The 122,179-nt window shown below is 42.3% G+C and overlaps 3 protein-coding genes across 7 annotated transcripts; all 3 read right to left on the bottom strand.

The window, feature by feature from the left end:
* Positions 1 to 22,450: 22,450 nt before the first annotated feature.
* Positions 22,451 to 39,107, bottom strand: uckl1b (uridine-cytidine kinase 1-like 1b). Of its 3 annotated transcripts, none has more exons than XM_080496724.1 (15): positions 39,027 to 39,107; positions 33,622 to 33,815; positions 32,712 to 32,818; positions 31,369 to 31,539; positions 30,414 to 30,485; positions 29,895 to 30,084; positions 29,624 to 29,685; positions 26,570 to 26,589; positions 25,889 to 25,987; positions 25,673 to 25,766; positions 25,072 to 25,134; positions 24,790 to 24,912; positions 24,202 to 24,309; positions 23,932 to 24,088; positions 22,451 to 23,671 (listed from the first exon to the last, which is right to left on the bottom strand). In XM_080496724.1, exons 1-15 carry the CDS (start codon positions 39,083 to 39,085, stop codon positions 23,592 to 23,594), a joined length of 1,599 nt encoding a protein of 532 aa, XP_080352850.1. In that variant the 5' UTR covers positions 39,086 to 39,107; the 3' UTR covers positions 22,451 to 23,591. The 3 variants fall into 3 exon arrangements, with proteins under 3 accessions (XP_080352850.1, XP_080352849.1, XP_080352848.1); XM_080496723.1 differs by lacking the exons at positions 26,570 to 26,589; positions 39,027 to 39,107 and adding exons at positions 27,601 to 27,617; positions 36,208 to 36,530; XM_080496722.1 differs by lacking the exon at positions 39,027 to 39,107 and adding an exon at positions 36,208 to 36,530.
* A 1,848-nt stretch (positions 39,108 to 40,955) lies between these two features.
* znf512b (zinc finger protein 512B) lies at positions 40,956 to 68,420 on the bottom strand. 3 transcript variants are annotated; one of them, XM_080496719.1, is made up of 16 exons: positions 67,902 to 68,420; positions 65,167 to 65,301; positions 53,576 to 53,655; positions 52,860 to 53,035; positions 52,514 to 52,776; positions 52,361 to 52,432; positions 51,584 to 51,718; positions 51,236 to 51,363; positions 50,086 to 50,178; positions 47,096 to 47,194; positions 46,191 to 46,451; positions 45,775 to 46,113; positions 45,567 to 45,668; positions 45,216 to 45,278; positions 44,885 to 44,983; positions 40,956 to 44,665 (listed from the first exon to the last, which is right to left on the bottom strand). In XM_080496719.1, exons 2-16 carry the CDS (start codon positions 65,297 to 65,299, stop codon positions 44,339 to 44,341), a joined length of 2,370 nt encoding a protein of 789 aa, XP_080352845.1. In that variant the 5' UTR covers positions 65,300 to 65,301; positions 67,902 to 68,420; the 3' UTR covers positions 40,956 to 44,338. The 3 variants fall into 3 exon arrangements, with proteins under 3 accessions (XP_080352845.1, XP_080352846.1, XP_080352847.1); XM_080496720.1 differs by having other exon boundaries at positions 46,191 to 46,349; XM_080496721.1 differs by lacking the exons at positions 65,167 to 65,301; positions 67,902 to 68,420 and adding an exon at positions 58,037 to 58,104.
* Positions 68,421 to 72,902: 4,482 nt separating this feature from the next.
* LOC308130384 (sterile alpha motif domain-containing protein 10-like) lies at positions 72,903 to 120,472 on the bottom strand. The gene is made up of 5 exons (XM_080496725.1): positions 120,442 to 120,472; positions 100,072 to 100,256; positions 88,003 to 88,171; positions 81,049 to 81,189; positions 72,903 to 73,720 (listed from the first exon to the last, which is right to left on the bottom strand). Exons 1-5 carry the CDS (start codon positions 120,452 to 120,454, stop codon positions 73,698 to 73,700), a joined length of 531 nt encoding a protein of 176 aa, XP_080352851.1. The 5' UTR covers positions 120,455 to 120,472; the 3' UTR covers positions 72,903 to 73,697.
* Between the last annotated feature and the right edge of the window lie 1,707 nt (positions 120,473 to 122,179).

Here is a 122,179-nt window from a genome sequence, read left to right as displayed (position 1 = left end):
ACACACACACACGCACACACACACACACACACACACACACACACACACACACACACACACACGCCCACGCACGCACGCGAGGCAAAGACGCTCCCAGCCTCAAATAGAAAACACTTGACACCACTCTTTTTCAACTCTCAGATGATGATCAGCTGTACCCAAACAATTACAGCCCACCCCCACCCCCCCAAAAAAAAAAAACCCCAACAAAAAACACCCGAGATCTCCATCTGCAAACACCCCCCCCCCCCCCATCAGTCTTGTCTGGTACTCTAGGGTTGGGTGTTGACGCAGCAGAAATTTCCAGCTGGAGAAATCCCCCTTTCGGAGGTTAATCGAGGGGAGAAGGCGGAGGGTTTAAGCCCTTGTCTTCGGGCTCTGAGCGCGTTCATTTTGAATCCCCTCCAGACGGCTGCACGCCACGGAGCATCACTCCTTATTTTCTCGTGGCACGATATGTGTGCATGACAATCCCCGCTCCTTCCCTCCCTCCCTTCCTCCAGCCGCCAGTGTGGCGATGGGCTGTCACGCTTTTGGGGGAAAAACTTTGCAAATTTCACCGGAATCCGCTGGTTACGTCAAAACTCGATCACTCGATGGTGTGGAAGCCCAACGGGGGGGGGGGGGGGGGGGGGGGGTTAAACAAAAAAAAAAGATGAATGTGTCTGCAACACCTGAGCACACTGAGGGATGTATTTCTCAAAGTGTTGCTCACAGAAGACGAGATTCATTCAAAAAAAATTTAGAATTACGCAAAGTGCGCGCTTAACATACCCGTTTAAAGTACGTTATTACTCAAATTGCATCAATTCTCTCAATCAAAATGAAATGAATCAAATTCAAGCAGTTTGGATACATTTTAAAACAGATGTTCAGACACATCATAAAGTAAGGTCCCCCCCACCTCCATTTCTTTTCTTCTGCTTGTGTTTCACGACCCGCAACATGACGCGTAAATGTGCGTTATCCCGTCAAGGAGTGACAGCTTCTCCAAATATCAACAAGCGCAATAGACAGCTGGCTGTCACGTATGGAGCAGGTAGGCGTACTTTCAGACTGTCGCCTGCTCACTCGCTCGGGTACGTTGCTGTCAAAATACACTCATGCCGCGGATAACATGATGCCAATGGACTGGGGATATATATATATATATTTTTTTTTTTATTATTTAAAAGACAGACAGGCCTTCATATATGAGCTTCTTCTTCTTTTTTCTTTTACCTCCCCCGATGGCCAACTCAAACAGTGCCACGATTGCGAAGAGTTGCATTGTGTCATGTCTCCAACCTGTGCACCCACCAACTATCAGCCGGAGACGCGACGTCTCCGAGACGCAGAAAACTAATTGTTGACACGAGGGGGGGGGGAGAAAAATTAAAAAGCGGTGGAAATTCCGCCTGTGTTCACCGCCTCCTGGCTGAAATCTCGAACCTGTTAGCAGGCGAGCGAGGGCTGATCGCCGGCAGAAGGGGGGGCTACCAGCCATATGAGGAAGTCAGACATACCTGTTACCCCATGGGGTCTGGGGTGGACGCGGTGTCGCTCCCTCGGAGTCCGATCTGCTGTGACAGTCTGGGAGAAGAAAGAAGGGGATGTCCAAAGCACTGGATACTGTCCTTCCTCTCCCCTGTGTGCTCTCTGTAAGTGTTATTCCCCGATTTCTCCAACTCCCCGCTCTTCTTCCTCCACAGCCCCTTTTTCTTTTCTCTCTTTACCCTCCCCTGCTTTTCCGTGTCTTGGTATCAGGAGCCTCCCCCTCCTCTGTGCATGTCTATCTCTCTCTCTCGCTCTCTCTCTCTCTCTATCTCATTCTCCCCCTACACACTCTCTCCATGTCCCCGTATCTCCTCTCTCTGTCTCTCTCTGTCTCTCTCTCTCTCTCTCTCTCTGGGCAGAGTCAGGAAATGAGACAACGTGATCGCACGCACCGCGCGTAAAAACTGTATTTGATCCAAGATGGGTACCACTCTTCTCAAAACATGACAATAATAATAATAATAATAATAATAATAATAATAATAATAATAATAATAATAATAATAATAATAATACATTTCTCCAGTTCTTGGGGGTGGGGGGGGGGGGTCTCAGGGATTTCTGGGGGTTTCTTTCTTGTGCGTCCGTTGCCATAGGGCTCATTAATGACCGGGGGATTACTGTAACTTACCCCCTCTTGTGGCAACAACAAGAACTCACCGGGTCGAAATGAAAAGAAGCACTTTTACACAGTTTGACACTGCATGTCTGGAAAACACCTACAACAGCCTTGTGATGTGTGAACACACAGGCCAAATATGTGGGGTAATTCCACTTTCAATCTCTCCACTTTTTGCCCTGATGGATTTTTTTTTTTTTTTTAACAGTTCAAAAAAATCCGCAGCTTCAAGTGATGGGGAAATTATGTATGAGACAAAAAGAAGATGTGCGAAGTTGTCCTGTGATACGAAAACAGCAATAACGAGGGATAGCTCAAAGGATTCAATGCACGACACTGTAAATAAAATATTAGTCACATGTCGCTTTGCTTTTCAGCTCATTTCAATATAATTCTGAATATTTACCTTCATAAATGTGACGTACCTCCAAAACTTTCAACATAGGTTCAAACCATACTGGGTAACTAACTCCACTTGTCTGTATTTCACGCAAAACCAAAACTCTCCACAAACCAGTGGTGGAGTTGGTGAAGTACAGGTGAACATGCGCACTGGAGACTTCCGGCCACATGTTTTGTGTTTTGGTTTTGTTTTTTTTCCAAAATATCATCATCCCGAGTTCATCACAATTCTTTTTAACCATTTGCATAACTTTAAAACAGATGTTCAGCATAACTTCATGAAGTCAACTTCTCTCGCTGAAAAGAGGGTCAGCTCAAAGTTCCACTCTAAAAAGTTGAATTAGAAAATATTAACAAAAATACCAGCTCGTCCTATGGCAGGTAAGAGCCCTTCATTTAAAATGTGCATGTACATATTTAATTATTATCAGAGAAGCGCAAAGTATCATCGGAAAAGTTAAATCCGAGAAGCCCTAAAAACTTTATTGAACTTTCATGATATTGCATTCAGGATTACTGTATTTCTATTGGCTGTCTGGGTCTGGATTTTACGTATCTCATGCTAGTATGTTGCCTCAACTCCCCCTATTGCCCCGATGTGCTCCTCGGTGGTAGGTTGTGTTGTGCGGTTCCTTCAAGCAGGAGCGCCTTCAAACTCCTGCTTTCAGTGGACAATTTATTGATGTAGGTCTCTTGGTTGGCATTATTATTAATGGTTTTTTCTACGGGATCAAGAGTCTCCATACTCAAGTAAAGAAGTTGTTGAATCCAGCTGTCAATAGATCAAGAAATGTTTACACTTTGTAAGCAGTGAACAAAGTCACACTAATTCCTGAAGCTCCAGTTTTTTTTACGATAGAACTATTTCGATCTAGTGTTGGCAAAAACGAGGACGCTCCCCCTTTTTGTTTTGCTGTTGTGAGATTTAATCGAGAGTGTTTTGTTTGTTTGTGTGTGACACAGCCATTGCACACAGTAAAATCTGTGTGAATGTCTGTAGTAATGAGGAACTGTGGACAGACCTTTTTTCTTATAGGAAATAAGAATAAATGAGCTGTGACCAGGAATCGTAGGTTTGAGGAAGTGGGGAAAATTTATGGGGAAGAGTGCTAGTGGCACAGAAAATCTGAAGTGTGTGTGTGTGTGTGTGTGTGTGTGTGTGTGTGTGTGTGCGTGCGTGCGTGCGTGCGTGCGTGCGTGCGTGTGTGTGTGTGTGTGTGTGTGTGTGTGTGTGTGTGTCATGACACAGCAGGGGGTATAGTCGTGCCTCCATCAGTCTGGATAGTTGGCTGCCGAGGGCCGGATAACGGAGAATGTCAGGCCATGTGGATTAAGGCTGTAGGTCTGTAATGCCCAGGCACAGATCTCTCTCTCTCTCTCTCTCTCTCTCTCTCTCTCTCTCTCTCTCTCTCTCTCTCTCTCTCTCTCCCTCTCGCTCACACACACACACTCACTCTCTTTCCGAGTAGGGTCTGCAAACACAATCCCTGCCTGAAACAAGCTGCTTTACTCAAAGCTGTGTTCCCTCATGCCAGCGTGGCCTTCCAATCCGCCTGACACGACAAGCATGACCCTGGAGTCCCCTTATGCCACCTCCTCAACCCCTCTCCCCCCCAGTTTTTTTTCCCAATTCTCTCCTCCTCTGTCTGCTCAGAGATGGTTTTAGGCGTCATTAGGCCACTTACACATGTATTCACTCCCAGGAACACTCATCATGGCAATCCACTCAGAAGAGACCGAGCAGTGGGGTGAGGGAAGGGAGGATTTTTGTATTACAGTGGTTTCGGTTCCTGTCTATGTGGCACTTATGTTCACAAAGAGTCCTTGAAACACAAGGCGATGGATGTGTTGTACACTGTGTGTGCGTGTGTGTGTGTGTGTGTGTGTTGGTGTGGTTTGAGGAGGAGGGGGGGGGGGGGGGTCAGTGTTACGGGCTGAATTGCTGCTTATCCAAAAGGATAGTCACTCCTCTACTGTATCCAGCTGCTTTCTATCACCTGTTTGACTCTTAAATAATGAAAGTTAGCAAGCTGACCCCACTCTTAGTTTGCCACTGAGAGGCCAGAGACAAGGTGGTACTTAGAATCACAGAGAGGAGCTTGTGCACGCATCTTCCCTGGGGGCATAAAGTGAGACCAAGCCCCTTTCGTGGCGACTTGCATGAGAACTACAACAACAACAAAAAAGGATGGTGAACATATCGCACTTTAGGAAAACTTTTTTTTGAAGTCGGGCATTAATTTGCTCCCCCTGCTGTGGAATGCAGCAGTGTAATTGGTCACATTGAATTAAACAGCAAAAAAAAAAAAAAAAAAAATCTACAACTGTCATAAAAATAGCACAAGGCGCTTTCAAAGCCCCATCCACTACCCTTCACTATCAATTTACCAAGGGGAACAGCTGTGTGCTGCTTGTGCCATCCTAGCCCTGCTTGTATAGAAGGCAGAGCCTGCGGCTGAAAGAACACTATCTCTACCAGGTGCAGGCAGGGGATGGGGGAAGGCTTTACAAAGGAATATTTGGCACAAGGTGTGTGACAACAATATGTGTGAAGGTGCAGCTTAGTGATACTCAAATCAGTATTGGGAAACGACAAGGCTTTTATAAAGAGTCCTCCCTCGGAGAGAAAGGGCAAATTAAAAGTATGGGAACCAATTCTATTGATGGTAGGAAGAAAGAGAGGAAGAGGGGCAAAAGGAAAGGAAGGATGGAAATGCTGAAGGAGGAAGAGAATCCAAAGAATGACAAGATTTCTCAAAGAAAGTGTGAATGAATGAATTACAATATAGAATGACACCGGCAAAAGCAGAATGAATCGAGGTTATTGGATTTAAAGGATGTATAATCATCTGGAGGATACAGAGAATGTGTTTGTGCTTGCTGCCCACACATTTTGTTCCTGTGTGAAGGCGATGTGCGAGAGGGGGGGGGGGGGGGGCACTGGAGCTGTTCACACCACTGCCTGTCCTTGTGTCACCCATAGGACTCCCTGTCCTCCCTGCAGCCGCAGGCCTTCAAATCTATTGTATGGAGATGATAAAAAGATTCCTCTGGACGGGGATGCAGTTATGTCCCCATCACACCTCAAGTCATGGAATTTTTTGATAAGAATTACTCCTGGCTGTACGCACTCTGTCTGTTGACATGTGTGGACAAAACAAATTTGTTTTCCCAGTTCAGGTCAGGAATGATTTCACTCCAAAATGAGAAAAAAAAGAAAACTCTTATTCAGGAGTTTCTGGCCCATTTCTGTGGTTTCAGCCCCGGGCTACCATGTTCTGACCCTGCTAGGCACTTTACTTCAGGGGAATTCAGATCTTTCCTGTTTATCATATTCTAGTTCTCTGTGTTATGAATCCCACATTAAACTGCCCTCTCTCCCTCCGCATCTTGCTATCTTCGTCTTCCTCCGTCTGCATGTCTACCCTCTTGATCCCTTCCTCCACTAGTCTACCCCCTCCAAATCTCATTTACTCCATTGGAAGTCATAGGAGAAAAAAAAACACACACACACACACACATAGAGAGGAGTACAAAACGACCTTCTCTTCCCCGAAGCAAGAACATCTTCTTATTGTGGAGGTCACCGTCTCAGTTCAGCCCCACGCTCTGAACACTACTCTGCTTGTTTTAATGATGCACAGAGCGGAGGGAGAGGGAGGGAAAGAAAGACAGAGATAGGGAAAGTAACATAGTATGAAAGAGAGAGAGAGAGAGAGAAGGGGAGAGTGGATTGAGATGGGAGGACTGGGCTATTTTTTTCTTCCGTCTCTGCTCACCCCCACCCTCTCTCCTACCTTCCCTCCCCCTCTTCTGCGCAGAAAGTGCACCTCTCTTTCCACATCCATCTTGAAAGGTTCTTCTAAGCTGTCTAACCTCTCAGCAATATTATATATTATTGCTTGCCTCAACCCACACTGAAACCTGGGTTGCTATGCTACAATAATATGACCTCTCATCTTTTCTCCTCCACCACATTTCCTTTCTCATTGCTTCCTCTGGTTTTAGCAGGGAGGCAGGGGAAGGGGTTAACTGCATCCCCCGTTCAGCTTCTCCCCATTAGGACTCTCTGTCTCTTTAATGACCTTCTTGAGCTCGGTGCTGCTGTTTGATTTGACCCTGCTGACCATGTGGGGGTCGTGACCCCATTCCGCACCACAACAAATTATCTTTGACCCTCTTGCAAAAGCTAGGCTCTGATTTGTCCCATCTAACTATTAGATTATGTACAGTATGCATGCTCACGTGCGTGTGTGCGTGTGCAAATATCTATCTATCTATCTATCTATCTATCTATCTATCTATCTATCTATCTATCTATCTATCTATCTATCTATCTATCTATCTATCTATCTATCTATCTATCTATCTATCTATCTATCTATCTATCTATCTATCTATTCATCCTAATGTGAGGTAGATTTGAATGTGTTGCTGTTTAATTTCGGCTATGCACAGTAGTGATGTAAACTGACTGCATAATGAAGGCAAAAGTGCACAATTATCCTTTCAAAAGCCAAGAAACAAAAGTGTTGGTAGGAAGTTTGCCATTTTCTCATACAATAAAAATACACAAAATTGTACGGGAAAAACATTTATTTAATTACTTTTTTTGTGTGTGTTATCAGCCTTCCATCATTGGCTGAATTCTTTCAGGAAAAATTGAGAATGATGGAGAAATGTAGTCATCGATGGATATGGACTGATATGAACTGAAGGTTCTGAAATTCTCAACCCAAATCATAATGCAGAGCCAAATTTTTCTGTTACATCATCCATCTCCAATCCCTTCCTCCTCCTCGTTCTCTCCCTCTGCCATCCTCTTCTTTCTCTCTTATCTCTGCTGGCCCCGTCTCTTGGGGGTCGTTCGTTTTTGTCATAATCACCTTGGAGATTGGGGACCGGTGCCCATGGCAGAGCTGAGCTGAGCGGAGGAGAAGAGGAAAGAGGATGAGCGAGAGAGAGAGCAACAGAGTGAGAGAGAGAAAGGGGTGGGGTGGGGGGGCCATGTTAAGATGAGCAGTGGAGGGCGGTCTTGCGGGGGGGATGACGGCTTGTCTGGCTCAGCCCCGGCTAATGTGAGGGGACAGCCTTGGCTTTGCCTTAACCACACTCGCGCCGTTCATGCCAGGCAGAGCAGGAAGGAGAGAATAGACGGATGAAACGCTTTCCTTTTCAGCGCTGCCTTCTCCCGCCCGCACTGACTGCATTCGGAGGCGCGTGGGGCCCCAATGTCACACCCTGTAGGTGTTTAAGCTGCTTACTTACACCAACAAGAGAAAGAGATGAGGCAATAGAAGACAGCGAGACAGAAAGGGAGAATACGCTACAGAAAGGATGAGAGCGGGAGAATGGGGAAGAGTTAGAAGAGGATGGGGGCGGAGGTCACGGTTGTAGGAGGTTGTAATGTGTGAGTATCCCAGTTTGACTGTCTTCACACCAAGGAAAGGTTTATGTGGGAGATATTCATCAAGAATCAGGCCGATAAAGTGTCTATCTGTCCAAGTGTGATCATTAGATAACGTGAAGAGGCAAAGTCCTCCAAATGATGATATGATAAATGTTTTTCTCCAGACCCACCCTGTTGACTCTGCTTTACGCTCTTAGTAAAAGCAGAGGTTTACTGGAAGTGCGTGGGATGCACCAGTCAGGAGATGGTTTCATCAGGAGCAGGAGACAGGGGTCGCGCTGTGCTCTGCAAGTTTAAAAAAAAATCCTATCTTGCTGTCAGGCGTGTGTGTGTTCAGACCTGTGTTCGTCTCACTGAGGTGTGAGGGGGTGATAATGACATGTGTTGGAGGGGGGGGGGGGGGCGTTAGTAGCATGGGGGCAGGGTGTGATGGGCACTAAAAAAAGCTTTTGTTGGAATCATTTAGGGTTACTGCGTACGCGTGCACATGCACAGGCAAGAGGTGGGTCAAAGGGCGACGGCTGGACAAAGAAGACCCACGCTAGCGAACGTGTGCGACATTGAGCTCTTGTTCTCGCTCTGTGAGTGGCTCTCGCTGTTTTAACTTGTATTTCTGTCCTCTCAGCAGTCTTCCTGTTGATGCACGCTGGTTAGGTTCTCAGACACTCCTTCCTCAGGTCACTGGCTCTGTTTGTCCAAGCCCTCCTTTGCTTCAACTCTTTCCCCCTCCCTCCCTCGCGTCCAACTCCTCTCTGCCTCTCCTCCTCGCCTGACCAGTTCCTCTAATTTGGTTTCTAATTTTTTTTTGTACCTCATCTTCCCTCCCTTCAGCTATGTGGGGGTAAAGTACAGCCCCTCCTCTACACTGTGTTTGTATTACTTCTCTGAATGTGTGAGCATGTGAGTTGTGTGTTTGTGTGTGTGTGTGTGTGTGTGTGTGTGTGTGTGTGTGTGTGTGTGTGTGTGTGTGTGTGTGTGTGTGTGTGTGTGTGTGTGTGTGTGTGTGTGTGTGTGTGTGTGTGTGTGTGTAAATCCCCAAAAGTACCCAAGGTTTTTAACAGTACAGTCCTTCAAAATGATGATTTAACACCGATGGCCTTTGGGAAAACAAGCCTCACATCAGACTCACAGTTACCATGCTGGAAGAAACATGTGCTTTCATGTCATGATGGCAAAACACACACACACACACACACACACACACACACACACACACACACACACACACACACACACACACACACACACACACACACACACACACACACACATGCAAGGTGATGAAAAGGGCCAATCAGACCAAACAAATGTATAAAATACAAGCTGCCAGTCAGGCTACATATGTATGTATTGTCTCATACCTCTCAGATGCCCCCAAGCATCAACTTGTGTACAGCTATGTGTGTGTGTGTGTGTGTGTGTGTGTGTGTGTGTGTGTGTGTGTGTGTGTGTGTGTGTGTGTGTGTGTGTGTGTGTGTGTGTGTGTGTGTGTGTGTGTGTGTGTGCATGGCTTTGTGTGTGTGTGCATGTGTGTGTGTGCACATTGGACAGGGAAATTGAGCACAGCGTGGTGGTAGAGCTTACAGTAAATGGAGACATTTAGGAAAGCAGCAGATAGACAGACACAAACACACAGATCAAAGAGGTTTGAGCATTACAGTACACTGGGGAACAAAAGGAATAGAGGGGGAGAGAGCGAGGGAGTCAGAGAAAGAAAGAGGACGCGAGTGAAGGTGAATAGAAACCTCAATCAATATGCCATCCAAGAACAGCTTGAGCCAGTGAAGGAGCAGAGACAGTGAGAGAGGGAGCGAGACGAAGCGAGAAAAAAGTGGGTCAAATAATGAGACTGAGGGGTGAGTCTCGGTGCGCAGGCCAGAGGGATGGAGGGAGGCAGTGAAACGATGGACGGATTCGTGATGGAACAAGAGTGGGGTCAGTAGAGAGAGGAAAAAACATGAATGAGGGAGTTGCAAGCTCCTGACCTGAGATGACCCCTTTGGCCCAGAGGACCTGAGGAGCTCGGGGCATGGGAGTGGATTGTAAGGGAAGAGGGGGGGGGGGGGGGGGGTTCTTGTGGGAGGTTTGGAAAGGGAGGGGTTGATATTGATGTGGTCAAAAAAAGTGGGGGAAGGGAGATGATTTGCTGGGGAGGGTGAGTAAGGAGGAGGAAGGGGAGGAATGCAGGTCGGGGTCAGTCGATCAACCAAAGACAGTATTAGAAGGCCACAACATTGGCGATACGGTATTTATACCTTCATCTAGTCTCCTCCAGCATCAGTTTGTCCCCAAAACTCACTCGAATGTTGGATTTCATTCACATCATCAATTCATTGATCGCATTCGACCGATCACCTGATCGAGTGGTGAGTTTCAGACCTCTCCTGTCGTCGCCGAGCAAACAGCATGAAAATCATTCGAATTTCTAACGAATTTGTCGTGTGAATCGATTATTTCAGAAGTAGTTGCGGGGTGGAAAAAGTGACGTCATGTGCGGTGAAGGTGTGACAGAGACAGTGTTACCTATCCACTGGTTTCCATGGGAACTGTTGCCCACCCTCCGAGGTTTGTTTCAGAAGAAAAATATGTTGGAGTCCAAATAGATGCCAACTTGTGTGAAACTCATGAGTTCATCACAAGGTTAATCATTGGTGGTTTGTGAAATCTGTTTGAGTGAATGTGACATACCAGAAATAGTAACGAGTTATGGAGTCTGTTGTAAACAAGAAGCCATCGAGTAGCTAAACACTTAGTTATTATTTTTCTGTTATAATCTATTTAGCTAATATATTTGCTCTATAGAAACCTGATTGAGTACCTTGTACATTTTTCTAATGTAGGTAAATCAAGTTTGAGAGTTTTTTGAGAATGAGTGTGATCACAAAACTTTCTCTACTTTTGGGGGGGAGTCCATTTACACGACACGGGTGGTTGGATTCACTGCATCTGCAACTTTTTTATACTGGCTCCCAACGTGGAGTATTCTTTCAAGTCAGCCACGATAGTCAATCAGAATCCTTGAAAAAAAACAAGAAAACAAACTGTGACATAAATCTCCACCTTCCCTCCTTTAGATGCAAACAGTTTTTCTAACTCTCCACTGTGGCCAGAGTTTTCAGGAATAATCATTTGTGGCGACTCGTAGGTTTATCGCGTATTTGTTCTCTGCACAAATGTATGTGTGGTTTCATTACAAAAACAAACAACAGCACCCTCCCGTGGCCCGGCATACTAACTAAACTGTTGTCAGTGTGTCTGCTGCTGGAGCGTAAATGCTATACTTTAAAAAAAAAAAAAAAAAAAAATGGATTAAGTGTTGGCACATGAAACGTTGTGGAAATGGAGCCTTAGAAAACCAAGGAACCTCCAGTAAGCAGCACTCTCAGAACCAAGTGTTCTGTTGGGCTAAAATGGGACAAACAGCCCTTTAAGACATGATGGAGCCTGGTTGTTGAGAGCTTTATTGGTTAAAAGAAGGATTTTAAATTGGATTCTAGATTTAACGGGTAGCCAACGAAGAGTGTAATATTAGAGTGATGTGATCTCTCCTGCTGGTTCCTGTCAGTACTCTTACTGTAGCATTTTGAATCAATTGAAGACTTTTTAAACAGTTATACAGACACCCTGTTAATAGGAAATTACAATAGTCTAGTCGAGAAGTGTGTGGATTAATTTCTCAGCATGACTCTGAGTCAACATGTTTCTGATTGTACAGACATTACACAGGAGGAAAAAGACAGTCCTGTAGACTTGTTTAACGTGGAAGTGGAAGGATAAGTCCTGGTCCAAAATAATTACCAGGTTTCCCACAATGGTACTGAAGGTCGAAGTAATACCATTCAGCGTTACTTTATGTTTAGATCATTTGTCTTAATAATGGCGACATATTTGTGCTAATGTAGTCTGGCTGTGTCATTAACTGACTGATTTACTCATTACGTTCAGCTGAAGTTACATGGTTCGGGAATTACGCTCTAAAATCTCAGAGTTAGAGGTTGTTAAGGTTGATGAACTGATTTAATAACACAGCAGCCAAACATCTGAGACACATTATGAACAGGTGAAATGTTCCTCCATACACGTGCGTAATTATTAAAGGCTGACAACATATGTCTTTTGTAGGGTGATGACACTTAACAGTCAATCTTTCACGTTTTCAGCCGAAATTAGCTCGAGATTACTTGTCTAGTAAACAGGTGTTGAGAGTAATAATGATCGGGCGTTTCTTCAGTGGAAAGAAGAGCTTTGGATAATGCTTAAAGAGAGGATAAAGAGAGACAGCAGTTAAAACTAAAGTAATCACTGATAGTAGCACGTTACTAATGTGTTGCTGTCAAAAGTAAAACAAAGATAACACTGTGTGATATTTGTACTTTAGTTCAACAAATTAACACTACATTAACACTGAAATTCAACATAATAGTTTTGAATCTGGAGTCAGAGACATAATCCTGTCATTAATGATTTTTCTCAACAATATATCTTGAAAAGATCTTTCCTGGAGGTGCTCTGGCTTTCTGACACAGTTCCATTCCTGGACGTTGCAGGATAGTTTTAACTGAATGAAGTAATAACCACAAATAGCGTCTTTTCTTCATTCCTCGTATTCTTGTTGCTCGTCATCCTCTTCTTACCCCACAGTGGAACACAGTCGTTGACACACTGGACAGAGTTTTAGTTGTGAGCTTCTGGTAAGATCGCTTTTCACCCACAAATCATCCTTTTCAGACGACAGCCCAAACAGACGAAGAGATATCACCAGGGGTAGTTTATCAGAATATTCACACAACAACCCCTGAAACCACAATAGGCTTTCCGCAATTTACACATATATACTCAAGTCACATGCAGCATTACCTCCAGAGAGCTGTAAAACACCTTGATGTGTAAATGGAGGACTTTCCCTTCCACACCTTATGACACACGTTGGTTTGTGTCGGTCTGCAGACTGCTACACTGTGTTCAAAATAATGCTTTTGAACAGCACAGTTATTTTCACTTCAAATCTTGGTGGAAGTAACAGTCGTTGTGTAGCACAAGTCCCAATTTCAGCTTTAAAACATGGGCAGAAGCGACAAAGAAAAAACCTTGTTAGCACTTTTACCAGTATAATAAAAGTATGTAAAGTTCCAAAACGCCAAATTCTTTGGATTTTAGAAATGGGGTCTTTCTGTGTGTGGATTAATGCGTTAAAAACAAAATCGCCATTTATAAGGCCGACCTGCAGCTTTATCCTGGTGAGGGTCGCAGGGCGCAGAAGCCAATACCTGGCTGTTCATCACAGGGCAAATAAACACACACACGCACACACACGCGCGCACACACACACACACACACACACACACACACACACACACACACACACACACACACACACACACACACACACACACACACACACACACACACACACACACTGACACCTATTAAATTACCAATTATCCTCAAATGCTCGTGGGAGGCAGAGACGTGTGGTTTTTATACACTGGCATGTGCTATAAATGGAATTTCTCTATGATTTCAGTGATTTCAATCATGTTTTTTTGCAATCCAAATCGCCAAATTTCTGTGTTTCTGACGTTAGCGCAGTCAGTACCCCCGTCTCACTGTAGGGGGCAATGCTGAATTTGTACTCAAATCAAGAAGTCCTGAAGAAGCAGCGCACTAAGCTGTTTCGTTAAACATATACATTTTCGACTTATTTGACTGAGTGTGTACCTAACTTTTTGTCTATGTCGACAATTCTGGTCATCATGAGTGTAAATCATATATTTGTAAATCTCACTGAAAACGCCACATGAACGTCACAGCACACCACCGGCAGCAGGAAACCCCACAAAAATGCCACACACAGGAAGAACAGAAATTCCCCGGAACCCCCGGACCCACACCAGGGATATACTAGCGATATACAGTGTGATCCGCTACACCACCGTGCAGCGCCTCCTGCAGATCCTGTGAAGGGTTGTAATCATGTGCAGTTATTTAGAAAGTTCAGCACTTGCTGATAATTTAGTTCACAGTGGAGTTTATTCCACATCACGTTTAGAGCGAGAGCGAGAGATCAGCAGGACATCACGCACTGAAAGACTGCCAATAAAGACAGTTTCACCTCACTTTCGAAATGAAGTTCAAAAGATTTCCACAGGTGTGATAGAGTAATTGTGTTCTATATTTGGGTTTTTGTTTTTCAGCCAGATTATGTCCATACAGAACGTACAAGTAGAGATATTCCTTCACACATCCCCCATATTTGAGCTAAAAAACAACAACATTTTGATCCTCAGGTCCTACACTGCTTCTCTCTGATGGAAAGCAATATCAAATAGAAATCCATGTTTATATTTGATGTTCACTAATCAGCTGGCAGGTTTCATGAAGTGAGGTGCAATGGTGAGTGACAGTTTGCTTGAAAGCAACTTAAAAATTCAAGCAAGTTACATTAATGAAAACACAAGCAAAAAAATGATCAGCCGAAAACCAGAATAACCGAACACTTAACCGCAAGAATGTAGACCGCCGTCATTTACGTGGATGTCAGGTTCAAGACTGGTTTGTAGGTATAATTACAGACACAAATTTAAATGTTGATCATTTGTTTTGTTTCTTTGTCAATGTACATTTTGTGTGTCGATGGTCCGTGTGTGGCTCCAGCAGTGACCTGTAATAAAAATTGTACCTGGCAGTGTTCAGAAGCTCGGTCGTTCTGTCAGTTTACACCTGAGTGCAAGTCTAACGAATGACTTCTGTGTGTAAAGAAAACTTAGATCAGCTGCAGTGGGAATTGCTCGGAAGAACCCCGTGAAGACGTCCGTTCAGAACAAGTCGGGAACAAGTTGAGGCCAGTAATGGAGAGCTGTCCTGTCCTCGGTTCAGAGCATAGTGGGAGACTCTCATGTCAGATCGTTCGACATAATTCTTCACGCGTGAAGAGAAGTTTTAGTTCGTCTTTGACATGCTAACATAATCGACACAGAGACATTTTCAGCACCGGTCTTTTGTTAAGAAAATACCGAGTGAGTGGATGTAGAAGCTTTGAAACTCGCATCTTTTTTTAGAATACACTCACATCTACATTTCACACACTTATTGTGCTTCTGTTAAGTAAAATCAATACATATAGCAGGAGAGTTAGTGTGGAAATGTTTGGCGTAATGACCACAAGCAACACTCCTCCTTCTGTTGCTCTTCACGCACCTCCATCCTTTCTCCTACAACCTCAGTTCTGGCTGTGTCTCCTTCCCTCTCTCTTTCCATCTCTCGTCTCATCCCGAACTCCCTCTTTCTTGCTTTCTCACACACACACACACACACACACACACACACACACACACACACACACACACACACACACACACACACACACACACACACACACACACACACACACACACACACACACACACACACACACACACACACACTCACACACTCTCCCTTTCTTCAGCCTCCTCACAGTCCAGATGGCCTAGCTGCCCCCACACTCACTCCCCCACATACACTCACTCCACGCGCTCCACCCCACTCCTCCTCTCCCCTACGGGAACAGCACTCCCTTTCGAGGAGAAGACCTCACCCCCACCACCACACTCACCAACTCACCCCCCCCCCCACTCACCCAAAAAACAAAACACCACTACCATTGTGCTCTCAATTCACGACGTATACACACACCTCCCCACACACACACACACACACACACACTCGACGCTTCTCTACTGTCCCTCCACAGACCACAGGCGTATACACGCCCACTCACACATACTGACACAGAAGATCTGCTTGAGAATTCTTCTCTCCTGCAGCACAATGACTGATGGGAGAGAAACCAGGAATGCTGGTACTGTAGGTGTGATGTACGGCGACGGTCGAGACGCGGCCAATAATCCGATCAGACCGAAGCTGCATCCCCGTTGTGCCTGTATTACTCTTATCGAATCGTCGAGGGGGGGGAAAAAAACAATAAGTTTAATCTCTCTTAATAACGGTGAGTGTCGGGGAATCAGCTTGCTGGCATCTTCCACTGGTGACTCAGCTGTTGCTAAGCGCACACGGGGTCTTTACATTGTCGCCGAATGAGACGCACGTGGTCGTTCATCTCGTCTCCGTCGCCGCATCACGAGTGCGAAACCCACCTGCGTGCATGGGGGGGGGGGGCTGGAGCAAGGTGGAGGGAGACGGTTGTCAGGGTAGAGAGCAGGAAGCGGCGCACGCGGACGGACGAGGAAAGAAACTATTGTTGCTGTATCTTTGTGTGTTTATTGGCTTGGAGGCATAAAGGAGAGAGTGGGGAGAGTTGGTACAGTATGTATCAGCGGAAAGGCTTTCTTGGCGTGGGGGTGGTGGGGTGGTAGGCCAGAAGAGAAGGAGAAGGAGGAGGAGGAGGAGGAGGGTGTGGTTAACGGTTACTGCGTTCACAGGAAGCCGTGAGGCAGGGAAAGGGGAAGTGAACCTCCCCCACACTGTTTCAAGGCCGCCGCCGCGCTCTCCTCGAGGTTGGAACTAACTGACCTCAGATCACGACTCCCACCACACCTTCAAACCCTCAAACACACACACACGTAAGACACGCATCGACGATGGACGGTCAGCTGACAATGGGCGATCAGAGGCGTCATTGGTTAGATACGCCGACTGCACCTCGGTCGGTTTTCACGCTCAAACAAAACACTCATATTCTTCTTCTCCAGTTTTCAGAATAAAATTGCTCCAACAAGTATTATGCAGATGCCCTTACAAATTGCATGATCTTTACACTACTGTGGAGAGCTTTCCAGAGCGCACCTCGGCTTCTCAGACTGACTTCCCTCCTACACTATGTACACTGTTAAGTCCCATGAAGCCACAGAACAATATGAATATCATTTGGCAGAAACTTGAAAATTGCTTGATTCAGGTAATCTATTCAAAAGATCAGTTTGTTGCTGCTATTAGCTGTTCCGAGATATGTTATAATTATACAGCAGATGAGAGTGGAGCCACTTTTTCAAAAGACTCGCTGTCAGTGTGTTTAAAAAAAAAATCCATCTGCGTTTAGAGAGCAAGTAACTGAAAATGTCATAAATCTAAACTCGACGACTTGGATGTTATGAAAAGGATTTATGTGAAACCAGTTTTATCTTTTTTTATTTTTTTAATGTCTGGAATAAAAAATCTTCAGTTTACAAGAATTTTCCCGTCATTTCACAGAAGGCGAAAACACGCGGACAAATTTAGAGCAACAACAAATTATGCGATCGACTTTTTTTCAGAAATAATTCGGAGTGATGTGCAAACTCTCGTCTCTGTGCGTGACACGAGCTGACCTGGACCTCCTCGCAGACCCTCAGACTGAGCTGTACGCCAGCCAGCTCGGCTCACACTTGGCCACCATGTTCTGGCTTTTCAGTGCGCACACATGTTCACTTCCAGCCAAATGACCACAGGCAACATGGCTCAAACCCTTCAACCCCGCTCTGCTGACTCACACTCACTACAAACGCTGTGGGGCAATGAAGGTTCTAGCTGGGAGTGCAAGCATGGAAACAGAAACACACACACACACACACACACACACACACACACACACACACACACACACACACACACACACACACACACACACACACAGTTTGAGGAACTTCATATCATTCATTTTCTGCACACTAAACATATTCTAACCTGAGGTGGAGCCATTATCTGCTTAACGTTGAATTTAGCAGTAATTACCTCATAACCTAATAAGTTATAATATTCATAGAATTCATCATCTTTTTCATCATATTTCAAAAGGATCCCCACAAACGGAGTCTTCAAAATCAGGTATCCACATTTTAGATAAAAACATGAATGCACACTCACAGAGTCGTATTTCCATCGGTTTAAAGGACTTTACATTCACTTGCATACATGTTGTGCACAACAGATTTACTATAACTTTAATCATAGGTACCAGTTGCCCAATTCTGGCAATAATCTAACTGTTAAACATATAATCGGTTCAAATTACAAGTATTACCATTATGAGGATACTTTCCCATAATGTGTCTGTGATGTCAAAGTCAGATATTCGCAATGTAAGTAAAAGATGGATACACACACTCACACACACGTGCACATATACACAGACGCTTGCTGTTGTATTCACACCAATAAATCCAACAAGGGCTTTAGTTATTCTTCAATTCATTTTTTTATTCAAATGACAATGATAAAAGTGACCTCAGACTGATGACAAAAATAAGCACACTTTCCTTCTTGAGATAAAAGTCATTGTGTAATATAATATAGTGTCAGAGTTCACCGGTGTGACCCCTGTCATCCCGGCTGCACATAATGTTTCCTTGGTGACCGGGTTTAATCTCTCCACAGAGAGCTGGATCCCAATCTGACCTTTAACCCAAATGAAAGAAAGGTCGGTGGGGGTCACACACTCCTCCGGCTCATTTTGTATGCCACCATTTTGCTCTGAAAGGACGTTCGTAAAATTGGTTTACACAAGGCAACACAATGCGAGTGTGAACACATTTGGTTGGGACACAATTGTCCTGATACAATTATCGCAAAGCAGACGAAAGGCAGAGAGAGAAAAACTAAACAAAACAACAACAACAAAAAAACACAAAGACTTGTATCTTTTCTTTTTTGTACCATAATTACTGTTTGAAGTGTTACAATGTATATCCGGTCAGATATAACACCACATTAATCTGTACTCTCATCGAAAATGGCAGTTTGGAAAGATCAGATGTATGAAAGTTTTTCCACTTCAATTTTTGTGAGCTACACATTAGGCTACAGATTAATTACAGTAGCAGATCAAAAGATTATATATATATAAAAAAAAACCAAATATTGCTTTTTCATTTAAGTATTTACGTGCCACTCTACAGAAATTACTTCTGAAGAGCAAAATTACTGAAATGTTTTCCCGCGACTGAAAGCTCACAGTTTCCACAGAAAATTAAATTGAAATAACTCTGATGTATTCAACAGCCCAGAAAACACGAAGCACAAACATGCAGAATCTTTCAGGCGAGAGATTTCTGCAGAATAAAATGTACCTGAAGTGTTAAATCTTCCCACAACCGCACGCGCTACACAGTAGAGCCTCTTCGTTTAGGAAAAACTAAAAGTATAGCTTATAAAAAAAAAAAAAAAGACTCCAAATACACTTTCAAACAGTTGACATGATCTGTGTTTGATATTATTAAGAAACTGTATATTTTGTCGCAGAGACTCTTATCTCCTACAGATAAAAATCACTTTTATGTAAAACGGCTTGATAAGTGTTAAACTCAATTTCTGAACAAACAACCCAAAACTGGAAGAAAAAAAAAGAAGAAGCAAAAAAATGTAACAAAATCACCACATGTTGTGTTATTTCAACTTGGTTGTAAAAATGGCCATAATTTTTACCCTTCGTGCCGATTCCTGCCGCACACTGTACCGGTATGTTTTACTAAAAATAAATTAAATAGAAATATATCATAAACACACACTCAAAACACATTTTGCTGTTTATTCTTTTTTATACATATATGTATGTTATTTGTACATTATGCTGTATACTACATTATTAACCTTGATTCATTCCTGCCACAAATTTCTGAAAATAGAACATAAATGTGCAGTTGCTTCACGAGAGCAACTGTTCCACGTTCAGACTGACAGTGTTTGAATGATTAAAATTCAATACTTATCTGTATACCTGCAAATAAGTAATGAAATAAAGCTAATAATTTAAAAGCAGTTGTCAGATATTATCTTTCAAAGATTTTTCAAGTTTCACGAGCCTGGTTACAGCTATTATTATTCAGGACATTAAAACTTTAATTACTGAATAGGTGATTGGGGCGCTTTAGGTCTGAGATTAAAATCTATATTATTAAAGTAATTTCCACAGTCAGCCTCGAGTTTCCTGGTAAATGTGTGCATTGCTCCCTCTACTGGTCAAACTGCAGGTAGGCTTAGAAGAAACCGTTGACCCTTTTAAAAAGCAAGAGTCGTTCAAATGACCACCACAGGTCAGAAACAGTAAATGTTCAAACTTTGGAAAGATTAGTTGGAAACAGTTAAAGATATTGTGAGACTTGTTTCAGAATACTGTTTGTGTTCCTCCTCCACAAACTCTGCTGGCTTGAGGTAGCGTTTCATGGGCTGACAAACCTGAGATTGAGCCTGAAATCACCATTCTCAGGTTGGACAGTCCGAGAAAGAACCACTCAGGAGTTAAAGCCTCGTCCAGGCCGCTGCTGGAGCCTTGGCATCCACGCCGGAGGGTAAAAGCTCTGGGTTGTAAGTATTAAAGCAACTAGTTAAACGTGGACGGTTGTGCAGCTGCATGCTGGAGCGACTTGGATCATTGTGCATTGTCCATGAACATGCGAACAAGCACTTTCACCACAAGGATATTCAAGAATTTATGCTTCGAATGTAACAAAAAGAACAGCTTGAGGTCCCAACTTTATTTAGTAATACAGTATTTACAAGTAATACGTCAGTAATTCATCCTCCCATCGACTATAAAACCCCAATCTGGTTTAGAAACATAAATCCTCTAAAGTACATTAATGTGGTTTTTCTGTAAACATGACTATTCACACTTAAATGACTTTTTTTTTTTTTTTTTTAAATCCCGTAACCCAGAAAACACCAAATTATCTGCTCAGATTTTATCTGGATGTGCGATTCAGTCCTTAAATAATTATGTTACAATAACGCTGCAAAAATATTTCTATTGTACTGCCACTGCTAATGAATAAATAATAAATGTCAATAGGTGTTTATTTGTAAAGGGGGATCCATCACATGGAACTTCAGCAGTGGTTCGGTTTCATCTCGTGGCAAATTGTGTTGACCGAGGGCATTTAGACATAAACACATCCGACTCGTTTTTTTTGTTGTTTTTCTGTGAGGAAAAGCGAAATATATGAAGATTGACTCCACATCTAGGCTCGTCACCATTGTTCGCTCACTTGCACTGAAACCACTCAGTGGGCAATTAAACTCTCAGCCAACAGAGCTTAATGCACAAACTGCACCTCACACTACAAACATCTAAATCACCACCGGCCCGGCTTTACGGCGGTCCAGTCTGAGAAAATGTTACTCTCGTGATAAACTACACAGATGCTGGCGGAGAGGAGGCTGAGAGGGGGGAAGGGGGAGGGGGGGGGGGCAAAGACAATACTTTACCCTCTTCAACAGACTCATCTAAACCCTCTTCACATGATTCAGAAATACTCACTGGTCTGAATAATTCATCCTCGGCTCTGCATTAAGCTGCTGCTCTGTGCCCGGCCTGCTCACACCATCTCTTCACGTTGGTAATCCAGACACGCTCAAAACACAAACAAACCCAGTTTGCACATTAACTCAACGAAACAACCATTGAACAACAAACAAACAAAAAAAACCAAAAGTTACTCTCCGTGTTTCCTCAATACAAATTGCCATAATGGAGTTAAGTAAAGTTTTGTGAAGGCCGTTTCTGTGCTTACCCACATGGCAGACGTCATGTAGAGACGCAGCAGACGGCGGCCCGGAGGAGGAGCGCAGCGACCTGCAGGGGAAAGCAGGTGACATGAGGGTGAAGCAGAAGCAGCTCGCTGGATTATAACGGCCACTCCTCATCGAGCTGTGTGCGCGTACCAATAGGGATGAAACATACACACACACACACACACACACACACACACACATACACACACACACACACACACACACACACACACACGCACACACACAGCACCTTCCTGTTTGTCAGTGCTGGTGGTAAACTTTCCACTCACGGCTCCATTCAAGGACAGCTGAGATAGTTTCATGCATTTCTTTCTTTTTTTGTCATTAAATGTAAAACTGTGCAACACAGTTGTGTTTTGTTTTTTCTAGATATGTCGGATTTTGTTTCCAGTTTGTTGCAAATATAAGACAGTTTAAGCACATTAACTCAGGACATTCTTTTTCTCTTTTTTTTTTCTTCCTTATTAATCAAACAAGCCAGACAAAATAAAAGCCTTTGAATCTGTGACAGCTGCATATTGATGAGCAGAAGAATGAAGATGTAGATGATATTCTTAGCTCTCACGTGTCTTTTGACTGTCCTTCTCACACCTCCTCCCTCAAGAAAACCAGGCCTGGTGCGTCAATATCAGCCCGAGAGGCCACCGCATTGTAATTGTCCATCAGGCTCATGAAATGCTTGTCAATCACGCTTTACCATGACTGATGTCTTGACAGCTGTCAAGAGTGATAATTATGGAAAGTGATGGAAGATACCAAGGTTACTTTCCATGAGAAGAGGACAACCACAATATCCTTCCTGTTCATGTTCACTGAGAAGCTAATGTGTCTTTGTTTTCAAACGCTTAAAATAAGTAGTTAAAAAAAAAAGAAGTGTTTTATTCAGACGTGCTGACAAGTTAATGACTTTGAGGAACAATTTGGTGGAAGATGCCCAAATAGAAGAGTCGGAAAAAAAAAAGTTTGACGTAACTCAAATGATAATTTAAAATCCATATTGCACTTTTATTAAACATTTAAAAGACATGCAGGTAAGTAAAACCAAATACAATCAACAGTCATTCAAAAAACACAAAGCTTTGTTTTCTCCTTGACACTCACTTTTTTTTCAGAACGGCCAAAAATACTTGCGAAATAAGTCATCAAAAGTGATGACAATTGGTGAATTTTGAGAAGATGAACACGATTAAACCTTACAAGCAGCGTCTCATTCATTTCATTGAAAATACGAGTGCTGTCTTTTATATTTTACCCATTCGGGGTTGAAACACACGCTCGCTCAGTCTCACACACAAACACAGGGAGAACATGAAAACTCATGTTCGGCATTAAATAGGCACACGTTCAAAAGAATCATGTCAAGTACAGCTGAGATAAACACTTGATCTGTGTTTGTTAAATGCAGGTGACCCATTTTCATAGCGACAAAACGATATACGGCTTAGCTGCTGCCTGCTCAGGTCCATCCATAGTAAAAAAAAAAATTAAAAAAAATATGCAAATGAGGAACATTCTGCATAAATATACACTACAAGTACATACTTTAAAGCTGTATAATGTAAAACGGTTTTCAACATCCTTTTCAACTGGTTAGGTCAGCATCCACAGTGAAGGAAAAGCCTGAACCGGAGAGCGAAAAAAAAAGAAAAAAAAAGACATACACCTACACATTTTCCAATTGAATGGTCCTTCAGAAAGCGCTCATGGCGATGGAAGTTGAGCAACTCGAGTTCATGTTCCGATTTTACTTTTTGTGAAAGTTGTGAGGAAGGTATGTGTTAAAAATAACCTTAAAAGCCTGACTTTTTTTTTTTTATCTCTTCTTTTTCTCGTGCAAATTCACATTCATTCGTGTCGTTCCACAGTACACGGCTTAAGGCAAGAGAAATCTCCTCAAAGCATTTCAAACGATTGTCACCTTTTAGGCCCAAAAATAAAACACGTCAATTTCGTAACATAATCTACACATAAAAAATAATTTCAGACGCAGTTTCCACAGGATTAAATAATATTGTTCTGAATGTGCTGTTTCCTGTTGATTCTGCAGGACACTGGTGTTTGGTGACGACCAGACGGACTCTTCATGTCCTCTTATTGTCCCCCCCCCAGTCAATATCTTCATCAGCAGCTGGGCTCATCCATCTCTTCGTCGCTCCAGTCAGGAGGCGCGTCAGTTCCAAAGTATCGATCCCCAAAGTTTCCTCCAGGGAAACAAAACAAAAACACAATCAGTAAAAAGCTTTAATGACGCCTTGAACAGAGACATTATTAACACAGAAATTAACAATGCTAATAATGGGAGGGGGAAAATAAAAAAAAAAGATCAAAACTCGTAAATATAAATATATAAAACTGAAGTTTTTTTTTTAATTAAATTAATTAAATACAGTGGGTGCAGACAGGAACAGATTGTTGCATGTCCGAATGTCACAAACAGACATTTCTCCTTCTCGTCACTCACCTATACCAGGTATGATGTGAAAGAGGTCATTGACCTTCTTGTCCACGGCTGTCGTGATGATTTTGACCTGCGGGAACGCGTAGGCTACAGAGTGGACCCCCATCTCAGCCATGAGCAGAGAAACCATAAGGATTTTGTCCTCCTGAACATCGTGATCCTGAGAAGCCAAAACAACAACGACGACATAAAAACAAGGCGGTGAAAAACAAGACGACACGCGGACGTCGTGTTGGGTTGAAGTGGATGTGCTGGACACACGGGATCACGCACCAGCAGCACTCGTACAGCCATCATGGCAGCAGCTCCCGTGGACACGGTGCAGTCCATCAGAATCACGTGATCCTCGCCGATGTCTTTGGGCAGACGCAGGTAGTGCAGCTGAAAATGTGTAAAGGCAGGATGTGGCTTAGTACTCGGAGGGCAACGTGCGACACGGACGACCTGAAAAGAATTGTGACGCGTCGAGTTTTCCGACTCTTTCGCGGAAACAAAAGCTCGTTTTAGTTTGATCCCGACATCGGTTTTCTTTCCGTGTGTGTTTGACACAGCTTTCCACGTCGGTGAGACGCACCCAGGTCTTTCTGTGTCCTTTTCTAACACACAAATAAATTCATTTTAGCAGAGGATTTTCTCTCAAGTGTAAAAAAAAAGTGTGATAAAGCAAACAAGGCTGGGTGAAACTACACAAACGTCCGAGAACGCTGCGTTAATGCACGTATAACATTATCGTTGTTGTCAAAAGTGAAAAGTTTTCCGCGTTGAGGATGTGAGAGAAAGTGCAGGACAATGCAGTCAAACTGTTCTGCGGCTGAACGCTGTAAGCTCCGCAGCTCATCTGTCATTAATTCAGTTCAGCACCTCCGGTTCTCCCGTGTCCTGGTTGGTCTGGATGAGGATTTTGCCGATGCGGACGTCTTTGCAGACGGCCCTCAGCGCTGGCTCCATGGTCTCCCCGGCTCGCAGGATGGACACGCCTGTGATCTGAAGACAACAAAGACGAGAGTGAAAATCCAACAGAGGTTAATTGCATCAGTTTAGGCGGAGGCAAAATTCCTTTGAATAGTTCTTAATATGAAAAAACAAGCGCGGGCTGGGGGGGGGGGGGGGGGAGATGGCAAGAAGTAAATGGAGTTCACTCACCCTCTTCCCGTGGAAAGCCCTGCCTTCATAATCCTCTCCCTGGGGGGTCTGGACCAGGTGGACCTGAGATAGTATTAAAAATCATAACAGTGTGAGCACAGAGGAAGTACAAACCTCTGTGTGTGTGTGTGTGTGTGTGTGTGTGTGTGTGTGTGTGTGTGTGTGTGTGTGTGTGTGTGTGTGTGTGTGTGTGTGTGTGTGTGTGTGTGTGTGTGTGTGTGTGTGTGTGTGTGTGTGTGTGTGTGTGTGTGTGTGTTTGTGTCATTATTAAGGTATAGGAACTTTCCTTTGTTGTGACTTAATATCTTTCTATTCTCATGTTGGGAGTCGGTACAGTATGTTCACGTCTGGCTGATGGTCTGTTCAGCAAATACAAGCTCTTGTTCTTTTTCCCTTTATCCTTTCACGCTCACCTGCGATTCCAAGGCCGCACGTTGCACTGCATCTCACTCTCATGTCTACCCTCCAGCTGTCTATCTCGTGCTTTCATTGAGCTGCATCCTCTCAAACATCTTAAGGTTCGGGCTACTAAACAAAGGGGATTAAAGCCATCTTTCTGCAGTGCAACAACTTAATGAACCGCGCATCTTAGCATGTCAACCTGTGATGGCAGAAACGAGAGCGCTCGCTCGATCAGCAGACGCATCAGCCTCTTGGAGTAGAAGATGAACTCGTCGCGGCTGGTCTCCTTGTTTCTGCGCGAGGAGGAAAAACAGGACACGGTTGTTCCGGACGGCGGCGGCGTCACGTGCTTCACATAGTCCCTTCATGGGGAAAGACGTCAATGTGTGGCGACCGAGGTTTCTTTAACGCTTACCTGATGATGGTGTGCATGCCCCGGACTTGGGGGGTGCTCTCCAGCACGCTGAGGGTCTGGGGGAGGGGCTGGGCCTGGTGTGCCGAAGCCAGGGCCGCCCTGTAACCACGGCAACAAATAGCAGTGCGGGGGAGGCGCGGGGTGAGGGCCGCAGACACAGGAAAAGATGGACAGATGCATGAATACAATGCATATGAATACAAGTTCTTGTGTTGAGCACACGTGTGCGAGTTGGTACGCAGAATAGAGAAAACAACGCAGACACACGTGGATGTACATGCGGGGGGGGGGGGGGGGGGGGGGGCACAGCTGGTTACGGCAGTGTAACGGCAGTCGCATGACCAGTGCTGAGTATGTCAGTGGAAAACTACAACAGAGACCATGATGATGGAAAACAAATATTTCCCCCCCCCCCTATATTATACAGATTAAATTTTCTGAAATTTTATATAAAATACATGTGCAATGGTTAGTTGCCATAATCAGTCTCCACTTGTAATAAATCACCAAGCTTACACAAATAAATATTAGTTTTCAATCTCGTTAGCTCGAGTCTGCGTTGGGCTCAAAAGCACACGACTCAGTGAAACTGACTACAGTTTCTAAAACATCACTGAGATACACATCAGCCAGATGCAAAAAAAAGAGAGAAAGAAACGAAATCATAGCAAATCTGCTCACATATCCCAGCGAAGTTTCCTCTATTGGGGAGAATTTGTCGACGACAATAACAACAGAGGAGACACAGAAAGACGAAACACAACAGATAAGAGGAGGGAAAATGAGACACAGCATCAGGTGGATGAAGGGATGGAGGAGATATTTACACGGTGAAAGGTGCGACAGCTGAGGACAGCGGTGTTTAAATCTCTTACAAATGTGTCTTGTTTATATGGCGGCACTCAAGATTTGAACGGGAGCGAAAAAAAATAGTTTCGGATCAGATTGCAACGTCTACGTGTTCGACCTGCGTGTGTGCGTGGGCAGTGCACAAGCTCTCGTGCGGCTGTCACTCTTTCACGATGTAGAACAGTCGAAGTTGGTATTTGAGCTCACAGGCGCCAGCACATCCTGTGTCTAAAGTCAGACACCAAGCTCACTTCCTCTCCTCTCTCTCTCTCTCTCTCGGTCGCACACACTGTGGCCGACGCTCAATGGAAAAACTCCGCTCTTTGTAGTCGGGTATTGGAAACTTTCTCTGTGGCTGAGGTATGTGATAGTCAACAATAGCTGCAGAGGAGCTTCCTCTCGCTCGCTTTCTGTTAGAGTCACTCTCCCTCTGAAAGGAGGGTCAGCGACTTGACTCGTTGGTGTATTTTTAGACACAGAAGGCAGGAAGAGTGCGAGCTGTCGTTTCTCTAAAAGGTAGAGCGAGGGAGAAATAAAAAAGAAAAGCCCCAACGTCTTTACGTTCAATACTGGCTGCACCACACTACTTCCAAACTTCTCATCTTTGCTGCAGTTTCAAACGGCACGGCGGCTTTTGGATTTCAGCCTCTATTCAAGGCCCGGCGTGGGCCACAGCGCCGTCTCGACGTCTCGGGACTGATCGCTAACGAGCCGCATTCGGTTTGGAGGTACAAGACTGCCGCCTGGTGACGTGTGGTGGCAGCCAGCACATTGGAGGGAGGCGGGGGTTGGGTTTGGCAGGACTTCCTGTCAGTGAGAAGATGTTGAGGAGAGTGTGACAGACATGATAAAGGCCACTCTACCTGACGCTGAGCTCGCGCTGTGAGCCGTGGAGGGTTTTTTGGGAGGGGGGGGGGGGGGGGGGTGAGGAGAGAGTGGGAGAGCAGTCCATCAGCAGTGTGTGTGTTAACCGTTTCTTTGTGTGTACTGTGGGTGACAACACAAGGCCAGCTACAATCTAACATAAAGTGCAGGAAGTACACTTTTGGTGAGTCGTGATCGGTGAAACTAAAGACGTGTGCAAATAAACAAAATCACCGAGAAATATTTTTCTTGAGAGTTGCTGATTTCAAGCAACGTATCGGCAGGTGGCGGGTGCAACAAAATTATTCAGCTCAAAACTAAACATCACCATGAAGCTGCAGCTCTTCTCTTTGCGTGTAAAATACGACATTTACACTCAAACCCATGGTTCGTTATAAACAAAAACAGACGTCTCCATCTCAAAACTCTCAAGTCCACAAAGCTTTTTTTCCTGTGTGAAAAGCCTTGGCATTAAGTTAAAAAAAAACCTCAATCAATTTATAAAACACTTTATATTTAAATTATAATGTACCGGTACAGCCAGGCCAGCTCACATTGCTTTGAATGGTGTTTAATAACAACAATCACAGCATACAAAGCTCAATGATCTATTCCTGTTGACACATTTTGCTGTTGTTGACTTCTATAAAGCTGCTAATGAACTTTATTAGGCTTTTACTTTAGTCTTTATTGGGACCCTTACTATTTAGGAATCCATAAAAATAATCACTGCAATGCAATCTGTAATTAATCTGGAGAATGACAATAAATTATATTATGCAGTATAGGATTGTAAAATAAAACAATGTCAATACTGGACTGCAATAGAATAGAACATCATAAAATTACATGAAACAAATTCAATGCCAAAGATAGCAAACCCACTTAGCTATCGCGCCAATAAAGATGTCAGTGTGGTTTTACAGCAAGCTGAGAGCCACATTAACTTCAATGCATCATCAGCACAGTGAGAATATCTGCTCATCTCACCATTAAATAAATAAAATAAAAACAAATTCTATATCTCAAATATTTGGGCTACATATGGCTACATACATGTAACCATAAGTGACATTAGACCAGGTTTTAATGTTGCTTCTACACTTGTGTTTATGCATTGTGTTGTAAGTTCAACTGGAATTTTTTTTCAATTGACTAGAATAATAAGATTTTATTAATCTCAGAGGGAAATTCTTTGTAGGCTGAGCTTTTCAATCAGAATGTATGCCAGTGGCGTCCAAACTGTTCTTTTACCCGGCAACATAAATGTGAATTATGACCGTGTGAATTAATAGACAACATTTTATTCAAAGGGTAATAATGAATGTAAACTGGTTGAATGCAGAAAAAAAAACTTCAGCGCACCAGTGTGCATTTGTAAATGTGGCAATAAGAAAAACTGATGTAGGAATCCAAGAACGATGCCAACCGGATATTTATTTTATCTCGACTCCTTATTAAAAACCACATACAAATAAAAACGCCTGCTGACACAGAAGGAAAAAAAAACTGAGGAAATGCAACCCTGGAGTGGTTGTTTGCACAGGAAGCAATAATTGTCTCTAATTTGTACATTAGAGTCAAAATATGCAGTCAATTTTTTTATATATGTACCTAATAAACTAAAGAAAAACATTTTTAATTTCAAACTATTCCCTCCTCTAATAACAAATAAAAAAAATTTGGATTATACTACAACATTTTGAAAATAAACCAATGTCTTAGCTTCCATTTGAACTCACTTAAGCTCTCCAGTAAAAGCTGTGCCATATTGATCCTAACCACTAGAGGGAGTACTCTTGCTTGTAATTACATGCAACAGAAGGAAGGGCCACATGTAACTACACCTTTTGAAACCAATTACACTTCAAGTCCAGAGAAGCTAAAAAATATTTTTTTTCCAATAACGTCAAAGATGGTCAATCTTGTGGCTTTACTCGAAATATAAAATATAATATATAAAATACAAAATACTTTAAAGCGTGTATTTAGATGTCGAGCTGCAAATGCAATCTTTCATACCTCCTCCAGCTGACTGTGAACATGCTGCACAATCAGATCGATGGCCACCATGTTTCCACCCCCTAAAAAAACACAATGACACTCGCTTGGAATCACTGGATTTTGAGAACTGCGGATTTTGTGCAGATTACCAAGAATAAAAGCAATAAAGTGCAATTTAAGACATTTTGATTTAATGCGAGTGCAGTGCTCTGTGATTTACCGTATTGCCGCTGTTATGTCATGAGGATTATATAACACTGAGCATGTAAATATGTTAGTATGCACTCACCACGTGGGACCACAATATCCGCAAGCCGCATGGTGGGCTCGATGTACTGCTCGAAGGCGGGCTTCACGAACTTGTTGTACTGCTTGATGACTCCTTCGATATCGCGGCCCCTCTCTGTGATGTCCCTCCTCAATCGCCGCACCAACCGGATGTCAGAGTCCGTGTCCACGAAGATCTTCATGTCCAGTAGCTGAGGGGGAAAGCAGGAAACAGCTTGACTGAAGACATTCACACAACTGAAGCTCAACCAAACGTGGTTCAATAGCACTGTTTTAGCGTTTTGTTGTTTTGTTTACGGTGTTTGAAATTCCTGTTTCATCAGTCTTGACAAACTTATTAAAAATATTTAGCAGCTGTTCCAACTCTTTTTGATTTTTTTCACTGTCAGACAATCAGGAATAATAACTTCTGATAGAAACAAAGCTGACAAATTGAATCTTAAAAATCTTTTTAATTAATTGGGAAAATGACACATGTCAAAGAAACTTCTTTACAGGGACCAGATGAATTTCAAGCTACCTGCAGGAGTTGTTTGTCAGCGAACGACATGATTCCTTCAAAGATGATGACACTGGCTCCATATACGGTTTTCTGTGGACACAAGAGAAAACAAATATAAGAGTGTCAGTGTAAACAATCAACGGCATTCTGGACACCTGAACTGAAAAGGTTCAAATTAGAGATGCACAGATACCAGCATCAAGTACAACAATATACCCCGATACAACCTGGAGAGTACAACGTGACATCATGTCTAAACAATGTCGCCTTCAGGTACACGAGCGAGCACAAGAACATGTCCGCGGTATAGAGATTCTTTAATATTGATGAGAATTGGCAAAAGTAAGGCGAACAGTGAACAATGATCTGTCAAAATACCAAGAGGAGGCGAAAGCTAGTTTGTACAACACCAGTAACTCAATCACCAGACATTTGGAGCAGCAGAGTTAGCCTGATGTCACGGAGGTGGTTTGTGGCAACACATAACCTTTGCATATTGTTTGTGTATAGATAATATATGAGGCTTTATAGCATTTAATATGTACTCATGTCGGTACTTTGCATCAGCAGCTAACTAAAGATTATACTCATAATAGTCCTTTAAAAAAGTGGTATCGCTTATTTAAATGTCATGAGAGTAGAAAAACCTGAAAAATTAGATTGTATTCTAACTTATTGTGATGCACTTGCATATACTGCCAGTCACAGTGATGAAACACAATCCACCCGAGTCACTGATGAATGAGAGTCTAAATGTAATAAAGACATAGTATAAATAAAAACAAGCGTACAGAACTCAGGGACCATCTGGAGATGTGCCGACTTGCAACGTGACTGAACCTCCAGAGAGGGAGATTAAAAACCCTCTTAGGTAATAAGAGAAACTGAGATTATACACTGCGACTCTGACACGCACTCTCATTAACTCACAAATGCATTAGCAGATGTGTGGATTGTGTGCATTCGTGCTCACCCACTCCTTCTGCCTCCCGTGAGTCGTGAAGTCATACACGGGGATTTTCACGCTCTTGCCCTGTTTGAGCTTGCGCAGGGTGTGTGTCAGCAAATCAAAGTCGAAGGCGTCTGGATGGTCAAAGTTATAGTCGTTGCTGGCGGCCAGGACCTGCTGCTCTGGGGACAGGACCTGCGGATTGGCACATTGGCGTCAACAGAATGTCTTCACAGCAACAGTGTTGTGTTTCAATGCAACTTGATTTCTTGAGCAAAATAATTTGGAAAGCTTCACTTTCTTTGACCTTTGCAATGGACACACGTCGACATTTGCACATAAAACCTGGAAACCAAAAAAAAAAAAAAAACAAGCACCGACACACAATTTAACTGCAATAAAGATCAATGCACCTCCTCGATTACGAGCCTCCGATTCACAGTCGTGCAAAAACACTTAAGCACAGATTACTGTTGAAGAGCAGTCGAAGTGAGGAGCCTAAATTTAGGAGAACATCATGCGCCACTGTGACGTTTGTACCAGGTGGTGTGTGTGTTGGTGTGTGTGCATGCAGGCGTGCGTGCGCCCTTAGGGTGGTCAAGCACTGAAACCCCAGACAAGGTATTTGGCGGTTTATGAACAGCAACCTAAGTTCACCCACTACATGCTGAATGCGCTGAGCCGATGTTGCAGGCGCTCCCGCGAAGGAAAACGAGTTATCTGTGAAAAACCACATGAATTCGAGATGAAGTATGTGTAAATGCCGTGGTAATGCAGAGAGCACACGGGCTCTTGCTGAGGGCGACAGAAGCACCGGTCACTGCTAAATCCCTCCCACTCCTCACTCGCTGAATTGCGGCTGTCAAGATTTTGACGGGATTACGTAACCAAAGAGTGGGTGGTGGGACAGAGGGGCAAGAATTACGGCTTTTGCTTGACTGCTCGCCACCACTGTTCTTCGTCTTTCCCCCAATTCTCTTGTCATTGTGCCTTCATTTTAACACATGTACCTTTAAAAAAATTTTTTTTTTTTTTTTTTTTTTACATTTTATCCAATCCATCTTCTTTCTCTTCAGTCCCCCCCCCCCCCCCCCCCAGTTTCCCTCAGGGTTTCCAAAAGTAATCCTACTTTCTCTTTCGCTCCGTCTCCTGCACTTAGTGTCACTCATTCCTGCCCTTCCTGTGGGTCGCCGGGAGGTGAACAGCCAATGAAAACTCAGATGAAGCAATCATAAAAGGGCCCTGAGACTTACTCCCTTGAAATCAAAAGACATGCGCAGACATTCAGGTAATCAAAAGCTCCACCAAACAGATAAGTGATGGCACACAACATCAGGAAATCCAACATGGTTCACGAACAAACGTACCTTGTAAAAAGAGTCCATGGACAGTAGAACAACCCAGGGTACATCTAAGGCCTCGATGATTTTCCTGGCTACGGTCGTCTTCCCTGAGGCACTGCCACCACACAGACCTGACACAGATAATTCGTTAGTCAAAAAAAAAATGGGTGCGTGCACATTTAATTACAATTTCCAAATATTTTCACTTGGTGTGCAAAACCTTGCCCCATTTTAGCAGGACAGCACACGCATGGACTGCTTTAGGCTACTATCATCAGCCAGAACGAAATGTGTTTTAAAGTGCAGATACACTGACTGTGCCCTGGTGTTTATAGGTTTGTTCTCACATAGAATCATGTTTTTAAGGTTCAAAGCAGATTAAGCTTTCGACTCAGTTCTTATGTGGACAATGGTGCAGGTGAGATTTTTCAATTCTTTGTCTGGGAAACAAACTGCTTATCTGAATCTCAAAGACAAGCACACTCAGTTCTTTACATCTGATTGTATGCTTGATGCAACTGAATTTTTCTCTCGTAACTGAAACGCTTTAATAGTTCCCAGTTGTTTTGCTCAGGCAGATATTATCTTGTCACTGAACAGGCAATAGCTTGTGACCCAATGGGACTTTTGTTACTGCCCACTTTTGGTATGTGAGCAAGCAACTGAAAATTCCTGGAGACAACATTAGCTGACTGTAGGTGAGACTGGGTGGGCGCACGCACACGCACGCACATAGGCACGCACACACACAATCACATTCAGACAAACAGGAAACAGAGTCAGAATCCGGCTCAAACATATATTGTTGAACTGTAGGAGGAATTCAGAGTACATGGAGTAACCCCATGCACACACAGGATCCTTGCACTATATAATAATAGTGGAATAAAAATGTGTGCTGGTTCATTCATTTTGACAAGTGAGACTTTCTTACCGATGACGAAGGCGTCTTTGGACTGTGTTCCATGTTCGTTGTACCACGGCGGACGACCAGCGGTGTAGATGGTTCTCTTGGACGTGCGTAAGAGGGGAGGCTCGGACTTACACTGGCTGGTGGTCCGTTTCCTGGCTGAGAGGCCACTGCTTACCGAAGGGAGGAGCCGGTCCAGTGATCCTTCGCCACCGCCACTGTAAATCAACAAACACATACAAACACTGTTAGGAGCCACAAAAAATTCCTCTTTTTCTGGTCAAACATCGCTGAGGTAATGTGGGACTGCAACTAGTGAAACCACATGTCTTGAAGTTTAGTCACTCGAATTCCAAACAATTACATGTTCTAAGAATGGAAAAGCATTGCTCAGAGATTTGTGTGTGGAAACACAACAAAGAATAATACAACAAATAGTAGCGACAATAAAAACAAATGTGTGACAAGGCAATGAACCACCCTGAAGACATGACAATAAAACAAATGTAATTTGCAGCACAATGTCAAATTGTAGAAACGCTTCTTGTCAGAAGGAATTCGGCATCTCTGCAGTGTGGCTCCACATGCAAAAATCTCAACATCTGTTTGGATGGATACACGTGTAAAACAGTTCACCGAGAGTCAATAACACTGGCCCAGGATTGCAGAGGCTCCCTCTTAGCAGGGGTTAATGTTTTGTTTTGAACTTATTCGACCAGTGAACTTTGCCCACTTCTGCAGCATGTACCTGCCAATACCAGAGTACGTACAGTATGTACCTAGGTCTGTTTCTACGAGTGGAACTAATGGATCAAGACGTCCTTAAACCTAAATCCTGAGGTGTGGTGTCAGTTTCATCTGTGAACATATACTGAAATTACTCATGGGAAAAACTTGTAGAAAGCCACACAGAGCTGGTGGTGTGGCTTATTTGTTGTTAAGATGTTACAGGATGGATGATTTTCCAGGATGAGGCTGATTTAGTTGAACCCCCTGAAAGGTCTTGAAGTTTTTGCCAAAAGTGAAACTCAGAAGCAGCTAAATATTCACTTACGATGAACACAGAAGGTGACCCAAATACAGCCCGTCCACCTAAAGTGGACCTTCTGAAGTTGTGTAATCACTTAGAGCTCCTCATAAACAAATCGCCACCACCTAATTCAAAACAGGTAGCTTGGGAGCAAGACAAAAAGAGAATTTGCGTAAAGGGTTCAAACAAACCCTCATAGTCATTCGCATCTCCTGCAAGAGACGGAACTATACAGAGATATTTATGTAACACCCGGTGCAAATGTTTTGTGTTTCAACATCATTCACTTGCACGTACGGGCTTCTGTAAACGCTTTGCAGCTGATGTGATGGTGCCAGAGCGGTTACTCAATGGTTCGCCCGGGAAACAAGTGTTTAATTTTGTGACAATACAAAGCAAAAGTGAAGAGGAAGGAGCATTGAGATTCAGCTAATGGTTCTGGTTGATTAGGATTCAGAGCAGAGAACAAAGCAGGTCCAAAGAACTGGCCCACCACATTGCTGACAAGCCTTTCTCTTACATAAGCTTGCAGTTTATTAGACTTTCAGAAACACAACAGTCATTACTTCCATATCATTGGTTTCAACGTTGCCTACAATTGACTGTCACAAACAATACCTTCAACAATAGTCCCAACCAACCGATTGCTTTGTGGATTATTTTACAAGCAAAACACTGAGTGATAAGTTCACCAGGTAACAGTTGCTAGAAACACTTACTTCATAATGCGAGACATCCACACTTCACCGAGTGAGGACTGTAAAAAGCCACATGCCATAACTGCTGTGTAGTGGAGTGCCGGTGTTCGAGAGTCCTCTCTGATCTTCTGCTGAACTGTTATCCCAGCCAGCACATCTTTAAACAGGCATAGCTCCCCAGGTGAAGTGTCACAAGGGTCAGAAGTGAAGCAAACAATAGAGAGCAAAGATTGCTCTTATCTACGCACTTAACCTGCACTCAGAAAGAAGCAGGGAGTGGACTGTGGGGGTGGAGAGGAAACATATGGGACACAGTTTACTACGGCCGGGGTCTTATCACTTCAACCCAAACCAGGGTGCCACAAATCATTAGCTTAGTTGACTGTGCTGAATCATGCTCTTGTTCAGGGAATACATTCCTCTTTGCTCATGAAAAGCATACCGACTTCATACCCAGTCCATCATGAGAAGAAACAAGTGACAAGAGGTTACAGTGCACCTGATGGTGGAGACACAGGGACCATTTGAGCCTGGTGGTCAGCAGTGCTTAGGGATAGTATTAAGAAGTAAATAAAGTAACGTCTCAAACTCTCTTTGATCTCACTGGATTGTCTTCAACTGAACGAAAATGATCAGATCCTTTAACTTTGGGTGACAACATTTTGTAAACAAACCGAGATACTAATCAGTGTCAACATTCCAATTCACAGTACACAGTATAGATAATACATAATAAGTTACGCGGTGACAGCTGCAAAACTTCCCAAGCCATGTCAGCAAAAAACATAAATACTCTACACAAACCAGGCTCAAAGAAAAACTTCTTCCAACTATCACAGCTGAGAAAACAAGAAAAGTAAGAATTGAACAAAAAGCACTTACCTGCCATCAGATCTTAGTGTCCAACAGCCAGATATTCTCGCTCCTGAGTACGCTGGGAGGGAGTTCATAGCTGAACAAACTATGTGTGTTTTAAATCTAATCTTAATCTGCTCCCAGGATGTATGTTCAGTATAGGTAGTCACACTCGGCACACTTTGCTTAATATGCAGCTGACAGAACTCTGCTACAACACATCCAGAGAGAAACACACACACTCAAAGAGTTTGGGCAGTACAAAGGGGCACCAGCTGGGATAAGAAACGAAACTTTAAACATCAGTTTAGCTTTCAGTTTCTTCCATCCCCTCAGAGAAGCGAGAGAGAAGGCACTGCAGCTTTGTGAAGGAAGCGCACTCAGCTTTTCCCTCCTCTTTTGCTCGCTCGCTGCTCCTCCCTTCAGTCGTCCAGCCAACAAACGTAAGAGGATAACCTACCCTCCAGATTATGTTCATTAGGTGGTATTAATAGCATCAGGTTAGAGTGAGACCTCTTCACTCCTGGCACACACACATACACACACACATGCCAAGCTTGGGTCATCTGTCTTTGACAGCCAGTGTCGCAATATGTGGCTGGAGGTGAAAGAGGCACCAGAAGAGCGCGGCAGAGACACAAACAACAAACCAGGGGGAAAAAAAACAAAAAAAACAAGTCACACAAGACAGTCAGCCATTATTCTCCTCTGATGTTGATACAGCTGAACGAATTCACAACAGAGCTGCCTCAGGCTGAGGTGGAGGAAAGAGAGAGCAAGAGAGAGAGAAAAAGAAGTAGAAGAAGAACTAAAAGAAGAAGAAGAAGAAGAAGAAGAAGGAAGGGCATTGGGGAGGTGATGTGCTGTTACCCTGCAGGGACTAGTGATGTCTCTGCCTGATCCCAAGTCTGAGGATGTCAGCACCACAGCAAGTGTGTGCGCACGCACACACACACACACACACACACACACACACACACACACACACACACACACACACACACACACACACACACACACACACACACACACACACACACACACACACACACACACACACACACACACACACACACACACACACACACACATTCAAATAGGCACACACACAACCAGCAATGTCCCCTCCCTGACTTCTCTCATAGTGAAGACTGGGGAATAAACATCATGATGAAACCTAACACTACCTCTACTATCAGCTGACAGGCTGAGGAACAGCCCAGGGCAACGCACACTCCCAGCTCCTAAACACACACACACACGCCTCCCAGATCACAACTTGTACAGAAAAACAAATAGATAGTTCAGAGGAGACTAACAACTCAGTGTTTCCGAGTGCGTGAAACACACAACACCCAGAACTGCTGGGCCACACTTTTGAAATCTCTTAGCGGTGCTAATGCATATAATCTAAACCAGTATTTAAAACAAATCCAAATATTTGAAGTTCTCCTTTGTCTTGTCTTCCTTGTTGAAATCTGGGAGGATCAACACATGGGAATTGGTTGTTTTCCTCCGATCTGAAGCTGCGACTGTCTCAGTGTCTTTAAACTGCTGTCAGAAGACAGCTGCACAGTAAGGAAGCCCCATCGAAACAAGAAGCCTGCACTCGGTGCTATGCCAAACATTCGAGCAGCTCTCCACAGCCACAGGGAAGCACAGCAGGGTCTGAACTTTCAGCTTAGAAAAAATAATACTGTGAAAATACAATAAAAACTCTCGATTTCCAGTGAGACCATTTTCAATTGACGCTTTGAAGCTTCAATATTGAGAGAACCTAAATGCACTGGGTGAAAAATGGAGATTGTGTCCTTTTCAGAAGAAAATATGTCAGGGTGACCCAAATGTTCAGTTCTTTTTTTAAAAACTAGGGCAAAATTATGTAAGTGAATACACTATGTATAGAGTGGATCAAATATCTGGAACAAAAGTGCAAATATAAACAGTCCTGCCAAATATTAAACTGTAAATATTGTGGTCACTGCCCTTGACTGAACTGTAGTTTGTGATGCTTTACTGTAAAAAAAATAAGTACAATTCACCTTCTGAAATGATGTGTGTATGTCTAGTTGTCCAAAGAAATTCTGGCGAGCACAAGTGATTAAAAGGTTGTTTCAGTGTTATTCTGTTTCTATTTTCTCAGGATTGTTAGTAAACTGTATAGTAGATGTAAAGGTAATTTTAAATGTCCTGTCTGGAAGAGATAAAACACACTCTACGTGGGTGTAGCACCCCCTTGTGGCGTAAAAGGAATTTAATCTGCTAATCTGATCTGATGGAGAACCTCGACTGGGTCAGTATGACAGCCTGGCACGTGGACTTCAAATCACATTCAGTATTCGTGGTCTAAATGTAATATCAGCCTTTAAAACCTATCTAACTTGAGGACACGTGTCATACATGAGCACCTTATTCAAACTGTACAAAGCTTAATAACGGCTTTATTCCTGTACAGTGTGTTTATTCTGTTTTGTGAAAGCTGCAGGGTTCTTTCTTCTTACACCCATCCCAAGTATGACATACTAAATTAGCTAAAGGCTTTTTAAAACCATTATTTAGTGTTACTTCCCTACCTCAAATGAGAGCTGTGATGCCTCGTGTAAAATATAGATATCTCTTAACAGCTAGCAGGCAGAAATATCATTTATTTATGGGGAAAACTATAATAAATCAACAATTACAGATAATATTCGTGGCTGCCATCGCGGATACGTGTTACTTTGTATAATGGACATGTAGTGCGACAGGACGTGTAAAGATGCTCCACCGAAAACACACGCCACAAATGGCTTTCTTCTTGTATTCAAGAAACGCTAAAATAATATTTCAAGGTCTTGGTGTTCTACCTGGTAGTGACAGAGGAAGTTTTCTCCTCGCTGTCCATCTTTGAGCGTCTTTCTTCCATGCTAGCCGCAGTCGTTGCTACTCTGTTGACAATCAGATGTGACGAGTTCAGCGGACCGCGTAGCATCATGGGAGATGCAGTCGCTCAGCGGCCCGTATTCTGTGTTACATGAGCTCCCTGGAACTACAAGACCAACAATGCACAGGTTTAATTTTTATGATTGACAGATGGGAGCGTGTACGGTATGGGGATAGTTGGCCTTGCCCTAAAGTGGTAATGGCTGAGGTTCAACGGGCCACGTGTTTCATCACTGCAAAGCCACTTTATCTACGTTATTTATATTTGTTACTCAGGAGCATAAACAGCAAATATTTCAGTTTCAACAACAACTGTGAATTGTTTTTGTCTTAGAATGATAAAAACATATAGATTAAAAATGTTAACATAACATGTGGAAAGCTCTCATTTTGTTGTAAAATACAAAATATTCAGATATATAACACTGTACTGTGGTATGTAAGGATGATGCCTGCACAATAGGGAATGATAAAGAGTGACTATATCTCTTTAATCCCATGAAACTTGTTCTGACTGGTTGTCTACACTTTCAGCTATTTCACCTAGACACTTTTTTGGTTTGTGTGGAATAGTAACAGGTGTGAATGTCTATACAAAAAGTGTACATGTGCCCAAAAACTGAAAATGGCGTCCGGCAAAAAATATTTGGATATGTAAAACTGTGCATGGGCACACCTGCACACACATTATGATAAAAAGTTTGGAGTTAATCCAACTAAAAAAAGAGGCAATATCATGTGTTAGTGTTTGGTCAAATGACAATTTTCAAAGTGCTTTTATTTTGAAATCACATATCAGATTTGACTGAGACTATCGATTTATCAATCTGACATGGAATGGGTTTATAATATAGGGAGTTTCCTTTCAATATTAGTCTGAATTCAGAGGAACCCAAATGTGCTATTCTGAGTGCTCTTATTTTGATATGACACATCTTGAGCTGGTCTACTATCAATCTGAAGTTAAATTGGTTTATAGCAACAGATGCATATAATGTAATATAATATAATATAATATAATATAATATAATATAATATAATATAATATAATATAATATAATATAAATTAGAATGAGCCGATGTTTTTAGTTTTATTGTAACATTAGTACAACACTGATTGAAAATGTGTTGTTTTTTTGCTTCTGCATATATAATGCAGTTATACAATATATTTCTTAACTTAACTTGAATTCTGCATCATCCTTGAGTCCAATGAATTCCTTCCAGCTCCAATCCAAAATGTCTTCATCAGAGGAGTGATTAGCTCTCTCGCCTCAGGAGAAAATGTGGCAAGTAGGGCTTTTAGGCCTTTGTGTTTATTTGCATCTTCTCCCTGGGTTTCCTCTCACAGTCCAAAAACATATGCTTGAGGTCAATTATACTCTAAGATTTCCTGTAGGTATGAATGTGAGTGTATAACAGTATTTGTGATGGACCTGATCAGGGTGTGTCTTGCCTTTGCCCACAGCTGGAATCTGCTAAATGGACCCAAGCCTGAGTTTGATTAAGCAGAAGATAGAGAGATGCAAAGATAGTAAGAAAATCAGAAGAAAAGGCAATTATTGATGCTCAATTTTCAATTCAATGTACTAATATTGTCTGAATTGCCAGTACTGATATTTGTGACCTCTGTTTGTATTTCCTATTAACTGCCTATTACATACTGGCATTTACAATCATTGTACTGATTAAAAAAATTCCACCAAAACATCAGTATAGCATTTATATGATGTGAATATATAGGACTTAAATGAGTTGCACATTAATTGGATTTTCAACACATTTTCTTTAACTGTGTCTGTACTGTAAATGATAAAACCATAAAAACTGACAGAAACGACACAGGTTTAGTCAACAAACCTTTATTAATTAGTTTAGGGATACTAATGCACAGGTAATACAACAAGTTTGGGAGAAAAGTTGTAACAGTTCAGACTCAAAGGAGGTGTTGATTCCTCCAATGTTAGGTACTACACAGCTTAATTTCAGGGATGGAAATCTTTTATACATCATTAGTCTCATTTTCTCTGTAACCTATATATCATAAACAGTTATAAGCTACAACATAATGTCTTAAAACTCTCCGTAGTTTCACCATCACAGCTCCGACAGCATAGCCGGATGCCGTCTCCTGTTTTTTGAAGTAGGTAGCATACAAAACGAACCACTGTTGTCCAAATAAAATGGTAGAATTCATAGGCTGTCTAAGGGGGATTCCTAAGGATTAACCGTGATTCAGTAAATTACATTGTTGACAAAGGGAAGACACTTGAGCCTGCCATTTTCCCAGGTACAAAAGTCACACCACACACAATCCAGGTTACTAGAAAGCTCCAACAACACTCCTATTTCAATCCTATTTCATGGTTTAATAAGTGCACTAAATACAGAAACAAACACACATACATATGCCTTGTTGTCCCATATTGAGTAGATAGTAACAGAGGACTCTCTCAATGTGTTTGCCATCATGTACTGAAAAAGCTCAATTTATGTGCCTCAAAATGGGGAAAATAACAGTGTATGCCAACACAAAGGCCTACAATGCTCCTGCCCTCTACAAACTTTTTCAACCATTTTGTTGTTGTTGTTTGGATTCCGTAATATGTATAAAGCATCTTCAAAGCAAACAAATAAAAGAAGGGGAGTGAAAAAAAAAAAGCCATACAATTTTGAGAATACACATCAATATCAAAATATTAGCAAGCCAACAAAATCAGCTAAATATGGTGTATTGCTGTACTCTCTAAACATGTTGCAGTTAGTTCACACTGCGGGATAGATATGTGTTCTCCACATCATAGGAAGACAGATAGTAAAGGGCGTGATAAAATATAAAATACCCACTGTTAAAAGCAGTGCTAAACTATCATATTGCAACACCAAAGCTCGTCAGGTAAACACAGTCAGTGTGACGTTATCAATGAAACGAGTAACAAGCAGCTGATGAACTGATTCTGTGCCGCGGCCTAACACTCAACACAAGTGTTCCCATTTCTGACATCCAGTCATTACAAAGGTGCTAACTGTTTAATTCACACACGCACAGGCATACACGCACACGCACACAAAGTCTGGACAACTCATTTTGAAAAGGTCCTCGGACCAATCAGTGCTCGTCTAAATTATCCTCTCCATTAAATGACCCTGGACTGGAGATAAAGGTTCATCCCACATGCATAATCGTCCTCACCTGAATACGCTCCATCAGTTGATTAGTAACAGAGAATTTCAGACTGAATCTTTGCTGTACATTATAAAAAGTGACTGTCGGGGATCGATGCCAGATTTTAAATCCAATGACTCTTGAAAATGTTCCACTGACATCAGTGGTTGATGTTTTTCTTTTTTTTTTTGGTGCAAAATTCAGAGGACTTGTCAGCAAGGTGGGATGGATCTGTGGACGTTAGTGAGTTGTGTCTGGTTCTTAAGGTAGAGTGGTAAGTAAAGCACCCTAATCATCTCACCTCACAAGTTTATCCAAAGCTATCAGATTGTAATCTAAGTAATTCATACAATAGAATATAAAATAGAACTGTTATGTACTTCAGCCAATATTTTTGTGTGGACCTAATGCAAATATAAAGCAAATCATTAACTTTTCATTTGCTCAAATTGGTATGCTAACTGCGGATTCCAGTTATCTACTTTAAACACGTTACAGTGAAAATAATCTCTGATCTTTTAGATCTTAAAAGCAATTTATTATTTTATATATTTATATATATATATATAGATTTAAAATTTAAATACGAAGCTAATCTCACATTGGGCGCCAGAGCAGCCTTCAGCTTCAAATAGACCAGTTATGGCTTTGAGCGTTGAGTCATAATTACATGGCTATTAACCATGTAAAGACAAATTTAGAGTTTCATCAGAGTAAAACAGTCCCACTCCAGCACCAGACAGCCACTAGGTTAGGTTAGATACTCCTGAAGTGCAAAGATACAAGAGGGGAGCAGGAAGGGTTAAAGTGCAAGGCAATAACTTTGAGCGCCCATGAATTAATTCATAAACATTATTATATCTTCAATCTTCATTTGCAGATTTTTTTTTCTCATGTTAATAAAAGTTTATTATCCTCAACTTCTCTATAAAAGATAGTATTTTTATTCTCTCCTCAGCTTTCATTCAAGCTTTAAGCAGGAGCCAAAAAATGTGGCCGCCGTTATGATGGTGTCACATCATTTGATTGTGCCGCAACGGTGCAACAAGCTTCACGCAGAAATCTTCCTTCAGTCAAATAGTTCACTTTGTCTCATTTTAGAATGCTCCAAATACCCTTTTTGTTAAAAGTCAGGTAAACCATATCACATTACACATAATCCTAACGTATTCCGTACAGTGGGAAATATCCATTAATCACTTCTGGAATAATCTCCTCATCGACTTCAGTGTAAAAGAACTGTGGAAATAAATTTCAAACAATTAATTATGGTTGTCAAAGCAGACACCTTTCACTGTCAGTGACTGATGCAGGAAAAAGATTGAAACATGGTTAACAACTGAGCAACGATTTAGCTTATATGGCATCTGCTTACAGGAAACATGAAACCAAAAAAAGAAAAAAGAAACGTGAAAGCACGAAGGAATTCAGAGATTTAAAACAACATTGCACGACAGCACACACTGTAAAAACCTCCGACTGCTCATGATCCATCTGGACGTGTCAGGCTTGAAAAATGACCGGTGGCATCATTGCTTTGAGTATATAGAGATATAGTTATAGATATTGTTTATGTACACAGTACAGTATATCTGTGGGAAAAAAAACATGTGACAACACTAGTTATCATTAAATGACTTCACCATGCTAATAGAATATCCTTTGTAATACCTCTTAAACACAACACAAACTTCTCAGAGAAAATGACTCTCCATTCTACTACTCCTGTTTAAAAAAAAAAACTATCCATGTGAAGGTCCGGCTCTGATCTCTGATTACTACTGACCCCCCCCCCCCCCCCCCCCCCCCCCTTGTGGTGAGTGGAGAAACTAAACCGTATGCATTCGAGAGGAGACAAAGGTGGAATGAAGAAACAAAACACTACTGGTGTGAGTATTGTTTGTAACAGTATGGATTACCTCTAGTGTTTCCAGACCGAGATTAGGAGACTGTACTAGATGTTTCACTTCGTAATGGTCGATTAGGCTTTCTTCTCAGTGCCAAGTCTCTTGATCGCTTCCGCTTACAGTCAGCATCCTCTCTGGCTCCTGGGTCGGCAAAAAAGCAGAGCTACTCTAACAAAGACAGCCTCTTGGGTTTGCTTCGTGTGGGCTGTGTGTCTGGGCCTGAATCGTCGCTGTCCGTGGGGTCGGGGATCAGGGTGGGGGACTGTGCTGGGCTGGACGGGGTTACTGCGTTTGCCAAGGTTTGACTAGTGGTGAGCGCTTCAGTTTTTGTCAGGAGGGACACGTCCGCAGGGAGGCGCTCTTTCGGTTTGCGGCCTCTTTTCTTTCCGCTGGTGGCTCCGTTCCTCACCTCGGCTTTGGTCCCGATGTTATCCGGCACTTTGCTCTTGCTACTGGAGACCACTTGAGTGGCGGCTGCACGGAACCAGTTCTACAACACGGAGAGGACAAGGGCCTCGTAACTCTAGCCACAAAATAATCACCCGCCTATACAACATTGAAAACTGTCAATATTTTTAGGAAACAAAAAACATAAGAGTATAATAACGCACGGTCTTTCAAAACTTGTTCTATGAATAGAAATAGAACTGAGACTATATCAAAACCAACGCTGCACATAATCAGGATCTTTTTCAAAGTGTGTTCTCACCTGTGAGTGTGTCTTGCTAATATGGTACTTGACACCACTTTCAGAGCTAAACTCCTTCTGACAGATGAGACAGGTGTACTTTCCCAGCTCACCACCGCTCTGTTACACACACACAATCACACACACACACACACACAAAACTTGCGTGAACTTTCAAGGTATTGTTAAGGAATACGTTTTGAAATTTAACTTAATCAGGTAGGAGTAAATGTGCTTTTCACATTTAATGTGAATGTTTAAATCCTGTTTTTAATCAAGAAGATTCAGTAACGTCAATGTTTTCCTTTGTTAATGGTTTTCTCCTTCACAGAAAAAGGCTGTTGGTTTGTACCTGGCTGCAGTTGGCGAGGTGGGCTTTAAGTCCTGACACACTGGAGTAAACAGCTTCACAGTTCTGGGACCAAACAGAAATAAACAGACAGTGAAGAAAGTGAACTCAGGTCAATAGTGGCAGAAAACAAAGCACTGGAATGACCTTGTATTACTTAAATATCACATATCTGCATATACTGACACTCCTATTAGCTATTGCCTCTGAATGAGCCTGTCAGTACTGTTAAAAACCAAAACAATGCGGATGTTACAAGTTATCTTGACAAATGTGCCAGATTCACTCATTTGTTGCCAATTTGTAATCATATACATCCACAAAAATCCTGCTTCATCATGTTGATGTTCTTACTTCGTTTGTGCAGCAGATGAAGCCCTTCTCCTTGACCTGGTTCTTCCAGGCCTCCAGTAGCTCTGGACTGAAGTTGGGGAGGCCGGGACGAGTGTAGTTTAACTAAACAACAAAGAGCATGTTCTATTAGCGCGATTTTATCCCAGTGGAAACAAAGAGAGACCGGGTGTCTGTGTGTGTGCAATACGCCCAATCTGTCTGCTCTCACCCGTTTGCTGTCAGGCACCAAGTCGTCCTTGATCCGGCGCTTGGTGCCCCAGTCTTTGGCCAGCTCATCCTCTGCTATCTCCTGCAGGTGGAACACCGCCACCTGAGCTGACCGCCGCCTCACCCTGCCACTGGGGGTCCTTTCAAAGTCCTCCCCGTGGCTGTTAACCTGTGCCGTCTTTGCTTTGTCTCGCTCCCTCTCGCGAGTTTCCCGGTCATTTCCCCACATTTCTCTGGCCTTCTCCTTCTGCTGGCTGCTCAGTGCTTTCTCCTGCCAGTCCCTCCTCTCAGGCTGGCTTTGCTCCTTCCTGCCTGCTGATAGAGACTCCTCAGAGGCCACCTGCAGGAGCAGTGAGACACCAATATGAGTGGAAACACGAAAACCGCCAATGTAATTGCTCTCTGAGATGATCTTACCCTCTCCTTGCCAGTGTTGTTGTTGGTGTCAGTGATATTGTCCTTGTTGTTGTTTGGGGCGGCTGCTGTGGTGGTGGGGTTGGTGGGGATGTTGAGGGAGTGTTCAGTACGGACATGGTAGTCTCTGCCCGCCTTGGAGCGGTAGTTTTTCCCACAGTGCTGGCACAGAAACAGAGGCTTCTCATCGTCAGACAACTGTCCTCCACAACGCTGCTGGTGATACTGGAAGCCCATCAGACTGGAAAAGTGGGCTGAACACCCCTGTGAGTGTGTGTGTGTGTGTGTGTGTGTGTGTGTGTGTGTGTGTGTGTGTGTGTGTGTGTGTGTGTGTGTGTGTGTGTGTGTGTGTGTGTGTGTGTGTGTGTGTGTGTGTGTGTGTGTGTACACGGAAATGTTTGTGACACCAGTGACAGAAATGAGACAGAATGAAAACGCACATTAAGCAGGAAACTGGGTAAGTGGAACAAGAAGCTGCTTCAATGGAACACTTCTGTCGTATTTGGCTAATTTTTTTTCCGCATAATGTTAAAAAACACAGGAAAAATGGGAAGAGGATGCTCATTTTTCAGTGTGAAGACAAGCAACTGTCGAGAGTCTATTTTTCACAGACACTCTCTCTCTCTCTCTCGCTCTCTCCCTCTCTCTCTCTAGTGTGAGTAATGGGGAGCACGGTGTTGATGTAGTTTTGGGCATCGTGTCAAGAATGAGGCAGAAAGGAAAAATTGGAGAGAGAGCAAGAGAGAGCAAGCAAGAGAGAGAGAGTGAAAGAGAGAGAGAGCGAGAGAGAGAGAGTGTCTGACACCTCAGACAGAGGAGTTGAGACAAATGAAAATGAGGGACACAGAAAGTATAAAATGAGGATGCAAACGAGGAAAGGAGGTGTGGCATAATGAAGAGCTGCATACCTCACTAGGACACTTGATTCGTCCCATCTGTTTGAGCACTCTGCGCAGCCTTTCCCTCTCCTCGTGCTCACTGCCCGCCTGGCCTTCGCTCCCTGAGGGCTGACATGAACAAACACACCATCGCATGAGCGTGCGCCACCACAACACCTCCCACTCCCTCATGACTAAAAAAAAAAAAAAAAAAAAAAAATCAACCTGTAATAGAAATGTGTTTTCCATCTCTGGCGTTCACACTGTGCGAGGATCATTAAATGGTTTCATGGTGAGGCTGCTACTCAAGGCATGTTTATGACAACTGTCAGACTCGTGTTTTCACTCAGTGCTCGCTGGTGCCAAACCCCAGCCAAGACCAGAACAACAGATGGCCGGGCTGCCAGCGAGAAAGAAAGGAGGAGCAGGGGGACAAGAGGGAACGTGGATTTGCTAAGGGGTCCCAGCGGAACAAAACTTCATGTTTTCTCATGTGTTAACACATAGAGATGGCTGGCACACAACCCTTACAGTAGCTTCCTGTGAAGGTAAAAAAAAAAAAAAGCAGAGGAGACGCCACTGGAGTACATCAAGCACTCGCAAAAGTCCGCAGGCGAGAGAACAGACGCCAGCACCGCATCTGATATCCAGTGGAAGGAAAAGAGAGAAAAACCAATGAAACTCTATCATCACGTGTTCTCAATGCCTTGATCACAGTCAAAGCAACAGAACAAGTGCAGGAGAGAGCGTGTGATTCAAGACAGCACCATCACAGCAGAAACATCCAGGCGGACCGCAGTAGGTGACCCATACGTCCGTAACCCACGGTCATGTGACCATAGCCGACTTCACAGTAGCACTGCTTACAGGAGAATGATGTACAATTTGTTTCTGGTGTGGTAAAATCAATTATGTGGCCACAGAAATTATGATAAAACCAGAAAAATTAGCACAGTCTTTTACAAAATTACATGACTGAAACTAAATTAAATCAAAACATGTCAATACCACAAGAACAACAACAAAAAAATGCACATACACACAGAAACCATATCAGCCTTAACACACACAACACATTTTCTTGATAAAGGTTAATGGGGCTACTTTTAAAAAGATTCTCTACAAACACAGACACAAAAGTAGTTTTCGGACCCAGCCTTCAGTGCCTTCGAACATCGTCGCAAACACAAAAAAACAGTATACGCCATCTGCAACAATAATTAAAGGACCTACGGTATACTGTTAAACATATGGAACTGATATAGAAAAGCCAATTTAGTGTAAAATAAAATCAACATCTCTATTTAAACAGGGCTAGAGTGTATGCAAGGTACAATTTGTGTCCTCCTGGTGTCTGAATATTTTTTTTTTCCTGAAAAAACAAACTAACAAAAACAACTCAAACCAATCAAATTATCTAATAAAAAAAACGTGTTTTTATTGGATAATAAACCACACACACTGGAAGTAGTGTGCGGCCAGGGAGCTGTTGGGGGTCAAAGGCCCTTTAAAGTGATGACACTCGTTAACAAGGGGGATTCAAATCTGGCAACCTCCGAACACGCTTCTCCGGCCTCCTGTTCCTTTAAGGCCCACGACTACACATTCACTGCCTTTCACATGTGTCATAATGAGAGCACATGTGCTCATACGAAAACAGAAATGCTACATGCTACGATTTACGAGGATGCCTGTGCGTCTATTAAACTTTCATGATCCCATTTGAAACAGGCGACCTTTAATAATTCAGCTAACTTCATAGCAGTACCATTGGTGTAATGCAGGCGTATCACGATAATATCTTAATGAAGCCCTCTACTGCCAGAGTTAAGACAGCTGCACAAAGAAATGTGAGCACTACAGGAACACCACTTCAAACGTATCATGCTCGACAGCGACCCTACATCAGGCTTCTGGAGAAGTGCTCACTGCTGAGATATCCGAGCACAGAAAGGTGTTTTTAGACTGCATATAGCTATTTATTTTATGTGCGCGGATCCATGGAAACACGTACTCAAAAACAGTTCCTTTCTTATCAGGCCACCAGCAGCAGTCCATGCAGGGTTTCTTTACAAAGGGCCTGATGCACTAAAAGTTCAAATGGTATTGCAGGCACGCACATGTGGAAGTTGATCTACTGTATTAAAACAACACTCAGGATCCCGTCTGACAGATGCGCCGGCTAAAGCGACGGTCACGACCCGCCGTACTTGCAAGTGTGTGCTGCGTTCGGGCTACGGATTCACCCCCGTACGGGAGATTACTATTGCAACAACACATCATCAGTAGGGTAAAACTAACCTGTCTCACGACGGTCTAATCCCAGCTCACGTTCCCTATTAGTGGGTGAACAATCCAAGGCTTGGTGAATTCTGCCTCACAATAATAGGAAGAGCCGACATCGAAGGATCTTCCAGTGTCTTGCAGCCAGTGTTGCCAGATATGGCAGGTCTCCCCCAATTGGGGAGCCAAGTTCTCTTATCTTTTCTTCACTTCATAGGAGTAATGCACAGAAAGCCCTCAGGCATTTGTGCATGCAAAGTGTCACAAGTCAATGCCTGCCCCATTCTGCATCAGCGTCTTTGTGTCTCGTTACTAACATCTGTTTTCAGTGGAGCATAAGGACGTGACAATCACTTCCAGACGGTTTGATATCTAAAACAATTAAACTAGCAGAAAGCGAGGGCATGGTGATTTGCTGGTCATTACGGAGGCCGTCGAGGACCGTCTACTCCCAAACAGGCTTCAACACACTTGACCTTCTCAGTATCATCAACAACAGTCACACTGAATAACTGCAGATGTTACAAATTGTAACTTAGTAAATGTGACAGAGGAACTCAACTTATTGCATTTTTTGACAATTTTACAGCCATGAAATCAAAATAAACCTTCTTGTCAACGCCAAAGGTTTTGAAAACCAAGCTGTGTGGTCGAAGAAACGATCAGTCAGCTTCAAGACACAAAGTCAGAGGAGGCATCGAAGAATGTGTCAGAAGTGCCATGGTGTGCGGGGGTACCTTGCTGCTGTGTTCAGCCATGGTGTGGTAGTTGAGGCCGGCTTTAGACCGGAACTGTTTGTGGCACTGCTGGCACTTCAGGGCATCCTGGAGCTGCGAGGGTCAAATAGCATTTCTCAGTGAAATGAAACTAACAAACATCTCATTCTTGCTAGGCTTTGCTCTTTATTGGCTCCGTCAACATCTCCACATTTCATCTGTAATCTAATAGAATTTATTAACAGTGTGCAATTCTGGTGAAAATAAAATACAAAAAAAAAAAAAGAACACATCAGGACTCTTCAGTAACCCGAAGAAGCCAATTTAGCACGCAGCGTTCTTTGTATTTGACTTTTCTCCTGGCTTCAGTATTGATCTGGTGGCAGGAGTGTGTTGATGGTGTGTGACCCAGTCGTAATGTGGTGATTGTGTCACTGCTTAATGGCGGACTGTCACTTTAATAGAGTCACACAGGCCACTGGGCTAAGAAGCTTTAAAATGATTGGAGGAATACGTCTCTCTGAGGGCTTCAGGAACTGCACCACTCAACCCAGATCTACCAAGGTCAATATCCTGTCCACACATTACCCTTTTGCCCACTTCATTCCCAGTGATCGACTCCCAGTAAACCACTAATCTGAACAAGGAAATTGTGCCCAATGTCGGAAAGTGTGTGCTTTTCGCTCCATTGCAGGTTGACATTTGCTTTCATACCACAAACAATGAAGGAGGATATTACACAGAAAGCATGTGAGATGACTGTACTGATGGTACTTCCACTGCCTTCCAATCAATATCTTTTCTGTGAATGGTTCCCGAGACTCTGCACAGCATGGTTCTCAGGGGGGAGAATCTAATAATGCTGCATTCAAAGTTATAATTCATTCATCCATCCATCCATCTTCGACACACAATTCTCGCTCGATCAGACGTCTCAGGAAGTTACAGGAATCCCCAGTGTAGAAATTACAGCTCTGGGTCAAAAAAAGATTGATTTCGTACTTCAGAAAGTGTCCTTAGTGTTACATGTTCCATCAAGAATAACACAGATCTCAGATTTGTGTCAACATGAACTGCAGCACATTCGCTATTAACTTCACAAGTCCAGAAGTGAAAGCCTGCACTCAGACATCGGTCTGGGAACTGGTTGCCAGCATGTTCAGTCACTCACCTTCTGGCAAATCTCCATGTGTTTCTTCAGACCGTGAATTGTTTTCCTGGTGACGATGGAGCAGGTGGGACAGACCACCTCGCCTCGCTCTGAGATGGTTCGCTGCCACTGAGTGTCAGTAACAACAGCTGAGAGACATGAAGGATGCAGTGTGAGTGAAACATTTCTCTTTCTGCTTTGGTTTCTCAGACTCGTTCCATAATTGTGTTGGAGACACAATGAACTGGGTGCGTGAACATGTGTGGAATTAAAACCTTTGATGAGGTTTTTGGTTTTTTTACGTCTTGGTAAATTTTGTCACTCAGACTCAAACTGTGTTGGATAAATGAGAGTGGAGGAGATGCCCACCAGAGCTTGTTGTGGCCGGCTCTTTCTTGGAAGACTGACTCGACGAAGGTCTTCTCTGATGCTCCTCGTTGAACCCGCTGCCCTCCGTTCTCTTCACACGGCCGGCCTTCAGCTTCTCCTCAACCTTACTCATACCTGCAGGTTACAGAGCAGACAGTCGCTGTGATATTTCTGTCAACGTCTTCTTTTTAATATAGTCGGGATAAAGCGAGACGTCCAAGCAGACAGGAACAGGACAGATGTAGGACAATGCTGAATAAGAACTAGGGTCTAAAAAGGGAAATCTGATACGGGCTGTAAAATAAAAACGGAGGCTGACAATAAAAAAGGAAGCTGTTTTGAGCTTCAGCAGATCAATGACAGTCAGACTGAAATAGAGCAAAATGTGGGCAGAGAGTTCTGCAAACTGCAGATGAATTGTTTGACAAACCATGATAAGTAGTTTACAGTCGTGCGAGTGTTAAATGAGTCACTGAGCAGTGTGTGTGTGTGTGTGTGTGTATGTGTGTGTGCTGGCGTCACTGATTCATTTATCCAGATATGAAACATCTCTCCAGTAGCCACATTAGCACCGTTAAAAGACCAGTCCCATTGATCAGCAGCAGCAGGCAGCATTCACAGTCACTTACATAACCAATCACCACACATTGTGACAAAGTGAGCCAACAGTCTCATGTCAATTTTTTCAACTTGCGTGTACAGTTCCTTCCGACACGTCACAATATTTCTATTGCCAAGAAACCAAGAAAACCTGGTTTAATCTCATTAATGATTTACCTTTTAATCCAAATGTTCCAGATATGGACGGCTGTTCTCCAGTAAATTTCTTGGGCGTTTTCTGTTTTCGTCCTGGATCAAGACAAAGACGGTCAAAAACAGACGTACAATCAGAAAATGAAGCGCGCTTTTAATAATCGACAATAATCTTACTGTGCCGCATTCGCTCCGGGTCTTCATCGGGGAATGAAGGGGGGAGGCTTCCTCCATCACTTTCACTCCCCCCTGCATCAGACGATGTGCTTTGGGACTGAGGCTGGACGTGCTGGTGGATCTGCTGTGAAGGCTGACTGTGGCTGTGCTGTTTCCTCTCACTCTTCTGGTAGGCCAGCTCCCCATTCTGAGAGGGCGTGGACACCTCGTGGGTCTTTTTCACTTTGAAAAACACCGGCGACGGGGGACTGTTCTCCATGGGTCTGACAGGGAAGGCCATTTTGGGAGTCAGTATTAGAATAAAATAAGCACGAATCGGCGTTTAAGAGCGTCAATCCCAGGTCACCTTTTCTTGGTGCTGGACTTGATGGGAGCCTTTTGAAGCTTGAATTGCTCTTCTTTGGGCTCCATGTTCGCTCTGTCTGCGTGGTTCCACCTCTTGTGCTTCTGCAGGCGCACCTTCGTGGCAAACACTGCTTCACAGTACGGACAGCCATGACTCAGCTTCTCAGCTACGGTGGCCTGAATACAGAAATGAGGAGAGGGGATTTACTGTCATCTCTCTCCCCACGCACAATCAGATGACAGTGGGTAGCTTACTAAAAGCCTTCAGTTGACTCGTCACGGGAGTTTGAGTTAAAAAAAAAAAAAGGTGACTACTTATGAATGGTCTATAATGATTATATAATTATAGTGTTATTATACCTGAACACCTTATGTGAAAGGTGTTCTCCAATGCTGAGCCGTGTTTATTTTGAGGCATAAATGTAGAGATAGTCATATAACGGGAACAGCAGAGGCTAGTGACTCACCGCCTGGCAGCGTTGATAGTGGTACTTGACTCCATAGATGCTGGGAAACTCTAACCAGCATCCTGAACATGGACATTTAACCCTGGAGCGGTGCTTAAACTCTTCCTTCCATTGTACTATCATATGGGCCTGCTCAGGGGTGAGGGAGAGAGAGTTGAATATGTGTAAGCTACATGGCTATTCAGTGCTGTGTCGTCTACTTAATGAAGGCCACGTCAAGCACCCACACTTTTAAAAGAGGGAAACTCACAGGGATGCTTCTGAGCTCCTGCATTTCTGCTTTAGGACGGCCTTTCCTCTTGCCCTCTGCCGGTTCATCACACACTGGATCTGGAAGGACAAGAAAAAGATCCGAATCAGAAATGACAAACCCCAAATCTGGAAGTTTTTGTTTGTAAAAAAAGCAAAAAGTGAAGAGTTCTTAGCTTTGATTTGGTACTTTTGAAAACATTTCTGTTTCCACAAGACTAACCACAACCACTTGTTTCTCAACTGTCACTATTATTTTTCTGCTTTCACTCATAACCAGTTACTTTTCTTATGCAAATCCCAACACAGATGCTGTGCCGTGAGCCCCAAAATGAGCAGAATAACTTCTATCAGTGTTACTGTTATTATTATTATTCATATGTAAACATAGTACATTTAATTTTTATGGAAGAGCTGATGCACAAACACACAGACAACAAAGGGTGAATGAATATGACATTATTAGTTGAATATATGCCATTTGCTTGAAGACCTAATGTGATTATGCACTCCCGTCTAATAGTATCCACGGGGATGGATGGATGATGGATGGATGGATGGAAGGATGGATGGACCACACATGGACAGACAAAAACAGTTAATAAACATGCTGATGAAGTTACTACTACTCACAATAAAAATTAGTGATTGAATAGACAATTATATATTTCTAAAAAAAACAATGAGCACAATGAAACGTAATCACATATTACTAATATATTGAATATAAAAATAAAAATAAAAATAAAAATGAAAATAAAAATAAAAATAAAAATAAAAATAAAAATAAAAATAAAAATAAAAATAAAAATAAAAATAAAAATAAAAATAAAAATAAAAATAAAAATAAAAATAAAAATAAAAATAAAATCTGCCACATAAGCAGCAACCACAAGCTTGAACCTGTCGGAGCCAGAAGATGCCGATTACCTAGTTGTAAGGTTTTATCTCCAGTCTTTGTTCATTATGAGTTTATAAATAAGAGCCTATTCAGCTGCTATCTTTTACCAGGGTTGCTACAGCAAGTCAAGGCAATGTGCAGCTTAGATTTTGAAAATGTATTTGTGCCTTTTTACTTTTCTGTGAAAAAGTGCTCCAGGGTAAAAACTGTAGAGACAATTCATTATTGTGGTAACAAGCTGTTTTATAATTTAACTTCTAATTACTGATTGAGCCAACAAGTGTGTAATTCTGGTTTTATAGCTGTTGAATCCTTGTCCTGTAGTGTTTTGACGTCTTCACACTCATCATAAGACTTTCTGTAGACTATAACAAGGTAGCACTGACAAAGGAAAAGAGGCCGAGGTGGCAGACGCGAAGGTGCTGGGACCTGCGGACACGGTTAGGAACAAACACTTCAGAGGGAACTGTTTCAACATAACCGGAAGCCAGAGATGAGTTAGACATGGGCTGAAGAAAGAGTGGATACATTGAGAGAATGTTGCCGATGGAGTTCTGTTTTTATGCAAATACATTTCATACCTCTCACAGGAATGAATAACGCATTAAATTGGCTGCGTACATTTACGTGTGAACAAACACAAAGTAACAGTGAGTCGGTTTAATAGTAACAGTTGTGTGCACGAGTGAGTGTGCGCGTTCGTGTGGGCAAAGGCTGCATGTTGAGCCAAATAGATCAGCTCTGAATCTCTGGTGCCTGTGTGAACCTCTGACACAGCAGACTGCAGACTGACCGCCTCAGCTCTCTCTCTCTCTCTCTCTCTCTCTCTCTCTCTCTGCTTCTCCTCCCTCCATCTTTCATACTGCTGCTTCTCACCAAGTGTCGAGCCTTCGTACTTCCCTTCTCTCTCTGCCCACACCCTTCTCCCAATCTTCCCGTGTGCTCCCACTGCCTCCTCACTGCTCTCTTTTCTGCTACAATTAAAAGCTCTGCTCTATCAGCTCTGCACTCCATCCCCCTGCACGCGTTGCCACTCGAGCGCAGAAGAAGGGAATAGGGAGAGAGCCGAGGAGGAGTGGGTGCATGTGGGGGGGGGGGGGGGGGGGGGGGGGGCAAAGAAAGAAGAGGACAGCCAAGGATGTTTAGGGAGAGAGGAGGATTGCAGAGGCGGACGACTCTGACCAGGCATAATGCTGAATGACAGTGCAGGTAGCTTATATATAGACACAGACACACACACACACACACACACACACACACACAAGTGTGTGTGCCTCCAAACTCCCTGCATTGATCCGGCAGATAAGAGCAGCAGCTGAAGACGTCTACGTCAGATCAGATTTGGAAAATGTCAAAGAAAAACCACCTAAAGTTGCAACGAGCGTCTTTTCTAGGTTGCGGCAGTTGTCTTGCACTGACTTTCTTTTCACTCAGTCACACTGCTGCTTTCTTCTGCTGTAAACTCATTGACACATGGAGGGCGTGCGCACGCACGCACGCACGCACGCACACACACACACACACACAGACTTGTCCAACTTGCAGCAGGTACCAAACTGGCTCAGAGGACTCTGTGTGCCCACCAGGATTAGAAAAATGGTTGGATTAGTTGCCATTAGATAAATGAATTGACTCATACAAAACTGGCAAGCAAATAAAAAACATGTCTCTTTATCAGTGATGTTAATGTGTACAAGAAATTCTGCACAACTAACCTACCATGACCTCCTCTTCTCATTTCACAAGGAAATGAAGAGGTTTTTTTTTATGACACTATATCAGCTTTCAGCTTCTCCCCTCATTTTTCTTCTTTTGGTTTCTCACTCAGACGCACAGACACGAACATAAGCTGACGGATCATATGCAATCTTTCACTTCAGACCCACAATAACAAGGTGGGGGGGGAGGGGGGGGGCAGAACGAGATGGAATAAGAAGTAACGCGGCGTTGCTGGCTGCGTCTGGGAGTAGTTCATGACATGAGGTGTAAACACACACATAAAAGCGCAAACAAGGACACAAAACCATTACCAGTGTGTGTGAGCGTGTGCATGGATATGAGTGTATTAATATTCTCCAGGCGACAGAGCATTTCTCTATTAGCCGTCTGGGTAGCAGCTGGAGAGGTGATGCAGTCGGCGGTGCAGCTCTTGTGCTGAGGAGGAAATTGAGCATGCATTCTAATTCCTGTCTTAGAAAATAAAGGTCTTGTAAAAGAAAGGCATAATTAATGAATTCTGCTCTTGGGAAAGATATGCTCTTGTTGCTATGGGAATAAGATCCACTTGTCTTAGTTACCACTATCAGAGGCCTCTTTACAGCGAGCAGAACAATTAGAACCACATCCAGGAGGCTGCAATTCAAACACGCAACACGACACACAGGACAAGGCAGCACATATGCTGAGGTTACGCTCTCCGTCTTGAGGTTAACCATGCGAACAGAGTGAAACGGTTCAGATCTTTCACTCGTTCTCGCCGGAGGTGACATGGGCAACGCACTGACGTTCCAGCAATCACAGCCATTGTCTTGGTATGAAACAAAGCAGGTCCATTGTGTGAAATGTAAAGCTGGGCTCTCGGGCGCAGGCCAGGGGGATAAAACAGCTGTTCGGCTAATGTCAGAGAGCGACTCGCTCCCAGCTGTCTGCAACTGTTGCTGCACAATGGTTAACAGAGAGGAGAGGAGAGGAGAGGAGAGGAGAGGAGAGGAGAGGAGAGGACAGGAGAGGAGAGGAGAGGAGAGGAGAGGAGAGGAGAGAAGAGAAGAGAAGAGAAGAGAAGAGAAGAGAAGAGAAGAGAAGAGAAGAGAAGAGAAGAGAAGAGAAGAGGAGAGGAGAGGAGAGGAGAGGAGAGGAGAGGAGAGGAGAGGAGAGAAGAGAAGAGAAGAGAAGAGAAGAGAAGAGAAGAGAAGAGAAGAGAAGAGAAGAGTCGGTACCAGGAGTGCTGGCAGCTGTCTAATGATCTCAAATAACCTCTGAGTTCCCCTAGCTACGCCTGCAACTGCTCTCCCCAAGTGCAGGGTTTTCACACACACACACGCACGCACGCACGCACGCACGCACGCACGCACGCACGCACGCACGCACGCACACACACACACACACACACACACACACACACAACAGTCATTTGTTTTCCTTGACGAACGCTCACACTGAGGCCTTTGTCTGAGTCTGCACAGTAGGTCTTAGCCATAGTGTCGTTTGGAAAGACAACACGCAAACACAAACAGCACTTTACACCACAGCACCGCATTATCACTGCTTCCTCAATCTCAACTGACAATAACGGGAGAAACAAAACACCTGAGCTGAGCGCTTGAGCAAACACACGAACGGCCCGCTGTATTTAACGTGTGCGCGTGTGTGTGTGTGTGTGTGTGTGTGTGTGTTCACACCACCCCTGGACGTGAGTGTCCACTTTCCTTCCTTTCTGCATGCTTTCTGTTCATCAGCGCCCAGTCTCCTGCACACATGCTTTCTCTACCCTCATCAGGTTTTCTCATTTTCTCTCTGCCACCAGCTCTCTCACTCTTTCGCACTCTTGATTCTTATACACACCTCCTTTTGAAGACGTCCCCATATTGCCTCCCAGTCGGGCCCGAGTCCAGACAGTAAGAGAAAGCAGTGAGGGGCAGCAGGACCACAGCAAACTACTACCCAGCCACTGAATAACTGAAAGAAAACCACACTCTCACAGTCTCCCTCCCTCCCTCCCTCTCTCTCTCTCTCTCTCTCTCTCTCTCTCTCTAGTTTTCTCTTCTTCTCACTCTCTCTTTCTCCCCTTGTTCTCTCCCCCTTTTAGCTTCACTCTATAAACTAATATCTTACATAAAGTAGAAACACTTGTTGATCGATACATGCTTGACTATATTCCATTTTTTTCTTTATTTGAAGTAAACGTACATAAAAAGTAGTCTGAGGTGGTGATGTTAATAATTATGGATGAAACACAGCCAATCAGAAGTCATCAGCCTCAGGCTGTCAGTGTCAAAGGGAAAATATGAGTTTTATATTTGGTTTCTATTGAGGAAATTTACTCTTTACTTTTATTATTTCCAAAAAGCTAAATTGTTCATCACACGGCAAACATGTAGTTTCAATTAGGATTGTGGAATATAACGATCATGATATCAAGACTGAATGAATGTTTTCATAGCCCGTGGATTCAAAATCCACATGTTGCCATATTTAGCCAATTGGACGGAGACCTGATGCCCTGGACTGTGTGTTGACAACGAATTGTATTTCACGTCATTCTTTGAACATTAAAACAGTAACAACTGGTGGCAACGGGCCAGAAATCAGAAACAGGAAAATCAAGGGGGAACATTTTTTTTAAAACCACGTCAACCTGCTGCTTTTCTTTGAAATGCTGCTGGAGGGAACAGTAGGTGCTTTTCTCTAGGTGCCCAATCCAAAATTCTTTATAACACAGTTAAATTTGGGTTAAAGAAGAAAAAAAATTGCACAACACTTCACATTATTGCATATCAATGGTTCACTAAAATCATGCAGCCCCAGTTTCAATAATGTTTCCTTTCAAGCTATGTTTTGTAGCAGCATACAATGCTGCTGTATAGGTTAATATTAGGATAAAAACTTTAAACCAGATCCAAAAAAGAGAATCATTTACATGATTGATCTGTTTTCTTCTCATTCAAACATGGTACTCATTCATACATTTCACTACTATTGTTTTTTCGTCCATTGTTTTACAGAAACAAAAAGTTGGGAACTCATTAATCTTGTTCTTGATTGATCTGTTATGTTTCATTTTACCTTATGCTACTCCTTATGAACCTAGTCACTGATCCTAAGTGGCGTATTCATCTCCAGTACTACAACAACACAACAAATTACCACGAGAGAAAGCTTTGAATCGCTACACTCTTCTTAGATCATAACTTATATTAGTCTGTCTCTTTCTGTCAAACAGAGTTAGACTGACAAATCTGTGATTAGCACATCTTTAAAAAGAATTGTGTACTTTCCCTGCGGTTTCTCGTCAGTTTACTACCACTACTGTACCGCACGTAAAGCTGCCAAATCAAAGAAAAAACCTCATGTAAGAGGTTCCTGCTACATAATCTGGTGACTCACGGTACCTTGACAGCTTCCACAAACCTGTATTGATTTTACAGCCTTCCACATCAACGGCGCGCTTTATTTTATTGGAAACCTAATGTATTGCCTGATGCCCATTTGGCCTACGGCCAACAATGTGTTCAGTGACGTGCAATCACAACAGCTCTGCATGACTGGCCCCACGTGTGACCCGTGGAGTCCTTGGGGACGATGCTGAGCAAAGAGAATGAATCAGTTTTCAAGGGTGATTCATGAGTCAGCATGTACAGTACAAGCACATGTGAAAACGGCATGTTTTATGCAACATGGTATACAGTATTGTATAGCCAGACAGACAATGCCTCCCACATGGAAAGAACCTATATAAATATATATGTTTTAATATAGGTTTTGATATAGGTTTGGCATATATGTGACATATATAAAATTGGCCGTTTTCCTATATGTTATATACATATATGCACATATATGACCATATATATGGTCATATATGTGCATATATGCAGCATATATATGGTCATATATGTGCATATATGCAGCATATATATGGTCATATATGTGCATATATGCAGCCCATACATTGTCATATATGTGCATATATGCAGCATTTATGTGCATATATGCAGCATATATGTGCATATATGTGCATATATGCAGCATATATATGGTCATATATGTGCATATATGCAGCATTTATGTGCATATATGCAGCATATATATTGTCATATATGTGCATATATGTGCATATATACAGCATATATATTGTCATATATGTGCATATATTCTGCATATAGGTTTCATATATGTGCATATATCCTCATATAGGTTCTTTCCATGTGGGCTGCCCCAGACTGTTTGCACCGCCCTCCTTATGGACAATGACTCACCAACTCAGTCTCTCTCCTCTCCTATTTTCCTCTATTCCTTTTCATCAGCCATCCCCAGGCCTGCCAAATAAAGGTGTGACAAAAATGACTAAGGAGTCCCCTCAAACCGAAATGCAGCATCAGCCTGAGAAAAGCACCACAATTCAATTTCAGCCCAAAACAAACATTTTCCAATCTATAGTTCTTTATTGATTTTATCTTTCGGTATTCCACCAATTTAATATACTGAAAGCATTAACAGGGGGGGGGGGGGGGATGATAGAAAATATAAGAAACACGAGACGTGAGAAGAGTGGCGATGGGTAGCAGGGCTAGCAGATGGGAACAGGGTGAGAGAGGTTGTGGGGATGGAATAGAAAGTGGCAGAAACAGTGAGGTCGAGTCACTGCTTGTGATATTCCTGTATAATGAGAGGAGCTTGGGTGAGATGAGCAGTTTGACCGAGGATAAAATAGAAAGAAATGACAGCTATGTGTCGCAAATTGGACAACAAATGAGTGAGAGAAAGAGTGGGAACGCAGCGGATGAAGAGGAAAAGTGAGAGACTGATGACGCCGAGGCAGATATGAGGGTCAGCAGATGGCGACTGTGGGCTTGTAATGAAGGTCCTGCTGTCAGGGCAGAGGACTGTCATCTGACACACACACACACACACACACACACACACACACACACACACACACACACACACACACGCACGCACGCACACACAGACACACACACACACACACACACACACACAAACAAACATAAACAAACCGGTTTAACTGGCATGTTATCAACGTTATCATTCACACAGGCATAGAGCTCGTCCTTCATTAATCTCTCATCGTACTGATGTTCCTCCTCAAAAGCTCTACAGGTACAATGAATTCACAGCCAGATTTCTCTCATTTCGACTCGGATTGATTCTGGTAAACAATCTGAACAGTTTCAGTCATATCAAATGTGTTTCAATCTTGCACTCTTTGTTTTTGCTCGTATCCTGGTAATGAAAAGTTATTACACTGTGGCATTTCATTAAATTAAATTACATTACAATATTAATTAAATAACCCACCCATTGTTTTGAGGTCTTAAAGGTGCCATATCATGCAAAACTAACTGTATAATGGTTTTCTAACAGTCACAGGTGTCCTGGTAGCCTGTGTACAAAGTGAAGAAAGTCTGTCGTCTCCCTCACTTGCCTGCTCCACTTTTTAGTGAATACGTATGTGCTCCTGCGTATCGGCAATTTTGAGTTCCCTTCATGACACCATGTGGGGAAATTGCCACTCCTTCTGGAACTCGATACTCACTTTGACCTGCTCACATGTAGATAAAAAGTTTAAAAGATTACTGACAAACTGAATAAATTGAATTTTCACACCTTCATTTGGTTCGAGTGGCATTCACAGTCAGTTTTGAGACCGGACCAAATCATGAGCAGATACCAATTACTGCCTTTTTCACTACATCTTGCTCTTGACTTCTTCCTCACTACTCAACGTCTGCAAGATATTTTCCAACTTTTTCTTCTTTTATTTTTCCAGGAGAGACATCTTTCCAGCCCTCATCATTTGCCCGTGGATGTGAAATCACATTAAATCACTTAATTGTAACTATATAGGGTTGCTTACTTCTTATGCACATGTGATTTTACACAGGATTTCCTTGATGAATAAGAACACAGTTTATAAGCACTCCGGGATCTGTGCCTTTATCCTTCGTACGCAACGCCGCAGGCTGCACTGTGTCTGCAAAGTCCTAAGACCGATAATTGCACTGTGTTTATGAGCTAAAACCTGATCTGAAGCATCTTTTCACCACTTCATTAAACTGCCTGCGATGCACTTTGAAGCAGTCACACGCCCTAGCATGTGGATGGATGGATTTTGTAAAAAAAAGAAAAAAAACATATCGACTCTAATTTTCTACTTTTTCTGGAGTGCAGGAAGATTTTTTCATCCACAAACAATCAGTCCAAGACTGAACTTCAGTGCTTCACAGTTTACAGTCTTTTCACATAATCCAAGCAATCATTTTCACAGTTATACAGAATCAATTCTCTTAATGTACTTTACATAGACCTGACATATTCCAGGAAAAAAAACAACAACATTATTGCCAGTACAGGGCTCAATACGTGATTAAAAAAAACAAAGGAGTTATGGAAATTATTCCATTGTGTCAAATATAGACCTTACAGTATTATTGTGTTAATATTTGTGCTCTTCAAATGATTTTTTAACTGCATTTAAGTGAAATGTAAATATTTTCAATACATTATTCTCGATGAGAGGTTACATTATAGCTTTATATTACTTTCTTGTATTTGTAACATCTGTATCTGGCTACAAAAATAATAAAACGTATGTTTTATTACAGACGTCATCAAGCTGAACCAACCGGCTGGCTTATCTTTTGCTGTCACTTGATCTTTTGGTGGAGGAAACTAGTGGGATTCTAATCTCCATGATGGCCCACAAAACCTTTAATTCCAGTGCTATAAGGGAAAATAAAAACTATGGCCGAACAAGATGCCAGAGAAGAAAATCTCAGTGAGAGACAGAGCACAGGAGGTTTCTATTTGGCACAGAGACAACTCAGCCTCAACACGACCCACAAACCCAATTTTAAGGTTCAGCTTCTTCTTTTTTTTTTTGTATAAAACCATGAAAGAAGATTGTAAAAACCAACCGCAGCTACAACAACACTGATTCCTACTTCATACAAAGTTTCCACGCGGCAGTCCAGGCCGTCAATTCACAAGAAATAAGAAATCAAAAGTCACCAAGTCATGAAATCCAAGAATGGGGAGTCTTAAAAATCCCCAAGGAGGAATTTCAGATATCATATTGTTTACTTCCCCAAACTGAGGTTCGTACTCCGTGTTGGATAGAAAGGATGTCTTTCCAATCATCACCAGAAAGCTGCTGAGTAATTCACAACATCTGTTGTATGAAAAGTGTTCCGACAAAGTTTGCTGACTGAACTACAAAGAAAAGTCAGTCAATGAATATGTTTTTGCTTTAAGCTCAGCTACATCTGAGGGAATCCTCCACCACCCAGCTAATTGTGGGATCGATAAGGAACTGTAATTGACTTTTTTCTTTTCTTTCTTTCTTTTTTTTCCCCTCTTTACAATTGAGAATAGAAAAATACTCATTAAAATCAAATGTAATACTACTTCTAAATGTCACAATCAATTCTCCGTAATGTTTCCTCTTAAGTTTGCTGCAGGCAAACAAGGAAATGCTCATAATCACATAAACCTCAACCCCTTGTTAATGGTGTCTTAGGTATATATTGGAGTTAACAGAAGAAAATGTTCATTTTTTTTTTTTAAAGTGTTCCAGGTGTCCTTTAAAGCAGACAGTTGAGAAACACAGATGTACACTATCAGTGACATGAAAAAAAATTACTGACCTGGAGAAGATCGACGTTAATGAGTCAGAACTGTGTGGAAAGAGAAAATGAAACAGCCCAGTGTTCAGTTACCTAAAAAAAAAAAGTCCCCAAAAAACCCAGCACCAATCCATCACCCATGACGGTATTACTTTAACACACAGTGAACTGAAGCTCACGATCACTGCAGATTCTCATTAGTGAAGCAAAGCCAAGTGTTTCTCTCGGTTCTCGTTGTCAGCCTCAGAACGATCAGAGCCCAGTTCTCCGCCGACGTGCCCCCCGATTGATTTATAAACTCCTCCCGTTTATTGAGTAATAAAGTCGAAGAAAAATCTATAAAACTCAAACAGAACAACTGTCTTCAGCCACAATAAATTCTTCAGGAGTAAAACGGAACTCTGCAGCTGGCGGCACGGAGAGAAACGTTGTACAACGTCGCAATGTGATGGAAAATACAGCAGATGTAGATCCTTTAATGAGCTGTGGCATTTTCCTGACACTCTGTTCTGTCTCGGAAAATGAGACTTAACGTCTTAATGTCCACATCATGCATGCATGCTCCCACACGGGCAAACAAATCCAGCCTACGGGGGCCTAAGAGAAAAGCCAAACTGAAGCACCTCGTTTAGTGTCGCTGCGTCTGCGAGTCAGAGGCTATTTTGTAGCAACCAAAACAACTGGGTCATATTAGAAGAGCCCCAGTTTTCCAAGCCTGCCTGAAGCTATTAACAAAGTCATGATGATCTGTTGGTTATTGGATTGAAAAATAATTCCCCAGCCTGGCTCCCTCTTTCCAAAACCTTCCATCTCCATCCAGATGGCTTGGGCTTTCGCTCATGTCAATGCTTGGCAATGGTTGTTTGTTTGGTTTTCTCACTGTAAGGCAGTCTAAGGAAAAACGTTGTAGTTTCCAGGTCCTTCTGCAGCAAGAAGGGGAAGAATTACACTGAGGCTGGCTGGGACCATTGATTCTTAATAAACTTTAATCCATTCAGAAAAGCTGCGTAGGCCCCTTCCAGCTATGGCATGCTAATCAAATTCTTTGATAAACAGCACTGAAGTTCTTAGCAGATAGCTCAGAATAACAAAACTCCAGCCAATGCAAAGCCAGTGGAATAAAACGACAAATGTGCGAAAATACAAAGGCAAACAGTCTTAGTGTGTCATATTGGGTGCAAACAGTCTCAGTTCTTCACATTGCATCACCACATGGTGTTCCTCCTCCAATTAGTTTATGGCGTCAACAGCTGAAGTCAAATGCCATTTTCAGGACGCTTTTTTTTGTTTGTTTGTTGTGTAGCTGTTGTGCAGCTGTGCGTCACTCACTGTGTCTGTTGTTGTTTTCGGGACCTGTCAGGGTTCGGACGAGCTCCTGGGGATGTCCATGCTTCGGGGTTCGACCCCTTGGCAGCCCCGATGAGGACAGCTTGCCAAGCCTGGGGCCACTTGGGTTCTCCATGCCTGCAATGGAAGGTGAGAGGGTATAAAAACACAGGAGCAGCAGATAGCTGAGGGCAATATCGGCTTGCTGCTGTTAATTAGCCAAGTTCTATTGTATGTGGAAACACAAGGAAGTTCTACGGTATCAACAGTCTTCTTCTATCGTCCAGTTTCTTCAGGTTGGCCATTGGTGACGTTGGACTGAAGGTTATCCCAAGTGGAGGCACACACACATCATCAATTGGGGTTAATAGGCTCACAACCTGCCATGTTTTATTTCAAAATCAATACTCTCACTTATACACTAACTTCATGCTCGTCCCATTAGACAAAAGGTGAGTCAAAGACAGACGGAAGAGACAAAGCTAATTTTTTTTTTTTTGTCCTCAGCTTCAACACTGTGAAATCCAAAATTCTTCATCAGATCAAACAATCAACAGAAAATGTGTTGGCGTCTGGATCGATTACATAACGAAATAACAGTCCATCATCAGTGTATGTCAAATTCAGGCTCCATGTGCCGTCCCATGCTGATGTGGAACGAGGGTTTAAACTCGTTCCACATCAACATGGGACGGTCTAATGAATGGAGGCTGACAATCGCTAATTATGCTAAGTGGTACTGATTGCAATCCAACATGCTTTCTCTTAGCACACATTCACGTCACCCTCCTAATGAATTACAAATGCACACAAAGGGTCGCCCAGCGGGGGCCGCTCATTGTCCATTTACAACGCTGAATACTGCAACGATAGCTCATCTGTCACTGGAGTATTGTGCTGACAGTTTATCAGGAAGTCTTCATAAATTTACCTTGAAAAGACACGACTAGCTTGACGCAAGTTGTGTGACATTCTGCGCATGGATTTGTTCCAAGTGAAAAGTCGTCGTTGAGACTTTCAACAAGCACGTGGGAGAGAGATGAAGTAGGAAGAACATGTAAACTCCACACCGGGGGGCAGAGCTTCCACTGAGGCATGGTGGGACAGATATTTGTTTTTTGTTTTTTTTAATCATTTTATTCAATTCTAACTCCAGTGAGCAGTGTCGGAATCTGCCCCCTGGTCCACACAGAAAAACAAGCACACATTCAAACCAGGGCAGTCAGTCGGATCCAGGGGAAGTAAACAGTACAATTATAGCCATGTTACGCGCGTTAAAATTAAAACATCTCACAGGTCTTCATTAATAAACTTCAACTGTCATCACTGTTACACTTTGATCAATAATTTCACAATTAAAAGCTCAAAAGTGTTGGCTTTAATAAAATCCTATACGATGACAGCCATACTGAGAAGAAGGAATATGCAGTCGGTGTTTTGATTGATACAACCTGTTTATTCATCTGTTTACTTACTTGCTTTTTTGTTTGTCTGTTTGTTTTCCAGTTGTGAGTGTGGTAATAAAAGCAAACAAAGCAAAACAAAACAAAAACAAACACAGGATGGAAATAGGTTGACTGAATAAGGGGTAGGATTTAATAAGCTTGTGCTTCTTCCTACTCCTTTTCAGACACGTTTCGTTTTCCACTTCAATGTATCCACTGTACTCATTATTTCGTTTGTGTTCGAAATGAAATGCAACGAACAAACAAACTTTCTGTGGAGTCTTTGCATGTTCACATTTTAGTTTCCTCCCACAATCCAGAAACATTTTTTTTTTTTTTAGGTTAATCTGTGATTGCATGTGGGTGTGAGTGAGTGTCTGGCCTGCGGTGCACCGGGTTGTGATCTGCCTTCACCTGCAGTCACCTGGGATCAGCTCCAGGGTCCATGAGTTATAGAAGATGGATGGATAACATTACCTCACATTATAATCAAGATTCTCAAGATTTAAAGAAAAAGAAAAAATCCCATCAGGCTGCCCACACATTTAATGAGTCACAGATTTAAAATAAACACGTGGAATTACAGAAATAGGGAAAAGCTAAGGTCTCTCTTCAACTCACTGACCTTCTTTTCCCTGATCTGATAACAAGGAAAGCTAAAGCTGGTTTGTTGATGCTGAACTTTGAAGTAAAGTCTGTGTGAGAATAATTGTGGGCTTACGAGCCAAAAGAAAGGAGTATTTGGCAATAAAAGCACAAGGCAAACTGTACTTCCCTCGTCTTTATCTCTCCGCTCGGAACATGAGTGAGTGTGCCGTCAGTAGTCGCTCATGGGAAGAAGAATTAGTTTCTCTAACCAGCAGGGGGAAAAAGCTGATAATGAGTGTAATAACTCAAATTTGCAACTTCAATGTTGATCCATCCATAGATCTCTACTCTTGTATCCAGTTGCGAGGGGTCTGGACTGATTACATCCAGGTCAGGTCTGCACAGAGGGAAACCGTCACAACCAGGGAGAACATGCAAACTCCACACAAAAAGGAAAGTGATAACGACTATATCACTTTAGAAAGACAATCACAAGTAAATGGGGGGGGGGGGGGGTTGAGAGCATGAGAGATGAAGTGTCGAAGTAAAGCAGTAACTTCATGAGCAGACACAACAGATCCTGGTGACACAATCTGTTGACAGACGAACAAAAAAAGCACGTGGCCACGCGCCACGCCGTCCGTCAACTCCGAGGTGAAGACGGGAGAACCCCCCCCAACCCCCCACCCCCATGGCCACACCTACCTGAAGGGTCAGACAGTCACCCCGGGTCACCCACGTGACGGAGGCAGGGTGGGAGGGGGGCGGAGGGTGGCGGGGTCAGGAGACAGGCACCTAAAGTGGGCGTTTTGTATCCGTCTGACGTGGTTACATGACAGTTCACACCTGCTTGTGCGTCAAGGAGCGGTCAGACAAGAGGCTGGCCGGGCTGAGGGGTGGTGTTGATGGTGGTGGTGGTGGTGGGAGCGGGCAGTCAGGGTCCTGAGCCCCCCACCCTGCACACCAGGTGGGTCCGAAAACAAAACAAACGAAAAACAAGAGGCCAGATCACAATCCCGTGTGCACAGGAACAGCAATCCACGACTCTTCCAGCTCCTTCCCAGACTCCATTCGCGGCGTCCCCCTCCTTTTCCTGCATTAATATGTAAACCACGAGGCGCCTCTCCGACCTCCGTCTTCTCAAACGCTCCACAAATAATCACAAAGATCCGGCAAAAGAAACACACACACACCAAAAAAAAAACTGGAAGCTCCCGCACTCCTGGAGGGAAATATTACAATACGGGATGGTTTATATAGGCAGTGAAGCAAAATGGCGACTTTATTACGAAGGAGGAGTAAAAAAAAAAAAAAAAAAAAAATCCTTGCGCTGGCTGGAGCTGAAGGGAGGCACAAAAATATGTTTAGTGCAGTAATGTCGACGGCGCAGAGACAGTTGGTAAGAGTAAGAGAAAGCCAAGCGGAGGAGAGAAAAAAAAGCAGCGGAGACGCCGGAGCGTGTCTGCGTGTCGGCGGCGTCCTCGGTTCCTTACCTCGGGATTATTTCGGGTTTTTATACGGACATTATCTCGGCGGCCGCGTACAGTATTACAGTAATGTGTGTTGGGTCATGCGCGGATCCTCTCCACCTTTGACAGTTGCAACTACAGTCAACTTGCAAACTCTCGCGTTATTATTCCCCCCCCCCCCCCCCCCCCCCCTTATTTCCACAGGAGTAATTGAGGCTGATAAACGGATCGCCGGCGTAACGGAAAAGGGTCAAGGCTTAAATTCCTCATATCGGCCGCCGGAGTTAAGTATTTTTTTTAATCTGAGTCGCGGCTGAACGTCGTCCCGTGCGTCCTGCAGCGCGCGCGCGCACAGCAGCTCCACAGCCAGACAGCAGCAGGGCCCAGCAAACCAAAAAAAAAAAAAAACAACCTCTGGAATCACAAGCACGCCTAAAATCTGCTCAATCGGCATCGTGCACAGTAAAGAAATCCACATCTCGAAGCTCAATATCACACATTTCATGCACACTTTTCCACATGGCTTTCAACCAGGCTTCCCTCGATAATCTCACAAATTTCAAGGTCAATATTCATGCGTTAAGTATTAATCCTATTGGTGTGAATGGAGACACAACAACACAGCGGTCAATACAGTGCTGGATCATTAAACGCTTTAGTGTGCAAGCTGGCTACGGGCTATGTGCACATTCTGGCGTTTCCCCCATTTAACACAGCTAATAATAAATGCTTGACATATGGTGTGAGCTCACATCTTTTCTTTCTATCGCAGCCCACCACATGAATCATTCATGGCGTCATTACCACCTCACTCAGTTTCAGTAAAAACAACAGAGCCCCCCCCCCCCCCCCCCTTTAGTCTTTGATTGGTGCCAGTCATCATGACCTGATATTTCCTATTAGAGGGAATCATCTGAAGCCATGATGTAATTTATGTGCAGAGGCTGCTTCTAAAGCTGTCACTAGAGGGCAGCAGAAGCCCAGTTGTTGACGTGTTTGCGTCCCTTTGTATATTAGTATCAGAAATATTATTGTAAGTGACGTTCTTATTATCATTCTAACATATCCGAGCGAATTTCAACTTCCTATAGTTTCCAAAAGGTTTATTTTGCTGACTCTCACTGTGCTGCTACACTTAAAATCCCCATGTCGCGTATGCATTTTTAATAACGCCATTAGAGTGTTGCACAACAAGATAATACCTTTTTTTTATTGTTGCAACTGAAATGATTTATGACAGTTTCAAACAAATAAATCCAGTCCAGGCTTGTCTGCAATGAGCTTCCACATGGGGGCAGTGGCATTCTGTAACTTTTGCTGCTCAACGCTCCATTCCTCTGAACGTCCCTTTTTTTTTTCTTCTTAAAAATGTGTGTCTGTTTTATTTTTTATCTTTTTAGTACAAACATATGTGGGATTCCCCTGATCTTCCTATCAGATTTGATGGATGCTCAGCTGGTTTGTGACACACTGAGCCTGTGGGGTGTTTCTCCACCAGCTGAGTGACAGCTGCTGTGGTCCTGCTCCGTGTCTCCCACGAATAAAGTAGAATCTAATCTATCTCAGATGGTTGCAGAGGAATAGTTCACACTGGGCCCAATTTGACCCATGATTAATTCCTTGAACCATGGCAGTGATTTATGTTTCTTCCCCTTTGTGTGCTGAGCGAGCAAAAGGCCACTTAATGGTTTTAAAAACTTGCAGGTGGAGTGCCATGTGCACTTAAAGGCTCTTCAACAGTCAGTTCCAGCAGTTGATTGCGTTATTTATCTTTTGACCTTTCTGGAGAAAGCTGAGACAGAGGGAGACTTTTTTTTTTCTCTTCTTCACACTGACGAGCTCCGAGTTGGACACTGACAATTAACAGTTGGGCGCTGGCCAGGAAAATTACACTGTTCAGCTGTTTATGCTTCAGAAGAACTTGAGTGGAACAGCTGTTGAAGGTCTCATCAGCAGCCACTGATGAGAGAAGACGCAGTGTCTCTCATTCAGTCGACGAGCTGTCAGACGACTGAGATCCACCTGATCAAAGTCTTCAGAATATAACGAAAAAAAACAAGCCTGAAAGGAGACTCAGTCTTTTACTGTTTTTTTTTTTTTTTCCCCCTTTCTGAAAATAATAAGGACCGACAGGCTTTCAAAAAGGAATCGCACATTTCAAAATGTCACACAGGGAAAGAGAAGACGCTTAATAGTAAACAGTACCTACCATAATTACCTCCGCCATCAAACCATCTGCTCCACAGATTTCCTCCCTGTCGAGGTTGAGAAGGCCACTGTTCACTGAGTCTGTTTATCATACATGTGCACTGTTATTAACAGGTGAGATGCTTCATGTCTCTCAGTAATTGGATCCCAGTGTGATTCTTTCTTTCTCTGTGTGTGCGCGTGTGTATGTGTGTGCCTGTTGGCAGGCAAAAGTGTTTTGCATTTGCATAGTTAAGCTTTGTGTCTTATGAATCTTGAATAACAGGTCAAAGAGTAAATGTAGACTTGAGACATAATCATGAGTCACAATCTATGTATTAAATGTATTTTTCATGAATTTTTTGCATTTGTTCCCAACCTATAGGGTTCGTGACCTTTTTTAGGGAGGGCGATCTGGCAAAGTGCCTTTTGCTTTTGTGTCTCTACCAGTGTTTAGTTTCTCTGTGATGTTTTGGCAGTTCAGATCCACGGAATTTCTAGATGTTATCTGCATGGGCTTGAAAAAATAAAAAATGTAAAAAATTGTACACTGATCTAATTGATTAAAATGGAAAAAAGTAGAAAGCAAAAAGGAAGCAATCAACAAACAGAAGGGAATACTGTGAAGGAAGAGAATAAAGAGTCCCTCCATGCAACTGATTTTATTCAGGTCACATTTTATCCTCCTGTGCCTTAATTTAGTGAAGTAGAAGGAAGTGTATGAAATGTATTTTGGGATTATCTTGTGCCAGACTTACTTCCAAAATGTATTCTCCTCTTTTTCAGATTTATATAAACCGGCATGTGTGTTGGCTGTCTGTTTAAACTCTATCATTTCCCTTTGGTGTACAATCAGAATGTATGATGGGAACACTGCTCGCCAAAAAGCTTTTTTCTCACAGTCTGGACACTCCCTCCAAAGAGGCCATTATGTTGAGTTGCTATTTTGGTACAGAAGCTGTTTTTCACAAAATAGCTTCTCAAAGATAGCAAAATTCATATACTTCTATTTCCCGTTTTAGAAAGTTTTCATCCTTTTACAAATTTTTTTTAATACAGTTTGATGATAATTGTGTATTTTAGACTTTGATAATCTCAATAAGTAAAAAGCTTCTGAAGCAGCTGATACGGTCAAGAGACGAGAACCAACACTCCATCGTAATTAGTTTATTCAAAAAAACACAACTTTCATCAATGTCCACATCATATGCCTTTGCATCTGTAAAGCAGATAAATATTTTTCCTTCTTGCATTTCAAACAATTCCCCAATCGTCAAAGGAAATAAAAATTGTCAGTATTTACAGCACACCAGGAAATCTAAAAATAATACAGTGGTTTTTTTCCCTTTTAACAGTCAGTAACTCACATTACCAGACCCCGCTTTTCAAAAGACAAATGGAAGAATGTTGGAATGAGAGGTTTTATTTGTTCGAAGGTTTATTTTTTAACACTATTTATTTATTTTTCCTTATTTATGCGACTTAAGCCTCACCCTCTTACAAACTGTCTGCAGTTGCCACAGCGACATCAGAGGTGCTGGTTTCAGTCACAGTGGGGAATCTGCATTTGAGAAGCCGTCACTGTATCTTGATTTCCGAGCGTTTGAACGTACGGTGTCACATCAGGGACAAAAACAGGATGGAATCCAATAGAGGGTTGTCTTTTCTTTTTTGTGCCTGTTTGTCAGATGTGACATACAGTATGCAGCAGTGAACACGGAGTACTGAAGCTACAAATCTGGAAATTGCTACCACCGTTAGATGGCACGATGCTTCTTCCCCTCCGTTAATCATTCAAACAGTCTGTCCCATCTCTGTAGAAAAGATTTCTTAATATTCATCCCAGACATCACCAAGTTCTCCCAAGCTATTAACATTTAGATTATTGCTTGCTCAAGCATAAACAGCCAGTGATGATCACATTTCCTCAGTGAAATCCCCTCCATTAATAAAAGACTAAAGTACTATTACGGTATACACAAGGTAAAGTGTATTTTACTCTACAACTCTCATACAGTAGATGCAATACTTCTAATTTCTCACCGACATAATGTGGATGGATCACAATACAAAAAGCTTTATTGTGGGAATGACATTCAATTTAAAGTATTATTGTCGATTCTCCAAGCCACCAAATTCTGAAACTGAAGTCCTGAGAGGAAAATGCAGAGTGATATGTGGGTGGGCAATTGATTATACTTGCATTCAATACCAAGTCTAATTCTCTTTCAACAGGCTTTGGATTGTGGCTTCAAGCGGACATTAAGATTCACTGGAAATTTGGTTTGCTCGAGTTTCTTTGTTTAACTACAATTGTTGAATGTTGATCTGCGCTTTCACCACCACTTGAAGGAATTAGCCACATGTTTCCAGCTCGGTTCAAAAGTTGAAATCATATAAAACCAGAGTAATTGTGGAATGAACTTAATGGGAAGAACCGCAAATCCTGTTTGTCCAAAGCTTGTGTCAGAAATAGATGCAGGCTTTTGTTGTAGTCCAATTCTAATGAGAAAGCAAAGCAAAAGATTTGTTCTGATGGAGTATAAACCAGTCTTGGGCCTACATCATCAGTAGGATTGTGACTCTTTCATCTTATCGTTATGTTACAGTGGGTGCTCTGGCCTCGAGCGGGGCTTTGTCTCTGCCTCGGTGTCTGGAAACCAGATTGGCTGTGGTAAATGAGAATCCTCCAGACGAGCTGGCATCTCGTCTATAGGCTTGTCCTCTCCCCTTTCACTTGTTGATTCTCCGCCGCATATCTGAAGGCAGCAGCTCTTCCATGGCTCCTAGAGACGTACTGTGGCAGGGGATGAGGGAGAGGATGCCAAGTGGGTCCAGGGATGAGCTAAGAGAAATTTCCAAAGGAGGCTGCAGAGAGAGGAGAAGGAAAAAAAAAAGAGGAGGGGAGGGGCACATAATTACGATTCACGTGGATAGAAAAAGCCGAGGTGAAAGTTCCCACACATTATTCCCTTTTGTAAAAACAGTAAATGGTCAAAAACATTGTGTTGCTTAATGCACCGTGGAGATGTCAGTCATGGGTGCCAAGCCTCTGTTGCCGTGGAAATACAAACATCTCACTCACAAGGTTTTACAAGGCCAAAGTATTGATTCAACAACTTTATCAAAGCCCAAGGGCCATTCAGCTTCAATCAGCGGTCATGTTAAAAAAAAAAAAATAAGGAAACAATCACAATCTGTCATACACTGAGATGCCTGTCAGAAACAACAAATTAGCTTTGGGAAGCGGAGCATCACTATAGAACAAGATTAAATCAATAAGCAAGTATAAAGGGGTCCTCAGGTGTACAATACCCGACTTGTGTCATGAGCAGCAATAACAAATCTGAAGGACATTTTTCTCATGGAGGGGGAAGGCGATGAGCTCCTGAAGATATCAGGCCAAATTCTTTACTTTTACTTACTGTAGTCTCGATTATTTCCCTGGACCCCTGATTTTTTTTTTCTTCTTTTTTTCCAGTGGTGGCTCGGGTCAGTCAGATGGACCCCAGTAATCTTGAAACGGAGTGGGCTTATAAATATGTGTTTTAAGTAACTGTCACACTGACCTTTAATCACAAAGTGTCAAGCCCAGCTTTAACCAGTAATTTAGAACAAATCACAAATAAGCATGAAAAATAATGACACGAGGTAGTGGAAAAGTGCACTGATATAACAATATATAATGGTAATTAAAAAGAGACATTAAAGGACAACTTCTTGAAAATACGGGTCATTAATCAGAATTGATTTCCAAAATGTCTAAGGCTAGACATCACCATCGGTAACAAGCCTTTTTTCTCAATGTCATTATCTCTTTTTCGGAACAACAGATGCGACCAGGTGGTGTTTGTGACACCGGGCCAGCTCGTTCTATCCTGAAACGACTCGAGTGGCGATGGAAAGGCAAACTTCTCGATCACATGCTGTTGGCATTTCAGCTCTAAGCCAACCCCCCCCCACCCCTCCCACCCCACCCCACCCCTCTCCTGGTAGCCCGCGAACGTGCACCACCTGTCCCTGGACACAGACAGATGTAACATGGCACCGGCGTGAACCTGAACTCGGAAAAACAGAGGCATACAGGATGGAAAGCCGCTGATATGACTAGAGGCTCACACAGACAAAGAGGAGAATCGCTTCAGCGATAGAAATTCTTTTAAATGAGTTCCCAGTGGAGCCGAGGTGCTGCAGAGGAGAGGCAGATGGATGGAGGGTGGGGGTGAGTGGGAATCAGGCGAAATTCGGGATGAGTGAAAATGACATGTTCCTGCTTCTTCTCTGTCAGTCACGGTGTGAGTTTTATTCACATTTTAATTCAGAGTTACAGTTCAGCCGGCAGGCACCACATGCGGCTCAGAGTGAAGCTCTGCAAGGACGTCCAACATCGCAGACGTGCTTCAGAGTTTAAAAGGCTACAGAGAGTCTCCCACTGCAACCACAGAGTCGATGACTAAATATTTTTGGAGTGGGAAAATCAGGCGTTTCTTCAAGCTTCTTTTTTTTTTTTTGTGTAAAATATTGACTTTATAGTAATTACCTAAGATATTTCAACACAGCAGATGGCTGCACACAAACACACAGAGCATATGATATGCGAAAGAGAAAGGAGCCACTTTATTGTAAAATTATACCAACAACCAGCAGCAAAAAAGAAGAAGACGGACGGCAGATCCCCGCTGGGCTCTGATCTGAATCCTTCATCCAAAGGTTTCTACATGTTACAAGCCTTGTACGGTTCAGCCTGCCCCATGGAGAGCTGCAGCTCTGCAGCTCACCCTGAAAACCTTTCAGTCTAACTTGAAGAAAACTCCCCCCAAAAAACCCCACATGAAATACTGTAAATGTATGAAAACAAAATCAGAGGCTGACGCATAAATATTACAACGCAAAAAGATTTTACCAACCATGGCAGGGTTTGAAGAACACATAAACAGCAGACTGCAGCTCAGCTGGATGGGTGCATACTGTATATGCATTTGCATTTAACTTTGATGCACTGATTTAAATCTCCCCCTTTCCTACAGCTGAACGGGCCATATCACCGTGCACCGAGCTCGAAAAGTCGACGCTGAAAGTTTTTTTTGTGCTTTGCTTCAGTTGCACTTCATCCTAAAAGTTTGCACGCTTCAAAAATGATTCTCCTGTTAAAGGTCATATGAAGGACAAGAGGCTGAAAAAAGATTGAAGGTGAAATATGACGCAAGCATGTCCATGGTCCTGATGGTGAAAGGACACGGACGACACAGAGAGACGCCGAATGACACTCACAGGTAATCCAGACATACTCTAACAAGAGTATGTTTGGATTGTGGGAGCATGCAGCCTAAGGCAAATCCAGGAGAGGGGAAGAGCCCTGCTTCATTTTGTTTTTTACTTTTATTGACTGAAGTGTTAATCACTATCCTCTTTTCTGCACGCAAAATTAAATAGTAGCTTGTCCAATTTGCAATCGCTTCAATTTTAGAGCAAATGAGTGTAAAACAAATAAGCAGCACAAAGCATCAGATCGATTCAAAGACAAGCTGAGCTCCTGTATACACAATTCTCCCAATCATGTTTCCATTTATGCACACTGTGGTAGAAGTATCACAGTAAATAAGCCAGTGAGAAGAAAAACCTTGCAAAGCACATTCTTAGAAGTGGAAAAAAAAGAAAGAAAAAAAAAAAGAGCATGAAATTCTTCTGTTCACTCTGGAAAAGAAGGTCTTTCCAGGCTTTGAAGAGATCATGCGCTCCTCACAGCCTGAGGACAGGCTCCCGGTACGGAAAACAAAGAAGTCACCACAGTTAACCTCAAAAACATATTCTGACATCTTAGTCTCGCTCTTCCGTGACAGAGGCAGACTTGCAAAAGACAGATTATGAGAGGAAAGTCTTAACTTTACATTGAAACGGTTGCAATGCAAGTCCTGCATTGCAACTCTGTCACTGTCTAATTGAACTCAAGACAACCCCGAGGACATTACAAGAGGTTTTTTTTTTTTTTTTTTTTTTTTTTGTGGTCACACTTCAGTAAGCTCCCTTCCATAGCCATGTCAGAATTAATGGAAGAGTTTTGACAGGCTGAGTAGTCCTGGTGAGCAAGCTGACCTTTATGTGTAAAATTGATGGAGTGCCCTTTAGCATCAGTTTAATTCCGTTTTTCCAATCCTGATGCTGATATCATTCCATTTTCTAATCATAAAGCCAATAAAGCATTAAAAAAAAAAATAAACTTTTTGAAATACATCTTTCCACATTGTTATGGTGGTGGCTTTTCCCTGTGGAGTTTGCATGCAGTTAATTAGGATGCACGTGAGTGTGAGTCTGTGTGAGATGGCGTGTCCCCCTTCTGTTTGGACCCAACCTTTCCTCATAGGCAGCTGGCATCGCCTCCAGACCTCCTGAGACTCTTAAGTTGGATTTAAAAGATGAATGGACAGAGTATATAGACCCCATGACACAGAAAGATATAAATTCGCCTTCGGTCAGACACATATTTTTTTCCGAGAGTCATCATAAATTCTTTGTCTGTAGTTATTATGTAGAGAACAACATTTTCGACAATAAATTGCAACAGAAGTAATGTGATTCTGTGTGGTGTGTGAAATGCTATTACAGTGCTCTGAGCAAGTGAGCCTGCTCCAGACAGATTAACACAGAGTGGAAAAGTAGGGCCCTGTAGCCAGGGAATAAAACTGCTATTCAGCCAGACTTTCTTTCACTCTGTGTGTCCCTTCATTAACCTCTCTACCCATCTCGTTTCTTTATCTCGGATCTGCCAGTTTCGTCTGCTCAACATCTCACCTCCAATCACAGCTCGCTGTACTCCTTTTTATTGCACACAAGTCTTTCTTTGTCCGTATTTAAATCCACCCTCTGGTATTTAGGGAGCTCTTGTCTTTCCTTTAAATTCCACACCGCAACACTCGATTGGATGTCGCTGGTCAGGAGGAGACGGAGGAGAAAGCTTGAGAGAGGAGAGCCTTTTGCAAACCTGCTGTGAAATAATGTGAGAACCACGTGCCACCAGGGCTTATATGAGAGAGAAACTCGCATCAGATTCACCTTATTTGTATTTTCATCAACCCCCCCCCCCCTCCTTAAGGTTATTGTGAGATCAATATTTAATTTTTGGTAAATCCATTGGAGATGAATACGAGCTGACAGATGGTATGACGGCTCCACTAAATCACATCAGAATTGCAAGTGCATTGGGGAGAATTATTCAGGGGGAATGGTAAGTGTGTGCGTGTGTGTGTGTGTGTGTGTGTGTGTGTGTGTGTGTCTGTGATTGTATGTGTGTGTGGAGGGTCGCCTCTATCTGTCCTGCCTCCTTCCATTTGAGCATCACCACGTCTCTCCACACTTATCACCTCCATCAACAGCAGAACCACCAGCATCATATCTTCTTACCCTCATCAGCCTTTCTCTATTTTTTCCCGATGCAGTTGGAAATGTCACAGTCGCGTCGGCAGCTCAGTGAGCCTCCCGTCAATCCAATAAGGCCCACATTTCACTAAAAACCATAACATTTCTCCCTGTTGCTAGAGAGAAAGACACCAAAAAGGATGGAGTGTTCATAATCTGAGCCATGACTGTCTGCGCGACATTTCATGGCAAGTCATGCATTCATTGTTGAGATATTTCATTTTGGGTGTAAAGTGGTGAGCGCAGCAACAAAGTGACAGACTCGGAGCTCTGTGGCTAATGCTCTGAGATATGTGGCGCTTCTGTGGCTGTGATGCTGACAATAAACCAAAAAGTACTCACTTATAGTCTGACACAAGGCCGCTTCTCTGTCACTATCTAATAAAGGCAGAGCAACATAAAATAGCATGACTGTGAACACACTGCATCAGGTGTTTGGTTTTGGGGGAAGAAAGTTGATGCCAGTAGCGGCCTGAAGTTGATCGCAGTGTAAGCTGCAACAGATAATCACAAGTTCATCATTGAGCAACAAACTGTAAAAGTTGCACCAGGACCTTGAACCTTCGTCACCCTCCTCATCGTCACGCTTCCTATTTCACAGAAAACACTGAAGCCTGCCCCATTATCACTTCTCCGAAAGGTGCCCACCTCGTCCTCCACTCATCACCTCCGAATATCCTCCAACCCCGTGAAGCTCAGGTGTTTTATGAGGCCACCAAATTAGCTTGGCCTTATAGCCCCGAGTCAGCGCTTGCTGGACTGGGAAATTACATTTGCATTGCTCAGTTAATAGAAGTGGCCAACAGCAATTTAATTCTTCCTCCTTAGCAGTCACTTGCATTAATGAATTTTCACATTTAATTCACCTTTCTTGATTGGCATAAATTTCATTGAAAGAACCGTTCTCATGATGTAACTGCAAAGTGTGAGCTAAAAGTGACGTATTGATATGATCAAGCAATATGAGAATGACATCAATCATCTGAGCCTTCATTTAAATACGAGTTTAGTCCAGTGCAAAAGAGACGACAGTGAGATGGTTTTGTCAATCGCATAACAAAAGGCCTTTTGGCTTGTTGTTTTTAACCTCGTGTTTAAATTCATAACCATCCAACCCAGAAGGACTTTCATTCGTTAGTTTTTTCTGTAATTAACTTGCAGTCCAGTTTAGTCCGGCACATATTGGCTCATCTTCCTCTGGTACATTTTCTCCTCTAATAATAATTGCATTTGGCATCCTTAATCACTTTTTCCTGATACAGTAAATTACAAAGCCATAATTTCTCAGACTGACATTATTGAGATTTTTTTTTTTTTTTAAATCTTAAGTTTTCATGTTGTGTCGTCAAATGGCTCAAGTTATATTGATTTCTTAAAGGTCATCTAACACTCAGGAGGCCCTTTAAATGTCCTACTATGTGGTTTCACTGATATTAGGAGATAAATCCCTCTTTATCTAGATTGTATTTTCCTGAATCCACACAGTCGACATTACTAAAAAAAAGAATTCAAGCCTAAAACATAGGTCGATTAGATTTTTTAATATTGGTGAAAAGTTGGTGAAAAAGTTCTTTTATGATGTGTTTTTTATGACCGTTTTCATGATGTTTCTCCATTTTATGCCATTTTCTGTAATGTAAAGTGTCTTAAGAAGTGGTGACTTATGACTAAAAAGTGCTAAATATATGTGGAATATGTGGACGTTTAATTGTTTGAATTCAATTATAAGGAAAACTAACTTGTCTGTTGCATTCTACTTTTTAGGTCCATCCGCACAAAGTATGACGATGCACAAAACATCGTATTATTGACAGAATTACGTCTGATGGAAATGTGAGACCGTGAGCTTTGAAAGCAACAAGGACCTCTTCACAGAGCGTGAGTGCTGATTGTAAGAGTCCTCCACTCATAATGACGAGTTTATGGCAAAAAAAAACCCCAACTCAAGTCTGATTTGACAGCTTGTATGTAAAGTAAGACTGCTCTGATTTGATTCATTTATTTATTTATTTTACACACAAACCTCCAAACTGCTTTTTTTTTTTTTCTTTTGCTGGAAAAAAAACCCTCCTAAAGGTACAAGCTTGCTTCTCTGCTGCAGAGCTCCTCTCCTTGGCTCACTGTGCTCAGCCAGGATGCTGCTTCTGCTGAATATAGGTCATGATCTTGAAGATTATGTTGCCCAAAGGAAAAGCTGAGAGAAATAGCAGCAAGGTTGGCTTTGAATACAAAATCCTGAAAACTGGTGGGGGAAAACGCCACAGCTCTTCACAGCATCATGAAATGCGTCTTTTTGAGGATTAAAGACTTTAATAAAGTTGAATTGTTAATGTTGCTTTTTCTGACAGTTCAAAGCAACAATTTCTTCTGAAACTTGTAGGAATTACAAAACCGTTTCAAAACAGTGGGCTTGGAATCGAGTTTTAAACCATTTTCTTGACCCATAACCGTCAGTTCAGCAGGAAGATGCTTACCCAGTCACATCGCCTCGATTCAAGTCAGCAGTGACTGACTGAGCTGGTTTATTGATGGCTGGATAATAAAAGTGTTTACTGAAGCCATCATGCAGAGGCAGTGCAGCAAATCAAAACGTCCCATCAATAAAAAACCCCCGTGCCTCAAAAACTGCTCTTGTATGCTGAACTCCACGTATGTCACAGCATGGTCTCACTCTGCTTTTACCCAATCGATCCAGTCCAAACTCTTCTCTCCGTGCTCCTCGGGGTCCTCCTCGTCTTTCACTGAAATGCACACAAAGGTCTAAAACATAAACAGCTACTTACTTCTACTAAGGAGCTGCAGGTTGCGCACTTCTTCTCTGACCTGGAGCTGGAGGACTTGCTGGAGGACTTCTTGTCTTAGTGTCTCCTGGACGATTCCCATCCTCTCCAGCTTTTCTCCATTCAAACGCAGCAGTGCTCGACCTGTCAGGAGGAGTGAATGGGTGAAGTTTGTTTTTTTTGTTTTTTTTAAACCCCCAAAACTACAAAAATGATCATAATACCAAAACAGTGTGTCATTTAATTCAACTGCTGGGAATTAATTCACGGGTGAACAACCTGATAAGCACAAAAAGCGTGAATGACGGGGCCCCGGGTTCCCGCATGCACCTGAGTACTGAGTAGCTTTACTACTTTTGATGGGAGGCGACAGGTTTCAAACATTCCTGCTGTAGGAGTCACGCCCAACTCCCTCTCAAGCGTTCCTGCCCCGCTGTGCAGACATTGGCTCTCACCTTTAGAAAGCTGTTCATCAATTACTGCAAGCTACCGAGTATGGACACATGTAATTTATTCTCTAGCAGGCCGTTGTTCACATTTGATTTATTCAGTTTTGAACATCTAACTGCCTGCAGTATTATCAGACACAAAGCTAAAATAATTTCATACTTCCCCCATTCTCGTCTGTTTGAGATTTATTCCCTTATCTAGGTTTGGGAGGGTATCACTCACCTAACCCTGCGTTGTAGGCAGATCACAGATTCATTATTTTTGCAGAAATCTGAGAAATAGTCTGACACATCTCAGTACAGTATAAAATGTGTTTGAGTTCAAAACACGATGAGGGTGTTTATGTTTTTGTTTTTTATCCACAAGCTTTAATCATGTAACTACTAGGTTTAATGGATTTATTTTGATTTTATGGCAGAAGATTGTCTTATAATGTGGAATAAATTAGTGCTTCTGCCCGTTTTGGGCGATAACTTAAACTTTCAGTCTGTAGGAATTCTTCAATGTTTTTGACGGTGATGAGAGGTTCATGTCAATGTGCGACATTGAGGAAGTCCTGGTGTCCACTGTAATGACCAGCAGACACACACACGCTGATCAATTTCTCTGCTTTCAGGTACTTTTGAATTTATTCTCCGATATTCCATGTTTTGAGAATTACACATGTGGATAGTATCTGACAGGACTGCAGTGTGCGGTCGAACTTATGCTTTCACTTGTAGATTGACAATCTAATTTACCTAAATGGGTAAGGTGTTTATTTTCCAATTAGCAGTGATGCCCTCCAGTTGGTCGCATTAAAAGTGCTGGCACAGCGAGCATTATTCAGGCTGGTTGTTTTCTGTCTGGTTTTACTACAGTTTTACAGTTACAAACAAAAACACACACACACACACACACACACACACACACACACACACACACACACACACACACACACACACACACACACACACACACACACACACACACACACACACACACACACACACACACACCATTACCCACAGTAAACAGCTTTTACAGCCAAGCTGTACTCAAACAAACAGGGACTGGCATAAAAAAAAAAAAGTGAAGTTGCATGAAGGCGCGCAGGTTTGGTTAGGAGAGCAATGTCCTTCACCAGAGTGGAAAGAAAAGGAATCCATCATACCTGCAGCAGCTCTGCACGACACCCAAATCATAATTAGACTCATTACTCATGCAGCTCCCTCTCCATATCACATTCCACTCATTCCCATTTCTTTGTCCTGAACACCAGCACTTCCTCTGTATCTCTGGATTTTTCCGTATCAGTGTTGTTCTGTACTGGAAAAGTCTTCCAGGTAATGTATGCGTGCCAGTATTGCAGTGTACTTCATCCAAAGACTGAACACTCCCTCTCTTTGTTTCTCCCAGTCTTCCTCTTCCACTATAAACCCTGTTAATTGTTCTTTTATTTACCCACAGCAGCTTGAAGTCCATCTGTGGGATGAGAGCGGTGGAAGAGAGGAAGAAGAAAGAGAAAAGAGAGGGTGGGGGGGGGCAAGCAAGCGTAAAATGAAAAGAGAGTTTGAGTCCTACGTCCTCTGTTCTCCCATGAAAGATAAATACCTTTAATAGAAGGCCAGTCTGCATTTTTATAACAGGCTTTATGGCAGAGAACATATTTCTGAGCGTGATGGAGCTACAGTAGACCGATGTAGTTCTGCTGTGACCCTCAGAGGATCCAGGTCTGACTAAGTGCTTTAAAAGCCTTCTGTTAAAACAAAAGTCCCAAGCCACATTATCTTTAGCAGCTTAAAGTTGGATTTATTTCAGCCAGGCATATGTCACTCAGAATAATATATGCATTGTTGATCTGTGACCCAACTATACTTTTTATTCTTCACTTCACGGTTGTGAAAAAGCATCCCAAAAATGTATCGGGCCATGAACACTGAGCGGTATGAGGGTAAGCGTAGTATTAGCTCTGTTTCAGGTGGCTTAAGTCTACTTTTTATCTTCAGTCAGCATTTTTTCATTGATTAATTCAAACCCAACAAAAAAAACCAAAAAAACATTGTTTGACAAGCTCAGGGAGCTTTGTGCTTGTAGACCTGATATATGCTGGGATGCCTTTTTGCAGATGTGAGGAGTGAGAAAGAGTTACTGGCCCACAACATGCACATCGGGAAACACAGACATTAATTCTCCTTTCTCGACAGCCATATAGGTAAATTACAAAGCAATAACCTTTATAATGCCTATATATCTAAGTGTGTGCGTGCGTGCGTGTGATCTAGAAGAAAACAGTTGACAAAAAGAAGCATTCTTCACTTTAAATGATGAAAATTTTGACATTGAGAAGTTCTAAAACCAGTTTCTCTGATAGTAGAGAATAACTTTCCACCATCTACATGGATACAACACTGAGCAAAAGTCTTTGGTTAAACATCCTTTGTTACAGTTGAATGATGGTTGTTTTCTGCGAGGCTGACAGGCGGCCGAACATTATATCTGAAAGGCGCAATTATTATGCTTTTTTTCCCTCACATCTCGGCTGTCTCAGATATGATGTATAGCTCTGATGGAAAACAGACAGGCCAAATGAGGACAGAACTGCCAGCCATTCTGCACCTCATATCCAGATGGACTTGAATAAAACACAGTCCTGCTACCTGTGGGCGTGGCTCCACTCACAGGAAGACAAATCCATGACAAACCAGTTAGCTTTTATCACAGCTGAATGGTTAGTGTGGTTGTCTGGTGTATGCGTGTGTGTGTGCACAGGTTGTTTAAAGGTAGATTATTCGCTTCTCCTCAGAGTCCAGGTGCTCCGTGTTTTATAGCACACTGAGTCAAATAACCCAATTTGTGTGAGCACGGCTGTCTTGGGGATACAACAACAATCATTTTCGATTCATTTTGTGCACTGTTCCTGCCTTCTATTCGGTAGACACATACAGACACATGCGCGCACACACACACACACACACTTCCATACAAGTGCACACACTCGTCAACCTCTTCACCCCATCTCCACTAAAGCCCTCCAGTGTGTGCTTGCCAACAGCCGAACCGGCGTGTCCTAGAAAAACCACTGCCCTTGTTCAGTGTGTGTGTGTGTGTGTGTGTGTGTGTGTGTGTGTGTGTGTGTGTGTGTGTGTGTGTGTGTGTGTGTGTGTGTGTGTGTGTGCGTGCGCGTAGAAATGAGACAAAGCAGATGAATGGAGCTCAAATCAATTCCCTGCAGACAGCCTTAATAGAGCTCCTAATAATTGCCTGCAGATAGGGAAAGTATGCTGTCAAAGGGAGGAAAGAGACACAAAAACAAAGGCTGTTTCAATGGAGATCGCTTCTCTCAATTTGGCTTCAAAATAAATTGCTTATTAACAACGTCTTTGGGCAAATGGGAAGCGGTTCTGCCTTGGCCCTTGGACAATAATGACTCTTAAAGCAGCCCGAAAAGATAAAGACTTCCTTATATACTGACAACTTTTAGTGTAAACCTTTGAGAGTGCAGCAGTCCAGGTCCCCGAAGGCTTACATGCAGCGTGACAGGCTTGTATAAACAATGTCACCAAGGTTAAGTGTATAGCCTTATGGCCAAATTTGCTGTTTAACCATTAGTCATTTGACTTTTGGAGCATGCTGCCTGTTCCCCTGTATCACCATCCTATCTGCACTATTTGTCATTTACACCTGAAATTAGATATACTATCTTGATAAGGAAAATGGAATGCTAATGTGGTTGCAAATATAGCAGAGACCACTATTCAATCCAGCCTGTAACACCACAGTTGGATGTGGTCTATCTCATTTTGATCTCAATCAGTAAATGAAATGTGTGAATCCTGCAGCCACACACACACACACACACACACACACACACACACACACACACACACACACACACACACACACACACACACACACACACACACACACACACACACACACACACACACACACACACACACACACACACACACACACACACAGAGAGGACAGCCGGTTATCAGTTAACTGACTCCAAACCTGCTGGCCTCCAGTAGTATTTCAACGTGGGAAGAATGCGGCGAAGAAATAATGCGCAGAATAAAATCACCTCGTGTGAATGATCGACATCAGGAGTCATTTATTCAGAGAGCTCATCTGGATTCAGATCAGATTTTTAAAGCAAGGGTAAAACGGCTTCTGCCACTAAATCACATGCCCGTCTTCCGCGGTGGCAAAGGAAGTACTCAGATCCTTGACTATAAACGACACCGTCTAACTTCAGAATGAGGAAATGATTGATTTTAAAAGAAGACATTATGTGACTATCTCACTGTTTCCTGCGCTCGGCCTGACTTTTTCCTTCACTTTCAAGAAAGAAGTGGAGACCGCTCGCTTGAGGTGGCTAATTTTAAATATATCAGCTGCTGTGTAATAATTACTTTCTATTAAACAAGTTACAAAAATAAGAGAGCAGTTTATTTGCATTTTGGAATTATTTGATTATCTATAATGGCATTATATTTATCAAAAACTGCTACAGGCAGCCCTGATTAGCAAAAGAAGCACGTAGTCACTGTAATACTATTTACAAGCAGAAATCCTGCATTTAAAATGTTTTTGAGAAAAAAAAACTAGGAAATCCAAATCTTTATGTGGAAAGTATTTACCGGTATCATCAGCATATAAACAAAGTCAAAGCAATTAGTTCTGAAGTGTACATTACAGTGTACACATTTGACAGTTTAGACCAAAATAATGAGCAGCATTAGCATTTTATATTATTTCATTAAGTCTATATCTTTTGTAAAGAGGGAGCATCTGACTTTGTGTATTTTGAACTTTCAATGATTTAGCTCTCAACTTTGATATTATATTGGACATGTCCCTTGGTTTCTCTGTTCTCGTCAACACCTGGCTCTTCTTATTTATAAAGATGTCTGTGATAGAATAACATTTATGATACACAGAGTGATGGGTGGCAAATTAACACAAGAAATTAAATATCTCTAATCCAATGATAATTGAGGCCAGAAAACAAATGGTGAGATTATTTACTATCACAGGCCTTTCAGACATTGTTCAGTGAATGAACAATGAGTCATGAGTGAATTACACATGGTCTGTGCCACGCTGTTCCACTGATTTAAATATGACTGTAACTGCTATTACTGACGATACAAATATAATGTATATAAGTACGTGATACGATATTGTATGTGTGTGTGTGTGTGTGTGTGTGTGTGTGTGTGTGTGTGTGTGTGTGTGTGTATATATATATATATATAAATGTATTTATTTTTTTGGCTATGCAAAAAAATCACTTGTAAAATCCAGAGACACAGTGGAGGCTGCACTGATCTGCTCAGACAGCTTGTTCCACCCTGACTGAGAGACTGAGGAGGACACATTTACTTGTGGGTCGTTGCACTAATGTGATCCAGACACAGAGTTCATCTCTTGACTGTGTGTGGAGACCAACATCCTTCAATAAGAAAAAAAAAAAAGAAGACACATTGCGTGTGGACCATTTATTGTTCCAGCAGTTTGATGCTGACTGTATGCATCTACAAGAAAAAAAGAAAAAAACAACAACACTTATTCACCCTACATTTGCACAGCAAAACAGAGGAGCTAATAAAAAGAGGAAGATGAAATCCAGCTGGACATCAGCAAGTGAATACACGATGAATACATGAATAATTGGATCAGAGCCTCACTTGTTTTGAGACTGCATAAATATAAATGATCAGGTCAGAGCTGCTGAAGTTAGGACAGCAACGTTAACCCAGAAGCGTGCATGTGCATGTGCCTGTGCGTGTGTGTGTGTGTGTGTGTGTGTGTGTGTGTGTGTGTGTGTGTGTGTGTGTGTGTGTGTGTGTGTGTGTGTGTGTGTGTGTGTGTGTGTGCAGTGACCCTGAGGCAGCAATCTGTTCTCTGTGAGACACTGAAAAAGAAACAGCTCCACCGTCTGCTCTGTCCAGGCTGAGGTGGTGTGTGCATGAACGTGTGTGTTAATTTGCATACGCATTTGTGTCCACTTACTCATGTGTGTGCAGAGTGTGTGTACAGTACGTGCGTGTGTGTGAGCACCTGCATGCTCTTGTGTGGGCTTGGTGACAAATAAAATTGTGCGAGTGCATTGTTTGAACTCAAAACACGATAACCCCCAATTTTTTCCGCCGCTTTGCTTTTCTTCTCCAAAAATAGGCCGCACTCCTTTCGTTACCTCACATGAATGCTTTTTAAATCTCCTTTGCAGAGATTTGGGTGTAAACCTGTTTCCAGCTGAAAAAGCTAAGCCGTGGAACCACAGACCTAAAAATAAAACTTGTGTGAGATTTGTTAAGCCTTTTATGGCATTGGTTTGCAATGTCTTAGTACAACCCGGCAGCGCTGCTCTGAAAGGAGCAGAGGAGAGTGGAAAAGCCCTCAGGATATTAACACCAGGCAACATGCTCAGCAAGAACCCACATGAGTCAATTTTATGTCTCACACTGAGGGTTTCAGTGAAAACTGAGGTTGAAAACGTGTGTGGGAGCACAGTACCTGTGATGGCGTGATGGGAGAAGGCCTCTACATAGGTTAGGTAGTTGTGAGGACAGTGTTTCTTAAGCCACTTGCAGACGTCCTGTTGAGTCCACAGCACCACTGGTTTGGACAGACAGGACAATGTTGGACTGGTGTGGTACACAGTGAAGGCTTCACCCGGGCGCAGCTGAAACACAAAACACGAGGAGAAGAAGATTCAATCACTGTGGTCGTGTTCACCCATCAGTCATAACAAGGTTGATTTGGCAACTCTAAATTAGCAACATATGTTAATGTGAGTCTGTTTTTGTCTTTGTGGCTCCACACATTGTTCGTTTGGATTGGCTCCAGCGCCCTGTTTAATAAAGTGGTATCGACGATGGATAAATGTAGAGGACTGAGATCCAAAAATTTTAACTCAAGTTGGTAAACAATCTAGTACAACATGGATTCCTCAGAGGATCGTAATAGTGAAAAATTAAGTCTCTTTTTTCCTGCTACATAAGGGTTAACCTATCAATTCAAGGATTGTATCACATCTTTCAAAGGTATTTTGTGGAGCCTGGCACCAAGGCATTAGCAGACATTAGCATCTTGGCAGTTGGACGGTGGTCTCGCCCCCCAATCGGACTCATAACTTGCTTGACTGGAATAGGATCACTTAAAACCCATTGTCACATACTTCTTGAACAATTTCAGGTGGCATAATCCAGAAGAAAGGGACCAAAGCTACCAGAGACCATTGTTTCTGAGGATGGGTGTTCTTGGTGTACGGCAATGGTCAAAACAGCAAAAAAAAAAGAGAGTTTCCAAGCCCAGCTGGTTATTGCATTTCATCCATTTCCACACAAACCACACTCAACCACATGCTCCTGCCTTTGGTTCACCAGTTGGTACAATAACCATGGCAGACACAGACCACTAACAAGATCCAGATTCTCAAAAATGTTCTGATCCAGTTGTCTATACACATCCATAATGTGCCTCCTTACTCAGAGCATGTTTACATGACCTCGGGTTTTTACAAAAATTTATATTTTCCCCTCTTTACAAAGAAAGTTCATTGACATGGACAATACACATCATATATTAATCACTGCATATACACTATGAGCAGGCCAAACCTGTAGGGGGCAGTGTAACGAGAAGCATGAAACCATGATAGCCAATCAGAATACTTGAAAAAAATACAAATTGTGATGTAAATCTCCGCCTACCCCCCTTTAGATGCAAAGGGAGACGTGAAGTTTTTAGAAATCTCCACTGTGGCTGGAGATTTCAGGAGTAGTTGTGTTTGGTGACTCATAGCTGCCTTTATGTGTAAATACGCGGCCCAAACGCAGAGAAATATGAATTTTTTTTTAAATACCTGGGTACGTGTAAACGTGGCCTCAGTCCCTCACATCATTACACATCCTCTTTTTCCTGCTTCCAAAACAAGAAGCTTAATACCTTCCCTCATTACCCAGACGTCATTTCAGCGGGGAAATAATTACAGTATTTACTTCACCTGTTAGTGGTGAACGCGGCTGATTGGTTCTCCACTGAATGTTATGTTACAGAACTATTATCAAGGCAGATCCAGTGAGGGTGTGTGTGCACTCCTGTTTTAATTTCCTGAGGTACAACATGATGCAATTTACAACATTGCTTTTTTTTATTGCTTTTTTTCAGCGCCTTGTAATTGGCGTCGCTTGCTTAAATATGCAACATGCAGGATTTTCTCATCAGTGGGAAATTCGCTGGGATGCTGCAGTTTGCAACAAAACCCCTTCTGGTAACAAAGTAAGCCCCAAATGAAAAAATGTGCCGAGTGCGAAAAAAAAAAAAAAAAAAGAGTATAATATAAGAAACTCATTAAATTATGATACATTGTGTTGCCTGCAGGGGTATTTCTCATGTACAATAGCATATTGTTGATCTTTGACCTTCAGCAATTTGACATGGTTATGGCTTGATATTGTGTGATAATAATGAAATTCACAAAAAGAACGGAAGTGCAGCACAAATCATTGGGTAACAAAGGCACTTGACGCTCACAGCCATGAAGGAACAAACAAATGATCAACTGGTTTTTCACTGTCTCGCCCTGTGCAGATTTGTAGAGCAGCATGTAAATCATCCATTTTTACTGCATCACTATATTTTTTCCATTGAGTCCATTATTGTGATCCTGAACTGTAATGAGGCTCTTTCGCCATCTGTCAACAACTTATATTGATACAGTAATTACACTCAATATGTAATTTTCCTCAGTGTAGAGCTGACACTGTGTTATTTTGTAAGCAGTGTGGTATTTTTCCAAAGGTAACTCCCACAGCAGCACTTTCATTTTGCAGTCACCACAACATCAGCAGGACATTGTCGGCTCCTTTCAATCCGATGTTTTACTCTTTCGCTTCTTCAAATAATCTTTGCAGACACTGAACATTTGTTAGACATGTTAGAGGAACTGCAACGATAAAAGGCTGGTTCCCCTGAGCGTAACAATTTGTCACTGTTTTCAACATCAATATTTTCCATTCAAACTAAAAGTGTTTATGTGAAGAAGAAAAAAACAACTATAAAACAGTGTTTTGAGATGTTCAAGATGATGGTCTGACAAATAAAATGGACATTAACACTACAAAGATCTTAGTTCAGTGGCAAAGTTCATAGTGAAGCGACCACGAATCTCCTCTATTTACAGTGAACAGCCACAAAACAAGGCAGCGCTGTCTTCAGGGCCTCCACCCTGGACGCCGTGAGCTCTCCACGCTACCTTCTGAAAAGAGATAAAGGCGTTAAAAGTTCAACCGACAGAGTGAAAAAAACGCTTCAACTCCATGTGGCCAATATAAATCCCCCACAACTTTACTTACTAATTATATACTCTATGTTCATTCACTTTGCATAAGCAGCGAGAACCACTAAAAGCTTTCAGGTTGTTTCATGAACAATGATAATAACAGGAATTTCAATTTTATAGTCTAAAATACGTTGTTTAATTATGAAAAAAAAAAAAAAAAAAAGCACAAGCTGTAAACAGTGCAATTTCTTTCATTTACAATATACACTTGGTCCCATCAAAAGCATTGTAATATAGACATTAATAATGTCCCAAGCAGCTCATTTGGGCTTTGAAAACACAACCATCTCCTTGTCCCCGCAGCGCACTCTCTTCTGTGGCTTACTCTCATTTCTAATCCATTCATTCACAGGCTGCGCCGGAGCCAACTCTGCGACAAAGGCTTTGGCTAATATTCAACAGGAAAACAGAGAACCGCTGCCAAATGTTCCCGTCCATAACTGACTGCTCTTAGAGGGATTATCTGTGCTGCAATGCCATAGGCACAAATACAACCTGAACATACTCTACATATTCCACACTGTCCCTAAACGATTTCTCAATTAGGACTCAACAACAACAACAACGACACGCTTCCAGAACACGTTCAACACGTGATAGTTACAAGCTCATAACTTCTCTGTCATGAAAACTCCCTCTGTCGGTTAAAGCACCAACCAGCACTCGTAATTTCTGGCTCTAAGTCGCCAGGTGATTTCTTCTCTGTGTGTCTTAATTGAAAACAACTCTATTTCTCTGCTCCAAGTGTTTACTCATTTCTTAATCACGCGCATATGTTCACTCAGACTCAGTGGAGCACCAAGGCCGGTCTAATAGCCACAATTTACTGCTCACACACAATCAGCAATTAAGAAAGAGATGGAAGAGGTGTGGAAAAGATCTCTCGTGAAGAAAATTTAATGAGATGAAGAAGTCTATTTGAAGAAGTCTCAGAGCTGCAACTCCACAAATGACTGTGTAAATACTGGGGTGAGTGGAGCCAGCAAAATCTGTAGCAAACTTGTATGGTAAACTTTAGACAGTTTAGTCATATAAAAAATGGTGGTGAAGAACTCTGCGGCTCATTTGCTCACAAGTAAACATGAAGGTTATAATTCTGTAAGTTGAAGGGCTACAAGTCTTCTTGTACAATAATAACAATGGGCAGATTTTTTGGGGTGGAATGTTGCAATGATCACGGACTTAAACATTAACACGCAAATTATGGAAGAAGAAAGAACAATTCATTTGAGAAAGAAAGCTTCAATGTACTTTATTGAGAATTAAAGGTTTTTGTCGGATGACAAACTGCACAAGGTTCTCCGCCTGCTAACTGTAGCATCACATGTAAGAAACACGAGAACATTTCAAATAATGTGACGGACGGATCGATTTCAATGCAGAGATGTTTTTTTTTATGATTGATTCCAATGTATATCAAACACATTCATGTTCAGATTTTTCTGGTTTGACCATTTAAATTTCTTTCAATCAAAGAATAAAGTTATCATGCATTTTAGAGGACCTGTTGCTCTCTGTATGGCAGGAAGTATTTTTCTCCTGGTTTCAGCTGGATCAATGCTCCAGGCATTCCCACTAAGAGACACATGAGGCAGATGCGTCGAAAACAGTCAAGAGTGGAGCTTGTTCCGCTTAGAAAATGGCAAAAAAAAGCAATTTGTTGAATATGATCATTCACACAGTTTATAGCTCTTTTTTCTGAACACAAAAACCTGAATACAGAGTATTAGTTACACCATGTTTTGCTTCGTAAGAAATCACAATGACATTTTATGATATATCACAAATACCTATAAATTGTTTTTTTTTGTATTCTTTTTTTCTAATATAGCTTCATGAGACTTTAAAGTTCACAGAAAGACAATGTTTGGATAGATTCAGGTCAAACAACATCTGTCAAAGTTACTGCAATGTATTATAGCTTACACTATGAGCCATCTGAATGTAATTGTGGCCGCATAAATTCAAACAGAATGTCTGTTCTACCGTCTCTGACACGTGTTAAAGGCTTTCATAAGCATGAGAGGAGAACCACAAACAAAGAAATCAAAATCAGACTGTAAGGACGAGTTAAGAAATTCATATATGAAAGCAACACACACACACACACACAGATTGTTGCACTTCTGCATGCAGAGAAGCACAAACACAAATTTCCCCTTTGGCTCTTCAAGCAATAACTCCAAAGCATAAATCAACACCACTACAGAGAGAATAGTTAAAAATGCAGCGGGTAGATTCATAAAAATCCAGGGACCCATTTGGTTAGGGAAAATAAATTTTAATAAACGGAGCACATATGCTCCCAAAAAGATGACCCGAAATCTGTAATAACTTATCTTTAATAATGGCAGTTTCAGAGGCGCTGCCTCATTACATAAGAAATGAAATGTACTTTAGATCCACTGGGGGGGTCATTAAGTACCGCAACAAGTCTGGGGAAGAGAAACAGATCGTTGCTTGTAAATGCCAGACTTGTGATAATAAATGATTTGAGATTTGTCTTGATATTAATTTAATATTTGCAACAACAACAAAAACAAACAAAAAAAACAATGAAAAATGACAGACTGCGGAAGAAAGATGACAGACAGATAAGGAGGATGAGTGAAGACAAAAAGAAAGAGGAGACAGTGAGTTGTGGGACAGGGTACTCTCTGTGTGAGTAATGGCCTTCATCATCAAAGCGCCAGACAGAAGGGAAATGGAACGATAGCTTCCCGTCATACTCCTCCTCCTCTTCCTCCCGCACTCTTCTCACTTGGCTTGTTGGCCATCCATCAGACTATATCTCCTCTGGCCAGTTGTCCCTGAGTCCTGTTCACCCTTTACTACCTCCCCACTCCTCCAGAGACCTACTTCTGTCCAGCTGGAGGAGGTCCCTTATGTATTACACACAGAAGAGGACGAAGGCATCGGGGGCAAGAAGCTGGAGGTGATAGGGGTAAAAACAAGGTGGAGCCTTTATATGGAGTCAAACTCTAATGAGAATGACGACAAAGGGGAAGCCAATGCACATATGGCACGTATATGTTGCACATAAATTCTCTTTATAGAATATTTGGGGGGGAAATAGAAGGGTTCGCTATTCAAGATGGAAAGCACCACGCCGGAGGCCAGTCAGGTTAATTTGGCATAAAGACGCAGGAAAGAGAGGAAAACCACAAGCTGTTAGAAGGTAATAAAATCTGCCCGGAAGCATCTCAAATCTCACTAATGACACACTATTACGCAAGAGTTCCTCGGTGGTTTAATCAGTTTAAAGAGCAACATCAGAAAAATACACTCAGTGGAGACTCTAGTTACTCACTGATCACCTCACGACAAAATAGTCCCGTAAAAAACACCAGAAAATCACATCGTCTTATTTTATATCTACTTCCTTTAGATTGTGGGGAGAAGCCTGTAGAAAGCCACAGAGGGAGAGGAATAACATGCAAATGTTCCGCAACAATACAAAGCCTGGAATTGAAAAGGAACCTGCCACCTGACACAATATCCTCACTTTCCGTTTGTCCATGACAGATGTCTCTTCAACAACCCTATAATTACTACTGGTTGTTTCCAATGTTGTTGTCAAGATTCACTCAATCAAATATGCAAAAACCGCACGTTCGTGGGAAATGTGCCATCACAAGCTATTGCTATAATACCACTCTCGCACCAAAACATCATCAGCTGAGTAAAAATAACCTGTCTCGTGACGGTTTGGATTCAGCTCGTTTCCAAATAGTGGGTGACAAGTCTAAGTCTAGGATTCTTCCTCACAATGATAGGAGAGCCGACGTTGAAGGATCAAACTGCTGCCACATGTCAGTTATTCTTTTCGTAAACTTGTCTGACGTCTCCTGTTAAATACTGAAAACGTCAGAAGGATCGTGGACCTTGTCATTTCTTCAAGTAACAGAAATAAGGTTTCAGAGTAAATCTGTCCTGACAGATCAATCAAACTCAGGTGTGAGAACCTAGAAGTACGTGTTTGCTGCAGACTACTATAAGCTCATTAGGAGCGGCATCTCAAACCAGCTCTCAAAAGACGGTTCGGGTCACGGTTACTTTACTGCCTCAAGGAAGGGAAGCCTACAATTATTGATTCAACTATGACGTCAGAATCATTTCAACAAGAAAAAAACCCTGCATTTGAGGCTAATTGGTGATGCTAAATTGCCCCGAGAGGTGTAAATGTCAGTGTGTGTGTTTGTCCAGTGATGGACTGGTGACCTGTCCAGGCATAACTTTCACCTTGCCTTCACCTACAGTCAGCTGGGATCGGCTTCTGTCCTCCCAAAAGATCCCGAATCAGATAAAGCAGCGGAGAAGTCGGTTGGATCAATGAAGGTCTGAAAAAATGTGAAGGCTTGTGTCCTTGTAGGTTAACGTCGAACAAACAACTGGACGCTCCACAAGAGAAAGTCTGTTGAAAGCTCTATGAGAATTTACTGAAAGATGGACGTTAATGCAATAAAACTCTTTTCAAGGATGAGAATTAAAATGTTAATGACTCTCAATGGTGAATTATTCCTTTTAATTCTTGATGGATACCGCAGTTTTGTTAAGGATTTTAAGGATTACAAACACAGTTTTTAAGGTTTCTCAATATACTCACTGAGTTCATTCTTCATGTTATTCTGTCTGTCGATTCATCTTCTTGCCTCGTCACAAAGCTTTTTTTTCCCACTCCCAACAACTAACTGACTATTTTTTGTCACCACTTTACTATTGATCATTCTGTTTGTACCCCCCGACAGCTCATTTGTCCTTCCCTGCTTACTTTGTTGTATCATGTTTCCCATACCTCCTGCACTTGCTCCTCATAAATTTTACCCTCTGGATGTCTGACACACTCCCTCCCTCCCTCCCTCCCTCCCTCCCTCCCTCTCCCCATTCTTCTGCTCCCCTCTTTTTCTTGCCCCTCCTCACTTCAATCTTCCTCCAGCCTCAATTTCTGTACACTGAGCCACTTTTGACCATTTACTGCCTGGATTTCTGTGTGACTTTGTGTGTACGTGCACAGCCATGCTGAGAGGCTGAATGGAGGATTAGCTCAAAGTCAGGGGAGCGTGGGGGAATCCTTAAAATTCAGTCTTTGTGACCGATAACGCTTCTCTTCCAATGACTGCCTCTGTGTCTACACGTCCACACCCCGCCGAGGACTGATCAATGGCACTGTGCCAATTAGCAGAGGGCGGAAAAAAAACCCAACCCAACAAAACCTGAGCCCGTTGACTTTTGAACGACTGAATTGACACATTCCTGCCTGGTACGCTTCTTTGCTATCACATCTTTTGTGGCCCTGGATCTCGCTGACACACTCTCCAATCTGACCTGTGAGAGCTACATTTTTTTTCTTTCTCCGTTGTCATCAGAAGCAGCCCTTCAGTCGGCCTTTCCAATCCTGAAAGACTCAGACATATGAACCTCCACTGCTCTTTTGTAGCCCAATCACCCTCTTCTCCCTGCATCTGATCCTTTATTCCTCTCATCCCTCTTGACTCAACACTTTCTGGAGCATTTATCACCTGCGTGGCCCCCGTCGCTCAGTCTAACCTTGTACATTTGTGTGTTTGAGTGGGTCAATGCAATTCTGAAAATGTTTGAAAAGCTTTTGCGAGCGCCCACTTGACTCTTCCTGTGCGAGTTACTTTGTGCGAGTGTGTGTGAACTGTCACCCTCTGACAGCCGGGTGCAGCTCTGCCTTTGGCTGTCCTCGGGACTCTGAGAGCATGAATGTCTCGCACACATGCAAATCTAAACGGTCTCTCAGTGGGTGGACAGAGGGCCAGATGGGATTTTCACAACGCTCTCTATTTAGCATGAGTTAAACATGTGTCTTGGACGGCGGCAGAGAAACACAGAGCGGCAGAGCAAGGACAACACAGACCACGGCCTGGAAGAATCGTTTCTCTTTACAATCCTCCAGCCTTCACCGGACTGTTACTACATCGGCACAGTGGCTTTGCAGTTTGAAGCTTACAACAACACCAACATTGACATGTTGACAGGACGTTAAAATGGAGTAGAAAATCAATCCAACAAAATCAGAAATATGGACACAGAGCTAAAGTGACAGAGATGCCACAGAACCTAAAGTTAGAGAAAGCCAGTAATGTTAAAGTTGCATTAATAATTAACCAAAGAAGCATCTTCCTGCTTTCTTCCAACAAGTGAATGAATGCTGTCAAAGGAGTTGTAAGTGGAAAATGTTATAATTAGCATTAAATAATATAATATAATATAATATAATATGTAATATATAACAACTGCACTCGAAGAGTCAACTGAGAATTCCATAAAAGTATCACTGTACTATATTGAAAACTCTAATCATCATGACTAAAAACTAGATATTCAAAGAGTATCTTAGTATTTCTCTCCCCGCTTCTGGAAGCCTATTTTTATGTTTTCTTTTCTCCAGCTTACTCCTTTGTGTCTGTGTCAGCTCAGATGCTCAGCCACTGGGCTCCGTAATGAGAGGGGGAAAATAATCACAGACTGGTCCTTTTTATTCGCCAACCCAGCATGGCAAATTAGTGAATAAGAGCTTTACTTCCTGTAACAGGCTCCGACCTGCTTCAGAAAGGGGAGGCACATTGGCCGCTGCTACTTGGTAAATTGCGTCTGTGTTATTCCACCTATTCTCCAGCCTCATCTAAAGGTTCACCCACAAGCTGAGTGTCAGACAGCAAAATGAGCCGCCCACAAACCCCCCCCCCCCTTCATCCCATCTGGCTACCTCAACAGCAGCCAACTCAGGACTGGCACAGAAGGTGTGCCAACTACACAATTACTCATAATGTGGAAAAAATGCTATTAGCAATTTGGTCTCCATATATATGTATTCACCTGCAACAGTGTGAGAAGAAAAAATGAGAACATCATCTTGAGTTTAAGAAATCGTTGCCGCTGTCACGGATGGTGCGGTGGGGCGTGGTGACATAATATCTCTTCTTTACTGCATATATTAACCTGTTTGCAGTGTCAATTTACTTGACATTCACTTTCAATACATGGTTTTTAAAATGGTAGACATAATGTTCCAACAGGAACTCAACACTTTGTATTGTTCTATATTTCTTGTGAATAAAAAAAATACATACATAGGAATCTGCTGGTGGCTTTGGGAATTTATTTCTCCTTACACATATTTTTGCGATCATTTCACTGGGCATATTTTTGGTAATAGCTGAGTTTGTGCATGCATGAACTACAATATACAAGGAGGTTTGAAACTCCCCTCTCTGTTGTCACCATTTCTTGTCTCTCCCCTGACAGGAGGTTTGCACAGCAGTGCATAATGTGTTTTATCATCTTGGTTAAACGGGAAAGGAAGATTCCCAGTGGCCCCACCTTATATACTGAAGCTGAGCTATGTTTCACTTAACTGGCTTTCTCATTATAGCTGATGTGTGCACAAGCAGCATAATGAAGAATAATCTAATCATCACCCCTGAGAGAACTGGACACACACGCAGAAAAAAAACTATCAATATAAAGCACACGCACACGCACATGTGCACGCACAGTGCAAAATACATAAATGTCCCATGTTGTTGATGCAGAAATGGACACTGCAACATATTGTAAGTGCACAGACGCACACACACATGCTGGACTGGGAGAGCTGGACTGCTTTTTCCATTTCTTGAATAATGCATAAAGAAGCTTGTTGCCACAAGGAAGAGATAAGCCTTACTTCTCATGGTATAGAGGAGGTTTAATTATCCAGTCTCTGTGTAATCACATGGAAACAGCTTCCCACTCGTCTTTTATTAGGCCTTTTATAGCTGCTTTGGCTGAGGGGGCACTCTTTTATGAATTATTGAACAAATTTTGCAGTGCGCATGTTCGTCTTATGGCTTCACAGTTGCAAACTTTCTTTAAAGCAGAGGAGAGATGAAACAAATGACCTCCACTGGGCTATCTGGTCTGTTTCATTTGAAGAGTAGAAGAAAGAAAGGAGGCTGTTGTGTCATTCGCTATTTTAGGTCAAACATGGGCAGAATGCCTTGAAATAGATTATTTTTTCCCCCCCTTTCTCTTTGTTTTTTCTTGTGTGGTGCATAACAGATGGGATTGCATTTTGTACAAAGCGATGTGTGGAAGTAAATGATGCTCTGGCTGCTGTGCTTCCATTAAACTACAGAGACAGTGAGCCACCGAGCAGTTCGCCGAGAGCCTTTCTCTCAGTTCATGTGAACATGTTGCTGTGCTTTTAGTTAAAAACTTGCACTAGTGGAAAAAATAGTATTGTTTCCTCATTTAGGTGAGAAAATAATAATTGTGTGCAGAAAGGTTGCTGTACAGTATGTTACGTAACACTGCCATGATGTACCAGTGCTCGTACCATTTCCACTTTCTACAAACAGCTTGTCTCTGGTGGCAGTGAGGTGAAACCAGCAGACACTACAAACAAGATCAAACAGTTTGACTTCCTTACAACTCTGAGACGGTGTGAGGAAATAGACCATAGGTGCTGATGGACATCGTCTCATCTCTCAGATGGTTCCTCCTATTCACTTTCTCTGAAGTACAGTATAGTCCAAAATTTTAAGATTATGTGTAAGACCCTTTTTCATTTGCAGTTTTATCCTCACCAAATTAATTTAAAAGAAATATTGGAATATAGTTAAAAACTACATTTTTACAAGCTACAGCTGGAGGGTTAAATGCACTCGAACAATATTTCACGTTCCCATAGTTTGTTTTACTTTTGCACGTAATGCAAAGAATGTGTTTGTCTCCAATATGCTCATTAGTCTTTAAAAAAGAGGATGTTGTAGATTTTTAAAATATACACTAAATTAAGTTTATCTGTCATTAACTGTGCAGTCATTTCAACAACATATCTGTTGTATGAAATTTAATCATGCGATAATAATGCAGCACTATGGGGTGAAATGAACATTATACTTGTTGTTGTTTTTTTTCTATGATAAGTCAATCAAAGCAAGTATGCACAAGCCTGAGAAGCTTTTTTTGTAGAATAGAAGCAGTACTCATGAGAAATGTAGTGCATTTTCACCTCAAAGCATTGAACAATCGTCAAACGTCAGCAGTGGCACAGCTGACACGCGAGGTGCACGCCCTCCATCAATACCAACTTCCTCGTCAGATCATTGGGCATGTGGACGAGAGCAACTGAGGGTCAAGCCGTCAGCTCTGGAAAGAGAGGGACGACGTGCTCCGCCACCTGAGCCCCGGTAACCCAGAGCTGTTTTCACCAGCAGAAGTGTTTATACCTGGATGCCCTCTGTGCCGGGCTGCTGCAGGAGTTTGACTGTGCGTGTGTGTGCTGTCTTCTGGCCACGGCCATCATGCCAGGTCAGGTTGCTTCCTCCGGCGCGACGCGGCAGCTGGTAGCTCAGCTCCTCAGCAGACACCGTGTGCTCCAGGGAGGCACGGCAAAAACTGAAGCTGGACGCCGCTGGGAATGGGGAGAAGAGAGAAAACAGAAGGAGACGGGCTGATGAGACGCTGACTACCTCCGTGTTTCCTTATTTGAGACGGTTTTCAAAGTGTGAATTGAGCAACAAACCAACAGAATAAATGACTGATGCTCTTCCAAGAGCGTGACAGGCTGCTTTCACTCTATTACATTACATGACTTTGGTACAGCTACTTACTAACAGATGGGTATTTTGTTGATGGTGGTGGGCAACAGTGTTACTTCACTGCAATCTCCAATTATGCTGAGTGCATATTTACACAGGTTGCACATGATTTCTGGAACAGTGTCTCTCTCACCAGATTAATCCTTGATTATTCAAATCCTGCATCATGAATATTGGACACCCCCCCCTTTCTCTTTCTCTGCGTTTTTCACCTTCTTATCCTCGCAGCAGTGTTCGACGTGAGACAATAAAGCAGGCAAGTTGCCAGCGCCAGGTCAAAGTACAGTTGTGTGACAGCCACAGGGCATCTTCTGCAGATCACATCAAGATGAAAGAACTACTGTACTGTGGTGGGTCATGTGTAGCTGTGGATTTATTTCAAAGCGGTAGACACGCAGCCTTTGCCCCATTTACATAAGCACAAATTCGTGTGATGTAATGTGGATAATAGAAGAGGAGAGGAGACAGTTGAAGAGACGGAAAAAGGTCAAGTGAGCCTGTGACAGAATCAAAAACAGAGAAGGAATGTATTTACTAACATAAAATGAGTTGAAATTAGATACCTGTTTACCAACACAACTAGGGATTTCCTGAAGGCATGTAGACATCACCCAGAATATTGCTCTACATTGTAGCTTCGCCATCTCCAATTCAGTGAAAAGGGACATTGTGCACTCAAAGTTGCAGTCAAAATCTACAATGCATCATCCCAACAACATCTACTAAGAACTGAGTAAAAGTCTTAAAGTATTAAGAAAATGTTGACTTTTTGTGCAGCGTTCTCTCAAACATGTCCTGCACCAGAAAGGGTTCTCCTACAGAGCTCTCATTTTCTTTGGACATGCAGTTGCTGACAGGCCTGGTGATGATAGAGCTAAAAGTAGAACAAAGCATAATAAATGTTGCATTCATTACTTTTTAATACGAAAACTCGTTTTACAAGCGAACAATGTAAAAGCATTCTTTGAGGGGGGAAAAAAAACAACATTTTCCTTGCTTGAATGACTTAATTTATCCCTCACTCTCCTAACTATATTAAGCGAATTACTCAACGCACAAAATCCCGTAAATTTGTTTATCTATTCTGTGTTGGATATGTCATTTCAATAAAGTACAGTTGGTCCTATTTTCTTATTTGTCTTAGAAGAATGAAATAAGCAAATAAGTAAGATATATGTTTTCAACAAGAAGAAAATTGACAAGTACAACAAACAAACTCCACCAACAAGTGGAAACAAGACTTTCATTCCCGTTTCATAAATGCACATAAGACCACTGAGAACTTATTTATGACAGCTGAGGATTGTGGGAAACACCTGGTTGCAGCTGAGAGGAATCGGAGGAGAATTTTTTTTTTTTTTCTCAGCATAAAAGTCTGTTCAGGAAAACAGTGGTGAATACAGAGTTCACACAGCCATGATGGGCGAATGGGGAAAAAAGGCGGCGATGAAAAGAAAAAAAAAAAAAAAAAAGACCTGTCAGAAATCACTGATGTGTAACCTTTTCAGCCTCCCGTCCTTCCCTTCCCACTTCTCTTTCTCTCTCTCTGTGTCTCTCTCTGCTCTCCCACTCCTGCCTTCCTGAATTCTATATGTTACCCTCTTTATAGCTTCTTAGGCAGCATCTTCCTCGTTTCCCGTCTTTTTCTCCATGTGCTTTCTTCCAGCCTGTCTTTTTCTGGCTGTCAGGGTTTTGGGGTCGTTGGGACAAACCAAGCCCTTCCTTATGTAATTACTGCCAGTCAGACTGAGGGGGAGGAGACAGGAAGAAGGAACATGGGAAGCTAAGCGCCTTGCAACCCTAAAGACCTGCCAATCTCCCAGAAAAGAGATCGGAGAAAGTGCAAAAAAGCAAGAGCCAGACAGATAAGACAGAAACAAGAGAGAGGAGTCATGCCGTAAATTAGCACGGAATCCATGCAACCCAATCAAGCCGCTTGGAGGTAAAAGAGCTCGGAAAGCAGACACGTTAATCGACCACGAAACAGCTTCATTTCACAAGCTGTTAAAGACAAAGCTTCACAGTTATTAGACAGGGAACATGCACATTATAGACATCGCTCTTAACATGAAAAAGTGCAGGCTAATGACTCCCGCCTTTCGTGGAAATCTCAATCTCTGCCATCGTGTCAGAGCTCGCCACCTTCAGCAGTCATAAAACGAAGACAAAGTGCTCATTCTGCAAACTTTAATGGACTTGGTTGGCTTAACCTGCTGGCGCTGGATACAGCGGAGAATTTCAAATCAACCAAAGACGATTAAATATCCATACCTTCCAGGTTTCTTGAAATGACATTGCAACATATGCCAAGATGCAAATTCAGTATAATCTGGCTGTGTTAAAGGTCTTCATATCTTTTTTTTTTTTTTTTTAATTGTGATTACCACCTCCATCAGTCAGCAGGAGGGGTCATCTGTCACCCTTTCTTGTCTGTCTCGACATATACTTGATCGGCCTGGGCATCCAGCGATTCTCCACTGTCCCATTTGTCACTATCTTGCTGTTGCATTATCTCCTGCTGCCCTTGCTGTGACTTTTTATCACCTCCAGTCGAGGGAGGGGTGGGAAGACGAGGGATGATAAAGGGGTGAATTGTGGGAGGCAGGATAAAAAGAAAAAGTATGATATGTGTCTCATGAGCAGCAGTAAGTTGATGAAAAAGAAATTAGATATCAGATGATAGAGTGGAATTTTTCTTTTTTTCCAGGGGAGATTCTCTCCCTCAAATCCCAAGCCTGCAGAGGAAACGAAGAAGAGTTGTGGTAAAAGTGCCAGACTCAAGGGCAAAGTGTCAGACAGGTGTTTGTGTGTGTGTGTGTGTGTGTGTGTGTGTGTGTGTGTGTGTGTGTGTGTGTGTGTGTGTGCGTGTGTGTGTGCGTGCGTGTGTGTGTGTGTGTGTGTTTGTGTGTGTGTGCAAAGGGTAGATAGGTCAATACGACTCGGCCCAGTGAAGTGTAACCTCATATCACCTCCTCTTGACTGAGCAGCATATCTGCTGTGCAGAGCGCCTGCTAAATCTCGGAGGTATTCCCTTTTGAAAAGGTAATTAAGCTCTTAGGTACGGCACCCTGGAAGGTCGTTCCAAGCCAAATCCCTCAGTAGATTAACATGGCATCACCGAACATTACTCATTTGACTCCAAAAGGGACCGTCTAAATTAGCCCATGGGTACTATTTTGCTGTGTCGGCTTTTTTCGTAGAAGTTGGATTTTTGCATAACCTTGGCACCAACTTTAGGGTCCATTTGTGCACGTGTGTGTTTGCTGGATCTCCTCGCATGGGAAATTAGGCGAGTCGTCTGGTTGAGCCACCTGATTGAAGGCATCGCAGAGAGACTGATATGGTGCACTCCAGCAGCATGTTATTGGCATCAAATCCCTCCTCGCCATGCACCTCTTATTCAATGCGAAGATAACATTCACTATTTGTAGTTAAAGATTTATAATAGCGGAAAGCGGAAAAAAAAAATCCCAGGCACCCTCATTTCTTTGTAATCGTCAAGGTGGTGAAACTTCATCACACAGTGATTTCATGCCTGTAAAACACATTAAATCTGAAGTCCTAAATATAGCACTGACCAGACCCACACTGCCAACTCCACTACTTTTACCAATGATCCCGATTTGTTGGTACCATAGAGCATAGGGGTAAAGCGAGGGTCTATTTACAACTCTTCCACTCCACCAGACCCAGATTTAACCCCAGGAATGAGCCATGAAATTACTCTATTTTAAAGCACGGGAGAAGAATTTAGTTGCAGCTTTAAAAATAAATATAAAACCCAGGACCCCAGGGGTTTCTCCCATGATGCATTGCAGTCTATTATCCTCTCTGACATGAGACATTGTCGTAGGGGCTGGGGCTGAGGTTTACCTCTCACAAACGATCAGTGTCATGGGAACACGCAAACAGGGAAATGGAAGTAAACAATGGACGCCCACAACGCCGACTCCAACTCTCATCAGGACATAGGCGGCTGGAAATGCCGAAGAAATCTCTACGTATGACTGTGTGCGCTAGGGATGCTCATACATACATGGATGTGATGCACAATGCCAGCATGTGGACTCTGTATAATCCCTGTCTGCATTTGTTTAGTCCAGTGAATGTAGAGAAGGGCTATATATGCAGTCATGTGCATGGAGGCTTCATTCTGGATTCAAACCAGGGGCAACTAATGCAAAGAGTAACCCAGAAGGTAGGTGGAGCTGGCCTTTCTTTTATGACTATGATAGTGAAAGCTGCTCACTTTCTTAAGAGCACATAACAGAGAACAAAAGCTGGTGAAAGAAATACCAGGTCGACCTTGATTTCCTGTCTGTAGGCAGTGCTATGAAAGGGGGGGGGGGGTCCAGCTCTGAGGAAAGGATGGGTTTTATTCTCCAATTCGATTCCCCGCCACACTGCCACGGAGACGGAGAGAACTATTGATTATCCATCATCGTGTCAGAGAACATACAATTACAGACCACTTTAGATAAAACATACACACAAACAGACACAGTCCACCGAACCGGGGCACTCGAGGCCACTGGCTGTCATATCTACTTCTGTTCAAAGAAACTCACTCCATGTTTCACACAGGAAGACGATAAAGAGGAACGGCACAGGAGATGAGGTACAGGGGAATGACCCAGCCATGACTTCCACCGGGGATGAAGTGATGAAACTCCAGACAAAAACAAAAAGGAAAGTCAGAAAAATCTGCAAAATGAGCCATAAAACAAGAGAAAATAAGATAATGTGTGATTCAGAGGTAAATATTCACACTAATTGAAAGAGGAAATGATGAGAAGAGAATTATTGAAGGAGTGAAGAACTGAAAGACGGGTTTACATGATCTGGAGTATCTGTTGGTTTCTTCCTTTCACAGCAAAGTCTGCCCATGATGATATGGCAAGACGGATTAGATCTCTCTGGCAATCAATAATCCAGAGTGGATGTCAGAGGAGGAAGGAGGGGGACGAAGGACAATGAGGAGGAGATGAGGTTGAGTAATAGGATGTGAGGTGTGATCCAAACCAGGAAAAAGACAAGATCAATGATTTCCTTGGAGTTCCTCACACAAGCATTTCTTTGCATCTACTGATTTGGTTTGTGAAGAATTCTGCTATATGTATTCTGCTTTAGAGATATTCAAACATGCAATCAGAAATAATTACAAGTGTTTACTCAGTCAGATGTCATCACAGCAAGTAATTTCAGCTTACACCAGAGTCTGGGCTAGTTTTTACACAAGATTCCACTTCTTACATCCCAATTCAAGTTAACGTCATGTGAGTAACAATCTGAAATCCTCTACCATATATATATATGACTATTTTCTGCCAAAAAAGCTACATTAGTTAAACATTCAGGTAAAAGGTTTTATAATGAGAAATATTACCGTGACTACCTGTTGATATTGAATCAAATACATAATTTATGCTCTTTCTTTCACTTTCTATTAGAGACAAAGTGGTAAATCCAAAAAAAAGACAAGCCAACATTAAACCGTATTCATGTTCAGCTTCTGAATAATTCAAAAAGTACCTGAATTCAAATCCAAAACTATCAAAGCCCAACCTCAACAGAAGTCACATTAGCAGAAATACTTCTGTGATTATACGTAGATATGAGTCCCTGCTCGTTCACGACGCATTTCAAAGTGAGCAAACTCTTAGCAGTAAGTGAATAAACTCAAAGCCACTGCAGTAAAAACAAAGGCTTATTTCAGCACCTCATTTGTCTATTGCAGTTTGTGTTTTGAGTTTTGATATGTCCAGTTGTCCTGTCCAGTTTTTTATTGTGCTATTTTCAACAAATGTGGTTTAAAAAAATATTTTTTGACATCATGCTATCTCAACATGTAAGCAGCCTCTTGAATGTACTTATGAACATAATTTAGTGACTAAAATAGGCACTACGCTTATTTTCTAGCAGTCTATTAAAACAACTGTAATTAAGAATTAGTTTGATAAATAAAAATGTTTTATTAAATGTATTGGCAACTAATGCCAGGCAGTGCTTTGTTTTATATTTCAGCAGAACATGAGCAGCAGAGACCGTTATCGTTTCTTTTTCTAAAAAGGAAAAAAAGACTTTCCATCCCTACAGGACGGGAGCAGCTGAACATGCAAACCTTGCAAATGCTGCATGGCAGCCGTACAACAGTAATGATCTGGCACCTCAAAAGAGAGCATGTAAGAGTATCAAATGAGGAGGAAAGAAGCCCTACAGCAAAGTAGGTCTGGGGGGAAAAAATGAAACACAAGTTCAGCTTTGAAATGTGTAAATGTAAAGTTAGACTGTTAGATGGTCTCATCCTGGAAAGCACTAGAGTTTTGTTGAACTAATGTTGGTATTGGAGATGTAAAAGAATATGGAAGTGGATTAACGGGATACAGTGTTTGAACGTTAAACATGTTTAATATTACTATGATATTTTCATTGGGATTTCATTGGGCCAGACAAACAAGCAAATAACCCAACAACTGTCTGCCCATTTTGACAAAAGTCTTTCCTTTCAACCTTATATCAGTGAGAATTACACAAACCTTTGTTTGTTTGTTTGTTTTTGTGTTTCCCAGTATTTGCAGGATTTTATGCTTTCTATGGGAACAGCACAGTGATGTGCCACCAAGAGGAACATTCTGCACAATTGCTATTCAACTGGATGCGCAAACCACAGTCTTTTCAGGAGAACAAAGATGTTAACACTGACCTTTGTGCCAAGCAAGAATGTATTCATCCAATAACAGAAAGAGGAGAGACAGAATATTAGGAATACCGTACATTTAGATTTGACACCACAACTACGAACTACACCCACAAAAAGAGAAAACAGACACCTCGCTGATGATCTAGAGAAAAAGTGAGCATGGTTGCATTCGTAGAGGCAGAGCTGGCAGTTGAGCTGTTGTACAGGATTACATTAGATTCTATATTATATACCACCATGACCCTAATACAGCCCTTCCATCCACATGCAGAACAGTAACATAAGCTCCAGCAGGCAGGCTGTATGCATAAACACTCTATATTATTGTATAATCATGGATGCATTTTCAAGGGCATACTGTAACTGTTTGTACGTGCATGCGCTCGTTCGTGAGATATTGACTAATTATACAAAATGCCTCCCTAACTGGTAGAGTAATCACATGATCAATCCATCTGTCCACCGTCACCACGCTGGCATCATTCAGATCACATCAGCAGCTCGGACAAATTGATCTGAATTTGCCTGATTAGAGCATGCTAATGAATTGAGGGGAATGGGACAGAGCATGAAATGGGAAAAATGACATGAAAAGGTCAAGCAGGCAGAAGATAACTTAATATGCATAAAGCAAAGTTTCACATTCAGACAGAGTGGTATCCTGAAGCAGATGGGAGCTTATCCCATCTAAAACAGTTCACACTTTAAAGATTCTGACATCTCAACATCAGATGTTTGAGTGCAGTAAAACTGTGAGGATAACAGCATTATGTTGCTGCTGGATGTTTAATAACAGTTATTTGGACTGTCACACAAAATAACAGACTGTTCCTCAGCTTTCGATTCTCACTACATGCTGCTGCTGTCAGAAATGCCTTCACAGTTTGCTTGTCATGTACACAGTCTCATCTGTATTCTCCCAGAAAGAAACCCAAATAGTGTTGGAAATGAAATAACATAACTTCTCAGCTTGGACACAATTTCCCTTTAAAACATTTAGTGTTTGTTTACAGATGTTCCCTCGAGTGGGGAATATTTGGTCTGAGTGGAAAAACGGATGTTCGGATACAAAATATTAAAGCCCCCAAATACTCATTCAAACTCAGCACTGTGTCCTTGAAAAAGGTTACAGGAAATGAGTAATTTAGCAGGTCATAACACAAAAACGTTGCATTCATTCCAATATCAAAACATTATCTTTTCATTTCAAGAGCAATTTAAGCCAATTGTTTGGAACCAAGAGCCAGATGGTTTCCTAATCAATCCCAAACAGGTTTTGCAATTGAGTGAAATGAAGTCAGAGAAGCTGTTTACACGGGAACGTGTTGACAGGTTACCTTCAGCGATGACCTGAAGGGCCGCCCTGCAGGACTCCACCAGGGTCTGCCTGCTGATCATAGATAAATCAGCTCTCCATGCTGCCACATGAAAACACTTTGGGCTGCAGAGTGATCCGAGAGGAATCTGTCGACAAGTTGGCGCTCATACATGCAGACACTGCAGTGATGAGAGCGAACCACACTTATTTCTGATTGTCACATGCAGTCCGTGAATCAATGTGGTGCACTGAGAGATGTGGAGAGGGCGGAGGGGGGGCCCCACAGTGCTCAATACTTTATTGAGTGTCCTTAAACCACTACAGTCACACAAGTATCCTACTTTGTTTGCTGTGTATGTCAGCGCTCATGGACCACGGTGACATATTAGCAAAGAAATGGCCGCGCAATGTAGCGTGGTAAGAAACCCCCGGTTGATCACACAGAATGTGCAAACACACGCACACACAAATTTGCATAAATAAACACAGAGGTTATTGAACACAGAGCGGTTTGCAAACAATGAAGTGAATAAATGACCATTGTGAAGGGTTAGTTGATAATCTGCACCACACCGGCCCGGCACTGACACAACGGGGCCAGGGTGAGGGTATAAAAGGAGATGAAGAGGAATAAAGAAGACGAGAGGAAAGGCTCAGAGGATGGATGGAGAGCTGGCGGAAAGAAAAGATAAAAGTTAATGCTCTGCAGAAGCTGAGAGGTAAACAGAGAGAAAGAAGGGGGGAAAAAGCACAGCAGAGAGAAAGGAAAAATGTGCCAATGAATCTGAAGCAGAGATAGACAGGCGGGGAATGAAAACCTCAGACAGAGTTTGTAGATCCGTAAGCAGCATGAATGATTAGAAACTCAGCAGCAGTGGCGATGATGGTGGTACCATTTCTGGCAACCAGCTGAAATATAACACAGAGCATTGAAACTTTTAAAGCGTGTTGCACTCCTGTGTGATGTGATCCAGGAGAATTCTTCTAATCTTCCCCGGAGGGGCGAGCGAACAAAGAAGAAAGGTGGCTGCAGGACGCCGGGGTTGTGGCGGGGGGCCACGCCGTGAAGCTCCGGCAAAACCACTGAGACGGCTGAGAACAGACTCCATGCCACCGCAGGCAAAGACCATCAAACTGAGACATAAAATTACTATGCTCTGTTTCCGCTGCACATTATCTCAACAAGCACAGGAAGCTATAAACCCCAAAGTTTGCCAGGACTCTTTTTACGAGTGTGCAGTTTGTGGATAGAAAGGATGCGAGAGAAGCAGCAGGTGTCCTCTGAAGGCCTGTGAGTGGTATGGGGGCACAATACGGGCGGCGGTGTTTTTGTACAAGGCCCTTCCGCGGCTCGCTTGTTTTCAGTCTCCCAGCAAGACAAATTAGCTCCCACCTGGGGGCACTCACCAGCTCTCCTTGTCTCAGTATCCAGCCCCAGTAGTCCCACCTGTCTCCGTAAAGTCCGTAAGCACCCCGCTGTGTTGATTGGGGGTCTGTTTCTCCCGGCTTAATTGCCATGTTATCAGCTCCACTCCTGCACTGCCACTTCGCCCGGGCCTTTCAGTCAGATGGACATGCCAATTACTGCTGCTCCGCACACACAGACACGCACTCGCGCTCGCATGGCTTCCTGAGGCTGCACTGTCAGGTAATGCAGCCGACAGCTGCTGGTACAAAGGGGGGCAGTTTAGGAGGAATATTGAGGCTCTCTGTAGCGTTCATGTACGTTTGGAGACAAACACAGTCATCTGTACACATAAAGTCACAGCAGGAGCTTCATGTCCAAGCCAAAAGATCCCCGGGGAACATTTCCTCCTCTCCTTCCTCTGGAAATACATACATTGCATTTGCAGGAAATAATCACCAAGTGCAAATTTGTCTTGGGAATATGTTGCCGCACTAAAGTATTTATTCATGCATGTTCACTTGAGTATTCATTTTTCTGTCGACATTTCACTCCCTATACATTCCAACAGACTCATTACTTGTTTAAAAAGGGAACATATCGTGGAAAAATCTCTGTTCTGCAGAGTATACACATATTATTGTATTTGGCTTGCCTCCAGGCACTTAAACTTTAATAACATACACCAAAAGCAGCAGCGAACAGTTAGAAATCCCCGTGGTTTTTCATGCTGGTCAAATTACAGCGCAAATGTTACATAACATTAAAAATAATTTAAATAGCATACGCAACTCTCCCGTGTATCTCAACCCACAATTTCAAAGGAAAATGACTTTGTTTTGGTCTGAGGTAAAGAAATACAAAACCCGTGGTGCTGTAAGAACCACATGATTACCCACTGGTTTAACTTTATCTGTGATGGGAATGTAAGTAAAGGAAAAAACCTGCATGTGCCAGTGGGTCAGCGTCAGATTGCTTCTCTAAGGCCTTGTTTGCGCAACAATGCATCAAGAGAAAACGTCTAATTTGGGGGTTTTCGTTTCAGGAAAGTTATGCGTACGATGTCCCTTCACACAGAAGAGACTCTGAAAATAATGTAGTTTTCCTGTAGGACCACTAGTGGGTGCTGTTGTTTGTTTTTATAATGAAACCCACCCACGTGCGTGCAGAGAACAACACGCTATAAACATTAACAATGGCGAGTACGTGGACATTGATGTGGCCAGACGACCAGGTTGTATTTTTATTCCGGGTGACTCTCAGCTATAAAACTACCAAATCCCAGGAGAATATGGACTGAGAGTCATAACAATCAGGAGGGCGCCAGTGTTGTTTTTGTCCATCCAGCGCATGTGCAGAAGAACTTTTTACTATGGCCGTGTGGAGTAGCAACGTTTTCAGAAAGTTGTGTTTTCCACTGTTGGCGCAGTGATGGGAGTATTTTTTCTCCCCAAAAACTTCCACCTTGGGAGCAGTTTTGAAAAGGTTGCATTTTGAAGTGACTCCAACCACCGTTGCCGTGTAAATAGATACCAAAAAGAAAAGGAGAAAGTTTCGCATTTTCACTTGTAAATCGGGTCTAAGTGAGGTCAGTATAATTCAGGACATTGAGACTCAGCCCAGAGGCAGAGCCAACCTCTTCATTTGTTTTCCTCATTAGTAGATTTACACTTCAATGCGTTTCCAAAGCCAATGATGCAGCAAGAAAACTGTACAGTACCCATTGCACATTCTCACCACACTAAATTAGTTGATGTTGAAACAGCTGTTTGGTCACTTGGAAACCTTTTTTTTTTTTTCAGTAAAACTCTGAAAACACTCTTACCAAAGACTTCTCACACAGGTATTTATGGTTTAAACTGAGTAAAGAGTGAGTAGTTCTTCCACCTCTGCATCAATGTCACATCTAAACTCAAGACAGAAGCTCAGGGATCTGTTTTTTTTTTTGTTTTAACTATCAGCAGTTCACATTAAAACCCCTTTGAAAAAGTTGAGAGGTGCTCGAAGGCAAAAATACTCAGCAAATGCTTCACTTTTATATTCAAAGACTAATTAGAGCCATCAAAGATGAAACATTGCTGAAACCTTGGTTAGTTGTGAACCTTTTTAAAAGCCGGATAAAACATTAGTGCTGTATTTTATAGAGAGGGAGCCTCAATTAGAAGGACTGTGCAAGGCAGCAATCAGAGTTACGATAGTGAATGTTGTGCAAAACTGTCTTTCAAAGATGCCCTTTCATTTGTCTTGGGACTAATGGCTCACAAACCTCCATAAGTTTCCAAACACTTATTAGTTCTCTATTGATAACTTCCCCAAATGTTGACTTCTAAAGATGCCAGATGTTTCCGAGTGAGGCAGAGACTGCTCTGGGCTTTTTTGAGAGGCCGACCAATTAATCAATCTTAGCGCACATGTTTATGTGTGTGTTCTTTCTTGTTAACGCTGACACTGGCACTTCTCATGGTGTGTGTCACAGTACTTTCAGTATTTGTGTTCGAACACTGAAGTGGCGAACTCGCTCCAGTTTATCCTCTCTTTTCCACTCCAATGAACCATTTCCTTATTATTACCCAGCTAGTCAGACGTTGCAGAGATTCGCACACAAACTAAAGCACACTAATTTTCCCAGAGATAAATCATGTTAACAATGGAGCATTACAATATAAGCACCCACATTTACTGGATTTTCTCTTTCCATCTAAGAGATATACTAATGCATATCAGATACAATACATCCATTTTGTATTAATGCACTTTCTGATCGTTCACTATGGTTATTTTGAATATAATGGGACAAGAAAGAAAAGCTTTAATCCGTCACTTATGAAAATGGCACACCAATAATCCACATTTCCTCTTGTTAAGTGTAAGTGGTGCAAAGTTTCAACTGACAAGTCATATTTATGCTTCTCTTTTACAAACAGCGAATTCCATTGTAGTATAGCCAGACTTGGTAGTGTGTCAGCAAACTCTTAAAAAAAAAAACCTGTAAGAATTGCATCACATTTTTAGGTGAAAATGGTGAAATGTATGTGATTTGAACCCGGTCTCATTGTTTTTGTATATATAAAACACAAATAAAGGTAACGATTTAAGTCTGAAAGCTCACTGAGACATTTTTACCTCTTAAAAACTCTTGAGGGATTAAATTCCAAAGCATTTTAATGAGTGCCCAATGATGGGATAAGACCATCACACTTGATAACCTCTAAGTATATTGACAACTTTACAGGCTCATTGAGGCACCCTTGTAAACCCACTTTAATTCTTTAAAAATCTTTTATATAACTTGAGATCCATTTTCAAAGCCACTTCCATCTACTGAATTTACAGACTTCATCACAGACTTGATTCATGACTGGAGTCAGTTTTTGTTCTCTGCTGTAAATCTTTCTTTGGCCCACAGCTGATGACTCAGCCCACCAGTGCAAAATGTGCAACAGTGCACAAAAACCATGTATGTATATGTAGTTAGAGGTCTGAGCCTGCAGAGCACCAGTGACCTGATATGTAGGGCAAGACTGAACCACTGGGATGACAGCTTAGAGCCCGCCCCCACTAACTCTGACTGACAGCTCCGTAACCTCAGCTGCCTCCCACGACAATACTTTGGTCTTGTTTCCACTTTAACGTCTGTCATCCCCTGTTTAATATAACAGCTATTTCTGGAATCAACTTCTATAAAAGCATCACAACAGGACTGGAGGACAAGACCACATGAAGTGGAAAGGGAGGAAAGATGTTTTTAGGGACTGAGACTTTTACTACTGCTTATGCCTTTGAGCAACTGTCAAAATCTGCACAAGTCTTACATCATTGCAGGTGCTTCAACAAACATTTGACTGACTATTGCTTTGGGAGCTTTCTATCTTTTAGTCCCACGACCTCTATGACCAACACAGCACTCAGGCAATCACATCCAGCTGCTTCTATCTCCCACTCTTACGGGACAAATCCATCCTAATCTACGGATAACATACAACAGCCGCATGTCTCAGTGGATTAAAACTAAATCAGGTCAAAAGGGTGCAGACACTCAGGAGTGCTATTGTACACAAAGGCGTGCACAGAACGACGACCAGGGTTTCCCACAATCTGATGTGAAGAAAGCAAAGTGAAGGATTGGAGCCACAAATGATTAGAGAATTTGTGGAAAAGGGAATTTGACAACAAGTGAAAATGAGGAAATCGGGTCTGGAGGTCCATACATGCAGAAACTGACTTCCACATCATAGATGCAATCTCGTTCTGAGAATTAATCATTGAACAGGGAGTGAGGGAAGGGCTTGTGAGGTAGCAGGTTTCATTTAGGATAACTATGACCTCTTCTCTGGAGCCTCCAGGATATCTGAAAATCAGAAAATCAGATTAGATGTACGTGCAAACTTGCAAACACGTACATGTCAGATTAAACTACTCACAAATATCCCTTTTATTTGAGCACGTTATTAATATCTGCAAAATGTGTTTTGCGATGGCGTGAGACACTTTTTGATAGTGCCATATGGCTTTTACATCAGCCAGAGCTTCCCTTGGGCTGTCTGAGCGTGGGAGGAAAAAGAAGGGGAAAGTTTGTGAAGTGAAACTGTCACATGTTCAATGAGCATGCAAAGGATTGTGGGAATGATGGGAATGGGGATGGGCTTTTTTAATGCAACTCCAGAAATATGGCAAGGGAGAACACAGACAGACAGGAATATTGCCCCTAAATTCTTATATGTTGGGGATGTGGAAAACATTCAAGAAGTGTCATCGATGTGTGAGAAAACACATGGAGCATGTCACTTGTAGGGGTTAAGAAGAGTCATGGAGCTCTGAGCAGCATTTAAACAACTCCTCCTCATCCTCTTCCTCCTCCTCCTCCTTCTTGCCACCTTGGCTGTGGAACTGACACGCTGACACTTGGCTTCCTATTGACATGGTAAATTGAGGGCCCATTGGAACAACCCTGTGATAGCTGGAGGAGGTCATATTCAAGAGACTGTGTAATAATGCCCATCAGGGAATGAAGCAGAAACGGAGAGAGAAAGGTAGAAAAATGTGGACAAAAGTAAGAAGAAGAGCAAGTGAAGCAACAGAGGGAGAAGCATTTCGAGGTATGACAATTTGAAGAAAAAAAACTGTTAAATATTGTCTGCAGCATGACGAGTGAAAGCAACGAAGAAAGCGAATGTCTGATAAGAAAGAAAGACTGAAAGCAAAAAATTGATTTCTATTTTTGAAAGAGGATGAGACTGAATGAATGAATAATTCCCTATCGTATGTTCAATTTCAAAGTCCCACAAACACCAGACTTGGCCAGTTTAATATATGCATAGAAACTTTCACGCGTGCAGCTGAAACCTGCCACAGATCATGCTACTAGATTGCTGCCAGTAATGTAATTGCTTTTCGAGTGGATGAACGTGACTCCTGCTCCCGAACGTGCAAGGATGTATGCCTTGTTAGGGTGTAGCTGGAGCCATTAGCCATTTGGTTTAATGGATGATCTGCACCACGGGCTTCGCTGACCCCATGGCACTTGGTAGGAGGAGCAGGCCAACCTATTAACAAAGAGTGAAAAGCTCCAAGCTTAGCCTATCACACAAGGCCACACTTAATTAGACTGTTTGTTTAGCAAACTCTAATGGGAAGGATAGCGAGCGGGGGAAGAGGTTGACTGCTCTCCTTGAAACTGCCGACTGAAAGACATCTGGCCAAGGATGAAGTGGAGGACACAAAGAAATTAGAAGAACACGGACTCATCACGTTTGCTGCGATCACATTTTCACGGGACAGATGGTAATAACGCGGACCTACAGAGGACAATAGTCCTAAATCGAGCCATTACAACTCTTCTTCTATAATTATAGCTGAAAATAAAACTACACTAAAGCTTTATCTGAATTTGCCAAAACCACTGATTGGATTGATTAGGCATATGAGAAATGTGACGAGAAGAAGAGAAAGACAGTTACTGAGTTTAAAGGCTTTGAGTCAGTAAGTAATAATGGTATGATACATGAGGGATACAACCCCTGTATGAAATTATACCTAATTAGCGAAATCTTTCAGAAAAATTACATCTCTCTTTTTCTTCTGTCCCAACACCCTTTCAGCTCCCTTCCCCTGATCCGTCTCTGTGTTCAGAAGGCTAATTAAAGGAGAGAAATTGGATATGGGCCTGTGCGCACTCTAATTCAGGAAGAGGAAGGAATGAAGGGGGACCGCGGTGGGGGAGATGGGGTAAAAAAGTTGGACTCAAGACAAGGTCAGTGGATCAAAAAGGTGAGGTCTTTTCATATGGAGAAGTGAGAGTACCTGTCGGGGCCCAGAGCATGTGAGACCTTTCAGAATCCACCAGTATCCTCCTGTTAAATCACTGCTCATTTAGACTTCTTTTCTTTAACAACCTCATCAATCTCCTCAAGCTCAATAATAAGACCAGAAATGTTTATCCACTAAATCGTCCTCGTCCCACGCACTGGGTCATAGGTTAAAATAGTTGGCGGTTGGTGTGATAGGAGCACTTGACAAATCCATAAAATCAATAACTCATTGAGAATGTTGTCCATCAACAGCATTTCTCTAATGGATATCAGAGTCCGAATGAAATGACTGCAGAAAATGACCTTATTCACACCAAATTAATTAATGGGACCAGGGAAAGTAAATTCTCCTGTTTCCTATATCGCGGTATGAGTCCGACTGCATGTTTACTTAGATAAACTATAAAATCATAAGGATGCTCCTCAGAGCACATATCAAAAACATAATAGATACACATTTCCTGGTTCAACTCAATCAGGATTCCTTCCATGGAGGAGCTATCAATAACTTTTCAGGCTTGCTGATTTGTGGTTTGACTTCTTAAGTGTTTCAGATAATCTAATCGACAACCTGTTAACAGCTTGTCTGGATGTTGGAAACCTTGTATTTATTCCGGCAACAGTTGTGGGTTCAGACATCAGTCGGATGGGCGCAATGCTTTTAGCCCCAGAAGAAACAATAACCCAAACTGAGCCTCACCAAAGAGCAATAAGAATAATGTATCTTTCAGCGGTCAGAGCAGCTTATAAACATTTTTCAAGGATATTGTTAATGCATTTGAGTAATCCCTTTCAAGCGAACAGTTTTAGCAAACCCATCCCTCATTGTCTCTTTTCTCATGCCGTTCACTTTGTCTTCACCCTGCTCTTTCCATGAGTCCAAAATCCACACGGGCTCAGGCCAGGTGCAGCGGTGGATCAGAGAGCCGATGATGGATGACAGCCGTGTGTGTGTGTGTGTGTGTGTGTGTGTGTGTGTGTGTGTGTGTGTGTGTGTGTGTGTGTGTGTGTGTGTGTGTGTGTGTGTGTGTGTCCGTGCGTGCGTGCGTGTGTGTGTTCAAGAGGATGCTCCGCGCTTTTATACTGAGTGACACGCTCCCTGCTGCGAGGAGGCCGGGATGATGATGGACAAGGTTAACAGCCTGCACGCTTCCTATCATGCACACGCACACTAAATTGCTGTATAATCCTACTGATTGAGGTTGGTTAAATACACTATTACCATATTATTTACCAACAGAGGCCCAAAGCACATTTGGCTGCAACACCAAAATGCACCAAATGGAGGCCGTTTCCAGCAGGCGACGCAACAAACGCCAGGAAAACAACAAAGGGTGTATTTGTCTGTTTAAACTAACAGTCCTCCTCCCCCATCGCCCCACCCACTGCCTCCCCCTCACTTCAATTATATGTTCACACACAGCCATAAACACACACGTGAACATTGTAGAGACTGGAATCTATAGCAGAACTGGAAAGAGCCAATTATTTTACAGATGAATGACCACGCATCCATCTGATCCCATCAGGGGGAAAAACAGTGTTTGTGCCCTGTGAGGGATTTAAAAAAAAAAAAAAAGGTTAATCATGCTGCTGAGGTTTAACAGCATGATTCAGCATGACATAGGTATGGATTCTGTATGCTGTCAATAATTTGGTGATAAAAATGCTTCTGAGAAGTCAACAACCATGTTTTTTCGAAGAGATGCTTTATTTTTGTTGTTAGTTTCATTTCAGGCAGAAATACCTGTAGTATCTGTATTTTTTTTTTGGAGAACTCTGCCAGGCACACATGTCTCGTCTTTGTCCATCATGACGGCAGCAAACAGACACCATCAACCCTCCTACAGTGAAGTGTATGCTGACATTCCCACTGATAGACGTGGGAGTTGAAATAAATAAATGGGTTGTTTTTAGATTCTGATTCAGCTGCTTGTCTCCATGTGAGCCTGTCGGGTTGGTAGTGAGCATGGCTTGTTGTTTTGTTTTTTTCCCCCTGCGTTTTGTGTGTGTATGTGTGCATGTGTCTAGCTATTAGATAGAAGCCACCCTGGTTTTCTCTGGATTGGTCCAAATGTTTCCATAGTCGGGACGCTGAGCTTAGTCCAGCTTGCTTGTTTGAAAAAAAACAAAAACAAAAAAACAGATGCTGGGTCAGCCCCCGATGTCGATGTGCAACTCTGGACAGGACCAAACACATCTAAACAAAGTGCACTGAACAGCACAGCAGCCAGAAGCATGGCTTCAGTGGCTGCTTATCGCTGATGTAACAATGAAGCCACATGTCTTGTTCGGTTCAAGCAAATATCTGATAAATTTCTTCCGCTCACAATTGCAATACATGGAGAACATAATTACATAGAGTGACTCGCTGTGCAGCCGGCTACAAGAAGGAAAATGTAATTATGTCAGCAATTTACACAAGGATGAGGAAAAAATGTCTATTGTACCATTTAAAATGCAGATCATCCCTTGTAGCTGATCACATGCTTGTCGCTGACAGCCTGTCTTACAATAGCACTGCAGCCTCCTGGCGAATGAAAATCAATGCAAATATTATAAACCAACACAGACATTATACTCTTCAAATCCTTTCTCAAAAAGTCACAAATTGAGGTCTCACACTAAACTGTTCTCACTTACCATATTATCTCATTCTGTATACATATTTCACAGCCCAAAACTTTTTCATTGTTTAAAATCACAGAAAATTCATTTTTATAGAAATATCTCTCCTCCTATTTGCATAAAAACAATTTGATAACCGCAAAGACTCCCAAGATATCAGCCTCCTCCACTTTGCATACAACACATTGTGCTTTGTGTGTGTCTTTAAACAGGAGCACAGACTTTTTGGACCAACACTCATTAAAGTTTAAGTGGCACTGCACAAAGTCAGGGTGGCATCAACGCTCAGGGCTGCGGGTAAATTAATGATGCTTAAGTAAACTATGGATTAATTATAGATAGTCCAATGTGTCACGAGGCATATATGCATATCTGACTGAGCCTCTTACTTGCAGCCATGCTAATGAAGAGCTAACCTGCTTCAGTAGACAGAGGACAGATGGAAAACACACTTGGCTCCATACGGATGCTCTCACACACACACACATTATTGCCCTTGAGCAGAGAGAGGCTCTGATTAGACTTCACTTAAGTCAGTTAGCCTGAAGCAGACACCAACCAGCCAAGTGCAAGCCAGGAAAAAGCAGCAGCACAACAACAACAACAACAACAATGTTACAAACAACTCAGAAAAGCATAGGAAAGGGTTTCATGCGCGACATAATTTGTTTTGTTCTCTTGTGCCAGAAGAAATGGGCAAAGACAATGCTGAAGCCTTAAAAACAGCATTTGTTTAAAGCTGAGGTTGCATGAAATATGACCTCATTAGTGAAAATGCTGGATTTGGTGAAATTTGAGGTTTTCTAGGTGTGAAATTCAGAAGTTCAATTTGGAAAGGTTTATTGTGGAATTCCTATTTTTTATTTATTTTTGCTCAAAATAAACAGCTTTTCTCAAGCAAAGATTTTAATAATGTATTTTTTTTTACTTTCATCACCATTTCTGACCTTTCAGCGAGCACATAATTAACAAAACTATATTCATCCTATTATAAAACATAAGGAAAAACATATATTCCATCTTTGCATGATATAAAGAGAAATCAGCCCTTTATACACATGGACACATACATTTGATACATTTTTACACATTCAAAAACAGTCTTTTTAGGGGTGGTCAATTTTGCTTACATTGTTGCTTGAGTCATATTTGAATATAAAAATGCAAAACAAAAGAATGAAGAACAAAGAGCTGCCTCATTGTTAGGATGAATGTGATCTGTCCAGGTGAGCCAGGTGCTGCATGACAAATATAGACGATCTAGCACGGGCAGAACATTGTTCAGTTTCCCTGTGATATGGAGGACGGGATGTGAAAGATGGAGCTGGTTCTTGACTCCACTTTGTGAATGTGTGGGACATTCATAAGTTTGAAAGTGAAATCAGGAAAATCCCCGTTAATCTGAGAGAGAAGAGGGAATTCAAATTTATAGGGACAAAGATCCTGTGGTGGATGAAATAATGTCTATTATTATTATTATTATTATTATTATTATTATTATTATTATTATTATTATTATTATTGTTGTTGTTGTTATTAATATTATATGGATAGCAGAGTGGATTTGCCGTGTGTCGCCTGGATGAACTCTTGGGACTGGTGTAGTTTTATTCTAAAGAGGAATAAAAAGCGGTCTTACCGTCCACAGCCATCCCCGGTCTGAGCGTGTATCTCTCCGTGGTGTCAGCAGGACTCTCCCATTCTTCTTCCACACGGACAAAACGCAGGCTGCCGGGACGGAGAGGAGGGTAAAAGAGCGCGTCCTGCCCCCTCTAACCTACCGTGAGAGCGTGGAGACCCGCCGCCTCAAGACAGAGGAGAAACACGCTCCGGCTCCTCCGTCGGTTCACGGCCATTTGTTGTCCCCGGACACCGGGACCGGGCCGATATGAAGCGGCTGCGCGCGTGTCTCCGCCCCCTTCCTCCGTACCTGAGCACCCGGAGACAAAAGGTCATCCAGCCCGACACCAGCTGATCCGCCCCCCCCCCCCCCCCCCCCCCCCCCCACCACCCCACCCCGCTCTCTCTCGCTCGCTCGCTCGCTCGCTCTCTCTTTAACCCTTTATATTTTAGATAGGTACAACAATGCTTACAACACCACTATATATATATATATATATATATATATATATATATATATATATATATATATATATATATATATATATATATATAATATATTAATTATTAACCCTATTTCCATATCACAGTTACCAGATACACATGCATGTTCTCATCAAAGTTTAAAGTTATGACCTCTTTCGGCGAACTAATTCTTCTAACTAATGTGTGATAACTGATGTTCAATGTGTAACAGCCCCACACATGCGCAGGCTGAGGTAGTTCCTCCATATACTTTGAGAGAAAATATCTTTAACTTCTTCTTCTCAGCACATGAGCTTCTTTATCTTGCTTTCAGTGTCAAAGGAATCAGAATTATATCTGTGTGGAGTTTGCATGTTCTCTCCATCCGTGCATGTGTTTCCTCCGGGTGCCTGTGGCTCGGTTGTTAAGGCGGTCGTTTTTCAGTCAAAAAGTTGCAGGTTTCGATTCATCTACACCTGTCAAGATGTCTTTGAGCGAGACACTGAACCTCAATTGTATCGAACGTCAATACAAAAAAAAATGCTTTAATGCCAATTTGTTTACACTGACAATGCTGTCTTATATCTGTTTTTAAGAATGCTGACTTAGAAAGAATGCTACTGTGCTTTAGCCACCTGCTGATGTAGTGGTGAGCATTCACAATTCACAGTGAGAAGATCCTTTGGTCTGTGTTTCCATGTTCTCCATGTTCTCTCTTTGGCTTTTCTCCAGATTCTCTCCTTTCTTCCCACAGTCCCAAAACATACATTTCAGGTTGTTTCGGTGACTGTCCAGAGCATACCTTATCTTTCATCAGTGGTCATCTGTAAATGTGCAGTATAAAGAATGGAGGTCCTTTCATACAAAGCATCTGGAAATGTGTCTCCTCTCGGATTCACATTTTTCCACTTTTATTAGCAGAATTTTCAGGTGAGCTAGGAAGTAATTATTTATGGGATGTTATGACTTTTTGGCCGTGATAACATTTCACTTAACAGTGAACTGAGAACAACATTAATCAGGGCAAGGAGCACACGAGCCCTCCATCTTTTTTTTCTTTCTTTTTTTTAAACACCCCCAGTCTAATAGAAATCTGTGCTCTTGTGTTTGGGTTTGACTGAAAGCAAACAAGCCTCCTGGGTATCTTCCCACTCTGTATAGTGTCAGCAAAGAAAATTACAGAGTTTGTGCCTTTTTTTTATTATTTTATTTTGCTGTACAAACTTTCCCACAAACAATTGAAATCAGAAGGAAGCCACAGCCTTCGACAAACACAAACACAAGGCACAATG

This window comes from Blennius ocellaris (genome assembly GCF_963422515.1).
Source record: "Blennius ocellaris genome assembly, chromosome: 5".
NCBI classification, from domain to species: Eukaryota; Metazoa; Chordata; class Actinopteri; order Blenniiformes; family Blenniidae; genus Blennius; species Blennius ocellaris.
The sequence above is the reverse complement of the archived record's forward strand: the minus strand, read 5'-3'. Positions and strand labels throughout refer to the sequence as shown.

Bases quoted from the DNA above. Each gene is read 5' to 3' on its own strand.
- LOC308130384 (XM_080496725.1), bottom strand. The intron at 88,172-100,071 runs GTATAAACACTT...TTTGTGTTTCAG, and splicing joins CCGGCACAGAGGGCATCCAG to CTGCGCCCGGGTGAAGCCTT. The intron at 73,721-81,048 runs GTAAGTAGCTGT...CTCTCTCTGCAG, and splicing joins CCTGCAGCTCCTTAGTAGAA to CCTCCTTTGGAAATTTCTCT.
- znf512b (XM_080496719.1), bottom strand. From the start codon at position 65,299: ATGGAGAACCCAAGTGGCCCCAGGCTTGGCAAGCTGTCCTCATCGGGG. The intron at 53,656-65,166 runs GTGAGTGACGCA...TTGTCCTTCCAG, and splicing joins CGAAAACAACAACAGACACA to ATCCAGTGTGTGATGAACCG. The intron at 44,666-44,884 runs GTGAGAACACAC...TCCGTGTTGTAG, and splicing joins TTAGCAAGACACACTCACAG to AACTGGTTCCGTGCAGCCGC.
- uckl1b (XM_080496722.1), bottom strand. From the start codon at position 36,275: ATGAACTCCCTCCCAGCGTACTCAGGAGCGAGAATATCTGGCTGTTGG. The intron at 30,486-31,368 runs GTGAGCACGAAT...TTGTGTCCACAG, and splicing joins ACGGGAGGCAGAAGGAGTGG to AAAACCGTATATGGAGCCAG. The intron at 30,085-30,413 runs GTAGCTTGAAAT...TTTCCCCCTCAG, and splicing joins CTGACAAACAACTCCTGCAG to CTACTGGACATGAAGATCTT.